The 107,051-nt window shown below is 42.5% G+C and overlaps 1 protein-coding gene and 1 long non-coding RNA gene across 2 annotated transcripts; one reads left to right on the plus strand and one right to left on the minus strand.

Moving 5' to 3' along the window:
• Window positions 1-11,355: 11,355 nt before the first annotated feature.
• On the minus strand, window positions 11,356-90,741 carry USP12 (ubiquitin specific peptidase 12). The gene is made up of 9 exons (XM_036831641.1): window positions 90,473-90,741; window positions 55,245-55,325; window positions 43,550-43,763; window positions 29,515-29,744; window positions 25,901-25,977; window positions 25,705-25,788; window positions 18,383-18,580; window positions 16,056-16,134; window positions 11,356-14,532 (listed from the first exon to the last, which is right to left on the minus strand). The coding sequence occupies exons 1-9, from the start codon at window positions 90,518-90,520 to the stop codon at window positions 14,431-14,433; spliced, it is 1,113 nt and encodes a 370-aa protein (XP_036687536.1). The 5' UTR covers window positions 90,521-90,741; the 3' UTR covers window positions 11,356-14,430.
• An 8,382-nt stretch (window positions 90,742-99,123) lies between these two features.
• On the plus strand, window positions 99,124-101,615 carry LOC118884187. Its single transcript, XR_005017225.1, has 3 exons — window positions 99,124-99,210; window positions 100,045-100,320; window positions 101,528-101,615. It is a non-coding gene; the product is annotated as an uncharacterized LOC118884187 (long non-coding RNA).
• Window positions 101,616-107,051: the final 5,436 nt, after the last annotated feature.

A 107,051-nucleotide genomic window follows, 5' to 3' on the forward strand; every position in this document is an offset into this window, starting at 1 on the left:
AGCCCCCGCTCGCCGCAACTAGAGAAAGCCTGTGCACAGCAATGCAGCCAAAATTAAAAATAAATAAATAAATTTATATTTAAAAAAAAAAACAGAGCCACGGTCCAGACCTTCCCCTTCTCTGATGGAATGAATGACCAGTCATTTTGTTAGACACAGATGTGAGCTAGTTCTGCTGCCTTGACTCCCATTCTGGAATCCATTTCTGAATGACCTGATAATGGTGACCTGCAAAGGTGACCTGGCAGCAAACCGACGACATGCCGTGCAGACCGATTCACGGGTGACAAAGGACCTGGCAAAGAGGGCAGGTGCATCCAGCCTTCCCAAAGGGCGCATACCCTTCGTGGGATCTCAGGCCAGACGGCAGGCAACTGTCAAACCACGCGGCCACTTCCTCTGTTCCGAGTCCTTCCTCATCATGTGGCTTCCTTAGGAGTTTGCTTAGAGGGAAAATATGCTGTTCAGGCCAACACATACACTTGGTTGATTTGACAGGTATATTTTTCATCATAAATTAATAAGACGACATTCAGACCTCTCCATTTCACTCTCACCATGTGTCTGTCTCTCCAAGACCAATCACCTCGAGGGTTCTGATGAGATAGTTCTGAATGTATGAGGCTGAAGGCCAGACCCCAAGCGAACACCACTGTGAGGCTTCCTGACGTCTGGTCAGCCTGTCGCAGCTGATGAGGACGCAGAGCAGGGGTTCTCAGCCCTGACAGCGCATTAAGTGCATGTTTAAAAGAATGTGGAAACACAGAATTCCTGGAAGAAGACACAGGCTCTTTGACATCAGTCTTAGTAATATGTTTTTGGATCTGTCTCCTCGGGCAAGGGCAACAAAAGCAAAAATAAACAATTGGGACTACATCAAACTAAAAAGCTTTTGCACCATGAAGGAAACCAGCACCAAAATGAAAAGGCTGCCTACTGAATAGGAGAAGACATTTACAAGCGATATATTTGATAAGGGCTTAATATCCAGAATATATAAAGAACTCACACAACTCAATATCAAAAAAACAAACAATCGTTTAAAAATAGGAAGAGGACCTGAATAGACATTTTGCCAAACAAGACATACAAATGGCCAGTAAACACATAAAAAGATGCTCAACATCACTAATCATCAGGGACATGCAAATCAAAACCATAATGAGGTATCACCTCACACCTGTCAGAATGGCTATTGTCAAAGACAAGAAATAACGAGTGTTGGCAAGGATGCGGAGAAATGGGACCCTCCTGCACTCTTAGTGGGAATGTAAATTGGTGCAGCCGCTATGGAGATTCCTCAAAAAATTAAAAATAGAACTACCATACGATCCAGCAATTCCACTTCTGAGTATGTATCTGAAGAAAATGAAAACACTAATTGGAAAAGATACATGAACCCCTAAGAAATCTTGCCATTTGTGACAACATGGATGGACCTAGCGGGTACTATGCTAAGTGACATAGGTCAGGTAGAGAAAGACAAATACCATATGATTTCACTCATATGTGGAATCTGAAAAACAAAACAAACAAACATAACAAAACAGAAAAAGACTCATAGATACAGAGAACAAACAGGTGGTCGCCAGAGGGGAGGGGGTGGGGGGATGAGTGAAACAGGTGAAAGGGATTAAGAGGTACCAACCTCCAGCTGTAAAATAAATAAGTCACGGGGATGTAATGTACAGCATAGAGAATGTAGTCAATAGTATTGTAATAACCTTGTATGGGGACAGATGGTTACTAGATTTACTGTGGTGATTAATTCATAATGTATATAAATTCAAATCACTATGGTGTACACCTGAAATCGTATAATATTGTATGTCAACTATTCTTCAGTTGAAAAAAGAAAAAGGGAAGAAGAACACTCGGCCTCATCCCAGATCAGTTAAAAGCAGAATCTTTGGAGGTTTCCCAGGAGATTCTAATGAGCTGCAGAAACTGAGAACCACTGGCTTAGTGTATTTCCCTTTCTGAGATGAAGAAAGAGCCCTTGGGTTCTGGAACCAATGTGTACAGTCTTCTCATCTGAGTTCTACTAGGCATTCGTAATAGTACTGGTTACCATACCCTGAGCGCCTAATCTTTGCCAAGCGCTATGTTATGCACTTTTTTTAAAAAATTATTTATTTATTTATTTATTTATTTTTGGCGTGTTCGGTCTTCGTTTCTGTGAGAGGGCTTTCTCTACTTGTGGCAAGTGGGGGCCACTCTTCATCGCGGTGTGCGGGCCTCTCACTATCGCGGCCTCTCTTGTTGCGGAGCACAAGCTCCAGACGCGCAGGCTCAGTAGTTGTGGCTCACGGGCCTAGTTGCTCCGTAGCATGTGGGATCTTCCCAGACCAGGGCTCGAACCCGTGTCCCCTGCATTGGCAGGCAGATTCTCAACCACTGCACCACCAGGGAAGCCCCTATGCACTTTTATATACAGTATCTGAACACCTAAAAACAACCGTATAAGGTAGACATTGTCATCCTCATTTTAAATGTTTTAATTTATTTCATTTTTTTACCTGAAAAAATAGACTCAGAAAGGTTCAGTAACTTGACCAAAACTCACACAGCTGGTCAAGTAAAGAATCCAGGTTTATCTGATTCCAAAGTCCAAGCTTCCCCATTCTGCCATGTTGCCTCTTGGCCTTTAATGATTGTAGGAAGCATGATTCAAATGTTCAGATTAGTAATGTTTTGGCCAAAATTCCATCCATGGAAAATCCAAGCTGGGAAGGCTGTTTCTCCAGAGACAGTTGACGTGAGGGAAACGGCTTGTGTTTAAGAGACTCAGCTCATTTATGACTGTAATCTAATTTTGTAGAACAGCAAACTAGAGGATCATTTTGAGCTGAATTACATTTGTATTTTTAATCAAGGGGCCAACATTATTGAGTACGTAATAACCCATCCTCTCTGTTTATTTTAATCCTTGAGAAAACAATAATTTCCCCCGTTCAACTCACCCCTGCCTTGATTTTGGAGACTCACTGCCAGAGTCTGACAAGACTCCTGCATGGAACAAAATTAGGTGCATAAAATATCAAAATGGAGGATCGCTCTGTTGCAGAAGCAGTTGCTGAGATGTAAAGGGTCCATGGCACTAGGCTAGAAGCACTTGTGGGGAGTGGCCTCCCCGTCTCTCCACACCCCCAGGCTGCCAGCCCTGTTCCGGAGTCATCAGTGGACCGCCACACCGGCTCTTGGTTCCATAACAATTGCTGGGAAACCAAAGAGCTGGGCTGAGCTGTGCAAACACTGCCCTGCACGGAACTCTGCTCCCGTCTCACACTGCTCACGAAGGTAATATCCTTTCATAAACTGGAGAATTAGGCCTCAGCGCTCAAGGTCAATGACGTGCACAGCGTCAGCGGCGCTGGCGTCCACAGTGCGGGTGCAGGAAGGACCCTCCTAACAACATGGTTGGATGGTGTGTCCAGACATTTTACTTCCCTTTGCGAGTTTGTGATGATCTCTCCACTTTGATGCTCTCAAACCCTGGACCCGCAGCCTGAACCCCGAGACACTGTTCCATGGAAACAGCGGATAAATCTGATGTTTAGCCCCGCGTCTCGGCGGGAGGTTCATAAATATTTGTTGAGTGAACGAGGGCGATGGGGGCAGGGGTGGCGCGTCCCCAGGCCTTTGGTGGGGGCCGTATTGCGTTATTGCATCACGTAAACGTCACTGCTCTACCCAGCTGGCCTCGCCGTGCAGGGTCTTGGGTTTGAGAGTCAGCTGCATGCATTCGGTGACGATCCATCCCGCCCGCAGGGCCCGGAGCCCGTGCTCTGGGGCCGGCCGGACACGGCCCTCTGGTGGCCAGGAGAGCCCAGGACACGACGGCCCAGCGCGGCAGTGACATCCCGCTGAGGGATCCGCGAGGGCACGATGAGCATGAGGGCAGAGGGCACGGCCTGCTCTAAGGCCCGGGGCAGAGAAGCTGGGCCTGGGAGTGGAGGTAGGGTGAGGGCGGTCCACTGTGCAGGCTGCAAACTCGAGCCCGGCGTCTCCTGGGTCCGCATCCCAGCTTCGCCGCTTCGCGAGCAGCGGACGTAACCCCTCCGCGCCTCCGTTTCCTCGCCTGGAAAACGGGAACCCGCTCCTCCTGCGGGGCTCGCCCTCTTTCCCAGCTCGCGCAGGGGAGAAGCGGCGGGCGGTGCGAGGCTAGGGCGAGCCCCGGCCTGCCCACGAGTGCTCCCTAAGTCGCCCCCGTCACTCCTGTTCCTGGGGGTGCAGTGACAGCGCGGCGTGACTGAGGACAGGGCGTGGGCAGAAGCAGCCTTCCTCCCCAGCACTTGGCACGCTGCTCGGCAGGTATTAGACATTCGTCGGGATGTCCCTGAATCTCCCACCCGTCCCAGTAAAACAGAGGGCATGACCGCTGCTCCAAAGGGTTGGGGTGGGGATTAAACGAGATAAGACACCTGAACGCTTTCCTGCACGATGCCTGGCCGGGGCAGGTGCACAGTAAAAGTCACGTGAGTCTGACCTCCTCCAGGGTCAAGTCCAGGCCTGCCGGGCCTTTCTAAAGCAAGATGTACAAGTTCAGTATTTCTCAAATCCAGGGAATGCCTGTGTTCCATGGGATGCCAATAGTGTTCTGTGAAAAAAAAAAATCAGTGCCCAAATACTTCCTGAAATGTATTAAATAGTCGGACACAGAAAGCACTAGGCACTCCTGTGTGCTTGTCTGTATTATTTTTCACTGAAGGGCTACTAAGACGTGGAAGACCAGGGGGTCACAACTATATGGTCCTGGGACTAGACGGGCAGATCTGGAAGCCAAAGAGAGGGCCCCAGAGAGCGCCAAGTTCATGTGGGATCTCAGGACCTGATGGAGGTGGCATTTCTTCAAATCAATGGGGCAAAGAGGTTTTATCCAGGGAATGACATTGGAACAAGTAGCTGGCTGTCTGATTTCTCCCTTCACTTCTTCCAGGAAACATTCTATGATGTGCACAGAAGACGGATGTAAACATTTTTAAGCCATTTTTCCAAATCCCCACCTAATGAATATTCCAACAGTTGCACTCAGCAAAACACTTGCTCCGTTTAAGACACAGCAGTGAAGCAGCTCGTGTTGAGGATTCCCGGTGAATCAGCCACACGATCTCGTTCTGCACTAGCTCGGCCCATTTCATGTGTGCGTTTTAGGTGAGTTCTTCCAGCATGTATTCAGAAAGTGTGCGCGCTTTAAAAAGAGCCCTCAGGGGCTTCCCTGGTGGCGCAGTGGTTAAGAATCCGCCTGCCAATGCAGGGGACACGGGTTCGAGCCCTGGTCCGGGAAGATCCCACATGCCATGGAGCAACTAAGCCCGTGCACCACAACTACCGAGCCTGCCCTCTAGAGCCCGCGAGCCACGACTACTGAGTACACGTGCCACAACTACTGAAGCCCGTGTGCCTAGAGCCCGTGCTCCGCAACAAGAGAAGCCGCAGCAATGAGAAGCCCACGCACCGCAACGAAGAGTAGCCCCCGCTCACCGCAACTAGAGAAAGCCCGTGCACAGCAACGAAGACCCAACGCAGCCAAAAATAAATAAATTAAATTAAAAAAAAAAAAAAAAAAAAAGAGCCCTCAAATTTCACCGTGGGGAACGGATTTACCGAGGCCAGGACCGGAGGCCGAAATGCTGATTAGGAGGCACAAGGTGGTGGTGGCCTGGACCAAAGCCACGGCCCAGAGATATCAAAGTAGGTGGGCTCAGGAGCTTTAGAGGGTCGTCCTGAGAGGACTTGAGGTCTGGATGTATTGGCAGGATGGACATAAAGGCGTGGAGGACGATTCCCAGTCTCTGACCTGTGTACGTGAGTGAGGGCAGGATGGGGGTTGAGCCAGTTGAGTCTGAGGTGTCTGTGTAACATCTGGATGGAGCTGCCCACGTGACAACTGGCTAGAAGGGCCTGGAGCTCAAGGCACCTAGGCAAGAGGCAAAGATTTGTCACTCACATCGCTGATAGTCGGAGGCATGGAGTAGGTGAGGTTGCCCCACCGGAGCGTGAAGAGAGGGACCAAACGGCCTGCAAGAGAACCCGCGAGAACCCCACCACGGCAATCACGTCCTAAAGAGTCTATCTCAGCGTCTCGTGTCCCAAACCACCCCCCCCCCATCCCCAAAGCCACCCCTTGGCCAGGCTCTCACGCCTTCTCAGCTGGATGACCACAGCCTTCTCACTGGTCTTCCTCTTCCAGGCAGGAGGAATCTACTAAAAGGCTCTTCGCAAGCGTCACTCTGAGAAATCAGTCCTCTGCTTAAAACCCTCCCGAGGTCCCATCTCTCCATTTTAGGAAAATCCAGACCCCTTACCTGATCAATTAGGCTCTTGGATTTAGAGCCCTCCCTTCCTTGCCTCTTGGCTCTGGCCACACTACAGCTACACTTCCCAAGGAGGTGACGCTTTCTGTCCACAGCACTTTCTCACACACTGTCTTCTTTATAATCAAAGGCATCCCCTCTCTATCCCCTCCTTCTTCTGAATAACCCTCACTTCTCCTTGAAAGCTTGGCTGAAGTGGCGTTTCCTCTGGGAGCCTTCCCTGCCTGCAGTCTGATTTAGATGCTCTTCCTCTGTGTTCCTGCATTGTCTTACTTACGTCCCCATCAGGGCTCTCTCCACACTCTGTATCCTTGCAATGAATGATTGACTTGCCTGTTTCCTTCACTGAACTGCACAAGGCCTCACTCTGTGTTCTTGGAAACTGGCGGCACGCAGTGGGTGCTCAATAATAGGAGCTGCATAAATAGATCATTGCTAGCGCTGACTGAGCGCTTGCAACGTAATCCTCACTCTCTGGACCCTTCGGCAGCATCCACAGTGCTGTCTATTTCACAGGCGAGGACCTGGATGCAGCCCGGGCGTTTGCTCAGCACGTGGAGCGGGGCCGGGATGCGCTCTAAACCACGTGAGGCTCCTCTGACACCTCCTCCTGAACCGGAAGAACATTTTACTCACGTTTTTGTCTTTCTCCTTCAAATATGAGCTTATTTTCTACCCTGTGAGTGCCGTGAGAACAGAAATGGTGTCTTAGCCATCTTTATATCCCCTGCAACAACTGAAGTGATGCTTTTCACATAATAACTATTCAATATCTAAGAAATCAGTACTAGGTTTCTGCCGAAGTTTCTAGACAACGCTGTTGAGGGACTGTCGCTCTGAACGGTACCAGGTGTATCTTACATGTATCTCAATTCCATTTATGACATTCCTACACGATAGCCTTACTTTTGCCATTTTATAAATGAGGAAAGCAGGCTTATGGGCTATGGGACTGGGTCCTGAGGCTCTGAAGGGCTGGCTTGTTGTCCACTTAATGTGTGTCTGATTAGCTCAGCATATAAAGGAGAAGGCAATGAACATAACGGTCACCAAGTGACCACCAGTTCAGATCTAGATTGGTGCTGGGAAAGATACCAAGAGACCTGTGTCAAGAGAAACTTGACGCGTCACCAGCTATCTCTGACAAGAGATCCCCCTGGAGAGAATGGGAGCATCTTCGACACCAGTGAACCGTCACACAGCAGCGGGGACTGCAGGGCTGCCCTGGAGTCAGCCCTCCTCCTATGGGACCGCAACGCCTGCATCTAACAGAGTGGCACCCGGAGCCTGGGGCAGGTCCATCAGATTCATCGGACTGGACTTCAATCTGTCTAGCAGTAAATTCACTTCACAAAACTTCCTTTGAAAACTTTGCAAGTTGCCCTTCAACTGCATTTTTTTCCTCTCGTTCTAAAGCCCCTCCACGGTCCTTAAGACGTATCATCTTTCCACAGAAGGAAATTATTTATGCCAGAGCAGAGGATAGATACGATTCATTTCCAATAAAAGCTTTCAAGACACCCAACATTCTTCACCATGAGGCTGCTAAGCTTATCAATCTGTCCTCAGTTATTAAATACCTCAGAATCACTGCAGACCTTGTAACACATTCTGGGAGTCCACTGGACACAGAGTCATTATCTCAGAAGTACAAGAGCCATTTCAACTTTGTACCTAATCTCAAATTCTAATGTTAAAGCTTTGCCCTGTGGCATGTGGGACAGAGGCTAATAGGTCCTGAGCGTGTGAATTCCAGTAATTCCCCGGCCATCAGGGCTAGGCCTCCCCAAACTGCCAGGCAATGTGAGTTTGTTAAAAGCAAATGCTTGTAAAGAAACCATGGTACGTTCATACCGTGGAGTACTACGACCTAACCCCCAAGCCTCGTCCTCCTCCAGGGTTCTCAGCATAAGGCTTCTGTCTCTTAAGCTGTGCCAGCGGGACAAACCCAGGAGTCCCCCCAGACACCGCTCCCCTCGCCTCCGCCCCAGCCAGCCCCTGGCAGAGTCCTGTTGCCCTGAAGCTTCATCACACACACCGACTCTGGCCCCTCCAGACCCCTCTCCACACCACAGCTCAGGATTTCCTTCTCAAAGCACAAATCTCCCCACCCCTGCCTGCCTGCTTCGGGATAGGATCATAAGCCTTATCTCACTTTGTAACTACATTCAGTAAATCAATGTAATTTCAAACCGGTTCTCGTCAATAGCTTAATATATAGTAGAATAGAGTATATATGATGTATAGAAGTCCAGACACTACATTGCTCATACTTGGGTTCACGATAGGAACTTAAAAAATACATCTGTTGGGCAGAGTGCAACAATTGAGATGGCTTTTAGAACGATAAATACATGTAACGCTGGGAAAATAGGTAAGATGCTTATATTTTCTGAAGCTTCCCTTATCCCATCTAATCATCTTATCCACGGACAGGCCATTTTGTAAGTCTACCTTCCTCATCATCCTATGATCACTTTTTATTTTTCCTTAAAATAAGTACGACGCTCTGGCAGGTTATTAAAAACTAGCCAAAGTCCAGCCAAGAAATTCATTTTTGCAGCCTAAAACGAACACCATTTGGAAAATGGTTCCTTCCTGAAGGGAAAAGCTACCAGCAAACAGAAGTTTCCGTAAATAGGTTATAAACAACACAAGTAATCATTGCTTTTATCACCCCAAAATGTGCACAGACAGTATGCGATCACTGTCTTGTTCCTGGGCCTTGCAGTGGGTGAGACTTTGTGACGACATGGCCGAGTACAGTAGAATCACGTCTCTTCTTCTGCAATCTTGTCAATGACCCAAGATGCACTTTCCAGGATTTACTGGGCAAGGGCTGCACCACCGCACAAGGTGAGCCATCGCTCCTCGGTCACTTTTTAACGTCTTCGATCAAGTCGGCCACGATTCGGAGGTTCCTAAATCTGAAGAACCTGAGTGTTCTCCAAAGGAAAGCATTTTGAGAGACGGTGGAGTGCGTTTCTTATGCAGGGTAGGTTCACCCAAGGCCATTGTGCCCGCAAACGGAAGGAATACGAAATCAGCTCCTGCCACCTGAAACCTAGAGAATGCTGTGCTTTGCTCAAGCCACCTCCCTCTTTTCAAGTCAGGGACAGGCGAAGGGGTGCTTCCCACCCTAATGACCAGTGCAATCTAGATTCTCCCTGCAGTAAATGATAGCACCCTATGTCCAGCTATTTTAAAAGATGCAGGGCAGTGTGATGTGGAGCTAATACGAGCCCTGGCCTAGGACGCATGGCCCCTGTCCGCCCTCTGTCCCTGCAGCCTCACGTGGGAAGGAGCTTGTTTTTCTAGCACAACCTCTGAGCCAGTCTAGGCACCCCAACCTGCCAATGGTGAAACGCGTCAGCTTGAGGCTTCATTTCTTATCTTCTCTCACTGCTGAACCAACAGAGAGCTCTCCCTTGTGCTTAAGGGCCTTTCTGCTCTTCCCAGTGCTCTGTCCCAACTCAACCCTAGAAGCAAAACACCCCCTAGACGGCAGCCCTTCAAATGCTGTATGGAAAGACAAGAGTTCTGTCCCTCTTAAGTATCCCATGAGTATTCCTTAGATGATTTCACTTTTTGACAATGCTCCCAACAGGTCAACTCCAGATTGGCAGTGAACTTATAGAAACCGTGATCTAGAACTTCAGGTGAGTTCTAATACAGGCCCAAACCTGGATGATTAGAATCAGCTGGGAGCCTTTGAGAACTCGATTTCTCATCTCCAGTCAGTCAAAATCTTCGGGGATGGATCTCGGGAATCTGAACGTTTGTAAAATTCCTCCAGTGATTCTGCTAATTATCCAGATTTGGGAATGACTTATCAGTAGAGTGGGGCTGTTTTTTTGATCTTCAAAGAGTTTTGCTTCTTTGAAAACAATTAGAAGGTATGACGTTTTCATTAAGTCCTAGATCAGTTTAATTATAGGGCAAATCATTGACAGCAGGTGAGGAAATTTAAGAAAGGAACCCATTATTAAGGTGGATTATAGTAAGTGGCATATGATGAATAGTGTAAGCTCGTTTCTTCAGAAATCAGGGGTCCATAGTGGCTGCTTGAGGGAGAATTCCTGAGAGTAATTTAGAACCTTCCACAGGGAAACAAGGGGTTAAGATCCACTGACACCTGGATCTACTACCTTCCAGCTGAGAGACTTTGGGAAAAATCACTTAACCTCTGAAAAGCCTTAGTTTCCTCTTTTGTAAAATGAACCTCATAGACACTGTCTTCAAGATGAATCTTTAAAAAACGTAAAATGCTGAGTACAGGGCCTATCACATGCTCAACTCAAAAACGGTGGGTTATTTCAGCAGCTCTGGAGATTTTTTAAAAAAGGGTTATCACAGAAAACACATCAATGAGGAGAAGAGGAAAAGCTTTCAAATAACACGCACAGATACTGGAAGACAAGGGAACTTAGAAAAGGGAGGGGTGGTCTTGGCTTTTCAACAGTCCACGAAAAACTCTTGAAAACAGACAATGTCATTTACTCAAAGTTCAACATGATACAGATGATTATGTCAGTGTCCCACCTGCGGGTACTGTGTTCACTCTGAGAACAGTCCTTCGGAGACGTGAATAAACAAGAGCGCCTCCAGGCTGGGGTTCCCAAGAATGGTGAGGATAAGTAAACAGCAGTCACTCAACAGTTGACGAAGCTTCAAGTTCTCAAGTTCATGTGCTGATTCTACAGGAGCAAGTACTACCCTGGAAGGGAGGAGGGGTGCTAGGAACAGTGACTGTTTAGATATTTTGCCCTCTGAGATTGTAAGTTTAAATTTCTAAACTTGGGATTTTTGGAAAGACAATGCTACTAAATAAAGACATAAATAAATGCAAGGTAGATGCTGAAGAAACACGCAGGCGCGTACGGAATGCTATTTTACACAAATGGGATGTGTTCTGGGAAAATCTCTTTGGGTCACAAAAGTAGTAACTTTTGAGCAAAACCAGTAACACAGTGTCCGAAGTGTGTACTTCTAGTTTGCAAATGCATTCGAGGAAAAAAGGAAAAAACACACAAAACCCCACAAGCACAAATAAACCAACTTTAATAGATATTATTTTGTGTTTATATAGCGCCTTCTTCAAGAACCTTAGATGCTTGACACACATTATATCTAATTAATCCCCACAACAACCCTGTGAGGTAGGTATTACTCCCATTTTACAAGATAGGGAGACTGAAGCACAGAGAGGTTAAGTGACTTGCCCAAGGTCACACGGTTAAATTCACTGAAGAGCCAGGACCTGAGCGCCTTAGCCTCCCAACTCCCAGGTAAATACCTCATGAGAGAATCTTTATTGAAAAGTAGCTTTAAAGAAAGTATCAAGAGCAGTAAGTTATGGAAGTGAGGTCTTTCTACTGCCGTCAAGGAAAGAAAAAACCCTACACGGATGGTTAGAGGCGACGAGACCCATATATTACATTCCCCACCTCTTCCCTTTGCCTAAAGTCTCAGGGCTCCTGTCTCGAGCCAGCTTCTAAAGGTAAAGCCGCCAAGACAGAAGCCATGTGACTTAGAAGTGAGACTTAATTTAGAATATTTACTTTCAGTTATGATAATTTATAGAAATTTTTATTCCAATATACAAAATATGGGATAGCCATCCCAGCAAACATGTACACAGTTAGACAGCCATCAGCCACCATTTACAACTGAAACCCGCCCCTCGTTTCAGTCAGTCGGACCAGCACACAACCTCACAACGTGTTCTATATGGGTCACTTTTCTTACTTACTATATCTGCATTTTTCCCCCCGACCCTAACCCTACATGTTTTTAAAGTATACTGTATTTCTGAGAAGCTTCAAAACATTTTACGTAGATGCAGCTGCACTTAGAGTGTACAAAGAAAATTGAGAACCATCACCCCATCGTCCCCTCCTGACAAGTCATCCTATTAAACAGGGTGTAGATGTGAACAGTGTGTGACTACCATGGAACTCAAAAACAACACTAGAACTTGCTTTAACAGGAAATTTAACCTTGGCTTTTACTTCACTGTATGTTTTTTAAAATGCAAAATGTAAAAACAAACACAACATAGTATCCCAATGCTGTACCTTTATGCAAATGACTTCATCTATCCTTCTCATACATGTTGTGGCCCAAAGCAAGTAAAAACTGGTTCAGCTTCACGTTACTCCTCGTCTCCATACTGAAAGCTGCAGAAATTTAGCTTTAAATTCCAAGACAATTTGGCTGAAGCCCTCAAAATAAAAAATGCATCCACCTCCGCAGCTATCACCTTGCCCACATTCTTGGTTGTGATTCTCTGTGCCATGTTGGTAGATCAGGCAGGCCATATAATTTGTACAGAACCATTCCAGCCAGGGTAAGGCTTTAGGAACTGTCTCTTAAAAAGCAATCTGTCAAAATATATCATCATTTTCTCCCAGCACATCTGTTTCAACAGCCCAATTAGCTAAGTGACCCTGTTAAAGATCTATTCATGGAACGAACAGGTGAAGTCATTTCCTGAGCTAAAAGATACAGATAATAAATGTTAATAATAGCAGCAGACAAAATATTTTTTTGTTGCTTGTTTTTCAGATTCAACAGTATTAGTAAAATAAGTTTACAAAATTACAACAATTAAAAAAGAAAGATTACTGCCTGGAAAAACATGGATAAAGAACATCTAAGACCTGATTGCTATTATCTTGAATATATATTCAATTATTTTCAGCCAGTTACATTCGGCCACTGTCAGACAACTTCCTTGATGCATGGAAAAGTGTCAACTGCAACGGTTTACATACATCTTACACCACACATATTACTTCTTGAAACTCCCAACAGAATGAAGTCTTAAACACAAAGTTAAATTCCAATAACATTTGTAAAGGTGGAAGGGGAAAAAAAAAGACTTGCTTTCAAAGTACTTCTGGTCGACCTCATTAAAATGTAATCCTCACAGGGTCTGTTAGCTCTCCAGGCGCTGGGGCTGGGATGGATCACTTCTTTCCAGGATAAAGAACATTTGAAAATAACGTAACTGCTATGACATGAATTTTCCAAACATGGCCTCAACCTGAAACAGAGTACTGAAGAACTCTCAAGACCAGCACACCACCACTGCACCAGGATTTCTTAGATCATTCCACAATGATAGGGAATTTTTGATAGTTTTTAATTTTGCTGAAATTAAAACTGAATAAAATAACTGACTGACAACTAGGACAAATATTTAGCCAGAGATATCAGTTCCTCCTGAAAAAGAATATGTACCTCCTCTCACTGCAATTTTTCTTAAGGTAACTTATGATTTAAAACAGAGTTTAAAATTCACCTTAAAAACAGAAACAAACAAAAGGATTAGTTAAACTGACAAAAACTAATAAAAATATGCTCAAATTTACTGACACAATCATGGGCACTTCATACAATACTTAGACTCTACCAGTTTTAAGTAAAATAAATAAGGAAAAAAATTATAATTACAAAGCCAGTCTTTCCCCTTGGGGAAACAAAAAGCCACTTTTGACCAACTGTTCCCTAGATATACATATACTGTATATTATTATAAGCTTCTTCAGAGAAGCAAACGTATTTGTCTTCCTGACACTGGATTCTAGTATCTGTTAGTTTCTTCACATCAGGAAGGCAACTGCAAGTGTTGGGCCCAAAAGTATTTCTGGTTTACGCTTGAAAAGACCACCCAGTATTGCTTCTCGACGTGTTCAACCAGGCAAATGTATGCAGTGTGTTCAACATCATCTCCTGCAATTGTCAGTACAACCTCACAGACTCCTTTTCTTTCTACTGCACCCCCAAGGAGTTCAATCATTATTGGTGCAATTAATGAAGAGAAAATGCATGTCAATTACTGGAAGGCTGTTTTACAAGAGGAGCTGGTATCTCTGATTTCACTGCCTTGTTGTATGGAACTGCACAGACAGCATGATACCTGAGCAAATCAATCAACTACCATGGTAGGAAGAGCGTGTGAATCCAGCCTTTGCTTTACTGTGTGCAAAGTGTGCTACTGCCCCCTGAGCTTCCTGCATTTCTCTTTTCTTGGAAAACTGGTGCTTGATCCTTTCCCAAATAACCAGAGAAGAAATGAGGCAGAAAGTCTCTCTCCATAGCGGTTCCCTCAGTCCCGGGACTGATAGAAAAGGATGTAGCCAGACTCAGAGTTCTTTGAGATATCTGACGTCAACCCGTAGAATTCTTCGATAGCTTGTGCATCTATTTTCTGTGAGGCAAAACATAAACGTTAGTACAATAACGAGCTCTTTGAACTGCTTAAATCCAATAAAATCTCCAGCCTTTCTTAGAATAATGCCTTTCATTTTCTCATTCATAAAACAGCTCTGCACAATCCAAATGGCTTAAATTAAAAAGACGGATGATACCAAGTATTGGTCAGAATGCGGAACAAATGAACTCTCATTCATAGCTGGGAGGAATGTAAAATGGCACAGACGTTGGGGAAAATGTTTTAGCACCATCTTCTAAGGCTGAACATACCAATACCCTGTGTGTGACCCAGCAATTCTATTCCTGGGTGTAGGCCGAACTATAGGAAACCACTAACTGTCAACCATTTGGGACCTACAAAAATGGCTATTTCATATGGTTCAATCTAAAATATACCCAAGAAAAATGAGGGCCTATGTCCAACAAAAGACTTGTACAAGGATAATCAGGGCAGTTTTATTTCTAATAGTCAACAGTGGACAAAAAGTCAAGTTTCTAATGTGGTATATCCGTACAATGGAAAATTAGACAGCAATAAAGAAAGAACTACTATTGCAGGCAACAAGATTGAGTTGCATAGGTACTGATGAGTGAAAAAAGCCAGACACAAAAGCAGTCACACTGGATGAGCCCACTTATATTCAAACATAGGCAAAATTAATCACAGTAACATAATAAAATTCAAAATAGTGGATTCCAGAGGATGGTGGGTAGGGGAGGAAAGCTGTGGGTACTGACCAGGAGGAGGAATAAGGGAGCTTGTTGGGGTGTTGAAAATATACTATATCTTGATCTAGATGGCGGTTACGTGTGTGCGTGCGCATGTGTGCATTCACATGTAAAAATTTAAGTTGTTTAAAATTTGCATACTTTACTGTGTCTTATAGCTCAATAAATTATTTTGTTAATAGTGTTTTTTTTAAACTAGCTCTGTTGTTGAAAGATTTCCCTTGTTTTATTCTAGACATTTTTTTTATTTTATTTATTCATCTATCTATCTATCTATCTATCTATCTATGGCTGCATGGGGTCGTCGTTGCTGCACGCGGGCTTCCTCTAGTTGTGGCGAGCAGGGGCTGCTCTTGGTTGCGGTGCAGGTGCGAGGGCTTCTCATTGCGGTGGCTTGTCTTGTTGTGGAGCACAGGCTCTAAGTGCGCAGGCTTCAGTAGTTGTGGCACGCGGGCTCAGTAGTTGCGGCATGCGGGCTCAGTAGTTGTGGTGCACAGGCTTACGTGCTCCACGGCATGTGGGATCTTCCCGGACCAGGGATCGAACCCGTGTCCCCTGCATTGGCAGGCGGATTCTTAACCACTGTGCCACCAGGGAAGTGCCTATTCTAAACATTTTAAAGGTTAGCTGGCCATTCCAGCAATGGGACTGGATGTTAGGGAGTAAGAAGTAGAAATTAGACTACACTCTGAAGACCTGTCATATACAATGAGAAGCTGGAAGGAAAAAGTCAAGAGCAAAATACATACACAACTTTGAAGAAAAACAAGAAATTAGGAAACTACTTACTTCTACAATGTCGTCATCAAACAACAACCAAAAATCATGACTCTTAACTATTGCAATATAATGGCCTCGATTGGGACCACTAAAACAAAGAGAAATAAAAGTTAATTTTATACAAAGTTTATTAGCATTGCTCTTCTATGCCCTATATTCTACGTTCTATAAAGTAGAAAAACTGAAACAGATAAAAATATTCCTTACCTATTCTTTCCCTCAAAAGATCAAGCTACATTGATCTGAACTGGCATTCAATTTTAAAACCAAATAATCAGTACTCTACTTTGAGAGATATAACCAGTATTCCCCTTATATAAAGCTATACTATAAAATTCTGTTGCCTTTTAAAATTATTATTTTTGAAGTAATTTTCCAATTTGCTTCTATAAAAGATTTAAATAAAAATTTCTAGCATTTTTTGGGGGGAAGAGAGGCGATCACAGCCAGAACATGCTGAATTAAACTACAAAACAATGCATGTAGAATTATTTCTGAGTCTTAAAACCCTTGGCAATAGTTTTTCTCGAGGAAAGATTCCATGTGATGCTTGAAAAAGTAAAGATATTGAATCCTTGGTTCTGAAATCAAACTCCAACTTCATAAACTTCTTTAAACAAGTGACTTTTTTTAGTATTATTAGTGCTAGCTTTAAGTACTTAACTCTTAGCACCACTATAATTATTATAATTGCCTCTGCATCTCATTTTCAACAAATCTGGAACACAGAAATCTAGAAAAATGTAAAAATAAAGGTGGGATTATTTCTTTTAAAAGAAATTCTTTTTTTTTTGCGGGATCTCAGTTCCCTGACCAGGGATCGAACCCCGTGTCCCCTGCAGTAGAAGCGCAGAGTCCTAACCACTGGACCGCCAGGGAAGTCCCTGAAAGAAATTCTTTACAAAGAACACGTCGAAGATTTTTAACCTCTCCCAGTTTAAATATGACTCACTATAAAAGCTTATATATAATTTTTAAATCAAATTATAATTCTACCACAATTATTATATTACAGACTTTGAAGTAATTTTCAACACAGATTATTCTTTATGGTGAATACTCTTTTAAAAGTAGCAACCTCAGATATAAGAATAAGCTGCCTCCAAGTTCCCTCACATCTTTGATTCCATAGTTGAGATGAATATCTTAGGTGACAAAATGACACAAAGACAGTACTTTTTCACTGTAGAGGAAAATACCTCAAAACTTAAAAAAAAAAAACCCACTTTTAATGCTAAAATAAACCTCCAGTCTGATCATTACACCAGGGTTCTGTAAGGTGCCCGATATCGTTTTCCTCTGTTCAGATGTCATCACTCTTACTTTAGAAACATAATGCTCCAAAAATGGAAAACAAAGATTATTGCTGAGGATAAGAGGTAGCAGATGGGCTGACACAGACCACGGAGGTTAAAGACTGTGACAGAAGCCGGCTCCCTCCCAGCTGTCCTGACATATTCCGAGCAGAAAGCTGGGCGAGGGAGGGACAGCTCCTGAGAGGCTGGAGTACAACGCGCTGTTAGTACAAGTTTCCAACAGCCGGGGGGAAAAGGATGAGCGCCCTGTCTTAAAATTATTACAGGAGGAAATTCCCTGGAGGCCCAGTGGTCGGGACTCGGCACTTTCACTGACGGGGCCTGGGTTCCACCCCTGGTCAGGGAACTAAGATCCTGCAAGCTGCACAGTGCGGCCAAAAATAAATAAATAAAAAATAAAATTATTACAGGAAATTCTAAATAGTCAATGAAGACTGTATGTTCCAAATATAAATGCTGATTATGTGATACTCTTGTGGTTTGAGAATTTTTTGAGCTATTTTATAAATTAAGATCTATAGATGAGATAGTACACTATATTGGCTAACAGGAAACAAACACACGGACTTATAAAATCAGAAAGCTTATCTTTGAAGATTATCTCCAAAACCTTTCTTTAAAGTGTTTTTCACAATCATTAACATGATGAACATATCCAATTAATCTCAGAAATAACTTATTTTGTAAAATCTCTTTAAGCAGTGTTTTTTTACCAATAATCAAGAAAAAAGAAAAGGAAAAGAAAAACTAACAGGACTTAAAGTTCCCAGAATAATATTTAAATAATAAGAACAAGTATCAAATCCAGGCAATAACACACTATTTTAATATATAAAGGTTTTAAGAAGGAAACGGTAAAATGTATCTGAAATATCCATTTGAAATAAACTTATTTTCGTCCTACAGCACCGAGGGCTACAGAAACCTCCGAAAGGCCTGCATCCGAGTGGCTCACTAGTATCCTGTGCGTGCACTGCCCACCACCAAGCATCTTGCCAGCATGGCCCACGGCCCTGTTACCTTCCACAGTGAACCACGACGGCCACGAGGTCGTACATTCTGTCAGGATTGGTTGCATCGCCTGAAGTGTTAAATAGACGAAGTTCTAAAGGAAAAACTACCCGGTAAGAAAGTTTTGTATATCGATGAAGTTGATCCATATATTTAAATCTTTTCAGATGCAGAGCTAGAATCATGGGCAGCTTTTTAACTTTCATCCTGTTAAAATAAACATGAAAACAAAATTTCATAAAAGACATTCACCATGTCCTTAAAAGAATTATCAAACTTCACGATTCAAGTAACAGTTGATAGTTTTCATAGCCTGGCACTGCCCACTTTTGCATATTTCTACCCATGACTTTTGTATTAGCAAAGCAAAATTCTGAAAGCCTTAAGACGGCCCCTGCCCCCCATCACCACCAAACCACATAATCTACACAGCACTCGGTATGGCTCCCAAAGAGATATGATAGTACATTCCTTTATTAAGAACTGTGTACTTCTGAAATATAGGTCACTGTGCCAGCTGCAGGAAAAACCAGTTCCTTAAGGCCGCTCACTCCTTTGGAGGTGAATGGAGGCTGAGATCCATTTGTTCTATTCAGCTATATAATTCAGTAACAGACTGAGAGCAGGAGACAGTGAGAAAAGCATTAAAGACCATCCATTAAAGGCGTTTGCCAGAGACAAGGAACAGCTCCTTAGTAAGAGCAGTGGCTGCGTGCATCCTGGAACGGGAATAAAATAACCTGGAAACGCAGGAGTGAAGCTTTTACCGGTAAAGCACGGGCCTCCCCATCCCCAAATGCCCTGAAGACCCCTCCAGGCAGCCTCTCCCCGAGATGCCTCTGCTCCCCCATTTCACTTCAGCGCCAACGCTTGATCTTCTGGCACAAATAACTGTTCTCCTCAACCCTCCATCAGCACTTTACAGATTCACTTCATATCTGTACAGTTTATTACACTATAAAACATTTAGATGATTCTGGGTCTTTCTCTTCTAGGGTCTGGACTCCAGAAGGACAGAAACCGTCTCTTTTATTATATTTCTCCATCTAGCACACGTAGGTACTTGACAAATACTACAGAACTGAATTCTGTGTGTGTTCAGTGAAGCAAAACACTTTTCATAATTAAAAAATGAAATTTATTAAACCTCTGCCTCTAATGAAGTGAAAATAAATCATTTTATAGCATTATTCTAGATCTGCATTCTACAGATCTTAAATGTGGTACAGCAGCTTATTATCCCGGAAATGTTTATTAACCTGGCTTTTGGAAAACATTAGTGAAAATAAACGTAAAACCTAATCATTCCTGGAAAGCAATCTAGCAATACGAATTAACAGCCTTTATGGCCTTTGCCTCAGTAATCGAAACTAAATATATCATCTCAAATACAAGACTTCTGAGAAGAATTCAGTTCTGGAGTTATTTTATACTGTGAAAAAGTGGGAGAATCCTAGCTATTCAACAACAGGAAATGCTGAAATACATTACAATACAAACACAACAGAATATTATACAACTTCAAACAATGTTGTTGAAAGTTTCTAAATGGCATGGGAAAATACTTACGGAAAGTAAAAAAGTCAAGATATATATTTATATACACAGTAATCCAACTCTTAAACATCAGATGTTCAGTTAAACCGGTATAGAGTTGTTAAAACAAACTCTTTCAAAACAATAAAAGCAAACTATCGTTTGAAAATGTCCAGTGAGGTGCAAACCCACAAGGATTTTTCTAAGTGTTAAATATGTTAGTAGTGTATTAGATACAGTCAGTTAAGATTAGGAAGAGGAGACAGATATGGCCTGGGGGTTAGGAAAAATGTGCTTTTAGAAATTAAGCCAGAGCAGAGGGGGGAAAAGCCCAAATGGAGAAAAGAGAACATGTCCAAATGCTGGCTTATAAAATACGCCCCGTCAGACAACACGGGAGGAACATGAATCCTCCCAGCAGCACTTCTTCCCAGAGGAAACCCAACACTTGTGAAGAGACACAGGATAAAGTCAAACACAAATATCTGTGGAGCCACATTTTAAAGATGATGAGAGACTATCTCACAAAATTCTTCTCACACTGAAATGGCTCAGGAAGAAATGAACACATATATAAGCTGAGTCAAATTCATTATGGAGGGGGGGTGGGATGGGGAGGGTGGGAGGGAGGGAGATGCAAGAGGGAAGAGAAATGGGAACATATTGTATATGTATAACTGATTCACTTTGTTATAAAGCAGAAGCTAACACACTATTGTAAGGCAATTATACTTCAATAAAGATGTTTAAAAAAAAAAAAAAATTCATTATGGAGATTGTGCAGCAGAAGGAAAAACAAAGAAATTGATTTCCTGCTTGAAACACCAATTCCACCAACACACCAAAGAACTGATAGGATTCTGGTTTTCCTTCCATTCAGACATGTGTGGAGAAAGGTTACCTTAGGGAGCTCTTGATCTCTGTTGTTAAAAAAGTGGTCTCAGAATGTAATGTTTTCTCCAAAAGACAAATATGCTGAAGAAAAAAACGGGAGGACAGAGAACCTTTTTTCCTTTTTAGTTAAAGTTTGAAATAGACATTGATTTTTAAAAAAATATTTATTTATTTATGCACGCACGCATGCATGCTGTGCCGGGTCTTAGTTGCAGCACGTGGGATCTAGTTCCTTGACCAGGGATCGAACCCGGGCCCCCTGCATTGCGAGCACAGAGTCTTAACCCCCGGACCACCACGGAAGTCCCCAACATTGATTTTTATCTTCTGTAAACTGACTTATAAATTAATTTTCTATTTAGATTTTTTTAAATGGCATTTACCTACTACACAATGATTAAAATTTGGATGAATTTATGATATACATTTTCTTGCTTTTACATCTTTAAAATAATAAGGTGTGTTCATTTTGCACTAACATAAGAGGTATTTACCTTTCTATTATTTAATTATAATTAGATAATATCTAATTATAATTTAAAACTATTTTTAAAAAGTAGAAGGATGGAAAAAGACATTAACAAAGTCAGCAAAGCTGGCTCTGGCTGATTCTAATATCAGACAAAGTAGAACCCAAGCCAAGGAGTGTTACTAGAGATAAAGAAGGACATTCCATAATAAAGAGGGCCAATTAATCAAGAGGACACAATCTTCAAGTACCAAATACCAAAGCTTCATGCTCCAAATACCAAATTTGATAGAATTAAAGAAATAAACAGATAAATGCACAGAGTTAAAGTCTTTAACAGACTTCTCTAAGAAAAAAAGTCAGTAGGAATAGGTAAGGTATGAACAACCAAATTATGTATCTAATCAACATTTCTGGAACACTCCATTTCAAACTGAAGAATATATGTTCTTCTCAAGTACAACTGGACATTCACTAATGTACTGGACAATGAAAGAAGTCTCAATAAATTCCAAAAGACAGAGATCACAGGATATAGTTTCCTGACAAAAATTAAAAAACAAAAAAATAGCAAAAAAACCCTGAAATATGGAAACTAAGCTATATACTTCTAAATAATCCATGGGACAAAGACAAAACCACAAGGGAAATTAGAATAGATTTTTAAATGGATGATAATGCAAATACAACCTGTTAAAATTTGTGGGAACACAGCCAAAGCAGCATTTAGACGAAAATTTATAGCTTTAAATGTTTATATTAGAAAAGAAAAAGGCCAAGTCTTGACCACACAGAAAAGCTTAATAATTGTACATAAAATTCCACAGTTTCCTCTTATAAACTTAATGTCAAGCAGGACTAACTGGGGCACATGGTGCTGGGGGTGAGGGGAACACGACCTATGACCATGCGTGACTGTCAGCAGACATTTAAGTTGCTTCCACCTCCTCTTGGTTATTGTAAATACCAGAGCAATGAACGTGGGAATGCACATATCTCTTTGAAAATCCTGTTATCAGTTCTTTTTGATATGTACCTAGAAGCAGAATGCCGGATCATATGGTAATTCTATTTTTAATATTTTTGAGGAAACTTCACACTGTTTTCCACAGTGGCTGTAACATTTTACATTCCCACCAACAATGCACAGTTCCCTTTTCCGCACATCCTCATCAACACTCATTATTTTCTCTTTTTATTTGAAAGTGGCCATCCTAACTAATGTGAGGTGGTATCTTATTGTGGTTTTGACTTGCATTTCCCGGATAATTAGTTATGTTATCTTTTCATATGCTTGTTGGCCATCTGTATGTCATCTTTGGAGAAATGTTTATTCAAGTCCTTTGCCCATTTTTTAATTGGGTGATTTGGTTTCTACTGTTGAGTTGTGTGAGTTCTTTACATTCTGGATATTAACCTCTTATCAGATATCTGGTTTTCAAATATCTTCTCCCATTCTGTTAATATTCTGCAAATATTTTCTCCCATTCATGTCATTTCATTCCGTTGTTTCCTTGGTTGCACATAAGTTTTAAAGTTTGATATAGTCCCATTTATCTGTTTTTGCTTTTGTTGCTTGTGCTTTTGGTGTCATAGTCAAGAAATCACTGCCATACTCAACATCGTGAGGCTTTTCCCCTATGTTTTCTTCTAAGAGTTTTATAGTTTCAGGTGTTATGTTTAGGTCTTTAACCCATTTTGAGTTAATTTTTTTTTTTTTTAAAGAAATTCACGTTCTTTTATTTATTTATTTATTTATTTATTTATTTATGACTGTGTTGAGTCTTCGTTTCTGTGCGAGGGCTTTCTCTAGTTGCGGCAAGTGGGGACCACTCTTCATCGCGGTGCGCGGGCCTCTCACCATCACAGCCTCTCTTGTTGCGGAGCACAGGCTCCAGACGCGCAGGCTCAGTAATTGTGGCTCACAGGCCCGGTTGCTCCGTGGCATGTGGGATCTTCCCAGACCAGGGCTCGAACCCGTGTCCCCTGCATTGGCAGGCAGATTCTCAACCACTGTGCCACCAGGGAAGCCCATTGAGTTAATTTTTGTGAATGGTATGAGGTAAGGATCCAACTTCAATCTTTTGCATGTGGATACCCAGTTTTCCAACCACCATCTGTTGAAGATCATTGAGCATATAAATGCGGGTTTATTTCTGGGGGGGCAAGGGTGCAGTGATAAGCCTGGCTACCTACAGGGGCACTGACCAAACTATTAAATATATAAGGATAATGGGAGCCAATCTGTAGTGTCAGAGGAGGGGCTTACAAATATTAAAAAGGAGAAAACCAGAATAAACCCTATGGTGTTGGATGAAACTGGAGGTACCGCTGTGAATTTGTGGTTTTTTGATATAGATAGACCAACAGATAAATAAGTACAGATGTAAATGTGTGTACATATGTACACACACGAGCACGCATGTCCTCCAGTTCTGTTCACTAAGGGGGCCCAGGAATAGTGACAGGGCAACGGCAACGAGCACACCTACACCACAGTCCTGGTTTTTAAACGTTATTCTCCCCCTAAAAGGAACCAGGGCTCCTTCGAGAAACGGCTGGTACCAGTGTGGGGGGCAAGGAAAGTACAAAGTGAGCCTGGACATCTTGTTGCACTAGAGAGTAAAGAGGGGCTGGAGAACGAAGGGACGGGGCAAAAGACACAGGAGGCAGCGGGAAGGGGCTCCTGCTGGCCAAATCGGGATAATGTGAACATGAAAATAAACGAGACAATCATTACCCACGGGATAAAACAGGAATCCCTGAGTCCTCACTGAGATTTAAAGAATGAAAAAAATTGTAAATATCCCCATTTCTCATCAAACTTTCAATCTCAAAATACGTATGAATTACAACTGGGGAAAAGCACAGCTTCACAGTGAAGAATCCTGGGAGACAGCACCTTAGTCAAGTGTCCACAGAGAACAGTACCAGTCACGGGAGGTGCAGGACAGAGCCTCAGAGCAGGCCTCAGACTGTTCTCGGAAAGGCCGGGTGCAAGGACGGTGCTGGGTTAACATCTGGGAACCTGACTGGGGGGTGTCCCCACTGTTCCCTAACTGACAAGCGTGTCTCGATGCGCCTGAGAACTGTCTGTGCAAATCATATGGTTTATGCCGAACACCTGCTTTCCTTCCGGGAGCCTGGAATTTTGGTACATGCCAGGCAGAGGATGCCTACGTGTCCAGCCCCCAATAAATCTCGGCCACCGAGTTGGTGATGAGCTTGCCTGGGAGACAACACTTCTCCCACGTTGTCACATTTGATGCTGGAGGAACTAAGTACGTCTGCGTGACCCCACGGGGACAGGACTCTTGCAAGCTGGCCTGGCTTCCCCTTGGCTGACCGTACTTGTCCCCTTGCCCTGTAACAAATCTCAGCTGTGAGCACGACTATATATGCTGAGCCCTGCAAGTCCTTCTAGTCAATCCCCAAATCCAGGAGCGGTCTTGGGAACCCTGACACTTGACACATATCAGAATCGTGTGCCATTTAAAAGAACACAATGAGAAGAACACAGCATCACTTCTGTGTGATTCCTGCCCAAAATACATAACCTGAACCTAATCATACAAAAACATGAGACAAACCCAAAGAAGAACATTCTATAAAATAACTAATCTATAATTTTCAAGTGCCAAGGTAATGGAAGTCAAGAAAAGACCAAGGAACTGTTCTAAATGTAAAAAAGACTAAAGAGACATGAATACTAAATGCAATGTGTGATTCTGGACTGGATCCTTTTTTCTATAAAGGACATTATTGGGACAGCTGGTGACACTAAAATAGGGTCTACGATATCAGTAGCACATCAGTGTTACTTTCCTGACCTGGATGGATACGGTACACAGGAGACTTCCTTTTTGGTAGGAAACAGCTACCCAAGTGTCCAGCATCCTGGGACATCATTTCAGGAACTCACTCTCAAATGGTTTAGGGTAAAAAAAACGTTGTTAGTATTGTTCACGCAACTTTTCTGAGTTTGATTCAAAATACACAGTAAAATAATCAGGATGATGATGATGATGATGATTCAATTCCTTGATACCAAAATACCATCTTTATAATAATATACTGAGAGAAGGTACAAAATCCTATCTAGGAACAGTGGAAACTAGGGTGAGGGTGAGTGAAGTACTTTCCCCTCATCCTTCCTCACCAAGAAAAAGTTTACATAATCAAGAAAGCTTCAAAGCAAAATATTTTAACTGTATTGGTTTATGATTATTAAACAATCACTAAATGCAGAAAATCACCCGAGGGTACAGAGTTGAATACTGTTTATCTAGTAATTACCTAATGAGTCTGAGCTGTTGGTGATAAAAGAAAGAATGTTCTCTCATTGCAAATTGTCATAGATCGCTTTCAGCTAGAAAAGCCCATCTACAACACTGCCAAAGAATCACTATAAATGTCAAAAACACTAACTTACCGTTTGTGTGCTTCCTGTTTGCTGCGGCATTCTTCACAGTAGTATTTGTATTCACTGCATAGAGTTTCTGTGTTGCTAAAACCCCTGTGTAAAACACAAAATAATTTTGTCCATACCAGAAAATTATGTATTCATTTAAAAATATTCTAAACCAAAGACAGTCATTACATGTCAAAATAAATAACTCTGCACTTACCTTAAGCAGTGAGTAATGGATGTGTTTTGTTCCACGTCAACAGAAAGGTCTAAAAAATCTTCATCTTTGCTGCTTATCTGTAAAAATAGGGAAATACCTTTGATTTCTTTTTTTTTTTAAATCTTCACATTGGAGTATAATTGCTTTATAACCTTTGATTTCTTTAATCACAGTTCCAAAATGATAGAATTAAGTGCACTCTATTATTAATATTATTAAGTATAATTAAGTATATAAAGAATTCTTTTTCCCCCAAGTTATCCAAAAGGACACTGAATGAATAACTTTCATTATTTGTAGAGGTAAAACACCAAAGTGCACCTGTGACTGATTTTCTTACTGGCAAAGGCTAGTGTGATGTGAAATTCCACTACTTGCCCTAATCGTGGTAATACTGTGAAGCATAAAACAAACTGTGCTATATACACTATTTCTTAAAAAACACAGGCCAAGATTGAATGAGAATGTTTGGCAAAGGACGTGATATCTGTATTGTTTTATCATTTAAGAAAAAAATTTAGCCCAAAAGGCCAAACTATAATCTTCACTTATGACCTTCTTTTATTTCCCCCCAAAATTGAACAATGTTCTGTTTGAATTATGAATGTCATCTTATAAAAATGAAGTTACTACTTATTCATCTGAACTGGAGTAGGACAGAACTTTAGTCATCACTTTTCCTACGCGCAAGGGGACGACGCGATGCAATGGGAGGGACCTCCGACTTGGTCCCCGGGGCCTCCCACTCGCAACAACTCTACACCCATTGATGGTCTGTTATGACTTTTCAATACAACACCAAAAGCATTTAAAGAACATCGAAAGCATTTCCATGAAGGAAAAAACTGGACTTTATTAAAATTAAAATTTAATACTTAAAATTAAAAACTTCTGATCTACCAAAGACACGGTTCAGAGGATGAGAAGACAAGCCACAGACTGGGAGGAAGTCTTTGCAAAAGACACCCCTGATAAAGGACTGGTATCCAAAATATACAAAGAACTCTTAAAACTCCACAATAGGAAAACAAACAACCTGATTTTAAAAATGGGTCAAAGACCAGTACAGATACCTCACCAAAGAAGATATACAGATGGCAAATAAGCACATGAAAAGATGCTCCACATCATATGTCATCAGGGAAATGCAAATTAAAACAACAGCAAGACACCACTACACATCTACAACAGAAGAGCTAAAATCCAAAACACTGACAACAGCACACGCTGATAAGGATGTGGAGCAACAGGAACTCTCACTCATAGCTGGTGGGAACGTGCAATGGTGCAGCCACTCGGGTGGTTCCTTACAAAACTAAACACACTCTTCTTACCACATGATCCAGCAATTGTGCTCCCCAGGGCTGCACTAACCAAAGAGGCTGAGAAGTTATGCCCACACAAAAACCTGCACATGCATGTTCATAACAGCTTTGTTCATAATTATCAAAACTTGGAAGCAACCTAGATGTCCTTCAGTAGGTGAATGGATAAACTCTGGTACCTCCAGACAATAAATCGTAATTCAGCAATAAAAAGAAATGAGCTATCAAGCTGTGAACAGACACGCAGGAACCTCAAATACATACTGCTAAGTGAAAGAAGCCAATCTGAAAAGGCTGCATACTCTATGATTCCAACCACATGGCATCTGGAAAAGGCAAAACTATGGAGGCAGTAAAACAACCAGTGGCTGCCAGGGGTTGAGGAGGAGGGAAGCAGGAATATGTGGAGCACAGAGTGAAACCACTCTGTAGGATACTGTAGTGACTGACACATCAGTATACATTTGTCAAAACAAAGAGAAATCAAAGAACAGGCAACACCAAGAATGAACCCTTATGTAAACTATGGATTTTAGATAATAATGTATTAATTAATGGGACACTGGCCCATCAGTTGCAACAAATGTATCTCACTAATGCCAAGGATGTTACTACTAGGGGGAAGTGGGGAGGGGGGCAATTTGGGAACTCTCTGTACTTTCCACTCCATTTTTCTTAAATCTATTTAAAAAAAAAAAAAAAAAAAAAAACAGTTCCTTATTAGTCTCTGCCAGTATAAGTTTATCTGATTCAGTTAACCGAGTAGACTATGTTATTCTTTCCAACATCCATAAAGCATTTCCCTTACTTTTCTTGCTTGTGGACTCTTTTCCAGTTGACCATGCTACTCTCCTCTGCTATTAAAAACTAGCAGTACAACCATCACAGTAAAGACTGGATTGGGCAAAAATCATCAGTGAATGCTAAGTCTGGGGGGAGATTTTGATGAGGAACAAGAATATCTGTGTCTCCCACAGTCTGCCTACTAGTTACAAGGGCATAAAAAACAGTCATTATGAAGTGGAGAAACTGAACAACACCGTGAATGGGAGATCAAAATTAATTTTACCAACGAGGGGCAGACGGAACTGTGTGCCTGTATGTGATATCCTGACGGGGACACATTAACTATGAATTGTTCCGGCCAAGAATGTACAACTGGGGCTTCCCTGGTGGTGCAGGGGTTAAGAAACCGCCTGCCAATACAGGAGACACGGGTTCGAGCCCTAGTCCAGGAAGATCCCACATGCCACAGAGCAACTAAGCCCACGTGCCACAACTACTGAGCCCACGTGCTGCAACTACAACTACTGAAGCCCGCGTGCCTAGAGCCCATGCTCCACAACAAGACAAACCACCGCAATGAGAAGCCCGCACACCAAAACAAAGAGTAGCCCCCGCTCGCCACAACTAGAGAAAGCCAGCGTGCAGCAACGAAGACCCAATGCGGCCAAAAATAAAAAATTAATTAATAAAAGAAAAAAAAAAAGAATGCACAACCTGCATCTCATTAGAAGGAAACATCAGACAAACTTGATACGAGGAATGTTAGATTAAAAGGGGGAGGGGCATAGTCTTCAAAAATGTTAAGTATCATAAAAGACAAGAAGACTATGAACATGTTCCAGATTGCAGGAGGCTAAAGGAAGCATGGTGACCACAGGCGATGCAAACCACTGAACTCTAAAACCAGACCCTGTGCTGAGAGGAGGCTGTGCTGTGAAGGGGGTCACTGGCAGAACTGGATAAAGGTGCCTAAGTAAGAGTCTGACCTTTCGTTCGTCAAGGGAGAACAAGGTAAGAACTTAACCGGAGGCCTGCGTTATCCGAACCTATGAGTAAACCGTTTTCAAGATATTTACCTACTGCTCATCTTCACAAACTACCCAGCAAGTGGGTAGTTTCCCTCCTTGAGTGTACACAGTACGCTTCAGTTTTTACTCCAACCATAAACAACAAACATAATTGTAGGAAAAGGAACAACTAATTAATATACTTCCCTGACTTACAGGTTTCTTACGAGCTCAACTAAGACTATAGTTTCCAGAACACGGCTCTATGGTCTCCTGTAGTGAAACAAACTCAAATAGTTCAAACTGCAGCGAGTATTTCTCTGCCACCTCAGTGTTCACTATTAATAAGCAGACAACGGAGAGGCGCATCTGTCACAGTCATATACTCTACACCTGAGGATTACAACTTTCAAGTTCATCTCTCATACCCATTCTCAAAGAACATTTAATATAATGGATTAGATTTGTTCTATACGAAATTTTATGATATACTTACAGTTTCACAAGTAAGACATCTGGTTTCATTAGTTAATGTTCCCTGAAAAATCTCATGAACCCACGTTGGGTCTGGTGTGCTGTTGTTATTTTCACTGTCAATATTACCGTTGGGCAAACGACCATTTTGTTTTTCCTGCTTTCTCTCTTCTTGTAAAATATCAGCAATTGTATTTAGTAGGTAATTTAAGAATTCATGGGCATCTTGCTGCATGTAGTTGTCAAAAAGCTCTAAAAATAAGAATATACAGAGACTTATTTCAGAATTAATAACTTCATTAAAAAACTAAATTAAAAAAAAATTGTATTCTATCAAAACTAAGGAAAATGTTTGGAACTGTTATAGTAATGTACAAGAAATAGGTATCTTTCACATATACAAATTATGACTGAATTTGGAGAAAATAAAGTTATGATGAAAGAGAATCTTAAAAAAAAATACTAATAGATCAATGAGAAAAGAGCAAAACCTATCCTCACACATAATGTACTGAGGAGATAAGAAACAACTGCTTTTTATTAGCTCACTTAATCTATTACTCCACAAATATTACAACATGGCAAGTTTTTTTTTTTTTTTGGCTGCTGCATTGGGTCTTCGTTGCTGCACGCGGGCTTTCTCTAGTTGCGGCGAGTGGGGGCTACTCTTCGTTGCGGTGCGCGGGCTTCTCACAGCGGTGGCTTCTCTTGTTGCAGAGCGCAGGCTCTAGGCACGCGGGCTTCAGCAGCTGTGGCACGTGGGCTCAGTAGTTGTGGCTCGCGGGCTATAGAGCGCAGGCTCAGTAGTTGTGGCGCACGGGCTTAGTTGCTCCGCTGGCATGTGGGATCTTCCTGGATCAGGGATCGAACCAGTGTCCCCTGCATTGGCAGGTGGATTCTTAACCACTGCACCACCAGGGAAGTCCCAACATGGAAAGTTTTAAAGTAGAAGCTGGACAACCTCTTGGCAGTGCCAACGCAAATGCATAGAACCACAGAGGAAGTTGTTAACATTAAACAATACTGGGCCATACATGCTAGAGATTCTGATTAAGTCCGAGATGAAGCCTGGAACCTGCACTTTTCAAAGCTCCTCCAGGTGAGTCTGCTGTGCAGTCAGGTTTAGGGAACAAAGGCACCATGAACTACCTATTTAATCCAGAGAATCTCTAAGGCCCCTTCCAAACGTGAGGTCTGTAACTCTGTGGAACGTTCCCTGTAGTTACAGGAATAAGTAAATGTCGTGGAAACCTGAGGGTCGCTAACATTAAGCGCTTGACCTGTGCTTGCATCATGCACCCTGAGCCTGAAGAGGAAGGACTTCAGGGGCAGGGTCTCATGCCCTGTGGCACTGCTATTAACGGTATTTCACAAGTGAGGAAAGGGGATCAAGTGGTAAAGTCACTTCCAGGAAGCGGCAGGGCCAGGATTCAAGCCAGGCCATCCGGCCCCAGCGAGCCACACACAGGCAGCCGGGGCCACCTGGCCACACAAGGCGCCCGTGGTCCAGCCAACAAAACGCACTCAGATAACCACCTAGTCAGGAAGCTTCACCTTCAGAGCTTCCGTAAACATTTAATACGTGCCAGGAAGTTCACAGTTTACATTTTTTTAAATGATAGAATAGAAATTGAGAAGAAAATTTAGGGAAAGCCTTCCTAAAATAAAAGGAATTTAAAAATTACATTTTAGAAGAGCTACAGACATGACTGCATAAAACTAAGTTCCATGCATTAGAACTCATTAAAAAAGTTAAAAACAGTGAAACCTGAAAGTTATTAACATCTTCAACATATAATATAAAGAGTTTATCTAAACACAACAGAAAATACAAAGTTGGCAAAGGACTTGAAATCAACAATTTATAGAAACAAGATTCAAAAGTTTAAATAAAACACATGAAAAAACATTCAACCCCACTGTAACGAAAAAGGTCTTGATTTTCCTGTCTCTAAAATGGAATACCATCTTCCTCTGCAAGGTTATTATAAAGATAAAATGGGAGCAAGTGAAAATATTCATTTTCATGAATATTAAAAGAAAATAATGATTTTAATCTAGGTGTCAAAAAGACCTTCGAAAAGTATCACATTTAAGGTGCAGGTGCTAGAACAAGACTGTCTGGATCCGTCCTGTGGTTCCACCTCTGGTCACAGGCATGTCACAGGCCAACACAATGATGCTAGGACTGCACCCGGAGCCATACTTCACTTCTCTGCTATAAGTCTGTCCTGAGGGGTTTGATTAGCCTTAAACCAACTCCCTATGTTATTTTTAAGAACAATAAAAGCCCTGAGTCCTAAGAGTTACTGCATTAGCCCATGTGGACTTAACCTCTAACTGATCTGTAATTTGTTGTACTGCGTGTCTTCTGGGTTTTGCCCACGAGGGACAGTGGATCCAAAGCATCTGACACCACTCCCACCACCTGCTCTGGCAGAAGTCGCCGCACACCACCCACACCGTGAGACGCCTGCACCTCTGCAAACCCTCCGGCCATCCTCTCCATCTCCGAGATCAAGCCAAGTCATGCTCGGAACCCTCAGATGGTGCCGCCAATGGACTGGCCTATGCCAAAGGTGAGATAACTGAGGTCAACGACCTTTCCCCTCGCCTCTCAAGGCAATCATCTCCATCCCTAAGAACACCACCCTGCCCCTCACCCCAGTCTCCTAGTCTCCACTATTACTGTACCTCATTTCCTTCCTCATCCTTGGGATTTTCTTCTTTGTCTGCTGTTCCTTCTAAGAGCTGCTTTCTGTTCTAAACTCCCCATTTCTTCAACCTTTGGCATCTTCTAGCTTCCTGCTGCCACCCCTAAACCACTACACTTTCACTTGCATATAAAAACTCTCCCTCAATCAAGAAAGCTCGTAAGATCTGGCCATCCTACCCTTAACCCTCACCCTTCTGGGGTCATGGCTAACCTCCGCTCGCGCACTAACGGCCTGATCCATGGTTTCTCCGTCCACCCCGACTCCTGCCCTAAGCTGCTCCGTGTCCAGGCAGCTCCTGGACGTGAACGGAACCCCTCAAAAACCAAGGGCCTCCATCTCTCACTTACCCCTCCCCAGGTCACAGAATCACCAACCTCAGGAGGCCCACTAAGATGAGGACTGCAAGGAGATTATGCTAGAGGTGATTAGGGGTCTTGAGCAGAGTGGAAACAAACTGCGGAAGTCATGGAGAATCTAGAGGGAGGGCTGATGGGAGAGGACCAGGAGAAAGCCTCTAGAATCACTGCTAAGGGCCTGGTTACGGTGAGGGATGAATAACTCACCACGGCGGATAGCTACATGATGTCTTAATGCCACACGCTAGGCTCACTCTTCCCTCTTAAGTTATTTTAGCATATATGCATGTTTTTCAAAATAAACATTGTTTTGTAAAGCAGAAATATGCAAATGTTTTAATTTTTTTTTAAAGTTGAAATTATCTTTTTTGGGGGGATGTTCCTTTAATACAGAACAATGACATCATATTCAAAGAAATACCTCAATTGACCTGAATGCTCTACAAATGAGACGCAAAGTAAATCAGAAAATACTCTATTTTGTTAAAATATTTTAAATATTATAGTCCATTTTCTATAAACATAGTAAACCGAACATACCAGAACCTTGCAGAGCCTCAACTAAGAGCAGCCACTGTAGTTTTAAACACCAACCAAGACCACAAAAACATCTGAACATCATCAACTAAATGGCCTCATGACAATCCCTGTAAACTGTATTATATTTCTAAACTCTTAGCTTTCTTATGGGTGGCTTTCTTCTCTGCAAAGCAGCATAATGGGCAAGGCGGACTTCAAACTTGCTTTGGCAAATTAAACAAATTCACTCATTCATTCACTCATCCAACAAATATCTAGTAAGCACCTCCGATGTGCCAGGAACTGGATTAAGTGCTCGGACTACAAAGGTGCATAGGAACAAATGGCTCCCGACACTGAGGAACTGACAGTCTAGCGGGAGAGACAGACAATGTCAATATTAAATAAACGTATATGAAATGTATAAGCTATCAAAGTCTTGGTATAGCTGTAACATCAATGCAAAAAAATAAAAGAGGGAAACTAAATCACTGCCTAAAAGTAAGTTTTCTTCATAATTCAGAAATAGCTACAGCTTTTCATCATACAAAATATCTTTCATGCTCTTTTGGAGAAAAAGGATTAATGAATATGAGAAATTATTTACTAAAATCTATTTAATAGCTGTTATTTGTGAACAACTAGTTATTTCCTCGCTTGAGGAAGACGAATACTTGAATATGTGTTTATATTTTTGTATCTGTGTCTCTCCATAGCACCCGAAATGCTGCTGTGTACATACAGGTTCCCTGAGAACCAGCACCCTTCCTACTGCATTCACTGCTGTATCCCCAGCACTCAGAACAGTACTGCCACACATTAGATGTGCCTGACATTTCTTGAGTGAATGAATGAAGGAACAGATAACAGGGGTTGAAACAGCTAAGACGACATGAGAAGAAAAAACTTGGCCCCAAACAACAATGTGAATAATGCACTTTGCCTCGAGCCAGCTGGTCTGACTTCAAGTCCTCCTTAGATGATCCAGCTGAGTCAACTCTCGGTAAGTTAGGTCACCAACCTGTGTGTTAATTCTTCTAAACAAGGGAGAGCTGACAGAAGTCAATCATCATAAACAGATGGCTTCGTTTCCTACCTCCACGACTACAGGAGTCTCCCGGCCAGTCGCCATGCTTCTCCTCGTGCTGCCCATGGGCGCCCCTTCCTGCCACCAGGCCCCCGGCAGCCAGGGGACCTTCTGATGCGGAGCGGAGCCCTCCAGGGGCCTCCCGTGGCTTTCACAATAAACCGGGAGCTGCCTGGCCCTTCTTTCTCTCTGACTTGACCTTCATCTCACTCCACTCTAGCTGCAGTAATTTTCTTGCTGTCCTTCAAGCACTCAGGGCAACTGCAGTTTCTGTTCTACCTGCTTGGAACAACCCTGCTTCTGGTCTTCAAATGACTTGTCTCTCACTTCAAATCTCTGCTCTCACATCACTTATCAACTCCCTCATCCTCTACCACCTTGCCCTGCTTACTTTTATTTGTAGCAATGCCACATTATCTTATGTAACTGTTTGTCTATCTTTCTCGCTAGAATGTCAGCCCCGTGAGGGCAGAGGTTTGTCTTATTTCATTATCCCTAACTCCTGCACAGTGCCTGGAACACAGTAGGGACTAAGCATACAATCATCAACGCAATGCAAATATTCCCTGTCATCAAAGACAACATATGTGTGGAGCAAGTGTTCCCACCCCGTGTGTAGGAGCACAGTGCTGTAGTGTCTTCTGCTTTGATTAGGTAAAATAAATTAAAATTTTAAAAACAAAAATCCATTACTGAAATGCAAATAGATTCCTTCCAAGGGATATCTAAATGATTAGTAATATAAAGCAATAGTGGTTAAAACAATATAGAGCTAACATCCACTGGGAATACAGAATGGGAAATTTTTAACATAACATGGAAGGAGACTGATTTAAGAACACTCCAGAAAATACATTCTAAGATGGCGGTGTGGGAAGATGCCAAGTTAGCGTCTCCCAACTAGGGTGCCTGCCAGCCACTGGTGGGGACCTTGACGCCCAAGGAGACGGGAGGAACCCCCAAGTGAACCGGTAGGACGTGGGGGGACTGAAGGGGGAGGACAAGTGGAAGCCAGACAGGGTTGGTGCCCCTGAGGCGGGGGAGATCAGGAAAGGCAGGCGGGAGGGACCGTTCCGGAGGAGCGAAACAGGAACAGAAGGCAATTGCCTGGCCCACTCGGGCCGGGGAGCCTGCTGAGCTCCCAGGCTGGTACCCCCGCTCCAAAGCCCCCTCCAGGCCACGTGGGTCCTGGGGACATAGGAGGGAGGCTGGGGAGATCAGGAGAGGCAGATGGGAGGGACCCTCTGGAGGGACCCTCCCAGAGGAGAGGGAGAGGAGCGCAGGGTGTCTGCCCTGCCCACTCTGCCCGGGGAGCCTGCTGAGCTCCCAGGCTGGTCCTCTGCCCTCCAGGGCCCACCCCTCCCCCTGGCAGCATTGGTCCTAGGGGCATAGGAAGGAGGCCAGGGGAGAACAGGAGAGGCAGGTGGGAGGAGCAGGAGAGGAGAGGAGGGCGCTTGCCCCTCCCACTCGAGCCCGGGAAGCCTGCTGGGCTCCCAGGTGAGGTCCCCTGCCCTCTGAGACCAGGGGTGGGGGGCACGCCTGGGCCCCTTCAGTTCCTTGAGCCTAAGCCGCACCCCCTATAGCTCCCAGGGCCTTTTCCAGTCATGTGGGTCCTGAGCATTGGCCCCGCCCACCACCCAAACCTCACCCTTCCTTAGGCCCCTCCCTCCACAGCCAAGGGCTTTTCCCCCTCTTTTTTCTCCTTTTCTTTCTTTTCTTTTCTTTCCTTTTCCCTCCTCCTCTTTTTTACTACTGTGGTACTGATGTACTTTCTGGTTGTTGATTCATCTATATTTTTATTTTTATAGTCTTTCTAACATATCTGTTAGTTTCCTACTCTAATTTTATTTTTTACTTTGTTATTGTTCTCTCTTTTTTTTTTTTTTTTGCCACCCCATGTGGCTTGCGGGATCTCGGTTCACGAGCCGGGGGTCTGGCTGAAGCTCCTGCGGTGGGAGCTCTGTGTCCAAACCACTGGACTAACAGAGAACCTCAGACCCCAGGGAATATTCATCGGAGTGAGGTCTCACAAAGATCCTCATCTCAGCACCAAGACCCAGCTCTACCCAACAGCCTACAAACTCCAGTGTTGGAAGCCTCAGGCCAAACAACCAGTAAGACAGGAACACAATCTCACTTATAAAAAAAAAAACAAACAAAAAAGAGATGACAAAAAATATGTCAGATGAAGGAGCAAGGTAAAAACCTACAAGACCAAATAAATGAAGAGGAAATAGGCAATCTACTTGAAAAAGAATTCAGAGTAATGATAGTAAAGATGATCCAGAATCTTGGAAATAGAATGGAGGCACGAATTGAGAAAATACAAGAAATGTTTAACAAAGATCTAGAAGAACTAAAGAACAAACAAACAGAGATGAACAACACAGTAACTGAAATGAAAAAACACTAGAAGGAATCCATAACAGAACAACTGAGGCAGAAGAACGGATAAGTGACCTAGAGAACAGATTGCTGGAATTCACTGCTGTGGAACAGAATAAAGAAAACAGAATGAAAAGAAATGAAGACAGCCTAAGAGACCTCTGGGACAACACTAAACACACCAACATTCAAATTATAGGGGTCCCAGAAGAAGAGAAAAAGAAAGCGTCTGAGAAAATATTAGAAGAGATTATAGTCCAAAACTTCCCTAACATGGGAAAGGAAATAGTCACCCAACTCCAGGAAGCACAGAGAGTCCCATAAAGGATAAACCCTAGGAAAAACACACCAAGACACATACTAATCAAAATAACAAAAATTAAATTCAAAGAAAAAATATTAAAAGCAGCAAGGGAAAAACAAAAAATAACATGCAAAGGAATCCCCATAAGGTTATCAGCTGATTTTTCAGCAGAAATTCTACAGGCCAGAAGGGAATGGCAGGATATACTTAAAGTGAGGAAAGAGAAAAACCTACAACCAAGATTGCTCTACCCAGCAAGGATCTCATTCAGATTCAACGGAGAAATCAAAAGCTTTTCAGATAAGCAAAAGCTAACAGAATTCAGCACCACCAAACCAGCTTCACAACAAATGCTAAAGAAACTTCTCCAGGCAGGAAACATGAGAGAAGAAAAAGAACCACAAAAACAAACCCAAAACAATTAAGAAAATGGTAACAGGAACATACATATCAATAATAACCTTGAATGTAAATAGATTAAATGCCCCAACCAAAAGACAAAGACTGACTGAATGGATACAAAAACAAGACCCATATATATGCTGTCTACAAGAGACCCACTTCAGACCTAGGGACACATACAGACTAAAAGTGAAGGGATGGAAAAAGATATTCCATGCACATGGAAATCAAAAGAAAGCTGGAGTAGCAATACTCGTATCAGATAAAATAGACTTTAAAATAAAGACTGTTACAAGAGATAAGGAGGGACACTACATAATGATCAAGATCAATCCAAGAAGAAGATATAACAATCATAAATGTTTATGTACCCAACGTAGGAGCACCTCAATACATAAGGCAAGTGCTAACAACCATGAAAGGAGAAATCGACAGTAACACAATAATAGTAGGGTCCTTTAACATGCCACTTACACCAGTGGACAGATCATCCAAACAGAAAATAAATAAGGAAATACAGGCTTTAAATGACACAATAGACCAGATAGATTTAATTGATATTTATAGAACATTCCACCCAAAAGTGGTAGATAGAATACACTTTCTTCTCAAGGGCACATGGAACATTCTCCAGGACAGATCACATCTTGGGTCACAAATCAAGCCTCGGAAAATTTAAGAAAGTTGAAATCGTATCCAGCATCTTTTCTGACCACAACGCTATGAGACTGGAAATCAATTACAGGAAAAAAAACTGTAAGAAACACAAATACACAGAAGCTAAACAGTGTGCTACTAAATAACCAAGAGATCACTGAAGAAATCAAACAAAAAATAAAAAAATACATAGAAACAAATGACAACGAAAACACGACGACCCAAAACCTATGGGATGCAGCAAAAGCAGTTCTAAGAGGGAAGTTTATAGCAATTCAATCTCACCTCAAGAAACAAGAAAAATCTCAAGTAAACAGTCTAACCCTACAGACTTAAAACAACTACAGAAAGACCAAAGAAAACCCAAAGTCAGTAGAAGGAAAGAAATCATAAAGATCAGAGCAGAAATAAATGAAATAGAAATGAAGAAAACAACAGCAAACATCAGTAAAACTAAAAGCTGGTTCTTTGAGAAGATAAACAAAACTGATAAACCCTTAGCCAGACTCATCAAGAAAAAAGGGGAGAGAACACAAATCAATAAAATTAGAAATGGAAAAGGAGAAATCACAACTGACACTGAAGAAATACAAAGGATTATAAGAGACTACTACAAACAACTATATGCCAATAAAATGGACAACCACAAAGAAATGGACAAATTTTTGGAAAGGTACAATTTTCCAAGACTGAACCAGGAAGAATTAGAAAATATAAACAGACCTATCACAAGTAATGAAATTGAAACCGTAATTAAAAATCTTCCAACAAACAAAAGTCCACGACCAGATGGCTTCACAGGTGAATTCTATCAAACATTTAGAGAAGAGCTAACACCCATCCTTCTCAAACTCTTCCAAAAAATTGCAGAGGGAGAAACACTCCCAAATTCATTCTATGAAACCACCATCACCCTGATACCAAAACCAGAAACAGGTATCACAGAAGAAGAAAATTATAGATCAATTTCATTGATGAACACAGATGCAAAAATCCTGAAAAAAATACTAGCAAACAGAATCCAACAACACATTAAAAGGATCATAAACCATGATCAAGTGGGATTTATCCCAGGGATGCAAGGATTCTTCAATATACGCAAATCAATCAGTGGGCTACACCACATTAGCAAATTAAGGAATAAAAACCATATGATCACCTCAATAGATGCAGAAAAAGCTTTTGACAAAATTTAACACCCATTTATGATAAAAACTCTCCAGAAAATGGGCATAGAGGGAAACTACCTCAACATAATAAAGGCCATATATGACAAACCCACAGCAAGCATCATACTCAATGGCGAAAAACTGAAAGCATTTCCACTAAGATCAGGAACAAGACAAGGATGTCCACTCTCGCCACTCTTATTCAACATAGTTTTGGAAGTCCTAGCCACAGCAATCAGAGAAGAAAAAGAAATAAAAGGAATGCAAATTGGAAAAGAAGAAGTAAATCTGTCTCTGTTTGCAGATGACATGATATTATACATAGAAAATCCTAAAGATGCCACCAGAAAACTGCTAGAACTAATCAATGAATTTGGTAAGGTTGCAGGATACAAAATTAATGCACAGAAATCTCTGGCATTCCTATACACCAATAACGAAAAATCAGAAAGAGAAATTAAGGAAACACTCTCATTTACCACTGCAACAAAAGGAATAAAATACCTAGGAATAAACCTGCCTAAGGAGGCAAAAGACTTGTACTCAGAAAACTATAAAACACTGATGAAAGAAATCAAAGATGACATAAACAGATGGAGAAATATATCATGTTCTTGGACTGGAAGAATCGATGTTGTGAAAATGACTATACTACCCAAAGCAATCTACAGATTCAGTGCAATCCCTATCAAACTACCAATGGCATTCTTCACAGAATTAGAACAAAAAATTTTACAATTCATATGGAAACACAAAAGACCCCAAAGAGCCAAAGCAATCTTGAGAAAGAAAAACGGAGTTGGAGGAATCAGGCTCCCCGACTTCAAACTATACCACAAAGCTACAGTAATCAGGACAGTATGGTACTGGCACAAAAAAAATATATAGATCAATGGTACAGGATAGAATGCCCAGAGATAAACCCACGCACATATGGGCACCTAATTTATGACAAAGGAGGCAAGAACATACAGTGGAGAAAAGACAGCCTCTTCAGTAAGTGGTGCTGGGAAAACTGGACAGCTACATGTAAAAGAATGAAATTAGAACACTCCCTAACACCATACACAAAAATAAACTCAAAATGGATTAAAGACCTAAATGTAAGACCAGACACTATAAAACTCTTAGAGGAAAACATAGGAGAAACACTGTTTGACATAAACCACAGCGATATCTTTTTTGACCCACCTCCTACAGTAACGGAAATAAAAACAAAAATAAACACATGGGACTTAATTAAAGTTAAAAGCTTTTTCACAGCAAAGGAAACCATAAACAAGACAAAAAGACAACCCGCAGGATAGGAGGTAATATTTGCAAATGAAACAACAAAGGATTAATCTCCAAGATATATAAACAGCTCATGGAGCTCAATATCAAAAAAACAAACAATTCAATTAAAAAATTGGCAGAAGACCTAAATAGACATTTCACCAAAGAAGACATACAGATGGCCAAGAGGCACATGAAAAGACGCTCAACATCACTAATTAGGGAAATGCAAATCAAAACTAAAATGACAGGGCTTCCCTGGTGGCGCAGTGGTTGAGAATCTGCCTGCCAATGCAGGGGACACGGGTTCGAGCCCTGGTCTGGGAAGATCCCACATGCCGCGGAGCAACTGGGCCCGTGAGCCACAACTGCTGAGCCTGCGCGTCTGGAGCTTGTGCCCCACGACAAGAGAGGCTGCAACAGTGAGAGGCCCGTGTACCACGATGAAGAGTGGCCCCCGCTTGCCGCAACTAGAGAAAGCCCTCGCAGAGAAACGAAGACCCATCACAGCCATAAAAAAAAAAAAAAAAAGTCTATTGTGTATCAACTGACTCTGCCTAAACACACAAAAAAATCAAAAAAATTGAACTACTAAAAAATAACAAATACTGGAAAGATATCCCAGCTTTGATAAGCAAACATATAAAGCTGCAGGTATTAAACCACACAGAACTTTCAAAACACAGAAACGGGAACTCTGCGTTCAGCAGAAGAGTCGATCTAAATTTAAAAATCACTGTTCAGGGCTTCCCTGGTGGCGCAGTGGTTGGGAGTCTGCCTGCTGATGCAGGGGACACGGGTTCGAGCCCTGGTCTGGGAGGATCCCACATGCCACGGGGCAACTGGGCCCGTGAGCCACAATTACTGAGCCTGCGCGTCTGGAGCCTGTGCTCTGCAACAAGAGAGGCCGCGATAGTGAGAGGCCCGCGCACCGCGATGAAGAGTGGCCCCCACTCACCACAACTAGAGAAAGCCCTCGCACAGAAACGAAGACCCAACATAGCCATAAATAAATAAATTAATTAATTAATTTAAAAAAAAATCACTGTTCATGTAAAGATAATGTTATGGACTGCATGCACCTGCCCCTCTCCAAATTCGTATGATGGAACCCTAATCGCCAGTATGATGCTATTTGGAGATGGGACCCTTGGGAGGTCAGTTAGGTCTTAAGGGCTGAGAATAGTGCTCTTACGAGAGACTCGAGAGAGCGTGCTTCTCCCTCTCTCTTCGCCATAAGAGGCCACAGCGAGAAGGTGGCTGTCTGCAAACCAGGAAGACAGCCCTCACCCGTCAGTGAATCTGCCGGCACCTTAACCCTGGACTGCCTGGCCTCCGGACTGTGAGAAATAAATGTTTACTGTTTACCCACCCAGTCTATGGTGTTTTTGTTACAGCAGCCCAAACTAAGACAGAATACATGCGATATATTACTAAGCAATCAGGTCAAGGAAAATGTACTATTACGTGAAAAGGAAAATAATATGCGTTCTGTATAAGTTTATGTTTCCGATGTTGAACATTTCTATAATACTAACAAAGTCACTGAGAAAGGATGGCATGTTCAATTATCATGTACAGCTGACCCTTGAACAAAGCAGGGGTTAGGAGAGGTGACCCTCTGCACAGCTGAAAATCCACATATAACTCACAGTCGGCCCCCTGTATACGTGGTTCCTCTGTACCTGGCCCGCACCTGTGGATTCAAGCCACTGCAGATGCTGCAGCGCTATAGTATTTACTAATGAAAAAAATCCTCATATAAGTGAAGCCACACAGTTCAAACCCATGTTGTTCACGGGTTAACAGTACATGAGTTTTCTACCAGGACAAAATTTTCTAAGTTTACTACCAACACAGACAAAAAGACTCTCTGAGAAGACTTGAATCACTCAGTCCACATTCTAACAGAGTTGTACTTGGCTTTCTTACCAACAGAAGATACTATACACATCTGTAATTCAAGAAAGTAAGTAGGTTTAGCTTTAGTCAGGGAAACACAAAAAAGATGTGTTTTTGTGAGCAATTAATCAACTGATCTATATTTGTATATGGAGAAAATGAACAAAATCTTTAACATAGGTATCAGATTCAAGAGTAGTAACCTAGAGCCATATTATTTCAGCATCTTCGTATGATTTAGGGAACGAGATATGACCCATGCTCATCTCAATTCATGTGATAATGAACAGTGTCAACTGACTTAAGGGCAGGCCTCCCCTCTGGTGTGTTTAAAAACCAACACTAAAGACTTCTCAAGTCATATTTCTGTGCGCATCATTATATTTGATAGATAACAAATCAAACTAAAAATACTACTCAATTTTATTTCTACAATGATTGAAATGCCTACATCCAAACAAACGAACAAACAAACAGAATTCTACATGTTTCTCGAGTCCATCTGAACCTTCTGAGGTAGCACACCACACTGGACAGAATACGGGGCTCAGATGTCACGAAGAAGTGTGGGGCTTGACAGGTGACCTTAACGTCTCTGAGAGCCAGTGTCATCACGTAAAGTGAGGAAGTAATGTCTAACTTATGGGCTTGCTAGGAAAATTAAATGAAAAATATTTTAAGAGAGAAAAGGGAAGTGGGATGCAATCAGTAACTATTTTTAAAAGGGGGGGGGTGGTAGGGACAGGAGGTGAAGTTAAAACTACCTACCCTAAGCTAGAAAGTTTAATTTATTGTGTTAGGTCTTTCCTTTCCCTGGGGTGTGACTCCTGGCAAGTCTTTTAGCTTCTGTTTTTTTCATGGCTAAAATGGGGGAAATCGCATGCTCTCTCATCGGGTTATCGTTAAGGAGCAAATGAATTAACATACATGAAAGCATTATGAAAACAACAAATGAACACTAAGTGAAAGAAAAAAAAAAAAACAAAAACCCCACCACTTTTCTTGATAGAAAAGCCAAGCAGGCAAAAAAGACAAATTATGATTTCTCATTTCCTGGCGCACAGAATTTGATCTTTGTACGACATACTTCAAACAGCAATCACACCTGACAGCAATCACTGTGTGACTGTCTCCTCACTAAACTGACGCTGCATTAGAGACAGGAGTATCACCGTCGGCTTTCCAGCGGCTAACGCATCATCAGGCGTAAAGATGCTCAGCTGACGCTCGTTGCACCTGCTCCTCCTGTTACGTAAGCGACACATTAAGAAGCAGGAGAATTACCATTTTCCTTCCGTAATCTTGTTATGAACTTCTTAGGAGGTATGACGCCAACCTTTTTCTTCTGGGTCGCGATGCTGTGGAAGAGGTCTGCTAAGCACGTGAGAAGACTCTCCTTCTTCCTAGGCTGACTCTTGTACGCGAGAACTTTTTCCCGAAACGGACGACAAAAATAAAGTGCTTGAAGAACTGAATTGCAGTAGCAAGTATTCCCAAACTAGAATAGAAAAAAAACATTTTTGTTAAATTTGAGGCAACACGTTTTTCAGAGAAAGAATTTCTATGTCTACAGCTGAGAGAAGAGAAAGACAAGATAGGGAATTGATGATCCTCATAAATTAAAAGGTATCTATCTGAGAGTAGAAATAATTGTCCTGACTGCAAATTACCCATTTTAACATTAAATGGATGCTCCTGGCATCAGTTTCAGGTTAAAACTGAAGAAAAATACATGCAATAAATTTGGCCTTTATTAAAACTGAGTTAAAGAACTACATAGTTTAAATAGTGAGATTAGTTAAGGTTTAGGATTCTGGAGAATTCCTTTTTCAATTCCCTTTGTTATGACAGTATTGGTTGTATACAAAGCATTTTCTATACTGTACATTTAAAAATGTAACTCTCAAAAATTCTTTTAAAAATACCATAAAAGTGAGGTTTACTATCAGGTTCTTCAGTGCCACCCAAAAAATAAACAAAAACAAAAAATAAGGAAAAACAAGATACTCTGAAATATTAGATGAAAAAGTCATCAACGTGACAGCCCAACAACCACTGAAATGCCGAAATGCCAGGTCACATTACTCTCGATCCGTCAGAAGGACGTGGACTCGGCTCCAGAGCTGAACCCTGAGCTGCAGCCCCACCTCTCACTGGCCATGTGGCCTGGGGCAGGTGACTGATCACTCAGCCTCAGCTTCCTTCTCTTTAATAACAGCGGAGAAAGTCGTCCTACTTTACAGAGAAAATAACACACACTTTGATAAATATTTTCTGCCTTCTTTTTTCCTTCCCATTAATAGACACTGACTCCCAAAGCCGGCTAATAAAACCCCTAGAAGTCCATCACTGAGGACCTGGGGAGTAAACAAGGAACGAGGACAATTCTCAGAGAACTGCCACGGGGCGGGGTCAGGCACACAGTAACCAGAAACAGGCATGTGGAGAAGAGTGTTGAAGAACGGGCACTCTTCAGCTATGTCCATAAACACGTGCACACGTTTGCTTATATTTTAAAACTAGGAAGGATATATCAAAAGCTAATAAAAATGGTTATTTATAGAGAAAGGGAAAAGAGTAGACAGCAATAAAAGTGAGACTGCTGTACACGTACACGGTTATAAAAAGTTTACTTTGTACCCATATTTTTAAAAACTAAATTAAAATGAAAAAGAAAGAATTCCTAAAATTGAAAATAAATAGAAATAAATCAGACCTAAATGTGTACCAAGTTGGTGGTAGAACTACGTAAAGAAAAGAACGAGGGCTTCCCTGGTGGCGCAGTGGTTAAGAATCCACCTGCCAAGGCAGGGGACACAGGTTCGAGCCCTGGTCCGGGAAGATCCCACATGCCGCGGAGCAACTAAGCCCATGCGCCACAACTACTGAGCCCGCGAGCCACAACTACTGAAGCCTGTGCGCCTAAAGCCCGTGCTCCGCAACAAGAGAAGCCACCGCAATGAGAAGCCAGCACCACAAAGAAGAGTAGCCCCCGCTCGCCGCAACTAGAGAAAGCCCGCGCACAGCAAAAAAAACCCAACACAACCAAATAAATTTTAAAATAAATAAATAAAGCTTTAAAAAAAAAAGAATGACTTCAAATAACTTTAAAACACAGGATTTTTACTATCCATGCCTACTGAACTACAGTCTAAGAACAAAAAGAACAAAAGAAGTCTTAAAACAGCATTCAGTACTCACATTGTTAGAATTAACCCATTGATACTGCTATTTTGAAACCACTAAAGATATACTGTAAGACAAAGCAAGGAAGGAATTATGTTAATATCCCCTAGGAATCAAAAAAAAATTTTTTTAATTTATTTTTGGCTGCATTGGGTCTTCGTTGCTGCGTGTGGGCTTTCTTGAGTTATGGCGAGTGGGGGGCTACTCTTCGTTGCGGTGCATGGGCTTCTCATTGCAGTGGCTTCTCTTGTTGCAGAGCACGGGCTCTAGGCGCGTGGGCTTCAGCAGTTGTGGCGCACGGGCTCAGTAGTTGTGGCACGCGGGCTCAGTAGCTGTGGCTCGCGGGCTCTAGAGTGCAGGCTCAGTAGTTGTGGCGCATGGGCTTAGTTGCTCCACAGCATGTGGGATCTTCCCGGACCAGGGCTCAAACCCATGTCTCCTGCGTTGGCAGGCAGATTCGTAACCACTGCGCCACCAGGGAAGCCCATAATCGAATTTTTTAACGTAAAGGAAAAAAGATACAATAGTAAAAACCAGAAGAGTAAAAGCCCTTTAAAGTTAAACTGGAATTAGAAATAGCAGTATAAACTCACGCCTCTTTGTAAATCTTAAAGTAAGTGTGTGTGTGTGTGTGTGTGTGTGTTTGTGTTTGCGTTCTCAGGTTCTGTCCACTGAAAAGGTCTCCACATCAATAAATTTCCCCTGCATCCAGATTGTGGCCTCTAAAAACCCTTTTCCCACAAAAAGGAACTAGGACGACTTACAGATATGGCTATACAACGTAATGGACAGGAAATGTACAATGTACAAGATTAGCCTGGAATATCTTTTTGTGTGGCTTGAAGAGCCAACTTTCATCAAAAAGAATTACTGCAATGGATTAAAAAGCACATCAACTACACAAATATCTATGTGGTTTATTAGTCTCCAGTGGAAGTTGTAAACAAGAATATAAAAAAGGAAAGCATCAAAGTTTTACCCCACCTTTCTCATAAAAACATTATTTCAGGGGGCATTAAAGTTATTGTTTAGAGAATAATTCTGGCTAATAAATTCAGAAGAAATCATTGTAAATAATGGATTGGGTAATAATTATCCCTGGATACCTAAAACATTTGGTTAAAGGTTGATGGGGAACTTTAAAACGGGGGGCTCAGACCTGAACGCCCAATGCATTCCAGCATCATTCAAAATGAACAGCCAAAACTTTACATCCCGTGATGTGGTGCACCAAGAAATATGTAGCAATTCCTATAAAGTATTCTTGCCTTAAAAAACAAAATAAAATCCCTAAACTTTAATCAAGTGTCTAGATTGAACTACTAATTTACAAGATACTCAGGGAACAGAGGAAGAAGTTAAATACCCCAAAAAAGGAACAGGACAACAGACTCAGAGAAGATTTACAACTTCTATGTTCACATTGCTAGTCGGAGCTAAGAACTGATTTCGTAAAGATAGATGTGTTTACAGGCTTTCCAGAGAAATGCTAAAAGTATATGACAATGATGCATTGATATTATTGATCATGAATACAACCATGGATATCCTTCAATAAAGCCTATCCAGGGGCTAAGTACACCTGCAGTAGAATCTCCAATATTACTAAGATTATCTTACCAATTAATCAGCATTAATTAGTCTGAAAAATACTAGTAATTGTACAACAGTCTAATGACTCCAATGACCAACAAACTATGGCTTTGTAAACTGAACAGAAGATACAATCCCCATAATTTGGACACTTTATTAAAGAATAAACAACAGGGAACTCTAACAACTTCCACAGAGCAGGTAGATAAAAGACAGCATCTCACAGTATATTAGAAACATTTATGATGATGAAGCTTGACCTACTAATAAAAAAGCAAATAAAATAAGCTAAGGAACTGGCATGTAGAGAATGCTGAAGTCAGCCTCCTGCTAATCTTCTGACTACAAGCAATAGGTAACATTACAACCAATCTTTGAGGCTTTCTATTATGGTCTTCTTTACTTACCTTCATCAACCCCATTAAGGAAAAATTAAAGGTTGAAAGTACTACTATTTCTCCAGAATAAACTAACTTTCAATCTTATTCATAACTTTGAAGCTTTTCCTTCAATTTCTCTGATTTTTAATAGTAACTTTCAGTGAAGTTCCTGAAACCTAAGAACATATCCTTCAAGTATATAGCTTTCATGCAAAAGACTGTCTGGGATGATTTCCTCTGCACTCTTGCTTCTGAATAGGGTTGAAACCTACCCTGTGCTTTTTCAGCTGGTTCTGAAGATCAAAGGTATGACCAGGTTTAAAATCAGGGGAAGCAAATATTAAAGGTCTGATCACTGACTTCTCAATTGTTTATTGAACACAGTGACCTATCCCTGCTTTCTCTAATGCTTTTTTCTCTAAGTCTTGAAAAAAAAAAAAAAAGGATTTCTCATATCCCCATCAATAAGATCATTTTGAGCACATATCCCTAATACATGCATATTTGTTTAGAAATAATATATGTACATTATGTACACTAAAAATACAACAAATGTGATTAAGATGAACATTTCAAATTATTATATTAATTTTTTGTTTTCACTAAAAATTATTAAGTAAGAGCAATGAGACTTAGTATGCTTTTTTGTAAACTATGGGTTATAGATTTTAATAGAGTGATTTGACAGTTCAGTTATTTGGCTACGTAGTTTTAAGGGATATCAAAGTTGAAAAAGGTATCTCCGCGAAGATACATACATAGGTCCAAGTGGAAAAGACTCTCTCCTTGACAGCCTTTACTTTCTAAACTATGGTATTAGATAGTCGATCCTATCTACCAAATTTGTTTGAATTCGTTTAAGTAATTATCTGTCTTGATACCAGCAAAGCCTGGCCACTGAGCACACAGGATCTGAAACCAAGCTATCTAGGTTCAAGTCTGGTTCTGCTACCCGACCCTGGGAAATTACCAAGCCACTCTCTCTCCATCAGTTTCCTCATCTGTAAATGACATTTATAACAGCACCCACCTCTACAACCTTGTAAAGAATTAAATGAATGATCTGCATGAAGAACTTAGCATGGTTCGGAATACCTCATCACTACATGGTTACTTTTGAAACAACCTTTTTTGAGCCATCTGTCCCTTTTGAAAAATTAGCTTAGCTGAAATAGATTAAATCCTGTAATCCCTAAGTCTCCACTTGAATCATAATAGATTGCAACAGCACAAATGAATAAGAGGGGTGATACTGTTCGCCTTTGGTACCATGCAACTTGCAGTGACATAGGACCACTACACACGTGGACAGAGTAGTATGGGTGCCAGTGTCGACCAATTATTAAGAATTAGTAAAGCTTAACCTATATCTTTCCTTTTTAGATAAAAATAAACACTAGAAATGCTCATATTTTGGTCCCCAATGAATCATCTTACATATTTCATTTGGAAACTACTGGTTTTAATCACAATTATGTCAACAGTATTACCTTTAAAAAATGTTTTTAAATGTTTAAGTGCCCCACGGTCCCCCACGCTGGCTGGCGATGATGCCATCCTGTGAACACCCTCCCTTCTACGGGAAGGCCCTCCTCCCCCAACCACAATCTGTTCAGGTGGCCCTGTTTTACGTAAGTCTAGACCCCACGTGCCCCTACCCACCCCCTCTCTGCAGCCAGGTGAACCTAATCCAGATTCTCGTGGACATCTGTTCCTCCCCCCTCCTTTGCTCCCCCGCCCCAGGCTTCCTCACGGGAACCGACTTCTCTGTGCAAGTTCTGTACGACTGTCAGTCACAAGCCCTTTTGTAGACCCTGCAACAGGGTCGGGCACTGGATCCAATCTGGCCAGAGGCGTTGGGGCAGAGTTCTTTGGTCAGGTTTGATACAGACGGTCTGGGATCTCTGATGATATAAGATGGCCATCAGGTGGAGAGAAGCTAAAGGAGAACGAAACCAATGCAAAAGGAAACCAAGAGACATAGGCCTAATCAACTTTACAACCTACAAATGGAAAGTTTCATTTTTATTTCTCGCTCTCCTCCATAATGGCCCCTGTTCCCTGGATTCAGAGTTCCAACTAGTGACTACTAGCAATTCAGGTTAAAAAGACTTTTATAAGACAGTCTAGCCCCACAAACCTACTTGTGTTTGGGAGCCTACTGTGTTAGAAAATTAAAATAAAATCATATAATGAAATGATTTTAAAAAGGCTATTAAAAAATGGAGAGACTGGGCTTCCCTGCTGGCGCCGGGGTTGGGAATCCTCCTGCCAATGCAGGGGACAAGGGTTCGATCCCTGGTCCGGGAAGATCCCACATGCCGCAGAGCAACTAAGCCCGTGCGCCACAACTACTGAGCCTGCATGCCACAACTACTGAAGCCCATGTGCCTGGAGCCCGTGCTCCGCAACGAGAGAACCCACTGCGGTGAGAGGCCTGGGCACCACAACTAAGAGTAGCCCCCACTCGCCGCAACTAGAGAAAGCCCGCGCGCAGCAATGAAGACCCACTGCAGCCAAAATAATAATAATAATAATAATAAAATTTTTTAAAAATGGAGAGACTGCACAGAAAGTAGGAAAGAGATACTACTAGTCTAAATCACTACTATCAACTTTACTAAAATAAGTACTCATTAGCTACAAGATATAAAGGAAAAAGGCAATCTGGTTTATCAGATTAAACAATTTGTTTCCGAAGAGTTTAGCTGACTATAAACAGCGGACACGTAAGGGGGGGACTTCACAGCAAGAGAAAGCTTCCAAAGGCTCCTCTCCCTCCTCAGGATGGCTTCTGCACCCCCGAGCCACACAAGTATTTCCCCCCTCCTAACGTCCCGTACCGTCAGAAATACTAACGTACTCACAAGAGTTAACCCAACAGGAAATCCCCGCTCTGTGTATCATGCAAATCATAGTGATGGCATCAGAGTTACCATTAAGAGCAAACGGCCATAAAAGCTATCATTTGTGAAAATATTCCTCCAAGATAAAAACATCTACAACTGAAAATAATGGAAAACAGGCTGTTATTAACAAAGTGAAGAGTAACCACTCTCAATTTTCTGGTAGATTAACTGTGGGGTTTTGGGGTGTTTTTTTTTTCCTTCTCTCCACTAAAAAAAAAAGAAAAAAAGTCTAATTTTCTAACTGCCCAAATACACATACTGTTTCCCAAAAGCAAGTGCCGTTGAGTGATTCTACCACTTACTGGTCGCAAAAACGGATCCAATCAGGCAGATCTAATGGGAACCCTTTTCAGTATTAGCTTTTTGTAAGAGCAATTAAAATGAACCTGCACACTTAGCTAAGAACAGACTGATGAAAAGAAAATATACATGCGCCTCACTTTAACAGGATCCAATTGCTAGGAAAGACTAACCACCAAGTGCCTTAAAGCAGCTACCTTCCATGTTGTTTACAACACTGACTACTTGGCAGACAGGCACAGGGACAGGAGGAAGATGTTAAAACGTTCATCTCTTAGTTAACTAAGCCATCTTCCCGACCCCTCAAAGCTCCAACCTTAATTTTTAAGGGATTCTGTAATAGTGTGATAACTCTACGAAGAAAAAAGGGGGAAGGAAACGAGAGAGAAGGGTGATGACAATTTAAGGGCTGAAAAGAGGGCTTATGGAAAACGGTTAAAGGTATGCAACACAGCTGCCAAGCAGCCTGAGAGCTCAGATCAAAGAAGTTCATCGCTATCCTAGTTCTGCTGCATCTACTCTGACCACCAATTTATTTCTGCGTGTAATTCAAGGTGTTCCTCAATCTTTCACAGCTGGAGCCCTGGCTACCTTAGGGATCTCAATTCTTCATCATAATAACCAGGCACAGAGATCAGAAACTGTATCAGAAATTCTTGCTTTCCTTGGTTTTATTGAATCTCGGTTACTCAGCTTCAGGGAGAAATATAAATTCTACCTTTTGAATTTAGATTGATGCACATGAAGTAATAAAAATGATACCTTCTTAGAAACTTTGTTTTTTCGCACACAATCAACACTGGTATTTGGATACTGGTATCCAATTAAAAACAACGTATCAGCAGAAGAAAAAATAATATAGAGCTTTAAGACTCGTTTACTGGGCTTCCCTGGTGGCGCAGTGGTTGAGAGTCTGCCTGCCAATGCAGGGGATACGGGTTCGAGCCCTGGTCTGGGAAGATCCCACATGCTGCGGAGCAACTAGGCCCGTGAGCCACAACTACTGAGCCTGCGCGTCTGGAGCCTGTGCTCCGCAACAAGAGAGGCCGCAATAGTGAGAGGCCCGCGCACCGCGATGAAGAGTGGCCCCCGCTTGCCACAACTAGAGAAAGCCCTCGCACAGAAACGAAGACCCAACACAGCCAAAAATAATAAATAAATAAATAAATAAATTTATAAAAAAAAAAAAAAAGACTCGTTTACTTGTTTTGAGGTTATCTGCAAAAAAGTTAGTTAGACACAAAATGGAGAGATTGGAATGTTTATGCTGGAGAAGGTAAAGGGAAAACACCCTTCAATACAGAAAATAACTACTATTCTAAGGAAAATGGGTTCTTCTGGGACACTAAAAATGGGCACAACTTTTCTACGATTTAAGACACAAATTAGCTTTGGAGGCTGAGCCAAATAAGGGTGGTAGCCAGCCACAGGGAAAGGGCAATGAGACTGAAGAACTGGGGTCTGCCAGCCCCAGAACTGAAATGAGGCTTCTGATCACTAGACAACTCTGTGAGTACGAGCATTTCAGATATTAGAAGTAGAGGCCAGACTGCTCAATAAACAAGAAAAATTAAATATATTCATTTAACTCTCCTCCCCATGATACCGCAATAAAATGACAGTAAAAGAACAGATGAGGCAAAAACTCAAAAGGCCAAAGAAGACAACGACAGACTAGAGATATCAGTGAACTTCAGAAAACAGAAGGCAGACAGAGGAGAAGTAGCCCAAAAGTCTCTAAGAGACAAATGGGAAACAATGGACTCACCTCTAAAGGGTCAGAGACATTTTGTGGGGTGGGGACCTCTGAGAACACAAGTCTGGTCGTCAGTCTTTAAAAGGACCATTTAGACCCCCTGGCACTCAACTCTTCCTTCAGCTGCAGGTTTAGTCTCCACAGAAGATGAAGAGGAGACTCTGGGTGGAGAACCCTTAAGGACAGCAGTGAGGCACCGAGCAGGAAACAGGACCAAATAAAACCCCGAATAACCCCCCCCCCCCCGCCCCAGACAGGCACTGGAGGAGGCCTCCAGGCAGAAGACAAACAGCCCCAGAGAAACGGCTCCAGCTACTGAAATGGGGTGGGGGCCGTGGGAGGGAGGGGCATTCGCCAGGGGCCACTCTAGACTGAAAGAGCAGCCCCACCACAACACAAGAAGCCCCAGTCATCCTTTCGGCATTTCACCCTTATAGATGAGTACAATTTGAGGAAAGCTTCCAACAGGAAAGATACCAAAGTTTAAAAGGGGGCGGGGAATAAACTCCAAGGTCTCAGAAGCAATCCAATAAGCATGAAAACCTCAGCAACAGCAAAAACTATAAATGACATCCTGAGAAAAGGAACAGAAAATACTGCCCCCATGAAACAAGAGAAGAAAAAAAAGTAACATTCTAAGAAATAAAAAAATGCAATGAGCTGGACAAAAAAGTTGAAGATATAGTCTAAAATGTAGAATAAGGCAGATGATCAAAAATGGGAGAATAAGAAAAATAAAGAGTCAGTCTAAGTGTTTCAATATACAACCAACCATAACAACAAAAAAAAAAAACCAGAGAAATTACAATGATAGGAAGAAAATCACCCCAATAATAGTATCAGAAATGTGTTACAACTGAGGGAAATAAATCATCAGTCTGAATGGGTCCATAAACACTCAGCACAACAGGGTCCCCATCAAGACACACGATGAGATTTCAGAACACTGTGGATAGAGAATATCCTTAAGGCCTCCCAAAAACTTTGTAAAGGGGAAAAAAAAAGCCCCGTACATAAGAGATCGAGAACCAGAATGGCATCCACCCTCTCAGCATCAACAGAAGCCAGAAAGCAGCGGAGTAAGCCCTGAAAAATTCTGAAGGAAGGTTGTAACCTAGGATGGATATCTAGCTCTAACAATAACCAAAACAGTCTTAAATATACAAGATATCAAAGTTTGTATCCACGCACACTTCCTAAACAAGCATCTACAGAATGTGTTCCACAAAGCAAGGGAGGGAAAACCCGGAAAGAAGTCGGGATGAAGGAAAGGACACAAGTGCAGGGAATGTGAAGGGCGATGGAAGAGACGTTGCCAAGCAGAAGCTGCACAGCAGGAGGACAGGGGGCTGGGTGGTACCTGACAGGCACGGCTCGGTGGAAACTGATATTGAGAAGGTCTTTTTGGCTTTCTTTAGTTCTGCTGAAGGCTTTGGGAAGAATAAATGAAAGTTCAGGACATGGAAAAATAAAGCAATGATTAATTCCATATTGGGAGAACGGGGGAAAGTGAAGTTGGGCAGGGATGGTGAGAAAAGAGAGTGAAGTTTCTTATCTGCCAAAACAGGAAGTCAGTAGATTTTTTTTTTTTTTTAATGGCAGTATAAGTACCTTATTTAGGCTGTAAGGATACATTCCAGAACAAATAGCCCGAGGACTAATGAGCGGCCTCCTCTAGGGAGGGGAAGAGGAGGACGGTGGGCACTGCTGATCCTGTGTTACTAGCTTACGCCCAGCGCAGACACGGAAGGGTCCCCAAGCAAGGCGAGACACACATACCACTGCAATTGCCCTCCTCAAATCGCACAAGAAATCTATCTGTACGTAATGACGTGCTAGTACTCAGTAACACACCAATCTGTTCAATATAACTTACGTTACCTGCATTATCACCAATACACATATTTTAAAACACTCACCATGGGTCCAGCTAACAGTACAGTACAGCGTAAACGACCATGACAACTATATAACAAAGATTTGTGGTGTTTTCTCATGATTCAGGAAAGAGTTAAAAATTCTAAAGAAAGTTCTTCCAAAGTTTTAATAATGTATAATTACAAGGATTACCTCCACCAAGGGCAGGGCTATGTTTTTTTCTTATATTTTACACTTTTAAATCTATACCACTGGGATAACACCAGAAGCAAACTGACAAAGACTCTATAGACACATGGGGGCATTTACAAAACTATATTTATATCTGTACATTTGGACCACTTATATTTAGACACGTAAATAATTCTCAAAGAATCAAAGAGATCATTTGGTCTAGGCCATATGAAATTTTGGTTATGAGAAAATTCTGACACAAAATAGGAAAAAAATCAGGCTGACAAGTTAGAAACTGTTCCAAGACTCTTAAGACTTCAGGCAATGGGGACTTCCCTGGTGGCGCAGTGGTTAAGAATCCACCTGCCAATGCAGGGGACACGGGTTCCAGCCCTGGTCCAGGAAGATCCCACGTGCGGCAGAGCAACTAAGCCCGCGTGCCACAACTACTGAGCCTGCGCTCTAGAGCCCACGAGCCACAACTACTGAAGCCTGTGCACCTAGAGCCTGGGCTCTGCAACAAGAGAAGCCACCGCAGTGAGAAGCCCGCGCACTGCCACAAAGACCTAACGCAGCCAAAATAATAATAATAATAAATAAATAATAAATTTTTAAAAAAAGACTTCAGGCAATGTTGTTTCCCTCCCATTAGAGATAATTTTGAAATTCCAAGTCACGTTTCTTGGCATTAAGTCTACTGATACAAAGGAACAAATTTCCTTTAATAAATTATGAACTGCATTCATCATTCTTAACACTACTTCCCAGCATAATCTGAAGGCTACGTATCAACGGATACTTACGTTGACTAATCCAAAATAGTGCTCATTGACTGGAAACTGTTCTGGACCAATCTCTTTCTCTAATGCCGAGGCATTGGCGCCCTATAAAATGAAAAACAGAAATCTTAGTATTTACAGTATTTTCCCAATACTGTCACAATTATATACACATTACAGAGAAACCCTTAAAGTAATTTTCTTGTTCCCTATAACTACCTAACATTATGGAAAGAAAATAAAGGGTGATAGTGAAGAATAAAGGGTTTTAATAATATGACTAAAAACTAGTTTGCAGGAACGTTCTCATGGACAAAGCCTGGATCAAGGAAGTATATCAAATCCTGCTCCTTGTTTTAAGTAACGGATGAGAGCCCCTGCTGTACCACATGGTCTAACAGGAGTGTAATCTCAGAGCAGCCATCTCAGAGAGCTGAAATTCTGTGAAAGTAAATATGCATATATTCAGTGACCTAACACTTCTTCAGAGGTATATACCTGAAAAATTCTCACACAGAATTAAAGGTGACAAGAACGTCTGCTGAAAGGTCAGTGACCACTGCACAGCTGACCGCAATCTAGATGGTCTATAAAATGACAGCACACCATGTAGCAGTCAGAATAAATGAACTAGATTTACATACAAAAACATGGATATTTGTCAAAAACATAATATTAAGTAAACAAAGTAAACACGAGATCAACATAGACCACTACCACATACATATATAAAACAGTACATGGCAAACGGGCTGGAAGAATGTACATGAAACACACTTGAGTGGGGCTGGAAGAAGAGGGCCGGGATGTGGAACTGCAGGGTGAAGGGCAAAAAGGAAAACATAAAATAAAGCCCAGCAAAAGAGGGGCCTTGCCCAGGCAGTAACCGTGCGTCACGGTCTCAGGAACACGACCGACTCAATTCTGCGCCTCTGAGGTCTCCGAAGGAAAAGGGACGCGGAGTCGGGGGAAGTGATGGGCAGCACACAGGCCCTGAGCACCGGCACACACTAGCAAATGGGCTCAGGACGTCGCCTGAAAGGGAAGTAAAAGCCGTTCTGAAACCATAGTAACTCTGCATGAGTCTACCTGGCAATTCCCAAGAACACACACTACCAGACAAACACAACTGATACTACTCACAAAACAGCCGAACACCACCTTGCGGAGCTGCACACAGGACGACAACACGACACACACACCATGCCTCCCCAAGGGTGTGGCCATGGTCACCACCACCGGTGCCCATAGCCCGCCCCTGCTGTTTCCTGAGCCTGGGAAGCCCAGACCTTCGTCAGGCGACGCCTCTTCGACTTCCTGACGGGCCTGAAATGAGTACTGATGAAAGGGACCTGGTGGGTTGGTGGTCAAGTCCCACCCAAACGAGACATTTCCTCTAAAATGCCCTCCAGCCATCCAGCACTTCTATATATACATGATACTGTCTTTAGTTTTTTAATTTAGGAATTACTAGTCGGCTTTATATAAATCCCTGACACAATCACTAGTTCACAGATACTATTTATTTCTAAATTTGGCTCTCCATGAACTGTTTTATAACGACATGAAATTCGGTTATAACAGCAACTTCAAGATCCACTGAACAGAACCGTCTTGGTGGAAGGCTACAAGCCCACTCTCCGCCCCCGCCAGCTCAAGTATCTTGTCGCAGAATTTCCTCACATATGTTGAAAACCATCACTAAGCCAGATGTAAGAATTTAAACTGATATTGGTGTATTCAAATGAGTATAACCCCTTTCCCACAAAAAAAAAAAAAAAAGACAAGAAAAGGTGCTAATATCCAAAGTACAACCTCATGCATCTATGTACTTGGGACAATAAAATGCCAGTACACATACCTGGGGAAAGCATTTCTGGCCCTCGGGATGAAGCAAGAACAGAGCACCATGTGCGCATTCTCCGCTCTAACACCAATCGCATGCCACACCCGTATGCTCTGACCACCCCGATGTCCCACTGGTGTCCCTACACGCTTCCAGGCACTGCTCAGAAAGCCCTTCCCCCACCCATCCTGGCCTCAGGGTAGTTTTGACTACGGTTCAAGTTCTTAGCCTCTCTGTGCCTCAAGTTCCTAAGGGTAAGAGGGAAATGGCACCAACTACTTTACAGAGTGGCTACGAATAAACTGAGTTGAAGCTTCTGTAAAAGCATCTGGCTGTGCCTTGTACGTGAGCCGGTGTCCGTAAATGCTGCTTCTCTTCTCTCCCTTCCCTTCAATTCCAAGGGGAAGAAAAGCTACTCTCATTGGCCAGTAATATTAATAAATATGACCGGCTCCATGCAATAGCTAAGAAATAACAAGAGAAAGAAACAAAAATCAGAAGGAGAAAATGAGGGAGCTTCATAAAAAAAATAGGTCATCTCCTCAATCTGGCCAACTCCACAACACGGCCCCTGGAAGAACCCTCATAATACTCCCCGAAAGCCTAACCACCAGCAGAACCACAATCCAACGAGGCTGGATTGAGGAGGAGGTTAAGTGCGATGAAGTGGAAACTCAGACCACTGTCATTTAACCTTTCTGGTAATTTAAGAATTTTTATTTGCAAAATAAAAGGGCCAGTCTCCTCAGCAATTTTCCAAACCCCCAGCTCTAAGCTTATCTGCTGGGTTTTCAAGTAAGCCTTTACACAAACTTCGGTTTTCACAGCCGAAGATCAGGTAATTTCTAAAGTGTCTTCTAACTTAACACTGCCATATTCCCAATCACTTTTATCGACACTTCTGAGGACACTACTGTATTAACACAAAGCTCCAGGGGATTCTAAGCCAACTGACACACGCCGAGCAACACGATTCGACAGGGAGGGATTGTGGCTGCAGACACAGCAAGGGCAGCAGAGGGAAACGGACAGGACAGAGAGGGCAGAATTTGCTTGGCGACAGTTCTAAAGTAAGGCACAGCACAGTAAGCTATACCTCAGTACAGCATAATGACGCCGCAGAGCGGACTCCGTGAACCACAGGAGGATAGTCCCGCGGCAGGAATTCAAGACTTTCTTGCAGAAACGACCAGAGCACGTGTCTACCTCTAGCCAAATGCCAACTACAAAGGCAAAGTGTAGACAAAGCAATCCAGTTTCCGATGAGTGTTTTTTTAAATTTAAGTGTTTTCAATACTACAGTTAGATATAACTGGTGAAAAACCACCACGAAGCCGAAAACTTGCCTCACAATTTTTAGTACGTTTACCAGAGTTCTCAAACATCATCCCTTGAAGATTTTATTGAAGGCTGACACACCCTATCATGTCAAATAACAGTCAGTCAAGCACCGCAAGATTTAAATTGAGCCTAGAACAAGTCAACATCCAATAGTAATGGCTCTGAACAGCCTTGCATCCCCACACTTGAGAAACATGACCCTACTGCAATTAACAATGCTTTACAAAATCACGATTCTTTACTGGGATAAAGGGAAGAAATGTTGGTGTTCTCAGTTAGGAATTTCTGCTCTAAAGCTTTCCTGGGGATCAGGATTCATTTGTTTTGTCTGAGAACACACACGCTCAGAAGGAAGAAGACATTCTTTCTGACAGTTCTGTCTCCATTTTTGGAACTTACATAAGATTATTTTAGACTCAGTACCTATTACTACAAATTCATCAAGAAGAAGTAATTAGATATTCGTGACCCTCCTGATGAAAACAACCAAAAGGTGAATGAATCTTTTAATTAAAACAATAATAATTTACTGAGCTGGTGAGAAAATAAGGAATCTGCAGAAACCAAAAAACGAAGCCATGGGAGAACCCTGGGAGATAAGCAAATGCCAAAGACAGATTTTACATGGAGGTCACCTGCCAACACTAGTGACCTGTGCACCCTACTCTGACAGCTGGATGGAACAAAGCATGGTAACCGGTGCTGAAGCTTAGGGCCCACCAAAGACAGGGAGGCCAGCAGAAGACCCCAGCACGACAGTGAGCCCAAGAGGGCTACGTCTTCAGCTAAGGGGGAATGAGAAATAACCCTGCACCACAGAAGGAGACGGCAATGAAACCTGCCTGACTTGTCCTTGGTGTGGGAGTGGGGGAGATGATAAATATCTTCCCAACAGTTATAACCACAAGCTGGCCCTAATCAAAGCTTGTGACCCAAATTCACACGTGCTATATGATCTTACAAACAAACAAAATTAGGCAGAAAATGTAATTCAAAGAGGTCCTGAGTTGACAGTGCCCTCTTCCACCCTACAACTAGCAACCAACGGAATTACAAACTCACTCTAGAAGACAAATTCAATCCACCCCACGAAGAATTCCCACAAATAAACCTCCAAGAGATTTGAGTTCGCAATCAAAAATCACACATACACAGAAAAACAGAAAAACAAAGCACCACGAGTAAAAGCCAGCAGAAGCACAGACGGCAGAATTAGATTCAAGATGTTAAATACCAGGACTATTTCAGACATGATATAAAACAAATGCTTAATATGTGCAAAGAAATAGCAAAAGCTTGATTATAAGAACAAAGATGAGAATTTAAAGCCTAAGCTGATTTTTTTAAAGAACCAAATAAAACTTCTAAATATAAAAATTATAAAACTTTTAAATGTAAAAATTAATTGAAAGTTAAAAACTCAATGGTAACTATGGAGACAGTTCAAAACAACAACAACAACAACAAACAACAGTGGTTGCCAGGGATTAAGGAGAAGGAGGGATGAACAGGCAGAGCTGAGAGGATTTTTAGGGCAGTGAAAATACTCTGTACGATACTATAATGATGAATGCATGTCATTATACATTTGTTCAAACCCACAGAATGTACACCAAGGGTACACTGTAGTGTAAACTATGAACTTTAGGTGATTATGCTGTGTCAGCATAGGTTCATCAGTTGTAATAAGTGTGCCACTCTGGAGGGGCTGTTGACAAGGGGTGAGGCTGTGCACGTGTGGGCAGGAGGTATATGGGAAATCTCTGTACTTTCCCTTCAATTTTGCTGTGAAACTAAAACTGTTCCTAAAAAAAAAAAAGTTTAATAAAATAAATAAATAAATAAAATCATAAAGAAAAATAACCTCAACGGCTGTGCTTGAGAAACAAGGTTAATATTGGATAATATTTTAAAATCAATATCCCTGTCAATATAATGCTACTAATTGAAACTAAAGGTTTATTAAAAATAGGAAGTATTGTTTTACGGAAAAAATTTCACAGAAAAATGGAGCCATTATGGAGCTACTGAGAGAGAGCAGGGTACGCTAAAAATAGCACTCAACTAGCAAAGCTACAGGCTTGAGTCTGGCTCTGGCCATGCCACTAACTAGCTGTAATACCTTGAGAAAAAATGCTTCTCTCTTGGGACCTGGGTTATCTCATAAGATCTTATCTCTATAGTACCTCCATCCCCACATTTCTAACAATGTGTGAACCTACCGGCTCTTCCAATCTTATTAAAACATTAAGGATAAAACGTTGCACAGTCTATTAAAGGTCAGACACTAACAAGGTTCTGGATGAAAGTTAGCACAGTATCATCCTCAGAAACAATCATCCCATGTAAGACTCTGCAGGCCATGGAGTAAGTGCCTCCTTAAACCTACCTAGTATGATTCTTAGAAAGCTGAATCATGCCAAAAATAACCACCCAAGCAAAAGAAGAATAAGTTGAAACTATAAGGATACCCTTTATTTGTTGATAAGGATACCTATGTTTTGAAGATACCATCTGCAAATAGGAAAAAAGAAAATCACTTGGGAGACAGCTGCTTCTGATTAAATAATGTTTACACAGTCAACTGTGGAAAACACACATCTGACTGCCCTGCATCTGCCATTATGAGAAAGAAACAATTACACAAAAGCAAACTGATACCCAGGAATGTTTTCAAGAAAGTAAATTAAGGAAATCTCTTCCACAATGGAAAGCTAGACTATGGTAAAAAAATGGTATCTACGAAGACGTATCATTTTGAAAAGCTAATTATGTTCAGTGTATACTGTTTAAGAAAACAGGGTACTTAATACATTTTAGTAGGAAATAAAAAATGATGAAAACCTAAAAGATGAACATCTCCATCAAGAAAACATACTTATCAAGAATACAGTCGTCCCTCAGTATCTGTGGGGAATTGGTTCCAAGGACCTCCACGTGTACCAAAATCCAAAGATGCTCAAGTCCCTTATGTAAAGTGGTGCAGTACTTGAGTATAACCTATGCACATCCTCCCGTATGCTTTAAGTCATCTCTCAATTACTTACAATACTCAATGCAATGTAAATGCTACGTAAGTAGTTGCCAGCACACAGCAAATTCAAGTTTCGCTTTTTGGAACTTTCCAGAATTTTTTTCCTAAATATTTTCAATCCTCGGATGTGGAACCCACAGATACGGCCGGCACTTCCTTCTTTACATTAGATAGTTACAGTTCTTTAGAGCAGATAGTCTGTATTTAATACAAACATGAGAAAATACATTTTCCCCACTTCTGTGCTTCAAGTCATATCTTAGAATCCAGCGTTTATCATTCCAAGTTGAATACTGAAGTGGGTCAGATCAGGTCAGTGCCCAAAGGAGAACTGCCAGAACAGGCAGGAAAGGCTTCCTGATGATCAAAGGAGCAAGTGACCTTAGCAAACTAAGAACAGTTCTGGAGGCACAGGAAGAGCCGATGTGAGGACATGAACACAACGAAGAGGAAACGAATGCGAGCCGTAAGAGGATGATTCCAAAGTAAGACGATGTGAGAAACAAGTTTCTGCCTCCTAAACAAGAAAACGGAGAAGAAAGAGAGGGCTGAAAGTCCATGCCTGTTCTCCCGGAAAACGCTGTATCCCTCAGACTCAATCAAAGACAACACACATTTTAACGAAAAAACAAACCATTTCCATACCCTCAGTTTCAGGCATCATAAAAATCATCTCAAAGCAGCAGTCATTCAGAAAAGATGAACCTCGGTAAGCATCTGAGTACTTCTGCCCAGCCCTGTGCCCAAAGCTGTGGAACGTTATTTTCAAACGGTCACACCCGTTAGCGGGAGGGTGGGGGTGAGAACAATTCAGTGGGTCACAACCACCATTTTCTTCTTCAGTAAAGCAGAACAGATGACAGTACGTCTCCCTACCAAGAGTAAACAATGGTTTGTGGAACTTTTGTTCCAATACTCCAGTACGCATATATGAGGTCTAACTGTAAAACTAATCTTCACTGTGGGTTCAAATCCGAAAACTTTTGATATACATTAAAAAGGATAAAGAGAAACTGCCAAAGTCATAATCCAATTGGGGAGTACACCGTGAATAAAAGTTAGTTTTTCATGATGACAGGTAGAAAATTATTTTTAAAATAAATCTAAAGTCATAAAGGAGAGAACAGATACCAAACTGCTCTGCTACAACACAGTATGCACTACAGGGTGTCAGGACAGGAAAGACACTGAGCGCTGGAGAATCTGGGGAAGGCTTCACAAACAGATGGAATGAAAAGAGCCAAGCCTCGATCTTCCTTCAGAGGTATTTTCATCAGCGCTTTGCACGTGCCCTGATGCACGTGAGGGCACGTCCCCCTCCAGCTCAGGCTGTGTGGCACTGAGCGAGGCCCACAAACCAGGAGGCCCGCCTTCCTGGCCTGGTTCTAACGCATGAACAACTAAGCGGCGTCACCTTCTGCAAATCACTGCTCACTTTCCTCACCAGCAAGGTGAGAGAGACCAGATGTGCGGCACCTACTGAAAACCTAAAATGCTTCAATTCTAAAACAGCTAGCAGCAATATAGAGTCACATTGAAGGTGTGAATTTAGGGCAAGCTATTTCACCCCGAACCCCACTTTCCCCATCTCCCAAACAGGGCAAACAACAGCCCCACCGTGGCCTGTTTCCACCAAGTGGACAGAAGGCGTTTAGAGCGAAGCCTGGCACAGAAGGCACTGAACATGCAGTCCCTCTGCCCCTTCCTACTCCCACCTTGGGCTGGACCCCTCGAAAACCTGAAATTCCCACAGTGACTGAGGAAGGATCTGGGGGTCCCACACTCAGGACAGTCATTCTAAGAATCTTAGGCCCGCCACAGTGGCCTTCTCCGCTTGTAGCTCTGCCATCAGAGCTAAAACGGGCTCCACAGAAAGGACAAAGGACCCCCGGACTGGCCCGGACCTAAGACGGCGCTGCCCTGTTGCAGCAGATCACAGGGGCTGCGAGTGCTTCTGAGAAGCAGCGGCCTCACGGGGCAGAGCCACCCTGGCGAGACAGGCTGTGCTGCCAGCCACACTCAGCCGCGCGGGGGGGTCAGAGCCCAAGGCCAGCGCACGAGGCAGGGCCCGAGGCAGGTCCTCCGGAAGCCGTCTCCGTGAGCTCCTCAAAGAAGGGGAAACCGTACAAGTTCACTGTCCAACGGTAGGTGTGCACACCGTGTGTATGTCTCACCCTCCCTCCTACCCGCCTGACCACACCCCGCCCCCAGGATTCTTCCCAAAAGAAATTAAAGGAGCTTACTTTCTCCTTCAACTGCCACCACAGGAGCACATATTACACGTGTAAAATTCCTCATCCAAGCTCTTCGGGAAAACTCAGTTCTGTGATTAATCACTGGCCAAAGACTGAAAATTTAAAGTTACTCAGGGGCTTCCCTGGTGGCGCAGTGGTTGAGAATCTGCCTGCCAATGCAGGGGACACGGGTTCGAGCCCTGGTCTGGGAAGATCCCACATGCCACGGAGCGACTAGGCCCGTGAGCCACAACTACTGAGCCTGCGCGTCTGGAGCCTGTGCTCCGCAACAAGAGAGGCCGCGATAGTGAGAGGCCTGCGCACTGCGATGAAGAGTGGCCCCCGCTCGCCACAACTAGAGAAAGCCCTCGCACAGAAACGAAGACCCAACACAGACATAAATAATAAATAAATAAATAAATAAATAAATTTATTAAAAAAAAAATAAATAAAGTTACTCAGAAGTCGGCACTTACGTAATCCTTTTCACCTAAAAGTGATACATGTACAGACATGCCACGTAAAAAAAAGAAGCTAAGCAACAAATTACACATCTGCATCACTACCGTAAATCAATGACTAACGACCAAACCAAAAACAATAGGCATATAATTTTAACCTCTAAAAATTCAAATATCCACTAAAATTCAATGTTCCTATCAGACGTGAGCTAAAAGCTACAACCTTCAAATTATCTGACCTAATATCTCCAACAACGAAAAGTTTGGTTATATAATTCATGGCTAAATGTGTGTTACTTGTAGAGAATATTTATATGAAGAGAATAAAAGAAGACATAGATTCATTTCAAATCTTTGAAGTCAGTCAAGGAATGGAAAAGTGTTGGCACTGACCTGGTGCCACAACCAAAAAACCCATGCTTTGACCTGTATGTGATCACGAGACAAAGAATTACTGAAAAAATCTCGTTAATTCAACTCTGTCAAAGTAACAGCAGTGACACTGGCCCTCTTTAGCAAGAATTACTCTGTAACTCCTTCACATTTAGCTTAACAATAACATCAGAAAGAAAATTCTCCAACATGACCAAACATACTTAATGATTTGAATGGGCACAATGAATTTTACAAATCCTACCCTTCTACCAACGCCAAATAATTCACAAAATACCTTCATGGACGGTTAAAACATTTAAAACACAGCTATATCTGAACTCCATCACTGGCGCCATACCTACGACCAAAAAAGGGGGCAAGATTTGGTTTCCACATCATCTCTGCATACCTTTCAATGCAGAGATTCACCTGCATGGCCAAAAAAATTTACAAGAAATGTTTCACCATTTTAAGCCTTTTCTACCACATTCTTGACAGTTTTTATATTCTGTGTTACCGAATGTTTCAGCTCTATAAAAAACAAGGGGCCCTGGACTGGCGCCAGGCCAACCCCCAGACACCTGACTTGGATGACTGACCTGTGTGCTGGTGCTCAGTCAGAAAACGTGGGGCAATGCTTTTCCACTTATGAAAACATGAGCACCTCTATTTTCCCCAAATCCTATGTTACAGTAAAGTGAATTATTTGTAAAGTCCCTCAGATTCCTGAGAGGAAAATCACCATATAGTTAAAAGGTATTATTAAGTTGAAGTGAAATCAAAACTATGTAAATTATTGACTGACTTATGCTGTTACTATAACAACAGAGTTCATACTCCAGATTCTAGGGGCTAACTGTAATAAAAACTAAAATTATCATCAAACTTAAACAGTTTTGTCAAACATAGAAAGGAACTGACTGCAGCTGGCACCACGTGGAGTCCTGTCCAAAACATCACTCAAAGTGGAATGATGTCACAGAAAGGACAGAGCAGGAAGTTCCAGGGGTCAGTCCCTCCGCCAACACCATTCAGCTGAAAAATCCTCAGCATCAACTATTTCAGAACACTTACAACCAGGGGTTGTAAAACTCTTCTGATAAATTGAGGAGAAAACACTTTCTAACTCGTTTTATGAAACCAGCATTACCCTGACTCTGAAGCCAGACTAAGACTCTGTAAACTACAGGCAATATTCCTTACGAGTAGACGCAAAACCTCAACAAAGCACCGACAAACCAAATTCAGCAACATATTAAAAGGATTATTGACCAAGTGGGATAAATATCCAGAGTCAAGAACTCCAACAACTCAAGAACAAAAAAAAAAAAAACCCAATTAAAAAAATGGGCAAATGGGGGCTTCCCTGGTGGCGCAGTGGTTGAGAATCTGCCTGCTAATGCAGGGGACACGGGTTCAAGCCCTGGTCTGGGAAGATCCCACATGCCACAGAGCAACTGGGCCCGTGAGCCACAATTACCGAGCCTGCGCGTCTGGAGCCTGTTCTCCGCAACGAGAGAGGCCGCGATAGTGTAAGGCCCGCACACCGCGATGAAGAGTGGCCCCCGCTTGCCGCAACTGGAGAAAGCCCTCGCACAGAAATGAAGACCCAACACAGACAAAAATAAATAAATACAATAAAATTAAAAATTAAAAAAAAAAGATAGCATCATGTAATGGCAATTCTATAAATCTGGGTTTAAAAAAAAAAATGAGCAAATGACTTGAATTGACATTTCTCCAAAGATGATATACAAATGGCAAATAAGTACGTTTAAAGATGCTCAGTATTACTACTCATTAGAGAAATGCAAACCAAAATCACAAGGTACCACTTCGCACCCAACAGGATGGCCAGAATCCAGGGGGAAAAAAATGGAAAATAACAAGCACTGGTGAGGATGTGAAGAAATTTGGTGGTTCCTCCAAAAATTAAATATGGCATTACCATATGGCGCAACAATTTCAATCCTAGGTATATATCCAAATGATCTGAAAACAGTAAGTCAGACACTTGTATGTCAATATTCACAGCAGCATTAGTCATTATAGCCAAAAGGTAGAAACAACTCCAAATGTCCATCAAGAGAGGAATAAACAAAATGTGGAATAATATAATGGAATATTATTCAGCCATATAAAGAAATGAAGTACTGATTCATGCTACAACATGCATGAACTTTGAAAACATTATGCTAAGTGAAATAAGCCAGACATAAGAGGACAAACAGTGTATGATTCCACGTACATGAAATACCTACAACAGACAAATTCACAGAAGACAGAAAGCAGACTAAAAAAAAAAAAGAAAGCAGACTAGAGGGCAGTGAAGTCTGCAGACAGGGAGGAATGGGGAGTTTTACTGAATGGCTACAGAGCTTCCAAACATTTTGGAATTAGGTAGTGGTGATGGTTGCACAATATGCTAAATGTAATTATGTTACTGAAATCTACACGTAAAATTGAAATGGCCAATTGTATGTTATATATATCTGACCACAATTTTAAGAAAAAAAGAAAAAGACCAGGTGATCAAGGGTCAAGGATGCTACACTGGGATCCCAAAACAAGAGTTAATAAATACGCTTCCTTTCCCACCATCATTTTCTTGGAGAGCAAGTCACTTGTTGAAATCCAAAATTTCTTGGGTGAAAAACATAACTGCGGGGATCAGATAAGGCCAAGTGTTGCTTGTTTAGTGTCACAAGCCCAAAAAGATAAGTTATCCTTGAAGCAAACAGCATCTACATTGCACTGCTTTGATTCAGCAAGCTACAACAGCGCAAAACAAAGACATCAGGAAAATTCTAGGAGGCACCTATGTCTGAGAAAAGATCCGTTCAGCAGGGTAGAGAGTAAGTGTCGTCCAGCTGCTGAAACAGCAAGAGGCTGAATGACACCCAGTGTTCATGGGTGGCACTTCTTAAAAATTGCAGTAAAATTCATCTTTTAAAATAAACACAGATTTACGTATTTTAAATACAACTAGAATACAATTTTCAGAATGCAGGGAGAAATCAGTGTGGGAACCTGAGTTTGGCGACATTATAAACTTTCCGTGCGGAGGCAGCGGGACCAGCGGGGGCCCGGAATCGGGGACAGCGTCTGAGCCCAAGCTCGGCACCACTTCATGAGTCATGGACGAGTCGCTGTACCCGGCTTGGTCTCCTCACCTTTTAATACAGGGAAACACCTACTCTGCCGAGCTCACAGGTGTGGAAATCAAACAACGAGAGTGAAACTTCACTTCGTAAAGGAATTAGAAGCATCAGTCACTCAAAATTCTCCTAAGTGATCGTTTTACCAAACTGATCAACACAATGGAAAATTCCAATAGAAGACAGTGAAGTACTTTACTTGTACTTTGTTTTGGAAGCTACTTGTGTAGGTAGAAGGAAAATACACAGCTCTTTAATCTATCCAAAAGTCTGAAGTTAGCTCCCTCTGGACAGTTGTAATAAATACTAGAACGAGCATCAGATCCCTTTTGTATGCCTCGTGTAACACTTTTATTTAATAAACACTGCAGGTTCACACACTGAGAACAACGCAAACTGTGGAGGGTAGAGAGTAAATCCTAAGTGTTAATTGCCACTCCCACCCTTCAGGTCCTTTCCCCAGAGACACCGGCTGTGAACAGCTTGGTTTCAGCTCTTGTTGTGGTTATTATCACACCTGTAAATAATCGCTATCTCGTCAACAGCTTTAAATCCGCCCTGCAAATGAAAAACTGGCGCACACACACTCCAACTCTCCTTCCCCACGTCACCTCCTAATTTTTATTACAAATCATTAGATATAATACTGCTTTAGGGAATCTAGTAATTCTACATTCAAATCTCTAGCTAGATTAACCAATTTCATAAAGGACTAAATTCCCGCTATGAAACCAGTTGCCTCTCCCTCTACCTTTCTCCCTCCTCCACACCCCCATCACTTGTTTACCTACACAGGGACCGTAACACTTACCTTTCTTCTGTAGTGATAACTAGATCTGCCACCCTTTACTCAAAACCCAAGAGCTCCATGGACAGCGGCCCAGAGGGCAGCTAACGCCGCTCAGGAGCTTGACTCGAAGCAGACGGGGAGAAAGGTGCTGAACAACTTGGACGTAAGAAAAGCTTAGTTACGCATACGAAAAACTTTATAGGTAACTGCCAGAAAACAAAGCAAATATCATCACTGCAACAAAAGGCAGTACAGGAAAGCCAAAAAGAAAAAAGCAAAGGAACAGAAACGTGGCCCTTGGTCATTAAACTACTGCCACTTAAAGGAGAGCCAAGTTTCTTGTTCTCTTTCAAGCTCCCGCTTTTCCTTAAGTTTCTGGAAATCCTTGCTTAGCTGTTCTGACGCGTGAATGATAGATGACCAGCATCGGTATCTCTGGCTGGGACTCCTCCGCATTTGTCCTGAAGGCTCTGGTTCCCAGTTCCAAGGAAGCGGGTGCTTGGAGGAGTAGGGAGGCCGGGCACCAGGGGGCGTGGCTGCGGGTGGCTGCTTCCCGGCCCCCGTCTGCAGGGACGCCGGCCCGCCGCACGCCCGGCCCTGATCGCTCCGCTCCTGAGCCCTAGCGGCCTATCCGCCCCCAGATAGAAGGTCACCCGCTCTCTGCAAAGACCACGTCGCTGGCCTGACCCCGCGTGCCAGCTACTCCGTGTGAACAGGAAGAGAGAAGGCTCCCCTGAGCCAGCTCTTCCAGCGATTACCATGGTGATGGCATCACAGCCACACGCCAACCGTGAACTGCAGGCTCCAAATTCAAGCTTCCACAAGGGCTCTCTTGGGAGGACCACAGTCAACTGTTGTTTAGTGGTTCTTTTCTTTCCTGTCACTACTTTTCAATCCTCTAGGAATTCCTCAAAAAGATCTGGTCCACCGGTAGCACCACTGACCCTCTACCTCTACTGTAGTTTAATAAACTAAGCACAAGCAGCCACTCAGCACACGCACGCAGACACACCTTTCTGTTACTCCCACAGACACTGCTGAAGAGCTGGATGTGCACAGACTGGCCTCAGGGTCCCTTACGACAGATCTCTAATAAAACAAGAGTTTTTATTTTAACAAGTATAATATCACTTCAAGTAGTCTACTCTCCACAGAATATAAATATTGTCTAAATCATATAAAAAACTTTACTAATAAACACCTACAGTAATGGAAAGAGCCCCTGTGGTGCTAAATCAATCTCAGCAGAAACTCGCAGCCCACACCAAAGGCTGTTTCATTCAGACCACTGTTCCCAGCAGTAATTTCCAACAATGTTCTCTTAAATATTACATATAGAAACGTAAAAGAAATTTATAGATCAATTATCTACTTCAGAAAAATATTCAAATTTGTTCTAACTTATTAAAAAAATAATTTTATTAGTCATACATATAACTGAAATGTGTCACCACACTCAAACAAAAAGGACTAAAGAAGCTCTCTTTATAGGGTTGCTAAAGACCCATGGGACAGAACTTGGAGGCAAAGTCCAGGGAAGTGCTTTGACCAAAAGCAATTCAATTTCTAAAATTTCTTTATCACATTTGGCTTGCCATCTAGACTCATCTTCTGTTATATTCTGAAACTGGCACAGGAAAAGGGGAAAAAAAGGTCTCCCCTATTCAGTCCGAGAGGAGGGAAAAGTAAGAGTTCAGTGAGTCTGGGGTGAGAATGTACACATCACCTGCCCAAATACACGGGGCACCCTCAGAGAAGAGGGAGCTTCTTTCCATCCCGGTCCCCTAGAGTCTCTCCTATTACCAAAAAGTACTCTCACAATTACTTCATTTTGAACAACAAAGGGTTATCCGAGGAAGTCTGAAACAACCCCAATAAATGATAATTCTAATTCCTTTAGAGAAGAAGTAAGAAATTTGAACACATGTATTAATTATGCTAGAGATACGATCTCATTATAGTATGTGATGGATGTTATAACAAAGGCGCCTTTAAAATCACTTTTATAAAGGGTAGACTAGGTCAGCCATCAGTGATACATTATATGGCGATACTGGCAAACGAGCAAGCAAAACCCAGCGGTCAATACTACATGAATAGATATGCCATCCCAAGCCACAGCATCCACCAAGGCTTCAAGACAAATTTAGCAGTGCTGCACGTAGGGATAGATGCACTTAAACGAAAGTAGAGATGACGCGCTCTGACCAACTGCGCTGGATGTCACAAAAGTGTCAAGAACAAAACGCTGCTGCTAAAGATGCCTACGAACAATCCGAAGATGAATAAAATTACATCATAATATGAATGAAAACAGTCACAATTTATTTATCTCAAATCTCTATGTGTAACAAAACTTATAAATTAAATATAGATAACCCTTTACTATATCAGCCGCATCCCTAAACACTTACATATTCAAACACTTAAATATCGAGGTCTATGAAATATACAAGTCCTAAGATATCTGCTGTTTTCTACGTAGGATACAACCATATATCAGCATGCGCAGCCAGGAGCAAGCTGGGGAGGGGGGCGAAGGAAACATGCTTCCTTCGCTGTCAAGCTGGGTGAGACGCCCCACCCGGAATGCACGAGCTTTGTGTTCACGGGGTTCCTTCCATCTAGAAGTCAGGCAGAACTCCGTCTATAATTCTTCCCACCAGAGGCCCGGGTTACTGCGGAGCTATGTTATCAGGGGACTGTCTCCCCGACACAGGTCCATGTGAAAAGCACCTGCAAAGAGCAGGCGAGGCCCCACCGCCAGGGGATTCGGAAATGACTTTGTGCACGTGTGTGTAGCTGCCTACCCACTGGGCACCACTGGGACAAAGCACTAGGACAAAGCACCACTAGGACTAGACAGTCCATATCCGCAGGGAACATACAGTACAGAAGGGGAGGACCAGGATCCAGCACATAAAACGTTAAGTCACACGGTATTTCAATAATAAAGCGATACCTGGGATTCGCCTCAAAATAATCCGGGAGGTTTACAGTAGGTGGGACGGAAGAAGACACAGGCTGGTCAAGGGATGCTCTGGGCCGTAGCCAGTGGATGGGTGCACGGCGGCACACGATACTATGCAACTACCTTATAGATGCCTGTTTTTCCATAATAAAAAGAGACTACGCTTGGTTAAAACAAAACACAAAACACGATTAACTGCCAAATAAGTGATACAGGTAACTGATCAGTTCAGAAAGAGGCAGCTCCTCCACATAATATAATCACAAGTAAGATGTTTACCACACAAAGCAAGAATTAAACCTCAGTCAGACTGAGACTTCTCACTGACCGTGAATGCGTCATTGTGGTGGACAGAATTAAAGCGCTCTCCTCAAATGTGGGCAGGGCCCGTGACTTGCTTCTAACCAACAGAACATGACAAAGTCATGGGACGACAATTCTGAGGTTGTAGAAGAGTCTGCACTGCTCCCAGGCTTGCTCTCTGACTCAGTCACTGGCTTCGAAGAAGCAAGCTGCAGTGCTGTGAGGCAGCCCATCCCGTGGCAGAGAGGGCCATGGCAGAGGGCGCCGCTTGGAGGAGAGCATTACACGGAGGACAGGTTCCATGGAGGAGAGGGCACGTGGCCAGGAACCGTAGGCAATCTCTCAGCGCTAAGAGCCAGCCAAAAGCCAGGGCCCTCACTCAGCCTGGCCCTCTGCAAGGCTGCAGTCAGCGTGCTGGCCAGAGCTCGGTTCTCATCAGAGCCTCAGCTGGCAGTGGATCTGTTATGATAAACGTCTGTCGGTTTAAGCTGCTGAATTTGTGATTACTTTCAGTTCCAAAGCTCTACATTTGCCACATTTTGTATAGTGTTTGCCCCTTCAGTTGTGCTATCATTCCATCTCTTGAGTTTAAAGAAATAATGATTCTAGAACTCTAGAATACGGCAGAGACATCCATGTTGACTCTGCGATAGGACAACGACGCCCCGCCCTGCCTGAGACAGTGTGCCAGGTGTCACGGCACACCTTTCACTTCCAAAGTGCCCCAGGTGAGACAATAAATGATCCCGCAGCCTTGTATTCACATTCTATATGTTAAACATTATCTTTCCAAGCACAATCACCTTATTCTTTTCAGTTTGCTCCTACTGAATACACTACACATCTCTATTACTGTTAATATTTTGCTGGACTTTTCCCAGATTGATGATTTCTTTGGCAAAGAAGTTCAGCATACAGTTCAAAATATAATATTTAAGATGCAGACACACTTAACAGAGCTTGCCTTAGTTTACATCTGAATGGAGTATGATTAGTTTCTATAATGCTGATATACCCTATATTCCTACAGCTGTGATAAATTTCCTACAGCTTATGCTACACACATGTATAAAACTGTTTCTAAAACAGTCGTTCTTAGATAAATTTAATGTCTGAAACTCCCTTAGAAAGACAGAGTTTTCCCACAGCAATTCTATACATGCAAGGCCCACCTTAAATTATTTTACATGGTAGGATATAAATAAATGCAGGTAAAGTCATACACAAGTACTTGCCTATACTGATTCAGATATTTAATTTAAAAACAATTTCTTATATGGCTAATGTGTACTAGGTACTATGCTAAGGACGGAGTATAAAAGTTTACTTATCCCTACAGAAAAGGAAACTGAAGTTCTGCCTTTGTTGTTCACCATCAATGTACAAGTGACAGCGAAAAAGATATTCTAGTATTATTGTCCCTCAAAAAGGTTCTACTAATTACCCTATAATAAGGTAAAATACAAATTAAAAGCTCACTTCCTACTTGCAAAACATATTACTAGTGTACTTTCATTAAAAATCACAATATGCAACGTAAAAAGCTATTTACAAAGCCCTTTTAAAGTTTCTCATCTAACATAATTCTAATCTCAAAAACAGACTAGTTCTTTTAATACATACAGTATGTTTTTGGTAGGGCCTAATAGAGAAAAAATAGAAAAATTCCTGCACTGTCCCATGAAAGAGAAGATGGTGGGAAGATGGTGGGTAGTAACTGGGAGGGAACATGACGGTGGCATCAGAAGTGCTGATAATGTTGTTTCTTAATATTGGAGCTGGTGGGGCTTCCCTGGTGGCGCAGTGGTTGAGAATCTGCCTGCCAATGCAGGGGACACGGGTTCGAGCCCTGGTCTGGGAAGATCCCACATGCCGCGGAGCAAATGGGCCCGTGAGCCACAACTACTGAGCCTGCGCTCCACAACAAGAGAGGCCGTGATAGTGAGAGGCCCGCACACCGCTCGGTGTGAAGAGTGCCCCCGCTCGCCGCAACTAGAGAAAGCCCTCGCACAGAAACGAAGACCCAACACAGCCAAAAATAAATAAATTTAAAAAAAAAAAAAATTGGAGCTGGTGCATAGGTGTATTTAATCCGAAAATTCACTGAGGTTTATACTTATACGTTAAGCTAATCAGTACAGTTATGAAAACATATAGAAAGTCAAAAGTTTTAGATTATGAAATCTTGATCTACATCAACAAGGTATATTAATCAAACAAGTAATTTTTAAGGCTTATTATGTCCCCATAGGCAATATAAGCTACAATAATAATATTATAATAATAATAAGAGGTACCATTTATTATCTATAATGGGCCAAGGACTATATTAGGTACTTTATATATATAACCTATTTTATCTTCAAAACAACCCTTTTAGATATTATCCTAATTTTATAGATAACAAAACCGAAATTAGCACTTTGAATCCTTAAAAGACTGGAAATTTGACTAATGCTACTCTTTCTTCATATGTAAATGAAGCAATATCTAGCTATAACAAATTCATTTTGAAAGATCTTAACTTGAAATTAAATTTTTTTAATTGCAAAATGTTCATTTGCTCTAACAAGAGATTGGAAGATTTCACAATTATTTCCATGTCAGCTGACAGTGAGTATTCAGCCAAAACAACATACTAAAACTACAGATTACTACATAATCTCAAAACACTATACAAGAATTCCACTAAAGCCTTCTGTAAGCATTCCAATTAAAAAGGAAGAAGATTCAAAGAAGTTAAGGGGTAAAACTCTAATGTTAATCTGATTTGAAAATATTAATGTGAACTATTTAAAAATATGATTTCCTTCATCGAATATGTGTGTAACGTTTAATCTAAAGGTTAATTTTTTTCACTAGGACCTAAATTAAGAAAGAGGTAAGTATAATTCAGAACTACAAAGAGAAGGCCCTACTCCCCGGCGGGAAGTGCTGACGCGTCAGGGTTTCCAGGCGCTGATGATCCCGGACACCCAGTGACTCCACCACTGTGCTGGACAGACCCGTCCCCGTGCCTGTCCCTCCCCCGTTCCACTCACCCCAAAACTGCCTACATTTTTTTTTTAATAAATTTATTTATTTTATTTATTTATTTTTGGCTGCATTGGGTCTTTGTTGCTGCACGTGGGCTTTCTCTAGTTGCGGTAAGCAGGGCCTGTCCTTCGTTGTGGTGCTTGGGCTTCTCATTGTGGTGGCTTCTCTTGTTGAGGAGCACAGGCTCTAGGTGCGCGGGCTTCAGTAGCTGTGGCTCGCGGGCTCTAGAGCACAGGGCTCAGTAGTTGTGGCACGCAGGCTCAGTAGTTGTGGCTCGCGGGCTCTAGAGCACAGGCTCAGTAGTTGTGGTGCACGGGCTTAGTTGCTCCGCAGCACGTGGGATCTTCGCAGACCAGGGCTCGAACCCACGTCCCCTGCATTGGCAGGCGGATTCTTGACCAATGCGTCACCAGGGAAGTCCCTGAAACTACCTAAATTTTGACTGGGGATTTCCACCTGCAGTAAGAAGGTAATGTGTAGACAAATCAAGAGAAGTACTAGTATGTTATTAAAACTTATTTTGCTGATACAGGGAATTCATAATTTGTGATTGAGTACACAGTGAGCCATGAAAATACAGGGTTGCTCGCAGACACCTAAGGAGCTGAAGAAGGGACCTAACATTTACTGAACCAGACCCCTGACACAGTATCTTATTTACTCCTCCTAGTAACCTCAGAGCAGTATTTTTGGGCAAGCAGTTGAGTATGGCAATTATAAACAAAGACTCTGGCTCCAGACTTCCAGGGATTTGAATCCCAGCTCTGTACGACACTGGGAAAAACTCCTTAAGCTATCTGTGCCTCAGTTTTCTTATCGGTAAAAGATAACACCCGTTCCAACCTCACAGGACTACTGTGAAAACTAAATGAATTAATCTATGTAAAGGGCTTAGAATAATGTCAAGCACACAGTAAGCACTACCCAATTGTTACACATATTATTTTTGGCCCATTTTATATGTAAAATAAACTCAAGGGTTTATGGTAATATGCCCAAAGTTGTCACTAATAAATGGCAGAGGGGGAACTTGAACGCGGGTCTGTGTCAGACACAGAACTCCTACCCTTCATCACACTACCCTTCCCAAACGTCAGGTGCTCAAGTAACCATATAAGAGTAAGACATTTCTCAGTGAGTCTCCTTCTTGAAGAATGACAGGTGGCAAAAGACATGAAATTCTGAGCCCCACTTTTCCACGTGGCAACGGCAGCCCTTCTGCATGAACCATGTGCCATGACGCTGCTGAGCCAGAGTAACTGATCAGTAACTGAAACACACCTTGTCCATTTGGCTAAGGAGCTGAATTTATACACTGTTTCTATGGGAGAATCAATAATGAGCGCCAATCAACTGACTTTAAAAAAGACCTTTGGAAAAAAAAAAAAGACCTTTGGAAATCAGTCTGTTAGTTGAAGACTTCCTGCATAACCACTTTCTTCCAATGCTTGCTATTCCAGTTTGGTAGCTTCTCAGAAGGAAGGACAAATTAATAATAACATAAACTAGTTCCCACATAACTTCAATCTAAACCACCATGTTGAAGGAGTTCATTTAGAATCTGCTCATCACTGTGAAATATCGGGATCTCAGATTTAGTTCCCCTGCACTACTTACTTGTCACTATAAAGGGCTAGTTGTCATAAGGTCCTTTTTTAACTCCAAAACTCTCTAAATCTGTTACACCAAACTTCTTTTATCAGTAGAGAAAATGAGAAACAACAAAAATAAGTATATCTTGGTTTCCAAGACATCACACAAGAGAAAGATATTAGAGCAAATATATTAAAATGTCTGATTTGAGAGCACAAGCATTAATAATTAACTCAATTACCCACAAATTGTGTTTTAAAAATCATGTTTGCCACGCATGGAAAAGACCAAGAGAACATACAAAAACATGTTATCAAATACTAGTAATTGATTAATGGGTTATAGGTGACTTTTAGTTTCTTTACACATTGCTGTCCATCACACACATTTATCCTTTTTACAATCAGTGAAACAGTAAATTTCTTATTAAGTATCCATGTAACCAAAAGAAAATATTCCACAGCTGTGAAAGACTTGGGTGTGGGGGGCTGGGTAGAAGGTGACGGGTTGAGCAGTCACAAAGAGGAAAAAAAAAAATCAAGCAGTCAGCTAACTACTGATACATCCACTTCCAGAAAAGGTCAGCCATTATTAGTTTAATGCAAAATTAAGTATAAATTCCACCACTATAGAGCTCCAATCCTGGCTCATTAAGTGAGGTTAGACATATTTAAACTAGTTAGTTTAAAAGATACCGAAACTAACTAATTGCTACTCCCCTTAAAAAACTACAGTTCCTTGAGTCCCTATCTTATTTCTGAAAGAACTTAAGATGGCAATACTCCTTTAAGCCATCTGTTATGAATTGAACTGTATCCCTCGCCCCAAAAAAAGATATATGGAAGTCTTAACTCCCAGTAGCTTGGATTGTGACCTTACTTAGAAACTGGGTCTTTACAGAAGTAATCAAGTTAGAATGAGGTCATTAAGGTGAGCCCTAATCTAATGACTCGTGTCCTTATAAAAAGGGGAAATTCAGACATAGACACACACAGAGGGAAGATGTGAAGGGACACAGGTGAAAGTGGCTATCGACAAACCAAGGAACATCTGAGGCTCAATACTTCCAAGTGAGGCTACCAGAGGCTAGGAGAGGCCTGGAACAGATCTTTCTCTAGCACCTTCAGAGGGGGCATAACACTGCCAACACCTTGGATTTGGACTTCTGGCCTCCAGAACTGTAAGGCAATCAATTTCCCTTGTTCTATGCCACCCAGTTTGCAGCTCTTGTTACAGAAGCCCTAGAAATCGAATACACCATCCGATAAACATGCAGTGGGACACCCTCATAACCACTGCTTTTCCAAAGAACACTAAACAATTTTATCTGTAGAATAAATATACAGTGACGCTGATCTACAGGCACAACAATATACAACTCATGAAAGGAATTCATACTATCATTTCATTTTAGTGTCCAATTTTCTTATGAATGTCTTCTGCGAGAATGTAATATTTAACTATAGTAATATATTCCTGGTTGAGACATAACGATTCTGAATTAATCTAATCATTCTGACCTACAAAGTTGATATATTATACTATAACTGAAATGTTACCCCCCCCGCCCCCCCCCCCCCCAAAAAAACAAACTCCCAACTGAAAGGTACAGGCATTTAACATAAACCAGAATTTAAGAATACATAGGTCAGGGCTTCCCTGGTAGTGCAGTGGTTAAGAATCCGCCTGCCAATGCAGGGGACACGGGTTCGAGCCCTGGTCCGGGAAGATCCCATATGCCGCAGAGCAACTAAGCCCGTGCGCCACAACTACTGAGCCTGCGCTCTAGAGCCTGTGAGCCACAACTCCTGAGCCCACGAGCCACAACTACTGAAGCCCATGCATGTAGAGCCCGTGCTCCACAACAAGAGAAGCCACCGCAATGAGAAGCCCGTGCACCACAACAAAGAGTAGCCCCCGCTCACTGCAACTAGAGAAAGCCCGCATGAAGCAACAAAGATCCAACTCAGCCAAAAATAAATATAAATAAATAAATTTATTTTTTTAAAAAAGAATATATAGGTTATAAACACAAGGAGACCCACAAACAGGCACATGATAGTGAAAATGCTGAAAGTCAAAGACAAGGAGAAAAACTTGAAAGCATCAAGAGAAAAAGGATGAGTTGCTTAGAAGGGACGCCAATAATACTGACAGCTGACTTCTCAACAGAAACAAGGCAGCAAGAAGGCAGTGGGGTAACATTCAAAGTGCTCAAATAAAAAAACTATCAACCAAGAATACTAAATCTGGCAAAGCTTTCAGGCTAAATGTGAAACAAAGATTTTCCCAGACCAAACCAAACCAAACAAAACAACCCTGACAATTTTTTGCTAGCAGACATGACTTACAAGAAATACTAAAGGAGTTTGTTCAGGATGAAAGCACATGACCTCAGATAATAACTGTAGTCCACATGAACAAAAAAAGAGGACCCCTGACAGTAACTGTTTCAACTACAGAGGACACCATAAACACATTTTTTTTTTCTTGTCTTAACTGATTTAAAAAGCAATTGCATAAAATAGTATGTATGTACAATATATAAAGTATTACTGGGACTATAATATAGATAAATGTAATATACGTCATACATATACCAGTAACAGCACAAAGGGGCGGGTTGGAGGAAAGCTGTAATAGGCTTAGCAAATAGATGGTAAAGTACTAATTATGACAACGTATTGCTACGTTTATAACATTAACAGATGTAATATATATAAAAATAAAGCCCTAAAAGGGGAGAAAGGGAATGGATCTATATAGGAATAACATTCCTATACATCACTGGAATTAAGCTAGTATAAATCTAAAGGTGATTCTGACAAGCTAAGATGTATATGGTAAAATTTCTAATTTTATAGATTTTTTTCCCTGACTCCTGTCTTTTTTCCCCTCTATTTCCCCTTTATTGCTTTCTTTTGCATTAAGTGTTTTTTCTAATGTAGCATTTTACTTTCATTATTGATTTTTTCATATATATGAAAAAATATATATATATAAAGGACCACAAGTCCTTTGAGGACAAAGTCTGAAACTTAAATGCAACTTGAGTGTCTAGTACATAACCTACTTAATGAACATCATCGATACTGATTTGTGAAAATGAACCTGACTGCTCTATTGTTGCACTGGGATAAATCGTATCCCCCAATAAAAACATCTGAAAGTCCTAACCCCCAGTACCTCAGAATATGAACCTTATTTGGAAATAGGGTCATTACGAGGGTAATCAAGTTAAAGGTCATCAGGGTGAGCCCTAATCCAATATGACTGACGTCCGTATAAAAAGGGGAAATGTGGACACAGAAACAGACATGGACCGAGGGAAGACGACGTGAAGGAACAGAGACAAAGTGGAGGACATCCAGTGAAGATGAAGGCAAAGACTGGAGTGACGCATCCACAAACCAAAGACTGCCTGGAAAGCCCCCGAAGCTACAGGAGAAAGGCAGAGAGCAGTCTCCCCACAGCCTCCGACGGCGCCAGCTCTGCCCACCCCCAGCCCCTGCCGATTTTGGACTCTGGCCTCCAGAGCTGTGAGACAGTAAAACTCTGTTATTTTAAACCACAGTTTGGGGTTCCTGGTTTTGGCAGCCCTAGGAAACTAACACAATTGATGTTAAAGAAAATGAAAAGATGCAATCAGTACTATATAATCCAACCTTTCTAATATGATCGACACTGAAGATGATGGAGAATTAAAAGGAGCACAGTTTTGACCTAGAATGAAGCGATATAATGACAAAGAAAAATGTCCATTATGTTCAATACCTTAAGTGAAAAGAACAAGTTGCAAACCTTATTGGGGGGGGGGGGGTGGTGACACACACAGTACTGTATGTTTATATATGCTCAAGTAATGTCCAGCCACACAAACACACGCACACAGACTCTAACAAATAATTACCTCCTGGAAAGGGCTGCCCCTCCTTCTCTTTGCAGGAGATAGGTTTTTTTACTTCACACAATTTTGTCCATTTTAAAATAATAAATTTTTTTGACTTTTTAAAAATGAAGAATTAAAAGAAACTACTGTCTCCAAGGAAACCAAAGGTCATAATATTCTTTAACAATGCATACAGCTAAACCTGAGTGGTTTATTTCACTTTTAAAATCCTCATTTTGATAGTTCAAAACAATTCATTCAACCTCAAAGGCATATATACCACCCCATTTCTAAAAGTGACCACATCATTATAGTTCAGGATCAGTACTAAACATAGGTTGCTTGTAAAAAAGACAGAAGGAAAATAAGATAAAAGTAGGTCTATTAATAAACATTTCCTATAGGAAAGTATTTAAAGAGGAGTTCTGCGGTATTACAAATAAATAGATGGAGAGATAAATACTTTTGAAAACTTTTTTCTAGCATTTAAATTCAATAAAAATATATAATTGACAGCTTTAAAAAAATAATAATATTTATCAACCACTCCATGTCTACCAGGAATACAATTCTGAAGGCTTTTTCAAATATTCTATCATGAAATTTCATTTCTCAACTGGGCCACACCTATTCAGCCCACCCTTCTTCCTGTCACAGCACCACGTCACATTTAGAGAGGGCTCATCAGCTTTATGTCAACCAAACGTGGACCCAAATGTCCTAATTCTTGTTAATGATCCAGCCTGGATTTATCATCTCTAAGTTTGCGAAGTACTCAGCACCAGCACCGCTAAGACCCACCGGGTGCCAGATCTCCGCGCACGTTCCCCGGGAAGCTGAAAACTACAGAAGGCACCTCCCACTTCACCAAGTTTGCTGAGGTGACCCTGGTCATCATTAACAGAACACACTGAGGTGCTATAACAACCACAGTGCGGTCCCAGAAGTAAAAAGGAAAGACGGTGACATCCGGGGTGAAACACTGCAACCAAGAGAGAGAGACGGCAGGACACGAGAAAGGAAGGGCAAGGCAGCCACGCCACCTTGAAAGGACTAAAGTAACAGAACAAACCACAAACAGAGAGCCAAAAAAGGTGGAAGAGTCCACGCATATCTTTTCAGTTGAAAAGGGCAATCTATCCATGTCTTCAAACAAGAAGACGACGATGCAGATTTTCAGGTGTGGTCATCGGGCGAAGGCTGGACTTTCACAGGGAAAACCCACCAGAAGTTGGGTGTTCTCTGCACGACCATAACCCATTTGGGACACACTGAATGGGAAGCTCTGTAAGACCAGAGCTTATCATGGTCATCTCTGTATTCTCAGGACCCGCATACACCCTGACAGAATGCAAGCCTCCATGAATACTTCCTGAAAGTACTCATGAAGAAAGGCACTCTTTACAAAAAAAGAAAAAGAGAGAGAACACGTCGCTATTAGCTTAAAAATAATAAATCCACCCCTCCTTCCGTGAAAAGCACTCGTATACTTACTCACCATCAGGCAGAAGGCTTACTTAGGTCACTGAAATAAAAAGCACTAAAATAAAATCAAAGGCAGTAATATTCTAACTCCATTAAAGTACACCACTATTCACAAGTAGGATATGCTGGTTGGTTCCTGCACCTATGAAGCATTTCAATAAGAACATCTGTCCATTATCACTGGAAGAACATCCACTTCTTGTTTTAAGTTGGAAATAAATTTTTATTGGCATGCAGCTTTAGACGCATGGACGACTACAGATGGAGATTCTAAGCAAGCTTAGACATTCTGTAGACACCACACAACTCTTAGGAAAAGCTAATGATCTTTCTTTTGAAGCAGCGGCAGCAAAGGATAAGCCAGTGAACACACAGGAGAGTGAAGATACACAGCACCTCACACAATCATGTTCTATATTAAATATCACGTACTTCACACTACAGTATCACAAAATTCTTGACTGAGTACTTTTGTGAAAGTAAAGACTTCATAGTTTTTCTTCCAAAATGAATTACATATATAAACTGTCTCTCCCTTTCTAATACAAATTCTATGCACAAGGTTTTAAATGATGAAGTCTTATATATAGGTATTTTCAACAATACTGGGTCTCTGATTAAATTTTTAAATTCAGCAACCCATTAATGCCTCAAAACATCTAGCATTTACCCTTTTCTACCGACAACTTATTTTACAGATATTTAAATAATCCTCTTCTAAAAGCAGGTTGGGTAACTGCACCGCAGGCCAACAAGAGATATCATTCCAGTGGGGGCAGAGGCATGAGTGAATCAAGTGCAACGATATGGCCTCAGGAAAGAACAGGAAAATCTAAAAGGAAATAAGGCCTGAAGCTAACTTTAAAACACACGCTTCATTCTAACAATGACAAAAAGTTGGTATGCTTTTTTTTTTAGTAGAAAAAATAAGACTTTTCTTCTGAAAGTAGTATTCCCAACTTATCTAAGCTTCTAGAACATATTTGAGAATGTTACAAATTAGAACATTTTTATTCCCAGACGAAAGGAATAAAATCTGTCTACAAAATATTCAAAACAGGGTAAAAAGATAATCTACATTCTTAGTTTGCAATATTATAATCTAGCTCACTTAACTTCAAAGTAAATGTCTGCTTTCTCAGAGGCATATACTACTAATAAACTAATTTTTCTTATGATGAAAATGAACTAAAATAACTGCATTTTACTTTAAAAATTTCAATTTTGGTTAGTAGCATTAGTAGTGCCAATGAGTCCTTACCTCATGGAGGGGAGCAAATCACTTTACAAAGGTAATAATAATAACTACAAACACTACAGATGATTAACCCTGGGCCAGGTACCATTCTATAACCCTATTAAGTGGACATTATTTCACCCCCATTTTACAGATAAGAAAACCGTGGCACAGCGAAGTAACTTGTTCAAGGTCACACTCACACCCACAAAAATAAATGCGGAATATCAGAAAGGGCAAAAATTCAAGTCTTTTTTTTTAAATTTAATTTAATTATATTTATTATTTTTGGCTGCGTTGGGTCTTCGTTGCAGCGCGCGGGCTTTCTCTAGTTGCTGCAAGTGGGGGCTACTCTTCATTGCAGTGCTCGGGCTTCTCATTGTAGTGGCTTCACTTGTTGCGGAGCACGGGCTCTAGGCGCGCGGGCTTCAGGAGTTGTGGCACGCGGGCTTCAGGAGTTGTGGCTCGCGGGCTTCAGGAGTTGTGGCTCACAGGCTCTAGAGCGCAGGCTCAGTAGTTGTGGCACACGGGTTTAGTTGCTCCGCGGCATGTGGGATCTTCCCGGACCAGTGATCAAACCAGTGTCCCCTGCATTGGCAGGTGGATTCTTAACCACTGCACCACCAGGGAAGTCCCTCAAATCTTTTTTTAAAATGGCATTGGAAAAGAAAAAAACGTCAAAAATAAGTAAACAGCGTGGATTAGCCTGTTAATGAATAAAATGGTGATATCACTAACCTCCAGTAAATACTTTTGAAGGAAGAAATATATTTACTTTGGACCGTAATTTTCCATAAATTCTATAACATTTAAAAAAAAAAAAACAGGGGGACCTCCCTGGCGGTCCAGCGGTTAAGACTCCACGCTTCCACTGCAGGGAGTGAGGGTTCAATCCCGGGTCAGTGAACTAAGATCCCACAAGCCGAGCGGTGTGGCCAAAAACACAAACAAACAAACAAGAAAAATAAACAAACTAGGAAACTAAGTATAATTCATATTTAACTATATCTAATTCCACGCTCCTTATATTATCTAAAACATGATCAGATGCAACCTACTGAATGGGAGAAACTATTGCAAACCACGTATCTGATAAGGGACTAATATCCAAAATACATAAAAGAACTCAGACAACTCAACAGCAAAAAAAACCAATGCAATCAAAAAATGGACAGAAGATCTGAAGAGACATTTTTCTAAAGAAAACATACACGTGGCCAACAGTAACCTGAAAAGATGCTGTACATCATTAACCATCATGGAAATACAAATCAAAACCACAATGAGATATCACCTCATACTTGTCAGAATGTGTCAAAAAGACAAGAAATAACAAGTATTGGTGAGGATGTGGAGAAAAGGGAACCACTGTGCACTGTTGGTGGGAATGTAAGTTGGTGCAGCAACTATGGAAAACAATATGGAGGTCCCTCAAAAAATTAAAAATAAAACTACTATATGATCCAGCAACTCCTCTTCTGGATATTTATCAAATAAAACAAAAATACCAACTCAAAAAGATAAATGCATGCTTATGTTCAATGCAGCGTTATTTACAACAGCCAAGATATGTAAACAACCTAATGTCCATCAATGGATGAATGGATAAAGAAGATGTGGTACACGTATACAACGGAATATTACTCAGCCATAAAAAAAAAGGACTAAAAGTCTTACCATGTTCGACGACATGGATGAATATCATGGGTATTATGCTAAGTGAAGTAAGTCAAAGACAAATACCATATTATCTCACTTATATGTGGAATCTTTAAAAATAAAAAAAGGCTCATAGAACAAAGAACAGACTGTTGTTTGCCAGAGGTGGTGGAGGTGGGGGGGGGGTGGAGAGAAATGGGTGAAGGGGGTCAAACAGGTAAAAGAAAATTAATTAAACATGATTAGCATTCCCAAAATGATGGTATCAACAATCATTTATAAACTCTCAAAGGATCAGAGAATACTGAGTTTTCTATCTAGAAGGAAACAAACACAGAAGGAATATTTACGTGTCTAGTCCAACCCCTTTATTCTACAGATGAGAAAAACCAACTCACAAAGTTTTAGGAGACTTTCCCATATGCACAGATCTAAATGTCAAAATCTGGACTAGAAATTTCCTTCTGGTCCAACTTCTCTTTTTAATATATCATGCAGTAGGATACATTACAAAATACTATATTAAGTTTCTGGAATTGAGCTACTGAAAGAGAATTCAAAACAAAATCAGATTATTTAAATCTAAAAAATGAAGGTTTCTGGAAAGGAATTAATGCTAACTAAACAAATGCTTAAATAATCTTTCCTGAGACAGTAAAAGGTTCAGGAGAGCTTCAATAAATCTGACTTTAAAGGCAGGAAGAAAGAACTTGTGAGAAAATGGAAGTGGACTCAGTCTCTGGGGGCCCATCAGAAGCCCAGAACCAAGGAAGAAAACTAGGTGTGTTGCCATCAAGCCTGGCTGAACTGGCCACGTGGGTCGTGGGACAGTAAATAATTAACCTACTCAGAGATCTATTATAAAAAGATTAGCTGGAGGTGGAAGGAGAAAACCACCAAGAGGTAAGCAAAGCCAAATGATATGAGACTAGAGTCTTTATACCTGTTTCACCTAACTGAATATGGTATTTAAAACCATACTTCTTAAGCATATGAAAAGTTTCAAATTCCAATGGTCTTACCTTTATTTGTGGTAAGTGCCAATAATGCACGTGGAAAACTGAAATGTGAAATTTTACCTAGGGCATAGTTTTTTTAAAAAGACAAGACGGACTTCCCTGGTGGCGCAGTGGTTAAGAATCTGCCTGCCAATGCGGGGGACACAGGTTCAAGTCCTGGTCTGGGAAGATCCCACATGCTGCGGAGCAACTAAGCCCGTGCGCCACAACTACTGAGCATGCGCTCTAGAGCCTATGAGCCACAACTACTGAGCCCACATGCCACAACTACTGAAGCCCGCGCGCCTAGAGCCTGGACTCTGCAACAAGAATCCAGCGCACCGCAACTAGAGAAAGCCCACGCGCAGCAACAAAGACCCGACGCAGCCAAAAATAAATTAATTAAAAATAAATTTAAAAAATAAAAAATAAAAATAAATTAAAAATAGACAAGACAAGCTCTGGGAGGTAAAGTAAGTTATTTTCTTTTCTGCTGCCTTAAGAGTTTCCAAACTCTTTTTTATAGAATACTTTCCAAATTTTCTATAATGAGAATGTGCAATTTTTAATGTCCAATATGTATTTTAGCCAAATTCGAATGATCAGCAGGCTTAAATAAAACTTATTCTAAACGATCTTTCTGCCAAGGTCCTCAAACACATGTTCAAACATTCCTTATCCAACCATTTATAGGACAGAAGACTCCCTATTTTTGAAGTTTTCATCTCTCCTAAATTAACATTAAAAACAGCAAAATTAGTAAACCAATGGCAACTCACTTTGAATGTTCCCATCATAGAAAACTTTTTTACTACTAAAATATTAATAAAAATTAATTAAATACTTCGCTAATAAAAGAATCACACCCACCCTATTTCTCGAGAAGGAACAAGGGCTGCTATCATTTACTCTCATATTCGGACTACATGAAGAGCCTACCCCGCACCCCGAGGAGCAAGGCGCCACGGGTTTGAGGTTTTCCTCCCGCCCCCCTCTCTGGAGTGATAAACTGCACTGACCACACATGCATCTGACTCTGCGTGAGTGACCCCAGTGAGACTCAAACAATAAGAAAAGACAAAGAGCCAGTCTCACCTGTGACTTTCCTGCACTAAGTACAGTCAGCTTAAAGTTTCCCACGCGCAGAGTGCTGTACTGGGTACAGGCTTTTTCGAAGCAAACCTGTCAGACCCACGGAGCAGCAGACTTGTGGCCTTGGCTTCAATGACACCATGTTCTAGGGGATCGAGCTGGCACCCAGTGACTGGGGGTGGGCAAGGAGCCAGGCCTCCCCACGATCGACCACGTTCCCCTGCAACGACTTCTCCTTTATCCAACCCCCTCCCCTGCACGCCCTTCCCCGCCAGGACTCCTACAACCCAAACAGGAAGCGAGGGTGCTTCTCACATCCGTGGAGCCCCCAGCGCTGTGCTTCCTAACAACCCTGACCCGTACGGTCGCTTTCTAGTCCTGGGCCACCACAAGCTGCTCTACAACTTCCACTTCCATTTCAAAACACAGGCCATCCCTCTACATGCGTTTGGTCGCTCTTCCCATTATTTCCCAATTATGAAGCATAATATTAAATATTAGGTAGCTACTCTGTGCCAGGCCCTGAAGTCTGAAGCTACTTCATCAGCAAAACAAGCACCATGTGATACTGAAATTATTTCATGGGCAAACAACAAGAGACATTTCTAGGGGTACCCTGCAAATTGATTCATTGTAACCTAAACATAATCACTCACCCCTTCAGGCTGTAACACTAACTTAAGAGAAACAAACTTAACTGATGTTCGCATGTCAGAGGAACAACTGTGATCTAGAATAAGACACATCGAAAGAGATTTGCTTTTAACAGTTACTTAACCCTATTAAGGTATTGCTATTTGCCCAGGTACCTTGTGTTGACATGTGAAAAAATTATGTCAATGTTATTATTTATAGAATAAAACGTCAACTCATTATAAGCGTTTTCACAGCTGCTGGTTCTGAGAGATCATTCCCATTAGGACCAGCCCCGCTCCTCTGCATCACCCCACACACCACCCCCATCTCAGGCATGTTTAACCAAACTTACTCCCCCTAGACATCAGCAGAAGAAATGAAGGATGCGGGGAGACTTTTACTGTATGCAGAAGGTAGTGCACCACCAAACTGCAGAAATAAATGATAGTCCTTTCACTTAAGGCCTTCAGAATCTAATAAGGAGATAAGAGAAAAATTTACAACACAGCAAGTACGGTAAGTGTTACTGAGATCACAAAAATGCTGTGAAATTGTATGAGGGGGATGGAGGGTGGGGAGGGACAGGGCTAAGATTATTCAAGGAAGGCTACCTGCTTGAGAGACAGCGGTGACCAGGTCAGAAACCTACAAAGGCACAGAGATAAATACCTTTGCTTTTCTTGATTGTCAATTTTGTAGTATCTCAGAAGACAGACTGAAGTTCTCTTTAAAGAATAAGATTGTAGGATACTTTGATATACTTAGCACTACCTTGGGAGCGCATCAGAATGTATTCAAATATGAACACGGGCACATACAATTTTAACACTACTTTTGGAGCAATCTCATTTGGCCGGGCACTGATGTTTCCCTATCTGCCAACAATACACACACCCCGCATGTAATGAATGCACCTGGGCGGAAGCCCTAGAGAGAGTTTTGGAGTCTAAAATTCTTGAGATCAAAATCCCACTTACTCAGTGTTTGACTTGGCAAATCTCTCTCTGCCTCATTTTCTTAACCTGATTAGAGCATATATTAATACGTTTATGTGAATATTGTTTGTCTCTCTTAATTAGAATGTAAACACTATGAAAGCAGAGACTGTCTTGATCACTGCTGTATCCCCAGCACTCAGCACACTCTCTTGTATGTAGTAGGTGCTAAATGTATACCTGATAGACTTGAGTGGATGAAACAGTGAAGAGCAACACATCACTCCAGAAACTCTAGACTTTGACAGTGAACTATGACCTGACAATCTGTGTAGCTCAGCAATCTGGTAAGATTATCACTTTCAAAGACTTAATTATCACATTCCTTTTGAAAGAGAATAATAACTGGCATATCTAAAAATAATTAATCTACCTGACCCTTGGAAATCCTTTTATTACAGTCCCTTTGGGCTTCCCTGGTGGCGCAGTGGTTAAGAATCCGCCTGCCAATGCAGGGGACACGGGTTCGAGCCCTGGTCCGGGAAGATCCCACATGCCGCAGAGCAACTAAGCCCGTGCGCCACAACTACTGAGCCTGGGCTCTAGAGCCCGCGAGCCACAACTACTGAGCCTGTGAGCCACAACTACTGAAGCCCGTGAACCACAACTACTGAAGCCCACGCGCCTAGAGCCCGTGCTCCCCAACAAGAGAAGCCACCGCAATGAGAAGCCCGTGCAGCTCAATGAAGAGTAGGCCCCGCTCGCCGCAACTAGAGAAAGCCCGCGCGCAGCAATGAAGACCCAACATAGCCAAAAATAAATAAATAAATAAATAAAATTTTTTTAAAAAATACAGTCCCTTTAACATCAATGGTTCCTAAAATATGAATTGTGCAAGAAAAACAAACATCCATTTGAGGAAATGGATTCTTCATGATTCTTTCTTCAGTGTGATGTCTTTAATACTGTAGATTTTAATCCCACTTGATTTCAGCCATTTTTATACTGTTCCTCAGCGTGCAGTACAGAATCTGCTTCTAAAGCATCTTTTCGATCTGATTCATCGCTCCTTAAAGAAAGGTATATGAAACGTACCACCCTTAAATGGAAGATTGCTGGGGGGGATCTCCCACATGCATAAAAAGGGCTGATAAGACGTAAAACAGAAGGAAAGATTTCAGAAGTCTTTAATAACATCATCAATAGGCCCACGTGGTGAAAAATAACTTTTTTTCTGTGATGGCTCATACTTAAGATCGCAAGATGTAAGTCATAAGGAGCTAATGAAACGAATTCGCCCCACAGTGTGGAAAACTGACCAACCACAAAACACCAAGATTTAAACGCACCCACGTTTAGCTCAACTCGGGACTTTTCCACAGGTATTAGCACTTTTCCCTTAAAGTCGATTTAAAAGCCCCAGTAAAACACAGACAGCAACCCTTGCCGTCAGTTCCTGCACAGAAACACTTCAAGCCACACACTGATGCGTCTGGGGCGTTCAAGTAAACAAATGACAGGAATGCTTAAGCTATTTTCAAGATCAACGTGGATTCCCAAAGACAAGACTGCCACCTGGACACGCGGCTGGAAACGGGAGAGCTTGTTCCTCTCAGGAGAAAAGGGGGAAAATTTCGACAGCACTTATTTAAAGTTTCCACCTTCACACACACCCCCTTCCCCTCGGCATCGGCGGGGACTCGGCCTCGCCAGAGGCGCGGGGAGGAAACCTGAACCGACTTCCGTGCCCTCGCGGCCGGTAAGGGGACCCTGCCTTCCCGCCGCAGCCCCTCGCCCGCCGGGGACGCTCCCGGCCCGGCCGGCCGGGCCCGAACCCGCGCGCCGCCGGACGGAAACGCGGGCGCCGCTCGCGTGCTTCCACCTCCGGCCCCGGCCGGGCCCGCGCCCCGGCTCGCGCGCCCACAGCCCGGCGCCTCTCCGCTCCGCCCCGGCGCCGCGGGGACCCGCGGCCGAGCCCAGGCACCGACGACCCGCGCCGCCCCCGCCGGCCACCCTCGCGCGCCCGCCTCGCGGGGCCGCTCCGCGCTCGCTTGCGCCCCGCCGTCCAACCGCCCCCGCCCGGCCCGCGCCGCCCCCTCCCGGCCACGGCCCCGCGCTAGGCCCCGCGGGCGGCGAGGGCGGGGACGAGGGCCACCCGCCGCCCTCCCGCCGCACCTACCATGGTACAGATGGAGGCGAATTTGGAGACTGTCATTAGGATTTCCATCCGCCCAGCGCCATCTTCCACCCAATCACAGCGGCGGCGGCGGCGGCGGCGGCGGGCGGGGGAGGAGGGCAGCCGGGCCGCCCGCTCGCACCGCAGCCAGCGGGCGGACCCCGAGCTGCTGCGGACCCACGCACCGAGCCTGCTCAGCCGCCGCTGCCGTCGTCGCCGCCGGCGCTCCGGCACTCCCTGCCGCGGGCCCCAGCCCCCGCCTGCCGGCTGCCCGCCCGCCCCCGGCTCCTCCCCGGCGCAGGGCGCAGCCGCTGCCTCGGGGCCCGCGCCTGCCCGCGAAGCCGCCCGCCGCACACCCCGCCCAGTGCGCTGGGGAGCGGGCTCCGCCGAGGCCCTAATGCCCGGCCTGCTGGCAGCTGCGCGGCCCGGCGCCGCGCCCCGCCCACTCCCGCGCGGCCCCGCCCACTCCCCGCGGTTGCCTCCCGGGCTCCGGAGCGCGCGACTCGGGGAACTCCCGCGCCGGCTCCACCCCGCGCTCGGCCGGGGCGGGGCTCGGGCGGGCCACCGCCTCCCGCCCGCGGCCCTCGCGGTCCTAGAGCCCGCTCTCCGCGAGAGGGGCAAGAAGGGTGCTGGGGGCGACCAGCGTCAATCCTGGAAGGGGCTGACCAGCAGCCTCTACCAAGGGCGAGGGAATAGCTAGCCCAGACAGAAAACTGAGGGGGTGATCTCGATAATTCTGGGTGCGGTGGGAGGAAACCTGCTTCTGAACGGTTAAAATAGCCCGGGTCATCCAACGTCCCAAGCACCTAAAATGTAAGGTGGTTTGTTTCTTTTTACATACATTGGGTGAATAACCTGAGTCAGAACACCGTAATTTAGCGAAAGACAAATTAATTAATTAAAAGTGAAAGAGGCAAAGAAGAAACTATATTTGGCTCCTTGAATTAAGAAAGGTAAATTATGGGGAAGGGGGCGAAGCTGATTTCCGCCCGCTTTTGGCCATAAATTTAGAATTTGATTATAAATATAGTATCTAAATATACTTGTTCTGAAAGTTGAGTTGCAAAATAGGGAAGGATCTCAACCCAGCAGTGATGATGTTATTCCCAGGGACAAGGAGTCCCGCAAGTAAGAAAAATGTCGTGTGAGAAATGCTAAAGCAGTATTAGCCAGGGGGGATAGTTCCTACTTTCCGCTTTGATAAAATGCATCATTGCACCCTGTTCTTCGTGCCAGACAGCTCAGCTTCGTTTCTTCCTATTTGAGAAAGAAGTTCAAGTTAGTAGAATACCTTTATAAATTATTGTATTAGAAAGCTTGTGATTTTTCATGATTGAAGAACTGATGGGATGCTTCTTTAGGTTCCCCCATTTCAGTGGGGCAGAAATGATAAATGACAGACGGATCTCTAAAATCAGATATGCCTTAACTCTTCAGTTCAAAACATTTAAAACACAAAACATTCAAACAAAATTTAGGTGAAAAATAGATTTCTGGTACATGCATGCTGTTTCCATAGTGATTTCCATTATAAGCTTGCTTGGGGGAAACAAAATTGCAAACAGAATATAGCCGAGTCCCATAGTAGCTGGCCTGCTGCTCCAGGCACCTGCCTCCCTGGAAGCCGGGACTTCCCTCTTTGCCCTGATACCCGAGCCAGTGCTAGAATGTGCCAGAACCACACATTCAGGTAGCTGGGGTGCTCACCTACCCATTCCCCTGCCTAGACTTGGAAGTATCACCCACCTGAGTTGTTTCTTGCTATGTTCCATCCTGCTTAGACCTCCAGGGCATGCCTGGGCCTCCTACCAGTGTTGCCATGCCCATGACAGACTGGACCCTGTCTGTCTCATCTATTTGGATGAAAGTCTAGTTGTCATTCTGTCCCGTTGAACAGGCCTAATGTGCCAGAATTTGAGCCCCATCTCCATCTCGGCTGCCCACCAAGATCTCTCCTTGTCCATGGGACAGAGGCCACCAGCTTTATACGTAAGTGTATGTAAGAACAAGGGCTTTTCTAAATGGATTTCTGGTAGAATTATCTGAAGTTGTGTTTAGTTGATGTTATAGCCAGCTAAATTCACTGATGAGGGACTTCCCTGGCAGTCCAGTGGTTAAGACTCCACGCTTCCAATGCAGGGGACACAGGTTTGATCCCTGGTCGGGGAACTAAGATCCCCCATGCCGCGTGGCATAGCCAAAAGATTTAAAATTTTTAAAAATTTAAAAAATAAGTTCACAGGTGATAACACAGATCCTAATAGCAAACCTCCCAATGCCTCGCCTCCCCAGCGTTAAGGTTGAGTGGAAAGGCACAAACGTAAAGAGAGAATCTTCCACGTGCTAGGTGCTGCACTGGGGTGTTTGTTTGTTTGTTTGTTTGTTTTTTACCATAAGTAATGCAGATGAAGATAAGATATAGCTGAAATGTCACACTTGTGCCCCCAGAGCTTGAAAGGGATCATCTGGACTTAGAATACAGTTTTTACCTGCAGCCGTATCAGCTTTACAAAGAGCTTCATTGTACGTAGGGAAAGATGAGTTTGTGTACAACTGACCTCTTTCAGGCCTTCCTGAGTATATCAGCTACAAATTACACCCTGAAAACTTCAGGGACCAAGCAAGTAAACAAATTAGGGCAAGCTTATTCCATTCGGTTAGCACGATGTTTTTAAATGGTTTTGTTTGAATAATTTTACACAATCCTTTACGGTCTGGTTCCTTGCAAGCCACTTCATCTTTTCTGTTCTCTTCCTGTCTCCAGTTAACCACGTGTCACTTCATATATTTCTGCCACCTCTCTTTTCCCCGAAGCCATTTGGGTTTGCACCAGCTGACATCAATGAGTGAAATGCTGCCCTTGATGGGGCGAGGAAGGATGTGGTGGAGAGCGGTTGGAGAGGCACATAAGACAGCCACAGCGACAGGGAGTGCTTATCAAGGAATTACGCGTGCACTAAGCATTTTCTCAAATCCCCGTAACAACCCAGTGCAGTAGGTGCTATTATTGTCCCCATTTTCTAGATGAGGAAACGGAGGCACAGAGATAACTTTCCCAAGGTTGCACAACTAATAAATGATGGAACAAGGATTTTAACCCAGCTCCAGAGGCCACACTTGCATCCACCCTGCTAACCCAGCTCAAGTCAAAGTGCCTCATTTTGATTCTAACAGAAGGAGGCTGAGAGGCACTCACTCCTTTGGGACCAGGTTACAGCTACAAAATAAACGCAGATAAGTATTTCTTTGTCTCACTTCCCTCATCTGGAAAATAAGGGAATGATTATGCCTACCCCAGAGGGGTGTGACAAGGATAAAACATGGAGACACAGTTAGAAAAGTGCCTGGCACTCAGCATAGACTGGAGAGCTTTGAATGGACATTCAGTATCAACATTTGAAAAGTCAGGATGGGCAAGTACAGCCCTCAGGGCTGCCAGTTTACTCTCTGATGTAACAAGCCTCTGCCGTGTGCCAGTCGCCTGATTAGTATTTTAGATGCATTTTCTAATGTAACCTCCCAGGGCCCTTGGAGCTGGATCATTTTGTGCTCATTTTACCACGTTCACCACGGCCCTGCCCAGCCAGCGCAGGGCCAGGGGCCACGCCCAGACACTCTGACTTGAAAACCCAGGGTCTCTCCCCTTCTCTACCCTGCTCGTTGACAGCTGAATGAATTAACCTGCTTGGTGGCGTTAATTAACATCATCCAGCTGTCCAGAGGTGGATGTTAATCAAAACAGTGATGTTCTTTTGTTGGTTTGAATCAACAAATCAGTGACTTACTTTTCAAGGCTGATTTCTAATTCAGATGAGTAAAGTCAAAGCATATGCCCTATGGATATATGACTCTGATTTGCCGGGCAGCATGGCATATAGCTAATGTATCTAAAACGTTGTCGTTATTTAAATCTAGGTTTTCAAAGAGGGCCAAAGGCACAGCCCCTTTACATTCTATTTAAAACTGAAAAATGAGTTCATTCATTAAAACAGATATCTGTTGGTCATCTACTGATGATTAAGAGAAATCTGTGCGCTCAGGGAGCACACAGTCCATTGGGGTAGACAGATGAGTTTGGTGGAAAATGAGCTGGGAGAATGGAGAACTAAGTGCAGTCAGCTCTGAGGCGGGTGAGACTAACCCTGCCTGCAGGAGGGACAAGCTGAGGACAGCCTCACAATCCAGAAGGATAGGATGGACAGTGGCGGGGGAGGGGAAGGCAGAGGGAAAGTCACGTGCACTGACCCATAGGAGCCAGGGGTACGTCTAAGGCTGCGGCACTGAGTGTTCTGTGGAGTTTGTGGAGATGAGTGTGGGATGTTAAGGGGACAATCTGACCCACAGTGACACCAGCAGGGATTACGATCTCTGGAACCTCTACCACCATATCCATCAGTACTAAGTGGTAGAATCAGCCTACCTAAAAACCTGTTCCTTGTTCTTCATAATCTCCATTTGGATTCCCACCCTGGAATTTCTTGAGGCTAAACATGGCAGAGAATCTCAAGGAGACATCAAACTAACAGGTATGTACCTGGGGAGAAAGCCTTGACTTCTGGTGAGCACAGAGGTAAACTGGAGTATTTTCTTTTGCGCTTAGCTGCTCGCTAAGCAGGGCCTGACTGCAGGAGGCCGGGGAGGATGACGGGGAGCATCCCGCCGGCTGTTCAGGAAAAGTGCAAAAGTTGCTGAGCTTAACTTGAGAAGGGGATACCTTTTCAGATGCTTCCATCAGCCACCCCTATCTTCTGTGAAAAGGGGAGAACAGAGCGAGACAGAGCCATAAAGCGACAACCCTGGATACAAACATGATCCGTTCCAGTCATGTAATTACTCAGCAATGTGCATCTGAATTGCTTTTTTTAGTCAACACATATCTGTTGAGTACCTCCGACTCGTGGAGTCTTGTGGGAAACAGGGAACAAAGAAGCTCGTTCCTTCAAAAAGCGTGCCATCGGGACTTCCCTGGTGGCGCAGTGGTTAAGAATCCGCCTGCCAATGCAGGGGACACGGGTTCAAGCCCTGGTCCGGGAAGATCCCACATGCCGTGGAGCAATTAAGCCCGTGCACCACAACTACTGAGCCTGCGCTCTAGAGCCCGCGAGCCACAACTACTGAGCCCACGTGCCATAACTACTGAAGCCCGTGTGCCTAGAGCCCGTGCTCTGCAACAAGAGAAGCCACCACAATGAGAAGCCCACGCACCACAATGAAGAGTAGCCCCCGCTCGCCACAACTAGAGAAAGCCTGCGTGCAGCAACGAAAACCCAATGCAGCCAAAAAATAAATTTTAAAAAAAGGAAAAAGTAAAAAAGCATGCCATCTAGTTGAGAGAGAAGACTTGTACACAAATCACTTTAAGTACCAGTTGTGTGATTTATAGTATTATAAGGGTTCAGAGAAGAAAGTGATTGTTTCTTCTTTGGGTCATCCAAAATGCTACCCCTTACTAGAGAGTAGGGTCACCTGATCCAAAGGGAAAAGTTGGAAAATCTCAAAGAGTAACATAATTATGTCTTTTAAGTAACACTTGCCTCTGTCTTATTCCTCAAGCACCGACAAGCTCCATGCCACCTCTGAGCGTTTGTTCTGGCCATTCCTTCTCCCTGGAACACTCCCCCTCCTTTACAGGGTCACCTCCTCTGGCCCTGATGCCACCAGATCCCCTCCTCTCGTGTAAGCTCAAGAGAACTGGAACCCTGTCTATCTTAGAGCTCTGTCCCCAAGGCCTGAGAAAGAACAGTAAGTGCTCAATAAATAAATGTTAGTGAATGAACGGAAACTGATAAACACCTACACTTTAAGTATGTCCGCCTCCAGAGCAAATAAAAACAGAAGAATCCTGGTACATAGAGCTGATTTATCTTGGCTAATCAACACAATGAATGTGAAGTCTCACAAAGCACTCGCAGATACTCTGCTGTTTCTCTGACTGTCTTCGGTCTGGAGTTTCCCATTTTCAGTTCAGCATTTGCTCAGCTCTTGTAAGAAGGTTCATCAGAAAAAAAAAGAAAAAAAGGGAAAGAAAAGAAAATGTACTTTCTGGACTCCAGAAAGCCTCAAGCATCTACAACTTCCCCAATCACAGCTCTGATTTTCTTTATTGTGCCTTTAGGTTTTTTACTCTGGAGACAGCTTCTTACTTCATCCTGCCCTCTCCTTAACAACCTACTTCTCAAAAATGTCAGGGGGGTTTTTCTATATGATTTACCAGAGTTTAACCATACACTTGGAGTTTGTATTGTAAACGTTTGGCTCTAACTTGTGATTTTACTGCCATTTTTGCATCTTCCGGCCCACCGGGCCTCCTGGGCACTTGACCTTGAGGAGCCTGCCTAGGGCACCTAGTACGGGGCAGTGTACCCCCTGGGGGTTTCCTGAGACACACAAGCTCTGTCGTCACTTCAGACAAACAGGCATGGCTCCCACTTCTTCTTTTTAAAAATTATTGAAACAGCAGAGCATAGCAATGTTAAACAAAAGCAAAAATTCCAAAATAGATTTAGCATACAGAAACTCCTGTCAGACATAACAAGAAACTGTTCATGGTGATTTCCCAGGATTGTGGAAGTGGGAATGGGTGAACTGGGGAACAAGATGGAAGAGAGAATTTTTACTGCATACTTTTTATGCTTTTTGAGTTTGGAAACATGCAAATGTATAACTATTTCAAAAATTAAGTAAATTGAATTTTTTTAAAACTTAAATAAAAGACAGTTATGTGACAATATTTTTAAATTACTAGGCACAATCCAAACCAAAAAAAAAAATTTTTTTTAAGTAACTTAGTGCGAGCCCAGTTCAATTCTGGTCTGTCTCTGCCTAAATAGAACACACACTTGAACTCTGACACTTCCTTCCTTAGGACTCTGTTTGGGCTCTTCTGCCTGCATTGGCTCAGACTCTGCAAGTTAAGAAAGATACCAGTCTCTTTACAGAAGGGCAAGCTTTTGTTTGCCTGCTTCAAGAGGGCTAACCATGGTGCTTCTCCTGCTCTGTCAAAAGGAAGAGGTTGTGGAGGAAATGAGAGGTGGGAAGAAGGGAGGTGAACTCAGAAAATCCTCTCTGTTCCTGGCGCTCCATCCTCAAGGGCCAAACAGAAAAGAGGTGAAGTGATCCCAGTTCCTCACGTGATCACGTAATCAATGATCACATGACCACCATTACCCAACACCTGTCCACAGCACAGTCCTGTGCTTTTCCCCAGCACAGGAAGAGTGCTCATCTTCCCAGGCATCTGAACCTTTTCTGGGTGTTTTTGTAGGGCTTTTTTTCCCCTTTCCTTTAGCCTTTCCCAATTCCCTCTGGTCAATTCTACTAAGCGTGGTAGAAATTTTACTTTTTTTTCCTTTTAACAACAGTTACACATAGGAGCAGATATATCTGCTTTCTGACACAAAACTTGAGGATACACAAACGACAGATGATACCAGAATTTCTTTTAATAGGTCTTCCAGGTAACAGGGAAACGCATGCCCATCTTTCCAAGGCTCAAGCCCAGGGCTGCTCCTTTTGACAACCTGGGCACACAGTGTCCCCAGAGGAACTGCTTCCTTGTCTTTGCTGCCTGTAAGCAGCAAGGAGCTTTTTATTTTAAGGATTCCATTGTCAATCATTACTAAGAAATAGGAAATAGACAACGAAAATAATAAGTAAGGGAAAAACAGATTTTATAAAGCTCTACGGTTGTTAGTAGTAGTCGACTTCTGAGATACCAATGGGCTTCAAGTTAAGAGTTAGGGTGTCGCCTTGGCTGAATCCCTCCCCTCCACCCCCAGAGGATGTCCAGTCTGCGATCCTGAACAAGCCCTTTACCCTCTAAGCTCCAGTTTCCTCGTTATACGAAGGGAAGATCCCTACTTCATCAGGTTGTTGGGGAGATTAAATGAGATACTGCACAGAAGGACTCAGAACCACAGCTGGCCCCCGGGATGAGTGAGATAAAAGAGTGCCTGTCGGTTTCCCTGGATTCTTTCCTCTTTTCTCCTCAACAAGATGATTCAGTCAGAACAGTGTATGGTTGCTTGATTCAAAGAGTCATGAATTCACCATAGCCAGATGTGGAAACAACCCGAGAGTCCATCAACGGATGAGTGGATAAACAAACTCTGGCAAATATATATAATGGAATATTATTCAGCCTGAAAAACGAACAAAATTCTGACACATGCTACAATATGGATGAGCCTTGAGGACACTATGCTAAGTGAAATAAGCCAGTAGCAGAAGGACAGATACTGTATAATCCTACTCACATGAAGTATCTAAAATAGTCAGATTCCTAGAGGCAAAAAGTAGAAGAGTGGAAGCCAGGGGCTGGGAGGAGGGGGGACGGAGAGTTGGTGTTTAATGAGTACAGAGTCTCTGCTGAGGCTGTTGAAAAGGATTCCGGTATACACAGTGGTGATGGTTGAACAGGAATGTGAATGTACTTAATGCCATTGAACTGTACACTTAAAAATGGTTAAAATGGTAAATTTTATGTTCTATATATTTTAGCACAATAAAAAACAATCATTAAAAAAACTCACCAAGGACTTATAGATAATGCCAGTGTTCCTTTATACTGACGTCCTTTGCCCTCTGGCCTCACAGATCACTTCCGTTATGTTGACTTGCCTACAGATTCGCCTCTTCTGCCACCCTTAGGCGCTGTCTTCTCAGCGCTCCCAGGGGTCTGCCTGGGGATTCCTGCTCCATTCTGAAGCATGACCGGGATGCAGAGGCTACAAACACGCCAGGTATGCCTGTGGCTCAACTTGAAACCAGGCCCCGGTTCCTGCCCCTCTGCCCATCTGCTTCAGTGCTTCTCCTTCACAGACTTCCCTGGTCTCCCTCTTTTCCACCTGTGCTGACCCTTTGGATCGAGTGACTTAGCTTTTGGCTTGCCCGCTTGGCTGGGCACTTGGCCCTGCGAGGTTCAGCTTCCTGTACCTGCTCCCCGATGACTCTGAGTCTGCCAAGCAGCTGAGGTCATTTTCTGCGTGTCACCAGCAGGAGCCACCAGTCACTGAGGCTGGACACTTGAGCATCACCCATCTCTGCTTTCCCTCCTCTGCCCTTCCATCAGTTCCACCTCAGGAACACCTAGTGTATGTGTTTCCTTTGGGACCTGCCCTCCCATCCCGCTTGAGATCAGGGCCCAACATCCCCTAATGAGCCACCGCACCAGCCTCCATTCTGGTCTCCCTTCTCTAGTCTGGGTCCCTCTGGGCCTCTCTCCCTGGGACAGCCAGAGCTGTTGTCCCCAGATGCAAATCTGGGCCTGGTGCTCTCCTGCCGAGAAGCTCCACAGGTCCCCAGGGCTGGAGGACCAAGCTGAAGTTCTCTGCTTGCCAAGACAGGTCCCTCGCATTGGCCCCCACCTGCCACACCAGCTCCCCCACAACCGCGCCCCACTCCTCATCCCAACACACCGAGGTCTCCCTCTCCCCACGGGCTTCTGCCACCTCTGCCTTCGCCCACATTGCTCCTCCCGCCAAGAAGGAGCATGTGGCCTGGTTTGCCCAGAACAGTCTCTGTTTACACCTGTTGTTCAGTGTAATTGTTAATAGCCTTCCTTTCACTCTCCCAAGTGTCCTGGCTTAGGCAACAAGTTGTGTGGTCGCTGCATTTGCCCTAATTCTTCACCTGGCAAAACTCCGCTCATCCTCCACGATCTGCTGGATGTCGGAGGTGCTGCGAAGCCTTGCCCGTCTCCTGCAGGCAGTGCCCACTCAGCCTTCTCCCTCCAACTTCATGGCAGTGTTTATCACGGCGCATCGTTAGGGAATCGTCTGTCTCCCCTGCTAGACTCCTGGAGTCTTATATATCTTCTCATCCCCAGCACTCAGAAGAGTCCCTGACATAAAGTAGGTGATCAATTAAAGTTTGCTGAAGAGGAATGGGAAAGATAAATTCATTTATTAAGTGAGAACTATGTGCCTGGCGCTGTTCCAGATGCTTGGCGAAGCAGATGACCATCCACGTTCTCATGCAGTTCACATTTAAGGGGAGGAAATGGACATAAGTTAGTTTCTGAACAGATCACTGGCCGGGGGGTAGAGGTATGGGATTTGCTTTGACCAAGCGGGCTCACCCCCAGAGCTGGGCTGTCCCCTTGAGGCACAAGGCTGTCTGAGGGATGAAGACCACCTTGGCCAAAGCAAGCATTCGGTCAGAAGGGAAGAAGCAAAATGTGTTGATGAAAGCGGGGTCAGGGAGATGCTAGGATGCTGGCTTTGAAGATGGCAGAAGGGGGCACAAGCCAAGGAAAGGGGGTGGGCCCTCAAAGCTGAAAAAGGCAAGGAAATGGACCCCTTCCTGGAGTGTCCAGAAAGGAATACAGCCCCATCCAGATCTTGAGTGTAGCCCAGTGAGACATGTGTCAGACTTCTGATCTTCAGAACTAGAAGATAATAAATTTAAGTTCTGAAAAAAGAAGAAGGGAAGAAGCAAGGAACAGATGCTGGGTAAATGCATCCATTTGGTAGGATTAGGGGAACGATCCACTTCCAGGCCAGAGCTGCCTCTGGTAATGTCTTCTTTCCATCCTGTCAGCGTATCTCTGGGGCAGTATGTTTAACTCGTTTGAATGTAATTCAGAATGTTATCATAAAGCCGTGGATGAGTAGCCCCCCAGGCACACACCGCGTTAGAACCTGTTCACATTAGTACGGGGTCAGGATCAGCCAACCTTGTCATGGAAACTTTCCTCAACCATTCTTGCTCCCTAACACTTACATTGAGCACCACTGATAGTCATTTTTAGTCATCATAATATCAAATCTGTACGAAAATATTCCCAGATTGCTCCCATTCAAATATTAAAATAAAAACAAATCAACAGACATGAAAATGGCAATATGGTCTATCCCGTGGACATAGTTCCAACAGAAGAAGGCACTCAGGGCACAGTAATTACCAGGCCAGACCTCTTCAGGATTAGGTCTACCCTGGAAAGCCCTAAATACCTTTCCTCCTGGGTCTACTATTAAATGGCCTGAGAAAGGCTCAATCCTATAGCCAAAGCACATAAAAGAAATTTTCTTCTCACTGTCTTTTTTTTTTTTCCTTCAGAGATGATGGAGCACCAGTTTTGTGGATGAGAATATCAAGTAGGCATTTTGGTGATGCTGATAACGAAGTTGGTTGCAGAAAATGGGAGCTGCATCAGACAATACCGAATAAATTATTTTGTGCTGTCTCCTTTTAATGCCTGGGTTAAAGCAACCCAACCCAACTGCAGTTCTGCAACACCGGGTGAGTGCTCCAATGAGGCAGAACCCTGCTCCATCCAACGATCCATCACCTGTTTGAACCTGAAAAGGCGTCACTCTTAATCTGTCCCTCTTCACTCCATGCCACCACTCTAATTTAAGTAATTTTCCTGCTTCCAATACTGCAGTAGATTTCTTCCTTCTTCTCTTTCTTCTTTTTTATGAAAATTTTCAAACATATAAAAAAGTAGAGGAAATAGTAAAATCAACCCAATTTACCATCACCCAATTTTTCTACAAAAAATTTACATATGGTAAAATGCATGGATTTTAAGTGTACGATGTTTTGATAAATGTATATACTTGTTTAACTGCCACCCCTAATCAATATATAGAACTTTCTCATCACCCCAGAAAGTTCCTTTGCCATCCCCCAGTTTGGCAGTTATCAATACATAGCCACCCTTGTTTCATCGGTGCCCCTACCCCTGGACCCTCCAGGATGATTTTGAAGTAAATCCAGACATCAACTAGACATGCAACTAGAGAAAGCCCGTGTGCAGCAACAAAGACCCAAAACAGCCAATAAGTAAATAAATAAAGTAAATAAAATAAATTTTAAAAGAACAATGATTCTTTAACATCAAATACAGTCTGCATCCACATTTCCCCAATTCTCTATTTTTTAAAAAAATATTTATTTAGGCTGTGTTGGGTCTTAGTTGCGGCATGCGGGATCTAGTTCCCCAACCAGGGATTGAATCCGGGCCCCCTGAATTGGGAGCAAGGAGTCTCACCCACTGGACCACTAGGGAAGTCCCTCCCCAATACTCTTTTAATAGATTTACACTTGGTCTCTTTACTTTTGATCTATTCCATTGATTTTGAAAACCACTCCAGATGAACATTTCCAGTCCACCATCATGATTACCTACTGTGTGCTCCTTAGTCTAGCATACCTGGACTCTGTATATAACTTTCCAGTTTAAATTCCAATGTTGCTCCTCATCCGGCTTATCCTTCCACAAAAGAAAAGTAGCTTTTGTATGAATAAACCTGTTTCCCCACTGCTGAGAATTTGATTATGTGTCTCTTCTCTCCACCCTGCCCACAAATGTTCATTAAATAAATGTTTGCTGGACACCTACTAAGCACCAGGAACGAGCTAGTAGCTACAGAATAAGTAGTGAACAAGATAAATATAGCTCCTGCCCTCAGGGAGATCATGGCATCCTCCCCTCTCTACCTGTTGGAACCCCATTTACTTTAAGGTAAAGTCCAAATGTCACCTCCACTGTGAAGACTGCCCTGATCTCTTCAGGCAGAAGTATTCTTTTGCTTTTCTAAAACTCCTGCTTTGCTCATTTGTTCTGCTTCTAGCCTACGTGCCACATAAGGACTTTGAACATAAGACATGTAGACATAGTTACTTTGTCTTTGTAATACTTTCACCATCTAGTGGGAACACAGTGAATGACTGAATGAATATGTTAAGACTAGTTATTTAAAAAACTGCCCATGGACTGCTAAACCTGAAACAACTGTTTAAGGAAACATATCTGACACAGTTTCAACTCGGCATAGGTGACTGCAGTGCCTTGAGGACACTTGGGGAGAAAGTTCATCTATAAAGCAACTGGCAATTGGCCTGGAGATTAAGAGGATGTACCCTGAAGTCTTGCCACCTGTTAGTTATTTTGTCCCATTATAGTATGTTTCTGAACTTGGCACAGGGAATTAAAAAGCTGATTTTCTATGGTCGGAAATTCTTAAAAATACTTCTCTGTCATTATAAAACTTTGAAAACATGTAAAAGCATGAAGAAAGAAATTAGAATCATCCATAGTCCACCATTCAGACAAAAATCACGGTTAACGTTTTGGTGTATTTCTTTCCAGTCTTTTTCGTCTGCAGTTTGGAAAGAGTCTGCTCTGGAGTGCTGGATCTTACTCTGGTGCTGAGGATGGGCGGACTTACGGAGGAGAACATTCTGCTTTCCGTATTAAAGCAGTGTGGTCTCTGTCGCCTCCACGTTCTGCCTTTCCTCGCTGATGACTGTTTCTTTTTCCCTACATTGCGTTCTACCTCTTCCCCCACTGAATGCAGAGTTATGGTTTTGTGACCCTACTTTGGGTCTTCACGCAGTCTCTGGTCTCCACATCATGTCCCTGATCAGGATCTCAGAGCCCTGTCACTTCAAATCCATTCATCGCACCTCCTTGACTCTGAAACCAAGTTCCTGGGCCAGATCTGGTCTTTATCATACTTTTGCCCCACTTGTAAGCATTTTCGCATGGCATTAAAAAGCCTCTGTAAATTGAAATTGAATGGTTGCATATTATTCTCTTTTATGTTTGGCCATAATTATCCTAACCATCCTCCAATATTGACCTTATGTTAGTTTCAATTTGCCACTATTGTGAATAACATTCCAATGAATATCTTTGTAAATAAATCTTTAACCATATATCAGATGACTTTCTTAGGTCAACTGCATAGAAACAAAAGGACTGACATAAAATATGGCACAAAATATTTGATATATATTGCTAACTTGATTTCTAGAGAGTGTGCAGACTTACACTCCCACAGCAGAGTATCGTGTGTGTCTTGTGGCATTGTTGCCAACCTTGAGCATTATTGTCAAAATAGAGAACAAAAGGGAATTTTGGAATAAAAAGAAGATTTCTCAACCCCATCAAGAGCATCTGAGGTACAGTAGAAACTAACACAATATTGTAAAGCAACTATACTCCAATAAAAATTTTTTTAAAAATTGAAAAAAAAAAAAAAAAAGAGCATCTGAGAGATGCACTGGGAGTTTGAAAAAAAAAAAAAAGCATCTGAAAAATGTGACTAGCGTCACAGTTAATGGTTTCAGACCAAATCCTTTCCCCCTAAGATCAGGAACAAAGCAAGGCTGTCCACTCCAACCACTTCTATTTAATGGTGCATTATTTTAAAATATTTGCTTATATGAGATATTTAAAAATCACTGTGCATTTTAATTTGCATCTCTTTGTTTTCGAGAGTAACTTTTCTTAAGTTCATTAGCTATTGGTAACTCTTCTTTTGTGAAATTATGTATCCGAAGTCTTTGCCCACGCTTCTGTTGGTGTCCTATAGTTTTTTAAGTTATTTGTGTGAGCTCTCTATATTTTTGTCTTAAATATTTATTTTTACAAATTTGTAGTTTGCTTTTTTTGAATGCCACATTTTTGCAATATAGAATTTTTATTTTATATTTTAATAGTGATCAACACTACAGAGTTTGTCTCTTTTTAAGTTGTTTTTATGCTTCACCATCTCTTCTTACAATTGCATGGTACTACAGAAACGATACTGCTTCCATATTCAAGAACTGGTTGGGTAGTTCAAAGCCCTATAACCAATTTTCCTATGAAAAGTAGTTCTTATATCCTGAACTGATATTATTTGTGTCATTATAGTGCATCAACATGAAAAAAAAAATGTCTCAGAGAATCTAATTTGCAATATTGGTTCAAAGTTACAATGTGTAGGATTTATATTAAGCTCTGAGTCATGCTTTTATCTATAACTCTCAATTAAAAAGATGGTGAGGTTGATTACTCAAGAAGCCAGAAAGGAGCGTAAAAATTTATGAAAGAATTTCACCAGGAAGGATAGTTTAATTTGGACTGAAAGTTCACCTTACTAATTGTTCAAACTGGAAGTGAAGAGTTTTCTCCTGTTCAAGAATAGCTAAAGGAGAATAAATAAGAACGGTTATTTTCATGTGTCATCAATCAATAGTTTATTGACTATATTGAGTATTGAATTTTCCAAAGGTTGTTAGTCTAAAAGGGGATGATTTTTTAATGTTAGTCTGTTAGTTTATGAAAGTGGCACTAATGAATCTTTCATTTGACTTTATTTGTAGCTTAAGTCATGTATAATATCTCCAGGTCATAGCTGATAAATTACTGTATTTTTATCATACTTCATATTCTATTGTCTCATAATGAGTTTGGATGTGAGTCAGTAAGATAAGATGTACCTCAGAGTAACTACTTTCCAGAATTAATATCAGCATGTGATGAATAAGATTTTTATGACATCAATATTCTCAACATAAAACAAAGAGAAAGTCCAGGTGAAGCAATTTAAGAGAATAATTTAGACGAAAGTACAAGAAAGAATCCTGGATTACTGAGTTTCAAAAAGAATGCATCTATCAATCACAGTTTCAAAATACATCAGTGGAAAGAGGAAAATCGCACTATACAGCACTGCTGAAAGGCGCTCTGAATTTAGAAACACACAATTTGAGCCCCTAGCTACCTTGCCTGCTCTGCTTCCCCTATGCCAATTCAGTCCACCCTTTCTAGAATTTGCTTTCTGTCCCAGCACAATGCCTGCATGGAGCAAGGACTCAACACATGGTAACTCTTATGAACACCTTTTCGGTAGGTCCTTGGGGAACAGAATCAATGCTTATATGCCAGGAGGGTGGGCTGTAGGGTCAGGCTGTGGGATGTGACCTTGAGCATGGTTATTTAACCTCCGGGTGTCAGTGTACTCTCATTTAAAGTGAAAATAAGAATAGCATCCTAGGTTTCTGTCAGGATTAAATGAAACAAGGCATACCAAATACCTGGTATATAGTAAGCATTTGGTACACTTGAGCTGTTCATACACAGAGGAGAGAAAAACACAACCAGCTGGATATCCTCTGTCTGTATCATCCTCTACAAGTGAAACAAAACAAAACAAAACATATATAAACTCATTCTAAGGGCCGCTTAATCAGGTTTAGCTGCATGAAATAAATAAATACCCTTCCCCCACACACACACATACACACCAGCAGTTTAGGAAAACAGAAGTTAATTTCTCTCGCACACTAAATAAGCCAGAAGGTAGGCAGCCCAGCGCTGCTCTAATCGGTACGTGATTATCTGGATCCGGGGCCTTTCATTGTATTGCTCTCCATCCACAGAGAGCTGCCTCATGGCCCCTGGAGGGATCCTTACCATCTGGTCTCCTTTTCCAGGCAGTGAGAAGGAGAAAGAGGGGGAAAGGACCTGCCCTTACCCTTTAAAAATATTTGTCAGTTGTTGCATCCAACACTTCCATTAACATTTCACTGGTCAGAACTTGGTCTCAGGGTCCCATCAAGTTGCGAGGGAGCCTAGGAAATCGTCTTTACTCTGAGTGGTCATGTATCCAGCCAATAACTGGGGGTTTGAGCACAAACAAAGGAGAGAATGGACACTGGGAGGAAAACAGCCCAGCAGATAACAGACTGGCTCAGAGCAGGAAACAGAATGATAATATTTAAGAGGAATGAGGGCAACCCCCCAACTTTATGTATTTGCTTCCTTATTTGTTAGGGCACAGTTGTCAGTGGTTTGCTTCATTGT

This window comes from Balaenoptera musculus, chromosome 18 (genome assembly GCF_009873245.2).
Source record: "Balaenoptera musculus isolate JJ_BM4_2016_0621 chromosome 18, mBalMus1.pri.v3, whole genome shotgun sequence".
NCBI classification, from domain to species: Eukaryota; Metazoa; Chordata; class Mammalia; order Artiodactyla; family Balaenopteridae; genus Balaenoptera; species Balaenoptera musculus.

What these genes read in the sequence shown, in the direction of transcription:
- USP12 (XM_036831641.1), bottom strand. Translation starts at nt 90,520, where the DNA reads ATGGAAATCCTAATGACAGTCTCCAAATTCGCCTCCATCTGTACCATG. An exon ending in GTCGTGGTTCACTGTGGAAG is followed by an intron (nt 16,135 to 18,382) that starts GTAACAGGGCCG and finishes TCTTTGTTTTAG; the next exon opens with TGGTCCCAATCGAGGCCATT. An exon ending in TTGATGACGACATTGTAGAA is followed by an intron (nt 14,533 to 16,055) that starts GTAAGTAGTTTC and finishes TTTGCCTCACAG; the next exon opens with AAAATAGATGCACAAGCTAT.